Here is a 138,287-nt window from a genome sequence, read left to right on the forward strand (position 1 = left end):
TTTCTCCAGATGAAGATGGAATCCAATTGACCAAATCACCCCTCGACCTTTTCCAAAAACCCACCTTTTTTGCTTTCGGAGAGAATGAGGAGCAGCTTAAAATGGGAAAACCGTCAACAACTTCCTTGAGGTGGTGACCCTCACGCACCCACTTGAATGCGAGTGGGATTTTTCAAGATTTGACAGATCCATGTCACAGCCTGTTGTCATCCCAAAGCTCCATAGATTACATCTCAACATCCCCGCGTTGGCACAGTTTCCCGTTATGGTAGGGCATTCGATCCCACGTGCTTCCTTGGCGCGTGAAGTAAAAACAATACCAGTTGAACTTGAACCTTAAAAGGAAAATTGTTTTCCTTGAATTTCAAGTCTTTTTTTTTTGTTAATTATATATCTTTATGAGCTGTTAAAATCATTTGAAGCTTGCATTGTAATCATATGCTTCCTTCCTATTTGTTTTATGATAAGTTTTTCAATGTTTTCTCATCACCTTCCATTTCAATACAAAGAAATTCTTTATTCCTTTTTCATTAACCAAGAAAAAATTTTACGAAGATATTGGTTAATTAAATCAGTAAATGTTTTTGACTTATACCAAATATTTGTAATCAAATTGAACATAATTATAACAGTTTTGTACTATTGTAATATTTATATTATGATTTAAATATTTAAAAAAATTTATATCATAACTTTCATTTATTACATTCAACTGAGTTCTTAAATTTTAATTTAAATCCAAACAAGCTCTTAATCTTAACAAAAATTTAATTACCATTAAATCAATACTAACCTGACTTTTTTTACCAATGTGACATATCGTTTAAATCACATAACAACTTATGTGAATCGAAATCACCATATCAACTGATCAAGTTATATGTCATATGAATAAAAAAAATTAAACCAATTGACATTGAATTGACGATGATTAAATTTTCATCAAAATTAAAAGTTTATTTAAATTTAAATCAAAATTTAAAAATTTATTTGAACAGAATAAAAGATGAAATGTTGAATTGAATAAATACCCCAGAAGATTTATTATATTTATGCCCATAATTATCAATATATATATATGGCATCGTTGGTAAAGGCAAGGAACCATTTTTTGTTGCCAAATGACCCCAGTAGTTGAAGACATTTAGGTGAGGTTTGAATGAAATGGTCATTGTGATGGCGTCCTTGCAACTTACATGACTTAATAATTCCTTTCTAACTTTTAATCTGTTCTCTATTTTCTGTTTTCAAAACCACATCCAAGGAGAAGAATAGACTCCACTGATCAAGTTAATCCTCCTTTTGACTGCTTTAAGATTTCTTCTTTCTTTTAATATAATACTTTTAAACATTTTTTAAATATTAAAAAAATTAAAATAAATCTTTATTTTTTATTATCTTCAATCTCGGTCTTATATCTTTATTTTTTACTAAATAAACTTTTATAACTGAAAATTAACTAATTATTATAAATCAAAATATTATTTATTATTTTATATACACATCGTATTAATATTAACTGACATGAAAAATAAAAACTATCATGTAATTATATTATCAAATTATATTCACATGTGACGTCATAATCTACTATAACATATCAAACTATCATGCCATCACCTTGTAACATAAAAATGACGAATGACATTATAATTAATAACAACTAAAAATAAAAATATAGAAACGTAATTAAATATAATAAAAATATAAAAAATTAAATTAAATTTTCTTCCGACCGCTTTAGAAATTATACAGTTTGAGATAACTTCAAAATAATTCACCTGCAAAATCCAATGAATATGAAGTTGGTGAAGGATCACAATCCAAAATCAATCATTACACGTCGGACTTGGTGACCGCAATGGGAAGTCCACATCTTCAAGCACAGAACAGAAGAAAAGGTCAAACATATATCAAATCTGGAACCGAAAGAGATCAATGCTAAAGGTTATGTACACTCTTTTACTAGTTCACATTCAAAGTAATCTAAACAATACAGAGTCAATAAACCTCATTGGCAAGCAACAAACGTCACCTGTCATTTTGTGCATGAAGGAAAGTGTCCAACAAGTACAGACATATAATAAGATCTAATGAGTAAAAGGAGCAAACGTCTCTTTTTTATCTTCATATTGTAACCAAAAAATTCAAGAGGCTTCAAAGAGGGATCTTACCAAAGTGCTCATACCGAAGAACTCCTCAACAGTCCTTACACAAAACATGATCAATAAAAGATAGTACTAAATTAATCAGTGTGGGCAAAATAAAAACTGTTCTTAAAATTGTGTTAGTTACAAAAGAAAAATAATACCAAGAAGTCTTTAAGATATCAGTGGGGGCAGCTGCCCCCATTGTGAATCCATCTCTGGAAGTACATACAAGCATCGTGTCATACAACAAATCAATGTGAGAGTGCTGCACATCCCAACCAAGGGTCAAAAAACAAAACCATCCGAACAGAATCGTCCAAACTCCAGTCTCAATGCTCCATCAAGGCAGTTTCGGTTTCTGAAAGGGGAGCTGCACAAACAAACCTCCAAATCAAAAATGATTCCCAACAAGGAGGTAGAAATCGAAACAGAATAGAACTCGGCTCAAAAGTCAAAACCATAGCAAAATTCCCACTTGCAACACTAGAATATTGCATTTATTTGGTAGATGCGATAATTAATGGATTAAAAAGAAAACCAAAACAGTAATTTAAAAAATCCTATTTACACACTTATAGCACAGCATCTACATGGATGTGTTTTAATAGTAATAGTTCGCAAGTAAACCAACATACCCAGCAAATCCTCGTAAGAATCAGCTAACAGGGATGTGTCCATCAGCAAAGGAGGGGAGAAGACCTGATCCTGAGCTTCTTCCATGTCAAAAAATGACCTTTGCCCATCAGAAGCTGCACAACTTGAAGCAGCAGCTGAGAGAAATCCATTTACTTGATCAAAATCGTTAAGGGAATCCAGATTGTTCAGCATGTGTGGTAAGTCATCATAGTTACTCCCAATATGACCATTGCCACCATGGCTGTCAAGCAAGGAATTGCCTGTTTGAGTTGAAAACAATCTCTTAGTCCTTATCGAGCTCACTTTACTTTCTGGCCCCCCACGAGAAAAATTATTTGATGATACAGGTACGAAGAAGTGTTCAGAACTTTCATCAGATTGACTGTCTCGTGATGACTCTGAATTGCAGGATGGCATTGACAATGCAGCTTGCCTCACAGATCTCTTTAAGTTCTGAACATAAGAATTGTCACTATCTGCAACATGAATTGAGAATCAAAACCTTCCACTAAAGTAGTTAAATCACCGATTCTCTTTCAAATGATAAAAGGAAATGCATTGAGCCAGCCACTAGAGCTTATTTATATGGAGGGAGACAAGTGGGAGCATGAAAGCAGCAAACCTTGGGGTGGGCTATCTGGGAGATTGTTTGGTAGAGGCTGGTCTACAGAGTTCCTTTCGGACAAAATTTCCGTTTGGTTGGTCTGAGGAGCTAAAGTATGTCGCTTTTGCATGTTTCCACCTTTTCCAGATGAATTTGGGGTTAAACTAAATAACTGCGGGAGCTTTAAAGCAGGAGGACTAGCTGAAACCTTGTCAAGCTGAACAGTAGACATTTTGGAAGTAACGTCACCGACATCATCAGAGCTACTTTCCTGCATAATCCAGAAAATTATTTTAAAAATGAGTCAAGAGTTCTACAAACACAAATATTCCAAGTTTTCAAAATAGTTTCAATGTTTACACGACATGATTTACTCATTCAACAATTACCAAGGTCCTTCCACTGCTCTGAGCTTGAATAGGTGAGCTAGCTTGACCACGATGCTTGCCCATAGAAGGCAAGTTGGAGGAAACACAATTTACTTTCTCTGTACACTCTGATATTGACTTCTGAATTGCTGGAGCAACTTCCTTTAATTGGTTAATAAGCACCTGCATTCGAAATGCACTATAAATTTAGAACAGAAATTTCTACAACATGTCATCTAGAAAGTATGTAAGAATAGTATCTCAAATCAACAAGGAGGTGCCAAAAAGAGCCCTTTAAAGATCATTTAGATAACAGCAATTTATGGTTTAGGAAAGGCATATGTGTAAGTATACTTGTAAACTCACATACATGCATGTACAAAGTAAAGCAAGGAAGAGGAAAACAAACTCAAATATTCCCATTCAGTCAGTTCTCAGAACTCCAAATGATTTAAACTAAAACTTTCATGAACTAAATAAATCGCTAGATTTTTAAGGTTCTAGACCAGGATTTGACCATACTTTAGCAGTTGCCAACCGAATTTCTCATTTCTGGGCTGTCAAAAGGTGGATAGTCATCTATGCCCTCACTAAATTCTTTACCAATACCAAGTGAATAGTAAGTTAAGGAAACCATATCTAGCAATATTTAAGGTTCTTGAAGACTTCAACAACCTACTTGCCGAGTACTATAATGTTTCTAGGACCTTTAGCCCAACAATTAATTCGGTGAAAACCTACTTGATGAGAATAAGATACACAAGATATGTACAAATGCAAAAAATGACTAGAAAACTGAAATTGCTCAAATTCCCGGTACTTAGAGTTTGTAAATAACTACTTTATGTACACTGGCTATTTTATTACCTGAAAGCTAGCCAGGTGCTGTTGATGCTCAGCAAGAGTTGCAGCTAATGACTCAGCATGGCCACTTGTGCCACCATCATGTGCACTCCGTAAGATATCAGGACCCTCTCCATCATTAGCTTTTGCCTGCAAAGCAATTGCAAAACCAATGCTAGCACCTTACTTCAAAAGTTATAAATAGCAACATGCAATCCATAATTCCACAAATAATTTTGAACTTCCAAATTCTTTTTAAATAATTTTAGAAAGTGCAAACTGAAATTTTCTCATTTCTGATATACTATAACCAACATCTTGTTCACATCCCCCAAAGGTGGAAAATTTTAAGTGAAGGGCTTTGCTTATAGCTAATAACGTTTTTGGTCATAGAAAATAGAAGAGAGACCCCAGCCACAAATTTCATTGCCACAACTTCAAACTTGATGTTGCAAAAATATCTACCCAGCAATAAAATTTACAATACCACAATTTTAAACAAGCATCAGATTCATAATTATGTGCTATATAAACATTAAGTTACTCAGAATTCAGTACCGATGGCCGAGTATTAGTACAAGCTGAGACAGCTGACTTAACGAAAACAGAAAAAAACAGCATACCAGCTGAAGTGACTGTTTATGAATGCGTTGTAACGCATGCGTCCAACGTCTGATAATTTCTGCTACATCAACAGACTGGTGGACTCTTCCACTTCTATCATCTACCCGAGAAAGTGTCTCTTCATTGACCTGTGCGTGATATCCATCATTCTGTTCTTTGTCATCCATATCACCAGACTGAATGGATAAGACGTCTGTATAAGGAGCTTGAGAACTCTGATCCATAGCTGCAAGCAAAGACGATCCGGAGATGCGGTACCTGGAAAATAATATACATATAAAGTGGGGGGCAAAGAGTGGCCTATGCACCATCCAAAATGACATTCAGTCGCAAGTTACCTATGCTCCCGATGAGCTATCAAATCCTCAATAGGGCCTGAAGCAAGAACTTCATGCTGACCTGGACATATGGGTTGGTAATATCAAGGTATGAAAATGAAACAAGTTAATGAAGATATAAATGAACATATTTGATTCATTGCTACTTACTTTTACGAGCTAATATAGACTCCCACAACCGAGTGGCCTTTGAAACCAAATGAGAATTCTGACTTGAAGTAGAGACAAGATCATCCCATAGCTCCCCTTCCAACTTCACTTTGTTCCTCAAGTCATGTAGTTTTTCCAGCTCTTGCTGCAAATAAGCCTGAGATCCAGGTTTGCCAATGAAAGGTATTAGTTAAAGATATTAAGTCAAAGTCATCCCTCAACAAAATGGAAAAGGGGCAAGGGGATTATATTTGACATAAATACTCAAAAATAGTTCAAACAAGTGATTAACTATTATTTACTTACCTCCTCAGCACAAAGGCCACGAAACTCTGCAGTCATTTCATGAGCCAAATTTGACCACATAGCCTGTCTCTGCACAGCTGTTTCTGCATTTTTCAGAAATCTCCTCCGTTCAAGTGCTATTCTAGCCTGTTTAACAAAAAGCATGTCACTTCACTGCTATGGAAGGTCAAATAAAAAAAGCTTTTTGAAACAAACGATACAAGTATGCATGAAGTGAAATATGGTATGAGAAAATAAAACATAGAGAAAAATAGACAAATGAAGTACGAACCTAATATAGGGAACTATCATTTGTACTTCATATTAATAGTATATAGAGCAGTACTACCTTTGTCACGGGAAGCAGTGTAGCAGCATGTGAAAATGCAACATCAGTCAAGGGTGCAGGCAATGGGTTAGAAGCAACATCAGCTGCAAAAGTCCGTCTATGAACCTCTCTCAAAGCATGCAATGAAAGTTGCCACAAAAGTTCAACAAATCTAACAATCGAACAAATTTCATCAGCCAAGAAACCTACTCACAAATAAAACAATTCAAACTTTTTGAATCTTACATTGACATTCAGTGCCAAATATGGTAAATCATTCACTCCAAAGAGCCTAACGCAACTAGAACTGAGTAAAAGAGGCAAGCTAATTGCACACTTTTTCATTTTGCTAAACTCGCTTGAATTTTCTTGGCATACAAACAGAAATTAACTAGCTAACCTTGGTCCACAGCAAGTCGCAAGCGAAGAAACCCTCGAATTACTCCTCGGTAGAGCTCCTTGTGCTTCCAGCTCACTAATTATCCCTTGCACAACCTAAATTATCAATAAATAAATAAAATTCAATCAATAATTCAAACAAAAAGAATATAACTCCAAAACATAAACATAAACAAATAAATCGAACAGTGAACCTTTCGAAAATCACGAGATTGCGCTGAGTCAAATATCGGCCAAACTCTGTCGAAATCCTGAAAGATCCAAAAGCATAACCAAACTGAAAACCAATACGGACCAGATCAAAACTAAACGGAACCGGAAACAAAGATTATTACTCTGGCGGATTGAGTGGGGCCACGAAGAGAAGAGAGGATGAAGTAAAGAAGCTGTTCGCCTAATTTAGGGTTAGAATGACGGAATAGTCCGACCCGAGGGGTTCCGTTGGAGGCTCCGAGTCCGATTATCGACGGATCCAAACCTAAAAGCAAGCAATTCGTGTACATTGCACTTTCGAGCTCTATCTCTCTCTCCTTCTCTCTATCCATTGTCATCTCCCTCTCCCTCTCCCTTTCTCGGAAAATTTTCTTTTGAGAAGATCGAAAATGGAAATTTAGAAATGGTGGGTTTTTGAATCGGGGTCCGATTTTAATTTTGAGAAAGTTAGGGGGCTTTGTTCGAAAATTAGGACTGGGGCCGGGAGGGGAGGGATAAAGGGTGTCACGTTTAGCCGTTTGAAATTGAGAGAGAGAAAGCGAAAGGATTGATGCTAATGTGCGCTTTGGTAAATGAAACAAAAATGAACTGATTCTGACGTGTTTCTTCGGAAAGGAATAAAACTGAGGCTAACCTGCGCCGGGTGAAACTGTGGCCGGCCTGCTTTGAAAATGTTTCGGTGGCGGCATCCCCTTTTTTTGTACGGGGTTGTTTGTTTTTACCATGGTTCGCCGATGGTTAAAAATTAATAGTAAAATAATATTTTGCGAGAAAATAATGAAATATTTTATATTTCATATTTTTTAACCAAATTGAAAAGTATAGTATAAAATTACATCTGTCTAAAAAAGACTATAAATTCCATTCTCACTCTAAATTAAATGACAAAATTTGACCTTATCTCCAAATATATTCATATTATTTATAAATATCAAAATAAAATAAAGCTAATTAAGAATATTTATGTGTTTTACATCTAAAAAGTTACCCACTCAAGTAATTTCTTTTTCTTTATTTAAAAACATAATTTTTATTTTTTTCAACTCACCTTTTTTCTTTCTTTACCACATAATGTGTGACAAAATCTAGTAGTACAAGAATGTTACCACAATTTTTTTTTTGTACAAATAATGTTAACATAATTTTGATGTAGATAATTTTAGTATTTAAAATTTTTCCCTTATTTGAGCTATAAAAGACCCCAAATTATATCCTCATAAATAACATTATTTAATATAAAAAGAAAATTTAATGAGCATCTTGAACAATTCAACAATATATATATATATATATATATATATATATATTTAATTGCCACATACATTTGTTTTATTATGTCTATTGTTTTTCAAAGATGTTATTAGTGGGCTCAAGCAAAAAATATGTGACCAAAACCTAATGCTCAATTTGAACATAGAAAGTTCAATTATTGACTGATTTCTGTAACAGCATGTTCTCCTATAGGATAGACTTCAATTTTCAAATTTCAAATAGTATTTTTTAAAATATGTACTATTATTTTTTGTCACATGATATTTCCATTGGCTTATTAAAGAAAATGATCAATGATAAAGCGTACATTTTTTTTATATATTACAGCATTAAAGCATGTTAGTTGCAAGATTTGGTTCTCACTTAGATTGGTTCATTATGAGATTTTGACTTTATTTATTTTGCTTTTAATTAATTAATTTAGTTTAAAGCAATGGGTATGAAATTTTTTTATGTTGGGTTTTGTGAAAAAATTAAAAAAAAAAGAAAACTAATAATTGACAAATAAAAATGTAAAAGTTTGAATGATGCACTAAGTCATGTGTATTGCAATGGTATAATTGAATGCTTGACGAGGCAGTGACCTTATGCTTGCTTAACTTGAGTGCCAATTTACCCTTTAATAAGGAATCCTTAACTTGGCCAACAAAGGATGAGTAGAAAGAGGGGTGTGTAAACAAATAGAAGAATGTGTTTGGTGAGTGATGGAAGCATTATATTCAAGTGCTAATTATCATGTTCATGTGTTAGCTTGAACCACCCATAAAACTAGTTCAATTTGCCTCATAAAACAAAGAAGTCTAGCTTAGCTCATTTGGTTCACAATTGGATCAACTCTATCTAACCATTTATGAATTTATTATCAAAGATATAATAATAAGTTATAAATTCAAATTAAATTTAATATATTCATAATATCAATTTTTTTTATAAATAAAATTCAAAATAAAAAAATTAGCATAATAATTTAAAAACCTTTTAAATTATTTAATAAATTTTTATTATTTTATTTTATTCAAATGGATGTTAACATGACAAGCTGACATGTCTTAATGGATAATAACATGATATGCTGACATGGTATCTTTTACTTTCCATGTCATTGTCATGTAGGGATGAGCAAAATTAGATCGAACCAATGACTTAACCGAATCAAATGCGATTTGGGTAAAACGGTTTGGTCCATTGAATCTATTGATCCAAAAAGTTTAATCTAATTGGTTTATTTTGTTGGTTTTCAGTTGTAAAATTTTTAAACCAAATCGATTAAAAGACCAAACTAATATAAATAATTAAAAAATATAAATAGTTACGTCTTTTATATTTATTCAATTGTTAGATAACCTATAGGCATGGACAAACCTACCTTAAGGTGAATGGTGTCACATGACACTACTCATTTACTAAAAATGTTTACTTTAAATATTATTTATTTAGAGTTTTAGGTAATTAAAGATATCAATTAACTCACTAATTTTTTTTACAATTTTGTAAGGAGTGGGGTTAAAAACTCAAAATCAAACTAAATTTATCAAAAAGTAATTTTCATATTAATATTTAAATACTAGATGGAAATAAAAAAAAACATCATCTATAATTTAAGATTTTATTAAAAAAATTAAAATCTGAACTACTCTCACTCTCAAAAAATTAAAGTGTTACTCTTGAGATCCACAGTGACACTTTCTTTTCTCAATTATTGGTTGTGTTTTTCACTCTTTCAAAATAACTCATATATGTTTCAATTGTAAATAATTTTCAACTTAAGTTAAGTTTTTTAAATACTTAATGCCTAAATATTTTTTGATTAATTTGATAGTTTGGAACTCAAACAAATTCTAACTAATATAAAATAGTATTACATGTCCAATAATATTTTGAAATTACGAGTATCTATTTATTTATTTATTTTGTAGATATATTATTTGATTATTTGATTTTTTTATTTAATTTTGTGTGGTCTATAAATGCTTAACTTAGTTTTGATCAATTAATAGAAATTTGTCAAATTGTTAATTGTTAAATCAGATAATTTGTTATGCAATATTATATGCTACAAAGAAATGAGTAATAACTTTTAACATATTTTTAGATAAATAAGTCATCAAAGATATTTTAATATATAAGAAATTGTTTCGCAAGACTCAGGACCTAAGCAACAATAATATAATTTTATTAATGATGGTATTTAACAATCTTCCAAATAAAGTCGTGTTGAATTTGATATAAATATTCTCTTAGTAAATATGGATTGAGAAAACTTTTTTAATTATTATTATTATTATTATTTTAGTTATAGCACCATTTGAAAAATATTATAAATCTGTCCCTTTACGTAAAGGAGATTCAAGTTGATAATGTGCGATGATTGATTGTCTTGTGTTGGATAGTTTTATTTTGTAGATGTTAATTTTACTATATATTTGTTATGTCTAATTTTGAATGTTAATTTGATGGTTTACGTGAAAAGACAAATGTTATGTTTTTTTTAATATTTATATTATTTGTATATTTTATAATTATGGATGAAATTTATAAATTTTAATATTGTACTTTATGAAAAAAAATTGTTAAATTTTTTATTCAAAACTGAACTGATTAAACTAATTCGATGTTTGATTGGTTTTGTCCTCTTTAATGTTTGGTTGGTTTTGGTTGATTTTTTAAAAAAGTCTGGTCCATTTAATATTTAGTTACGACGGATTAAATTACGAATTGTATAATTTCTTACCCTTAACGTCATGTGAGTATAAAAATGATAAGTAATATTTTAATTAATGTTAATTAATCAATTGTTTATCATGAGAGCTTATTTTACTCAAAATAAAAATATATAAACTTGATTGAATATAATAGAAAAATACTTACTTATTTGAATTTTTTAAAATAATTTAAGAGATTTTTAAAATATTATACTTAAAAAAAAATTATTTTGAGTAAAACTTGAAATTTTTTACCATACATTCAATTTGATCTAGCTTGGATTAATTAGGCACATAAATGTGACCAAAATTAAAGAAAAATGTAAATAAAAATAAAATAATAAAAGGAGATGTGCAACGAAAAGAGCCTGGGTCCAATGGCCCAAAGCTAAAGTAGAGCCCAAAAATTAGCTTTCTTTTCTCAATCGTGTTGACAATCTGGCACGTGCCAGTGCTTACTAAAGAGGAAAGGAATAACAGTAAAAAAAAATAAAAATTGAAAGGAAACAAGAAAAAACGAAGAAATTTCACAAGAGGCAAAGCAAGCAGGAGGAGCATTTGCAGCAGCAAACCACGAAAGGAAAAACAGGAAACTGGAAACTTTTATTTGCTGCTGATGATTGTTGATGGTTCTTGGACACTGAAGAGGAGAAGATTCACTAACATTGATCCCATGGAGGCTGCATCCGCCAAGGTCTTTTCTTGTTATCTTTTTCTTGATTTAAAATCTTTCTTGGGGCGGGGGGGGGGGGGGGGGGGTGTTCAGAATCCTGTTTTTAATGATGGGTTAATCTGGGTTTTTGCTATGATTTCGTTATTCAGCACTGGGTTGATCCTGTTCTTCTTGTTGTTTGCTCAATTGGGTTTGTTCCCGTCTCTTGATTTTTGATGCTGCAAGATGGTAAAACAGATATTTAACTTAGCTCGAAAAAGAGATATAGATATAATGATTGGTTCAAGTTGAGCTCAAGTCTTTTAACATAACAAATTAGCTTCATTGTATTGGAATTAAGCTTCATCTTGGTTTCTTTTGCAATATTTAGTGTGTTGTGTGGTTTATGGTGCCGAGACCTGATACTAAAACCGTGGTGCATTCATGAACTGATGGTGGCTGTGCGTCAACTAGAACAGCTAAAGTTAGTTAGTGGAATCCTTTTTAGTTTATAGGTGAAAGTGCTCTTAAAAGTTAATATGTGCAATTAGATAAAAAGGGAAATCGGAGGAAAAAGTTAGTGCTTGGAATGAGTACCCAGTCATTTAAACTTTATTTAATTATTTGAGTGACTGTGATTCTAGTAACCTTATTTTAGGAATATCAGTGCATATGAAGTTGTGGAATCCTGTTCTGATTTAGTCTGCCAGTTTTAGTTCTGTTTTTATTTCAACTGCATCCTGTGCTTCCTGTGGTCTTTGTAAAAGAGTTACGTAGATGTCAGAAAAGGTCTCAATTATATCACTTTTGAATCTACATGATCCTGGTCTTGAGAAGAGCATATTAAGTAGAACCTCAAGATGATGTTGTATCCTATTAGTCATATGTTCGTCCTAGGTTCCAAAGAGACTGCTTTTCCATTCTTTTGCGCAATGAAGTTTGGTGAGAACATTCATTTTAACTTTTTGACTTGCGACTCCTTTATCATGTGTGGTATGCAGACTGCTGCTAGGTGTTATGCTATTTTTTTTCTTTTTTGACTTCCATCTGAATGATTTTAGGCTAAGCTCGCTGCTGCAAAAGAGAAGTTTGGACGAGAAATCCGTGTCTTTGAAACTTTGCCAACATCAAGTGAAGTCTCCAATACTGGTATGACCTGCCAAAGCATATTTTCAGACTTTTAACTTGCTTACTGACTAGAAGTGTCAGTTCATGGCGATAAACCAATAAAATGTGTTTTTCTTTATTTTCTGGGCAGAGGAGCCAGATGACTTCTATGAGTTCACTCCAGAAGATTACCATCGAGTAATGGCAAGTAAAAAGGAAGGTACTTTTGTTGATGAACTTAACTCATAATAAACTCTATCCCCTCAGCTTGGTTGAGATATTTTTACTGGTTGATTTTGGGGTTTCAGTTATGTCAAAGGTATAACCATGGCATGCTATGTATCCTGAAAAAGATATGTATGTGCACATTCTTGTTGTGCATGATTGCCAATTTTATAAAACGATCACAGTAGCCAGGTTGTTTGAAAATTTTTTATTAGAAACATATTTACATGTTTTGAAGTGGATGCTATTGTGAACAGATAAGTTCTTGAAGACACGAAAAATTCGAGAAGCAGAAGAGGCAGCTCGAAGATCAAGAATAACGAAGGTACTTGCTACTTCTTTCGGGAATCTTTTAGTTGTTTATTTGCTTGGAGTGCTTAGATCCCAATGGTTAAAGAACTTTATTCGGGATGAGTAGTGAATCTTAAGTAGGTTGGTATGGTTTTACTTGTGGTTAGGTTTATATGTTCATATGCAGGTTGTGATAAGGGTTCGCTTTCCTGATAACCACACATTAGAGGTAACATTTCATCCATCAGAGACAGTTCTGAGCTTGGTTGACTTTATCAAGAAAGTGATTGCTCGACCAGATTTACCATTCTATATATGTAAGCATATTTAAGTATGACACTTTAGGTCAGTTAGATAATAGCTAGATGTTGGTTGTGAAACCAATGCCCTGAATGCCTAATATCTGATCATGTTTAGATACAACTCCTCCCAAGAAGCAAATGAGGGACATGACACAGGATTTTTTCTCTGCTGGCTTCGTTCCTGGTGCAATTGTGTATTTTTCGTACGATCTGCCAAAAGGTTAGTATGTGCTTTCACATATATGCAGCATTTCTGGCTATATATTTCTAACTGCCAGTTGGATTTCAACATTGGTTTCTAACGCTGTTGTCATATTTATGATCATGCCATGTCGAGTTAAGCAACGTACACTTTATGGTTGTCATTACCATGTTTAACATCCAAAGTTGCTATTTCTAGTCTGGTATTGGCATGTTTAATATTGGCTTCATTTTATGTTTAGCAGGTAATGAACCAGTGTAAGGCTGTTGGATAAATACTTCTTAAACATGTTAAGTTCAACTTCTGAGAATTTCCTGTGATTGTTCACTAAATTATGTAGTTTGTACTGTTGAATGGATACTATGCTCAACATCTCCCCATCTTAATTCCATAGATTTGGGGTTATCTGACTCTACAAAATGTGATTCACTGGCTAATTTCGCTTTGAAATGTTTAGATGATGATGCTGCAGCTACCAATTCAGCCCCCTTCCTTCAAGATGAGATAATGTCTTTGAAAGGTTTGGAAGTCATTGCTGAGCAGCCAGAGCCAGTTCAATCTGCTCCAGAACCTGCTGCTACCAGTGCAGCACCTGCCCCTGTTGCGCAAGAAAGCAAGCCTACTGAGAAAAAACCTGCCAAGCCAAAGTGGTTTAAAATGTGATTTGACCATCACAAATCTGAGCTCCTTTATTCCCTTGTAGCACTTTTGTTCCATTTTGAGAGGTGTGATTCCCCCTCCATATCTCCATAGTGATGCCTGAATCTTGGCCTTGCTCCTGCAGGTGAGCTTCAGCATATGATCTCAACAGTCTTAGATGTCAACCGACAGTCCATTGTAATGCCAGATCAAAGCAGAAAGTTGTTCAATGGTGTCTAACGGGTGACTCCTTTTCATTTAGCAACCCTTTGCGGAGGATGTTTATACTTACCAAGTCAGATGTGAATATTTTGCTGTGTTAAGCCTTGGTCCTTTACACAGCTGCATAATTGCTTCCTTTGCTTCATTATTCCATAACATCCCAGTCAAGCAACCCTTTTTTGCAATGCTACATAAACTGAGATTGCTTGTGGAACAAGGAAAATTACATGCCTCCAACCAAAAAAGTGCTTCAAAAACCATTGAAAAATCCCAAATCATTGAAAATTAAAAATACTTGTACAATCATATTTCTCCTAATATTTAACTTTTAACAGCATACCAAACAAGTTTTATATAATAAATTCAGTATTTAAATTTTTCAAAAATTAAAAGTTTAGTTCATAATATTTGAGTGTTGGAATTTCTCAGTTTTATCAAATAACATTTAAGAATTGTGGCTAGACACAATTGAGCTTTGCTTAAAAGAGTCAGGGCCCAACTTGAAGGCCCCCAGAAATTGGACTCAAGCTCCAACATGTTGGCCCAAAAGCTGATATTTACGGGATGGTCATTTCATGTACCTTTACCCACCTTGTCCAAGGTATGGTCCTACAACTGTAGGTCCATGACCTTGACAATTAAGGGCACAAAGGACCGAGAAACAGAAAGTACACCCGTTGTTTCTTTTTATTTTTTGTCTTAATCTCCATGAAAATCAAGGACAGACAAAGAAAAACAAACAGGGAGTGTGAAAAGTTTTCCATTGAAGTCAATTTTCTCCCTTCTTAGATCAAGTGGAAGTCAATTTCCTACCACTTGGAAATAGGACACAAAATCAAAGGTAAAGAGTCAAAATTGCTGCTTTTTTTGAAAGGCAAGCTTGAGTCAATTCTAGAATGGCGTCACCCTATGCGTAGAGGAGGGTTTATTGTTAACTACAATTTTTTGCATTTTTGCTGAATTTTGACCAATTCAAGTCTCATTTCCCAATCGAAATTGGAAAAGCAATGACAAAAGATACATAAGAGTACAATCATATCTTCGGAAAATACTATTAACACTCAAGCCTACCCACGAAAGAATTATTCTATCATTTAGCATCATCCAATTTTAGTTATTGACATAATGGCACGCGTTATTGTCGCGTATTTGCACTCGCTTGAGAAATTTTAATTTGGGTAAACTTCATTTATTATTTTTTTAAAATTGTTAATTTTATCTAACAAAAATACATAGTAAAATTAACAATTTAATTTTATGGGAACAAAAATTATTTATAGAAAAAAAAATTACCCTATCACATGGGAAAAGTTAAAACCATAACAAATTATAAGTGGAGTTTACATTGAATATGAACATACTAACATTAATTCACTAGATCACATTAGAATTCCGCAATTAAGCCTTCTTAGGTGAAAGTTGAGAAATTGTAGCGATTTGGAAAAAAAAAAAGTGGAGTTTTTTTTTTTAATAATTAATACAGATAATTATTTTTATTTTATACAAAATATAAATTAATATAGATAATTAATTAAGAAATGGAAACCAAATAATTGTAAGGATATGATAATGAGATTGCCGTTTATGACATGGCATTGTACTATTTTTGGCATAAATTTAATTTGATTTTCTTGTTGAGCTTAACCTACCCGTCCCACCCTTCCTATATCCATAATTACGGTTGACAAAATGTGCTCACCTACCACCCGTCCCCCCTTTCCGGTTCAGCATATACTTTGGCATTTTTTTTTAGTAAGCTTTGCATGGATAATTTAATATTTAAAAATATATAAAAATGGGGCCCATTTTATACATTATTACTAATTAAATATTAACGTATTATGTTTGAAAATTAATTATATTTGTCCCCTAATTTCAAAGATTATTGACTCTTGGTCATCTAACCGCTCCGGTTTAAGAAAGGTGAGAGCGAAGTATGCAGATGGAGTATATTTCCTTTCATTTACTTATTTAGTATTAGGATATTGCTATTTAACATTTTATGACTATAATTTAGTGATGTTGATTTCATGGTACCGAATTAAGTTTGTGGGATCATAACTTCAAAAATTTAATCCGGATTTGATTTAGAGTTTCGAATTTCAATCACTTTATCATGAAATTATTATTTATTTTTTAAAATGATTAATTTAATAAGATATTTAAAGTCGGTCTATATTTATAAATTTTTCAATATCTCTTTATCTATCGGATATAAGATTGAAATAGTTTGTTTATTTATTTTTGAATGTTTGATGTGATATTTTAGATATTACAAAGATAATACTTAATTTTTTTAGAAGAAAACTTTAAATTAAAAAAGGGTTATATGTGTAAAAATATGTAAAAGGTGATGTATATTTTTTTTAAATGAAATTATTTGAACAACGACGGGTAGGATATTTTTTTTTAATCGTGAAATGGACCCCATAATATACATAAATCTTTGGAAAGGACATACGTTCTTGATCACCTCGTGTCAGGACTATCCATCTTAGCTGGACTCTGCTAATCAGGACCGTTCGTGACATCGATCTCCACACACATCAAGTGCAAAGCAAGTCGGATCCCTTGATAATTTAATTAATGGTATTGGGATTTGAAACACTTGGTTTCATTATTATTTTATCTTTAAACGGTGACGGTTGGAAGGTGAAAAGTCTTTATGATTCGTAAATTTTGTTTGCGCCACTGTGTTCATCCGTATATTATCATATTCGCAAACTGCACCCTTTGGAGTTTTTGATTTCATGGTTGAACCCACAATAAAATTGAATGTTCTCATTGACACCCTTCTCTAAATGAATTAAAGGATGTTAAAATATTTTAAAAGAGAAAACCATGAATGTTCAAATGTAAAAATTCAAAATAAATATATTTAAAATTATAAATATTTATTTTTTATAATTTTTAAAATTTTAAATTTATTTATTAACTAGACAGTAATATTTGATTCACTAATAATTTATAAAATTTATATACTGTTGTTGCATCATCTATAAATGCTTGTTTTATTCAAAAAAAATTTATTCGTTTGTTTTATTTTTATGGAATAAATATGTATTCATATTGAAATAAATATTGTGTATAATAATACAATTGGAGATGTTATATATATAATTAAAAAAATCATAAAATTAACATAAATATATCAATATTTTTTATTAGTCAAGCAAATCTATTAAATATTTATATTATAGTACAAAAGTTATATAATATGATTAATTTGATTATGGATAAATTTAGGTAGAAAATAGCCAAAAGTAGAAAACGAGCGGGGCAAAAACAGAAATACGGTGAAATGTAGGTGGGAAGGTGTGAAAAGGAACAGAGAATATTCTTGTAAACTACGGCGGCTGGTAAGAATGAGAGGCAGACAGAAAGAGTTGGTGAGCAATACAAAAAAACTGCTTAAATCCCAGAAAGTTTGACACCCACTTTTCAAACATTAACTCAATATCAAACCAAACTCTCTCTCTCTTCAAATCCCAAGGTTTCATTTTTCTCTGAGTTCTGCTGTTAAGGTTTGTTTCACTTCATTTCCATGATCTGGGTTCTTAATTCTTGCTTCTGAGGAAGTGTTCTTATTGAGTTTCTTTGATTGGTTGTTTCATTTGATTTGAATTCTGAGTCGGGTTTGTTTCTTTCTGGGATCCATGCAATAAAGTTTGCGTTTTTGATTTGTTTCTTTTGCATGTTTTTGTTCCTAAATTTCCATGTCTTATATTAAGCTAACTGTAATTTAGTAGAGTAAAAATGTAATTCTTACGTCAAGCTTTAATATTTCTTTAATCTTGGTTGATATGATGGATCAGTGTGGGATTTGAAGAATTCATTCTTGAAAACAGTTGAGGCCAAACAAGAAACTGACAACCAATAGTTCATTTCAGTTCTTGAAAACTGATCAAATCATTTAATGAATATGGCCATATGGGCAATTCAGTATCTTTTCACTTACAGCTCACATTTCTTTGAATACAGATCATACAAGGATCACAGCGAGAGCAAAATCTTCGTTTCACTTGTAAAATAAAAGCTTAGAAGATGGGATCAGGTGAATGGTGCCTTCAGAAAAGAGATAGCTTTAAGAGTGATTCATTTTCAATCAATGAGAATGTGCTGGAAACTGGGTGCCTCTCAATTATCGTTCTTGGTGCCTCTGGTGATCTTGCGAAGAAGAAGACTTTCCCTGCTCTCTTTCATCTTTATTGCCAGGTTAGGTGTTATGTTCATTGATTTTTTTAGAACTGAAATGCAATTGATACTACTTGTGGAGTTTTTGGTTGGCTTTGCCTAAAAGGCTAAGCACTGTGTGCATCGGTGTGCTAACCTTAGATGGGCATGGTGTCTGTGCAGGGATTTCTACCACCAGATGAGGTGCACATTTTTGGCTATGCAAGGACTAAGATTTCAGATGATGAATTGAGAAATCGCATTCGTGGGTGAGATATCTATCCTCTCGCTTAAAAGGGACAATAAAAGAAAGTTTTATCAATTGCTCCACTTCAACAGTTGTTCACACTTTGGCCAGAAAATTTTTTTTGCTCACAGTTCGTTTCATTTTGACGAATGATTCAAATGATAACCTTGACTGACATTTTAATTGAAATGGCAGATATCTTGTCAGTGACAGAAGTGCTTCACCCTCAGAAGATGTTTCAAAGTTCTTACAGCTGGTCGGTACAGGCTGTACGGCCCTAGTCATATGTTTACCACACTCCAATCCTATGTTTGCTCACAACAAGCAATTGCTATGATTTGTAGATTAAATATGTAAGCGGGTCATATGATGCTGCTGAGGGCTTTCAACTGTTAGACAGGGCAATTGCAGCGCATGAATTCTCGAAAAGTAGCCAAGAAGGGTCATCACGGAGACTGTTTTATCTTGCACTTCCACCATCAGTATATCCATCTGTTTGCAGGATGATCAGGCAATATTGCATGAATAAATGTAGGTACTTCTGTCCCAAGACCAACACTGTGGGAATTATATCATTTTAGATGATTTATAGGCATCTTTATGAAGAACTAATTTCATGTTTTTTATACTTTCTTCATATTTGTTTCATGATTCACTAAAGCTAAGTAAAGTTTTCATCATCTTCTCTTAAGCACAAGTTATAGAAGGTTTCTTGCTTTCTGCACACATTTTGGATTGAGAGAGGCAATATCTTGTGTAGTGATGCTACATTCCTGGAATTGTTGCTTCATTATTAAGATACTTTTGAGTTCACCCCTTTTACATGATGCTTGTATGGATGTGATAACAAGATATATGATTTTTCCAGCTGATCTTGGTGGATGGACTCGGATTGTTGTTGAGAAGCCCTTTGGCAAAGATTTGGACTCTGCAGAGCAACTGAGTGCCCAGATTGGGGAGTTGTTTGAGGAACCACAAATTTACCGTATTGATCACTATTTAGGAAAGGAATTAGTCCAGAACTTGGTAATGAATGTGTAAACAAATGCTTTTTATTACTTGATTTATTCAGCAGCTCTGCTCATATCTTGGTTTATGGCACTTGCAGTTGGTACTTCGTTTTGCTAATCGCTTGTTCTTGCCCCTTTGGAATCGTGACAACATTGATAATGTACAGGTGAGAATCCTTCTTTTGTGCATGTTTAAAAATTGCAAACTACTATGTGAAGTTACTGGTACTGTATATTAGGTTGGGATAGGCTGTCATATCATTGCCACAAGCTGCATGTGTATGTGCTGATGTTTACTTCAAAAATAAAATGTCAAAACCATTACTGGCCTGACAGCATTTTTAATTGTCAAGTAATAACTTGATGCTGATCTCTATTTTCTTTGTTTCTTCTGGCAGATTGTATTCAGAGAGGATTTTGGAACTGAAGGTCGTGGTGGATATTTTGATGAATACGGGTATGGTACATGGCACTTAGTTCTAGTATCCCCATTGTATAGGAACGTTTATGAAGAATCATGCAACTTCTCCTTCTCTGTAATTTGAAATATATTTCCTAAAAAAAAAGGAGTATCTTTGTACACTACAATGACTTTTGCTGGTTTCCATACAATTTGAGTCCCTAATTCCAACTGACTTTGGAAAAGAATACATGACCTTCCTGGTACTCAAGACTTATTAAGTGAAAGAGAACATGTTAAATATCTTTCTGAGTCTTGTTTCTCTTTGTGCAGAATTATCCGCGATATTATCCAAAACCACCTGTTGCAGGTAAGTTTATTACTAAACTCAACCGGATATCATATGGTTAAGAATGCAACCTTTGCATAATTTGCTGTGTACGTAACTGGAGTGTCTATAAGTTAGAACATCATTTCCTCTGATTTGTGTCTATAAGAAGTTTTCTTTTCAAAGGAAATTCCTTAGAATATGTGCTCATTTTGATTTCTGAAGGCATTACTCATTAGGTTTCTTGATTCTTGTCCTCTACCCAAAAGGAAAGAAAATTGAAATAGAACAAGTTGGAGGCAGAAAATGCTGTGTAGTGTTAACCTACTTTACCTATTTATTGAGTTCATTTCAACTGCAGGTTCTTTGTCTTGTTGCTATGGAGAAGCCTGTTTCTCTCAAACCTGAGCACATTCGTGATGAGAAAGTGAAGGTGCATATCTTTTCACTCCTTACTTTAGAAAGTGACTGCTTGTTGTTTATTTCAGCTTTCTAACAGTAGGATCTATGACCTCGAAGCATTACTTTATGCATAACAAACCAACTAAGTATTAAAGGCATCCATTTTAGAGGAGTTATGGTTGATGTGTTACTCCTCCAAAAGGTTCTTCAATCCATTTCTCTAGTATATGCTAATTACTGTATAAAATCCAGGTTCTTCAATCAGTACTTCCAATTAAAGATGAAGAGGTTGTACTTGGACAATATGAAGGTTACACAGATGATCCAACAGTTCCTGACCACTCCAACACTCCAACATTTGCAACTGTTATTCTCCGTATACATAATGAAAGATGGGAAGGTAGTATTGTTGTTTGTTTTTTCCTCCTATAAAAATTTTTTAGTGGCTCAGCCCCAGAAAATCTAAACAACTCATTAGGAATTTGCTGTTATTTTATTTTTTGATGTCTGAGTATGTCGGTCACTACTGTTGATTGTTTTATGTTCTTTTCATTGGATAGATGAAATCATAAATTTAATTTAAATTTCTCATTAAATTTTCTAATTTCATTCATTGATTTGTTTCCAGGTGTTCCATTTATACTAAAGGCAGGGAAAGCATTGAATTCAAGAAAGGCAGAGATACGTGTTCAATTTAAGGATGTTCCTGGTGATATTTTCAAATGTATGAAAATAATAGACCTTTAAGATTCTTGATAACTTACCTTACATGATTGTTTGTTTCCATTGAGCTGCTTTTGTAGTCTTTCCGATGAACTTGAGTGTGGAAGTGTGATACTCTCTGCCTTAAGTTTACTTGGGAAGTTATCACATTTATGAATAATGACTTCAGAAGCTTACATGAAAACTAAGATAGTAGTCTGTTAATATGTAAGGGTGTCTTTAGTGATTATTTATTTATGATAGATAAAATACATGTCATTTATTAATCTATAAAGACAATGGTGATTGTCCATGAATGAAAGAGAATGAGCTTGAACAGTTCTATTTGAAGGTTTAGTTGTACCTTATGGTTGTGGTGTTAGAGGGAAGCACATTTGTCGGATGAGTGGGTTCTACTTGTATAACGTAATAACAGCTGGCATAGATAAAGCACATTTACTGTTCTTGTCAAAACCCTTTCTTTTTTTTTTTTTTTTGACTCTTTTGAAGTAGTCTAACCTTTTAATCAGCTTGTTGCTTGAATTTTGTCTTCTTATGTAGGTAAAAAGCAAGGGAGAAATGAATTTGTGATACGCCTGCAACCTTCTGAAGCCATGTACATGAAGCTAACAGTGAGTTTGTTGGTCTTATTGTGTCAATTTCAAAGCTATTAGAGCTATAATTGCTATGTATGAGGATTTTCCTGCTTGTAAATTCAGATGTTTCCGTCCTGCTTCAAGATGTTTGTCTGCTAAATTTTTTAGAAAAGATATTTTTAAAAACCAACAGTTATCATTTCACATTATCTTAAATCTTTGGTTGTAGCGGGTGACCAGATATGAGGATGCTCCTTATGATGACTTTTGTGCACCATTGATTCTCAATCCTGAATACTTGATGGCCCTTCCTTGTTTTATCAGATTTTGGAGACATTTATATGAATTTTCTAGAATTTTCCAAAATCCATTGCCAGATTCATCAAAAACTGCTCACATGGCCAATCACAAGTGACAGGATGTAGCCTACAGTTAGTTTAAGCATTGAAAAATAGTTGCTAGAATTAATTGCTAGATCTTTATGCTTGTATATTGACTTGCATTTTTTCATTGATGCAGGTGAAGCAGCCTGGTCTGGAGATGTTAACAGTGCAAAGTGAACTAGATTTGTCATACAGGCAACGTTATCAAAATGTTACAATTCCTGAGGCTTATGAACGTCTTATTCTTGACACGTATGACTTGCCTTTTCTGTTCCTTGAAGCATTCTTGTCTACAAGGCTTTACTCTTTCTACTTTCAAATGAAATGCATCATTTTTACAAACTGTGGTAACTAGTTAACACAAACTGTGGTAACTACTACCTTCAAAGGGCTAGTAGTTGTGGTATTGAGGATTACAAACTGTGGTAACTAGTTAATACAAGTAAATTGAGAATATGAGTTGTACAATACATGTGTAATGAACAACGGAATCTGGTTTTGTTTTTACAGGATAAGGGGTGATCAGCAGCATTTTGTTCGCAGAGATGAATTGAAGGTAAGAATTCATGTATGCTTTGGAAGAAAATAACTCATAGGGGCAATTCATACTGACATTTGTATTGCTTCAATCATCAGGCGGCATGGGAGATTTTCACGCCTCTTCTACACGGAATTGACAATGGTGAACTGAAGCCAACTCTATACCAACCAGGCAGCCGTGGTCCTGCAGAAGCAGATGAGCTTTCAGCTAAAGCTGGTTATGTTCAAACACATGGATATATATGGATTCCTCCCACCTTGTAGAAACTTGCTAGCTTGCAGTATTCCTTCATCATCACCATATAAGTTGAGGTTTTTGCTGAAGTCCGTTTGTAATGCATCCAATAAAATTGTAGCCGTATAACCCTATATCAGCCGGGCCAGCCTGTTATAGTGTGCCATAAAAATATGCTTAGCCAAAGAGCTTTGTTCCCCTGCCTGTTTGAAGTATGTACCTTGCCTTACTTTGTGTGTAAAATATGATTTGATATCCCTTTAAATCATATTTCCAACTCTTTATGGAGGGTCTTTCCTTATCATACAAGAGAAGCTTTTGTTTCTGTTTTTCAATATGGCTGCTAAGGAATCAGGTTGGCTTGACCCTAGAATGAAGCTCTGCCGAACCTGTTTTGCTTGAGCCATCTTTTTGTAGTTTGCAAGAAATCTATAGCTCCACTTTGAATGATAAATACTACATTCAAAGAACTGCTGGACTTTTTCACCTTTTCTGGACAAAGATAATCCTGCATTTAAACATATCTGCCTCCAAATTTTCCATTGAAGCTAAAGGATTATACTTTTTTCTAACGAAACTTCCAAGGGAATAAAGATGGCGCTAACATCATACAGTATCTGATCTTGACTTTCTTAGATTTGAATAATCAAACCTGTAGTGTATCTGCCAGACCTTCATGCATCTGATGTATTCATTATCGGTAACAGAACTCTGAGACTTCTGACCCTTAGTTTCTTTATCAACATGCTTATCCTAATAATAATAATAATAATACTTAATAATCTCTTTCCTTGGAAGAATATATATTTATGTTTTGTTTTTCATCGTAAGTTGGAAGATGAAGGAACCAAAGAAAGAATGGTAAGATACCCAAAGCAAAGAAAACCTTGGAGGGCAGGTAAAAACCATGTGGAGCCCTAACTTTCCATGCACCTGTCTGTTGAAAGCTTTCCTTTATCAACCACACATTTCTTTCACTTCTTTTTCACTTTTTCTTCCTAAATTCCCTCAACCTTTACCTCTAACCTTAGCCTTTCACTTTTCTTGTCAAAACATGGTACCCAATATTCTTATTCGGTCAAGTTAATTAAAAGAAAGATTAAAAGTTTTGCTTCAAAAATCTATACACAAAGTCATGATTTGATGCAAATATGTTGCAACAACCCAAACCAAAATGCCAACACATTTATTATTATTATTATTATTATTATTATTATTAGAAAAATGGCTTCAGCCTAATTAGTTGAGGCATGGGGTTATGATAAAAACACTTTAATTGTTTCAAAAGAGGAATATTAAGGGGGAAATTAAGCATGACAAAGCAGATTTGATGGATGTGATGATAGCTTGCGAAATGATGTTTGAACATACTAAATTTAATGCCTTTTGGAGATAATATTTATTTGGATTTATGTGGAAAAATAAGGAAGAATCAAGAGTGGATTAATTAAATATTTAATACTAGATAAAATGTCAATGTCAATGCTATTTTATGCTTATCATAAAACTTAGGATGCCAATTTAATTGTCAAAATATATTATATGTCAATTTTAATACACCTTTATTTATTTTCACTAATAATAGGAAATAGCCAAAATTAAAAATTAGCAATACATTTTGTATCAAATTATTAAAATTAAAATAAATATTTTATTCCATGACCTAAGTTGGGTTCACCACCACCACTTACAAATCCAAATCCAAAAAGGCTTATCTAAATCTTAATTAATTATTTAAATAATTAATATAATTTTTTTTATAAAAAAAAGTATATATAAAATCATCCGTCTAAAATAAATAACTCCTAAGGGTTAGTCCTCCAATTGGCCAGGAACTTTAGTTTCCTCTCCCCTTATTTCTCTCCTTCTTCTCCCTTATTTTTGGCAAACTCTGTTTTTTCTTCTGTTTCTCTTTCTCTTTCTCTCTCTCTCTGTTCTTTACCCTTTTATTGTTCTTCTTCTCTGTCGTTCTGCATTGCTCCTTTACATGGAAAAGTTTGGTCAAAAACTTTTGATTCTTTATCTTCTGAGTTAGATTCTCTCATAATAAAATTTTTTTTCTCTTTTTCTTTTTGGCCCTCTATTCATATACCTTGTCCTTCTTCAGTACTCTCCCGGTCTTTGTCTCTCTCTCTCCATTCTTTTAAAGTTTCAATTTTTACGTTCAGGTTAACGTAAAAGGGTCAAAAAAGGCCTAATTTTTTTCAGCTTAAATTTGGCTCCTTTGGCTTTCTTTAGGTTTTTACAAGAAACCCTATAGAATTTCTGGTGTCTTATTTCTTTTTAGCTTTGTTTTGTCACCTGGAATATTGGGTTTCCTCGTATTTGGATTGGACTTCTAAAAATTTGGTTAAATTTATTTTTGGTTGTACGATTATGTTATTTGTTTCCATTCTTGGCTTAGTTTAGGGTTCTTGATCGAGGGTTATTGTTATATTTGGATTTGTTGGTGTTTGAAGAATAAAACAAAAATGGCTTTAAATGATTTTGGGAATTCGTGGAGTTTTTGGAGTTGCAACTGGGATGTGGAGGAAACCCTTAGCAGTGGAAGTAGCAAAAGTGAATCAAACGGCTTTTCTGAGGCTATTAACGATGATATTGTTGATAGATTGCCTGCAGATCCATTTGGGATGGAAATAAGGTCTACTTTAACTGCAGCAATCACAGGTTGGATTCAGGATTTTGAGAATGACTTTGGGTCAGATTTCTGTGTGTTTGATATGCAAGATGATTATGAAAAGAAGATTGCTGATCAACAGCATTTGTTTAAAGGTCTAAATTGGGTTTGGAATGGCAGCATGAGCATCCAACAGCAGGAAGGGAACTCTAGTGTTGGTGAATTTGGTTCAGAAGATGGTGATAAAAAGATTGGTGATCAATATCTAAATTGGGTTTGGAATAGTACCATGAGTTTTCAACAGGAGGAAGGGAACTTTGAGATCAACGAAATATTAGTCCCTAATGATGATTTTAATGGATTTGGGATTGGTAATAGACTTTCCATTGGAGGTTTTGTGTCTAATGATGAAGGTAAGGGATTGGAGGATTGTAAGGGAGTTTTTTGTGATGGTAGTGAGGGAGGTGCTCCAAATGATGCTTTGTTTTTCGCTCTTGGTTATCTTGGTGTTAAGGACCTCCTTGCAGTTGAAAGGGTTTGTAGGTCTTTGCGGGATGCGGTTAGAGGTGATCCTCTTCTGTGGAGGAGCATTCACATTGAACAGACATTGAGTAGGAGGATTAATGATGATGATCTTTTGAAATTAACTGGCAGGGCTCAAGGCACTCTAGAATGCTTGAGTCTAGTGGGGTGCTTAAAAATCACAGATGACGGTTTGAAGCGTGTGCTTGAAAGCAATCGCAGGCTCACTAAGGTTAGTGTTTGCAGTGCAAGTAGCTCTTCCTGAGTCAATAAAGTTCATTCATTTTACAGTAATTGATTTATTTTTTAATTCGTGGCTGTGCATATACCTAAAGGATTATCAGTGACAAATTGTTTCTTTTAATTGTTTTAATGTTGTTTTGCCTCTTTTTGTTATGTGCTAGTTGTGTCTGGATTTATTTATATTTATTAAGGTTGGAAGGTCATTTTTGTTTAGCTACAATGGTTGGCAAGATCATTCTCACTTGTGTGCTATGTTGATGCTTAATTAGCTAGGTGCAGTATGCATTTACCAAATTGGATCCCTCAACTGTTTCTCCTTTTATTATATAGCCATGTATGATATGCATGCCATTGTAAGGTTGTCAGTGTGTAGGATACTTTGAAATTCCATAGAAGTTGATTAAGTCTAACATGAGGACTGATGCATTGGGTTTTTTGATAGCATTCACCGGATAAAATATTTTATAGAATGGTCTTTCTAAATTCAAAGACACTTTAGGATTTCAATGGGTGATAAGATTCTGGTAATTGTGGTGATGTCTTCTAATTGCAGTCAAAACTTAGAAGTAAGTTACATGCTGCTCTTGACTGCCACAAAATTTTCTATATTGGTTTCAATTTTTGCTCACTGGTCATAGCAAGTTATCGGCTGTTGGTAAAAAGGCTATATTTTGATCTCCTTTAACCTTTGGAGCTCGCATGAATTCATGAAAGCTGGATTTGACCTTTTTGTTCTCTCTGTAGTCATAACAAGTTAACAAATTTGCATGTTTTAATGCAGCTACGTGTGCCAGAATGTACAAGACTGAGTGTTGAGGGCATTTTGTTCAATTTAAGAGCCTTCAGGTCTGCTGGGTCCCCAGGAATAAAGCAGTTAAGAATAGGTGGATGCTTTGGCGTAACGGAGGAGCAATTCAAAGAGTTGAAGTTCTTACTTGGTGTAGATAAACCAATGCAATTGGGAGCGCAAAAACCACAATTTTTTCGCCAGGGGCATTTGCATCTCATGCGTGATGATGATAGGGCCATTGACATTGAGGTTTGCCCCAGATGTGAGAAACTGAAACTAGTTTATGATTGCCCATCAGAGAGTTGCAGAAGAACACATCATGCTGCTGAGTTGTGCAGGGCTTGCATTATCTGCATAGCACGCTGTATTCATTGTGGGTGCTGTCTTAAGGATTGTGATTATGAGGAAACGTTTACTTTAGATTTTCTTTGTTTTGATTGTTGGAAGCAGATCTTTAATCGTGAAGAGAAGCCAGAAGTAATGGGTGCCTCCTCTTCCAAGCACACCATCTTTCGTCAAGAGACGAGGTATCAGTTGTGTTTTTATCGCTAGATGTTCCCTTTGGCAGACTGTGGACAAGACTTCTGCACAATGTAAACCTAGCAGGTGGCTGTTGAGCATGTGCATTGATGCCCTATCAGTGAAGTTTAATATATTCTGTGAATGTTATGCAGCTTCTGAGGTGTATCTCAGGCTGCTATGTTATTTGGTGTTTCCTGCTTTGCTGCTGCATGCAGTGAACTTTAGCTGAGAGGTCACTTCATACGATCTTGTGAAGAATTGAGGTTCATGGGCAGGAACAAGAGATGCTGAAGAGAGACGTTACTGAAAAAAAAAAAAAAAGAGAAAAATGAAAAAGAAAAAAAAAAGAAGTCAAAACAAAAGGAAAAATAAAAGAATGATTGAGAATGCCGTATCATTGGTTCTTCTTGAAGTCTGCTATTTTATAGTTGGAGGACATGAAGCAGGTGTTCTGAATGCTTTCTGGCTGAAATGAGTTCTGTGTGACATTGCTTTGTTCTTCGTTGTTGCCTTCTGAATTCATTCCATCCTTGTAAATGAGGAGAAGCAACACTGGCCTCAAAGAACGGCCTGGATGGTGTCTGCTTTGCGGTACCTGGGGCAACAATGGTAGATGTTCTTCTTATCCCACGACAGCAGCAAGAGTAAGTCCAGTATTATTCGTAGGATCTTCTTCTTACAAAGCTTGAAGGTTAGGTGTTGAGAATGCTTTCTGGCTGAAACGATCTCTGTGTGTCATTGCTTTGTTCTTCGTTGTCGACCTCAGAAGTCACTGAATCCTTGGAAACGAGGAGACGCAACACTGGCAAGCAGAAAGAACAGCCTGGATGGTGTCTGCTCTGCGGTAGCGGGGCAACAATGGTAGATGTTCACCTTATCCCATGACAGTGCCAGGAGTAAGTCCGTTATTTTTCATGGGATCTTCTTGCAAAGCTGAAGGGTAGCTGCCATCGAATCGATGGGAGCTCTTATCTGATCTTCACCGGAATGCCCTCCTTCGGGCTGTTGTCTTTGTTTTGATATCAAAGCAACAGGAACTTCATATGTAAACTTATATGGCATGTATGGTTCATTTTCGAATAGAATAATTATTCTATGAGGATATAATAAAAAAATAAAATAGAATGATTATTATGTTGTTTGATTTATGACATAAAATAAAGTAAGAATTGTTATTATAACTCATTCTGATGTTTGGTTAATAAAAATAATTAACAAATGAATGATAAAATGATAAAATTGTTTTTTATTATAATTTAGTAAATTAGATAAAATTATTCATTATTATAATTTAATAATATTCTTAATTTTATTTTTATTAAAATGTAAAAATATTAATAATTTATTATTAAATTATTAATATGATTTTTTATTTCAATTTATTTTTATTTTATCCTTATTTGTATTTTCATTTTTTAATCTTTAAATTTCTATTTTCATAAAAAATTTAAACATTAATAATTTATTATTAAATTATTAATATATTATTTATTTATTTTTTTTACTTTCCTTTATATTTATTTTCTATTTGTAAGTTATAATTATTTTCAATAAATAGAGATATTTTTATCTAATAAATTTTTAATAATATTTCATAGTCATGAAATAGTCATTAACATGGGGGAGATGGGAATGGTTAAACCAAGATTTGGGAGAATAGCCATGGATGGCTCTTCCTGACCTCTAAAACCAAGTAACCAACCAAACAATAGGATAGAAATGAGGTAGGAATAAGGGGGGAATGGCTTAGCTATTCCCCCGTACCAAACGTGCCAACATTTCTTGGACAAAATAATGCTTTGACTGAGTTGATTTGGTACCTCTAATTTCCCATTAACTGCTTCTAATCTTCTTTTCCATGTTATGCAATATGAGCACAAACCCAAATTTAGTTCATTAAGATTTTCTAAATAATATTATTCTTTCCCTCTTATTTTTTTTTATTTATCTTTTCTCTTGGTATGTTGTAAAATATATTTTTCTCATTTATAAGTACTTAGCATTTTTAATTTATATGTTACAAATTTATTTTAAATTAGATAAGTATTAAATATTTATATTTAAAAAAATTAAATTATAATATAAAATATATTAAAATTAAAGTTTTTATGTTAATTTTCGTAAAAGTTAAAAAGAGACGTTATAATTACGGTCGATGGACTAAATAACATGGAATAGAGGTGGATGGTAATTAGACTTATATGATCATTTAAACAATAGGTTGGTTCAGAAAATAAATAATTATTTTTTCAATTTATTTAAATAATAAAAATAGTAATTTTTTTAATAAAATGTTTTCACGATTTTTTTTTTCAGTAAGTTAATTTTTAATTACTAAATGGAACATTTTTTTCAGATTAAAATTTGGCATGTGGAGCTGAAAACAAAAAAAAAAATAGTATTTTAAAAGGAAAAAAGGTGAAAATATAAATTATTTAAAAGAAAATTTTTTATGTGATAGTTTTTTATATAAAAATTAAATTTTATAAAAATGAAAATACATTCATTTATAATTATTTTTTATTTTAAATAATTTCATCAGTTGAGCATTATAATTATCATTTGATTAATTTAATGTTTAATTAACCAAATTAAAATCATAAGCCAAATTTTAGATATAAATAATTAAAAAAAATTCGCAAGTGAAATTACGTTTTGCTAATTTACAGCAGTCCTCGCCTTATTTAACGCCCAAAAACTCAGCTGGTTGCCGCCATAGAATTAGAAGCTCTCTATTTTTCTCACAGCTATTGTTCTTCAGCAAAACCATCAGCCCATGGCCATGGCGAACGGAGAAATCCCAGAAAACGCCAACGAACGTAATTTCTTTTTTAATTTGGTGGATTAATTAGTTCTCTGCTTTTGTTTTTATACTTAATCGTCTTCATTTCTCTTCAGATTGCCCGGGTCCTCAATCGGAGTCAGCGGGTAAATCCGATGCCTGCCAAGGATGCCCTAATCAAGAAGTTTGTGCCACCACCCCTAAGGGCCCTGACCCTGGTTTGCTTTTTCGTTCTTTACCATCTTTTTATTAATTTTCATGGTGATGGTCTGAGGCTTCTTAGTGAAGAGGTTTTTTTTTTTTTGCTGTATCAATGTTTTTGATGGCTAGGATTTTAGGTTTCTTTGGGATTACTTTTGAAATATTAACAACCTTATAATAGCATTTGAAGCTTTAATGGAGAAAATAACATCTGGAGATATCACAAGTATCCATGTTACATACTCAGTTGGCGCTAGAATTTGTTAGGGTAAACCCCACCTACAACCCTTGTAGTTTTAGCTTTTCCCGCATGGCCATTAACTGCAACGGTTGTAGGTGAAGCTTATCCAATGTGTTAATATATTGAATGGAGCTCGCATTTTTGAATGATGAAAGAATGCTTCCAAACTCTAGTAATATTTATTATCTCAGTTGTGTGTTTAAGGAAGCTTACTCGTGATGTCTGGTGGAACCTAAAATTTTTTTTTGATAGCATAGTATTAAGTTGCATACCTTAGTGCATCAAGGTCTTCTCAGTGTTTCTGACTTACTGACCTGGAAATAAAGCAAAGATTGATGATTATTTTAGTTGCAAGCTGTTTTGTTTCGGAGTGTTTGACCAGGCTTTTAACTCAGCTTATCACCCTTCCAACCTTTTTTGAACTAAGGAAGGGTGTCCTGTGTTTTGACTGTTCTTCTAATTTCATTTAACTGTTTGCCACCACTTTTTTTTTTTTTTAATTTTCATAATGGTCTATTTGAAAAAGCTCACATATAATTGTATTAATTGTCTATAGTTTAACATTTGTATTGATGCATTCATTAGCTTAGTTGTCTTAGGTTTTACCTCATATAATAACGAGCAACTGTTTGCAGTTATGATATATGCCAGAAATGAGAACTGATGAATGCTTCTGGCCTACGTAATTTGCCTCTCTCCATTTTGGTGGATATGTTATTTTGTGCTTTTTCTCTATTCTATTTTATAACTGGCATATTGTGGGTTTTGTTGTATGAAAGGATGATTGGCAATCATCTGATGGTTAAATACATATTCATGATGGTTTATAAAACTTAAAGATTTTTTGCTTCTGTCCTAGCTTGACCAAATGATCTGTCAAATGAATCAGTAATCTGATATAATGTTTAATCCATTACATTCTGCAGACTTGGTTGCAATTGCAGAAAGAATGGCTACTGTTAAGCATAAGATACTGGTTTTATCAGGGAAGGGAGGAGTTGGCAAGAGCACTTTCTCTGCCCAACTCTCATTTGCGCTAGCAGCTAAGGATTTCCAGGTGGGTCTACTGGACATTGATATTTGTGGTCCAAGCATTCCAAAAATGCTTGGCTTAGAAGGTCAAGACATTCACCAGAGCAACCTTGGGTGGTCTCCTGTTTATGTTGAGTCCAACCTTGGAGTAATGTCAATTGGGTTCATGCTTCCCGACCCTAATGAAGCAGTTATTTGGAGAGGACCTCGTAAAAATGGGCTCATCAAGCAATTCCTAAAAGATGTATATTGGGGAGAGCTCGATTTTTTGGTTGTTGATGCCCCACCTGGGACCTCTGATGAGCACATCTCAATTGTCCAGTTCCTTCAGGCTACCGGAATAGATGGAGCAATCATTGTCACTACCCCACAGCAAGTGTCTTTGATTGATGTTCGTAAAGAAGTTAGTTTCTGTAAAAAAGTTGGAGTACCAGTTCTTGGAGTTGTTGAGAACATGAGTGGCTTGTGTCAGCCATTGACAGATTTCAAGTTTTTGAGGATGACAGAGACTGGTGAACATACGGATGTCACAGGGAAGGTTATTGAATATATGAGGGAGAAAGCACCTGAAATGCTAGATGTCATTGCTGCCAATGAAGTCTTTGATAGCAGTGGTGGTGGTGCAGCAAAAATGTGTATGGAGATGGGAGTACCATTCCTCGGAAAGGTGCCATTGGATCCACAGCTTTGCAAGGCAGCTGAAGAAGGCAAATCTTGCTTTACTGAACAGAAATGCGGGGTCAGCGCACCTGCGTTGAAGAATATTATTGAGAAACTGATGGCAAATTATTGGCATGAAGAAATGTCAGTGGAGCAGTAGCTTAGAGTGAAGTAATGTTGGGTTTCACCTGTTGATCTTTGCGGAACAAAATTGGGTAGCGAGTCAGGCAATACTATTTTTCCTGAAATCATATGTTTGTGGAATTTTTCTGTGGGGTGCAACGCTTGAGTCGTAGAAATTAAATAATCAAAAGTGAGCTTGAATTCTGAAGCTTTCTAGCTATAAGTAATTAGTTAATTCTATATTTACTTTCATAACTTATACTTAAATTCATAACACCCTTAAATCAAGGGTAGGTGGTGGGGATGGAGGTGTTGATAGGATCACTCTGCGCCTAGAACTGATCTATAGGTCTACATTTATTCCCCCACTGTCCTTAAGTTTGTGGATTGGATCAATATCAGCTATCTTCATGATTGCTTTTTGTGTCTTGCTTGACTGGTTTTATGCCCTTAGTTGATATGAAAAGCTTTCATCATTTCATTTGCAGCAGGTGACTGGTTAACAGTTAACCTAGAGTGGGCATTAGATCATGTTGGTGACCTCTGATCATTTCCACCACTGATGCAGCTACAGCCAGTGAAGTCCTTCCTTGGGCTGTGGAGGTAGACCACTAGAAATGGTATCTTTTGTTTTTTGAATTCAAGTGCAAAGCTTCTAAGTTTTCTCCACCGTTATTGTAGGAATTTGATAAAAATTTCAAATTGTGCAACAAATCCATTCGGAGCAATTTATATCTACTCAGTTATTTTTGCTTTGCTTCGCTTTCTGTCTGTAATTTGACAGTCAAGATTCATTTTACTTGTATTTATTGAAGCTCCTCGTCTTATCAAGGGCATGAACATTTGAGGCATATGTCATGATCCTTGTATGGCAGGAGGTGAAGGCCACCCCTGTTATACTGGTAGGGTTATATCAGTCAAATGTGGGGATTACACTAGAAGAGTTGGTATCAACAACTGTGGATGCAATTAAGGAAGCAATCACGTCAATGTTCGGGTTAAGGACTAAATGAGCATTTTGGCTAGAGGATGAAGACCAGCTTGTCTGGAGTCTTGACAGGGGACATGCTTTTAAGAGATCATACACTCCACCTTGATGAGGGTATTTAGAGTCCTCAACTTCAGCACCTCGTGCAATGAAATTGGAGAATTGTTTTCAGATACTATTATACCAGCAGTGTATTGCAGCCATCACAATTGAATTGAGCCTTTACAACGAGGCTGAGTGCATAGTTGTTGGCACTGAGGATAAAACATTGTGCACAGAAGATGATCTCAATAATATTCTCAATCGCTGTGGCTTGGCATGGTTAAGAGACAGAAATGGATATAGATGCAAGGATACTTTGGATTATCTCCAATCTGGTGCAGACCAGGGCCTAGGACACAAAAAACTTTGAGCCATCGACTCAAGCAAATCCCAGCCCCAGTACAGGCAGGCACGCATAAAGATTATCAAATGATGTTATGAGGTAATATCATTGAAATCGACATCACAAGATTTCTATTTGTACGGTAGTCTATGTGCTGTATGTCAGCTGAGAATTTAGATAGATTCTTTATCATCTGGTTTAATCTTTTATGTTATAAATATTGGTGTATAGTGCACTGCCTCAAATCAGCTATCTTTGAACAGCTTTATGTTTTGTGAACCTCATTTGCCTGAACATCTTATTCAACATACATAGTGGGTAGGTGGCCCCAACTTTTTGTCTCATAGGGCTGTTTTCTTTTCCACCCCATTTTCTTCAAAGTTCCATACTGATAAAACACTTTGGCCTTGATTTTCCCTACTTAAAAAGTGATCTCTGACCCTTGTTTCTTGTCATTTACCTTTCATGGAAGACATGGATTTCATATGCAAGGCAAGGGATTTTCAATTACAGTGTTCTGCAATTGACAAATTTGGCATGAAAAGATGAAGTGTAGAAAATCGTGTTCCTTAAATTGAAAATTTTGATGGAGTGTCCATGTCCCCCCACCTATCTCACCCATGCAAACTACCCTTGTGGTAGGGTCTTGTTTGTGATGTTGTGAAACTTTTATGGTGTTGCAACTTGGAACAAGCATATTCTCTATGGTTGTTGGTATATTCACCAATCAGTCAAAACCATCTAAGAAAAAGTTAGGTCATTAAGGACATTTAATTTATTATTATTATTATTATACACAGTGGAGTTACTTTGACTATACTAGGATGCAAGAGAAACATTAAGCCAGCTCTTGGGCCATGTTTTTTTCATTAAAATGTAATTTTTTTTACAATATAGATGTTGAATTATTTTTAATATGAAAAAAAATAAAAAAAATAATTTTATAATTACATTAAAAAAAAGAAATAGGGACGAGGAAGAGTATTATTACTGGATGATTTTGTTAGAAAATTTTCTATTTTAAATTTTAATATTTTTTTCCCCAAAAAATATTGAGAAATTTCTAGAAGATGAGATATACGGGGAAGAAAAATCAAATTAGCAAGAGCATGGCAAGAAACAGGATTTTTCCTATCCATACGTTAAACGGACCGTCAGTCTCTAATCCCCTCCCCATCCCAAGGTCACAACCGTAATTTCCCCCTCATTCCAAGCCCAGAAATTTCCAAAATTTTCACCCCCAGCCCCGCACCATCCTTCTCTTTTTACCGTTTCCACCCCTTCTCATCATCCTCGTGAAATCCTCAACCAACAGATCACGTGACCAACCTCGAGATCAACGGCCACGACACTCCCATCACATGTTTGTGGTCCCGATTTTTCCCTAGAAATTTCCGCCATCTGCCCCTTCTTTATTTAGGTTTCGACACTCCCTCTTATATATAAATCCCTTCCTCTTCATTTCCTCGCCACTGTATCACTCTCGTCTGCGTCAGTCTCCCGTCTTAACACTTACTTTTGGTCGACTTTGTTAGAGATTTGTTTCTCGTTTTTCCGACATGGCGAAGATCAAGATCGGAATCAACGGTACATATTTTTTTCGTTGTGGTTTTTTTATTTAGTTTTCAAATCATGGATCTGATTTTTTTCTTTGTTTGTTTGGTGAAGGATTTGGAAGAATCGGGCGTTTGGTTGCCAGAGTCGCTCTCCAAAGCGATGATATTGAGCTTGTTGCTGTTAACGATCCTTTTATCAGCATTGAATACATGGTTCGTGTTCGTACATTTGTATTTCCTTTGCACTTGCGTCCTTGCATGTTTCTAGATCTTAGAGGATTAATGACTTGAATATTTTGTTCCTGATCTGATTCTTACACTTTCTCTGTTACTTAACGAAGAGTGATGTCTTTTAACTGAAAATAATTAAAATGATAACGAGATCTATTGAAAGATCGATCTGCTAGAGATTTATGATGGACTAACAGGTTCTGGTTGGTTTTTAAGTGAGTGAGTGAATTTTGGGTTTAATTTGAAAAGAAGGAAACTAGGAAAAGAATTTGGAAATAAAGAATCTATTTTTTTTGTTGTTTAGTTATTTAATAATTTGATAACTGTATTGTACAGATCTACATGTTTAAGTACGACAGTGTTCACGGTCAATGGAAGAACCATGAGCTTAAGGTGAAGGACCCAAAGACCCTTCTCTTCGGTGAAAAGCCTGTCACTGTTTTCGGCATCAGGTATTATATGTTTTGAAAGGGATTTTGTAATTGACTGAGGAGCATGATGAGTTTTGTCATGTAGAACTATTTTATTGATTTATGTTCTGTCTGATGTCAGAAACCCTGAGGAAATCCCCTGGGGGGAGTCTGGAGCTGAGTATGTTGTTGAGTCTACTGGTGTTTTCACCGACAAGGACAAAGCTGCTGCTCACTTGAAGGTTTGTGATGATAATTTGATCATGAGTTTATTTTATGGCCATAGGAGATGAAAATCTAATAGATTAATTGTTAACATGTCGTTACTGGTTTTTAGATATCGGATCTTATGATCTATCGAAATACTTTGTTTTGTCTATGTAATTATTAACATTCCTTTTGTTTATCAAGACTGAAAAGGGAAGGTTGTATGTGTGGAACTAAATTTGTTCTTTTTTTCATGTTTAGCATTCTTATCTGGGTTTAGCTTTTTATCTTCGTAGGGTGGTGCAAAGAAGGTGATCATTTCTGCTCCCAGTAAGGATGCCCCCATGTTTGTTGTGGGTGTCAATGAGAAGGAATACAAGCCTCACCTTGATATTGTCTCCAATGCTAGCTGCACTACAAACTGCCTTGCTCCTTTGGCTAAAGTAATAATGGTTCCTCTTATACTTGTTTGAATCATTCTGCTAATACGTTTTATGTTAAGGTAATAATGAACCTCTAAACATGGTGGCAGGTCATCAATGACAAATTTGGCATTGTTGAGGGTCTCATGACCACTGTCCATTCAATTACTGGTTAGTACTTATGGTGTTTTATTGCTTCTTGTTGCCACAAAATGTGTACTGTTGACTGACTTGTCTGTTTGAATCAGCTACCCAAAAGACTGTTGATGGTCCCTCAATGAAGGACTGGAGAGGTGGTAGAGCTGCTTCCTTCAACATCATTCCCAGCAGCACTGGAGCTGCCAAGGTGTATATCTATATTCAGATTTTCAGATGCTTGTACCTGTATTTTTCCTTCAAAGAAATGAGTGATTTTCAGCATGCTCTACTTCTTGTTGGCCTGTTGAGATTGAAGTTTTGTGATTAAATGTGGTGGGTATCTTGTAATGGCACAGGCTGTTGGCAAGGTGTTACCTGCGTTGAATGGCAAGCTGACTGGAATGGCTTTCCGTGTTCCCACTGTTGATGTCTCTGTGGTTGACCTCACCGTGAGACTTGAGAAGCCAGCTTCTTATGAGGATATTAAGAGTGCTGTCAAGTAAGGATTAGAATGTTGGTTTCTTAAATTGTCCTTATGATTTTTCAGAATATAGATAACCTATCTAATGCACTCCAATTCTTTTCTGCCCCTTTTTTTGTGTAGGGTGGCATCTGAAACCTACATGAAGGGAATTCTTGGTTATGTAGATGAAGATTTGGTGTCATCTGACTTTGTTGGTGACAGAAGGTGTGAAGCTTCATTCTTAATGGGTTTAACAATGTTGATTTTCTGGCTTGTGGCATGGTATTGTATAGATGATTACTAGATAATGCAATTGGAACTTATGTTGTGTTGTGCTTTAACAGGTCAAGCATTTTTGATGCCAAGGCTGGAATTGCTTTGAATGAAAAGTTTGCTAAGCTTGTTGCATGGTATGACAACGAGTGGGGTTACAGGTAAATATGCATATCTTGGTCTCCGAAGCTCATCAATAATACCTTGCAAGGATACTTGTGTATACTTGTCTTTTGCTGCATGTCTGATGGTAAGCATTTTGTCTGTTGCAGTTCCCGTGTTGTTGACTTGATCCGATACATGGCTTCTTGCAAGTGAGTGATATTGGTGTAGGAAGTCATTGCATGTTGTGGGCCTCCTCTTTCATCAGCCTTAGCAATATGGGAGAGGAGATGTCATGGGAATAATAGATTTGTACGGGACATGTTTTTGGATGGATGGAGTGTTTCCATTTTTATGCATTTTGGTCTGGAACGGTTTTCATTCTGTCGGAATGAATTTACTATTTTGGTTGTGTTCATAATTTTCTCTACTCTTTTCAAGTTTCATTGCAGATTCCTCTCTTTAGTTCATTGCTTCGATGTTGCATGAAATTTTCATTGATTCAGCTTTTATGCTAATAAGTTAAAAGAGCGTTTCTAGAAGACAGAGTCGAGATATGTCATGTAAAGAACCCCAGGCAGAAAAGAGTGCAACTTGAGGTCAGAAACAAACCGTTGATTGCAGTTGCAGTACAAATAAATAAAAACAAAACATCGAAGATGAATTTTCATAAGTTGATTTCAATGTTATCTAGCGGCCGAACCAGGTGGCTGTGCAGCACAACACAACAGGACTGAGTCTTAATCTCTTCCGCTGCCTCCAAGCTCTCTGCAGGCCCTTTTTACCATTCAGCATTATAGTTTGAATTCGAGAAACTGTCAAAAAAGGGTATTTTGTTTCGTTTAATGGATGGAGAAGAAGAGCAAAAATTTCCTAAAAAATTTTCAAGAATATATGTTCTGCCACTCTAGCCAACCACCTTAACATCCAAAACCCATCACTGCTGCCACCTAAAACCAAATTCAGAGCACCATCAACAAATAAAAATTCACACAAGTAAATGGTAAATTGTTGTTAAAACTTGTAAATATTTGCAATTCTGAACAAGAAAAGGATTAAAATTCAAAATGGTTCACACCCAAAGGTAAGGAAAAAAAAAAATAAAAAATTGAAAGACTAATTGTCTTCTTTCCTCCTCTCACATAGAAATGATTATAGAAAGACTGGGAGCCAAGAATTGAATGTGAAACCTCGTCCAACCAATTCACTTCATTCTACATCAATTCCCCACAATCTTTTCACCTCATAACCAAATCAACTATATCTAAACACAATTGATATGTGTACCAGAATATTAGAAGCTTTCCATCAATAATGCATGTGACTTGAGCTAATTCACCATCTATCAAACCTTACTTTTTGAAGAATTTTATTACCAATGTCAATGTGAAACCAAACAAGCTAAGGTTGAAGGAACACCTTAAGGATGTACTTGGGAACAAATAAGAATTGAACATATATTTAGCATCAAACCCATCTTTGAAATACTAAAATAACTGATTATTCTTATGATCTCAATCTAAAGGCCAACATGTTGTCCAACTTAACATCAAGAACTTTCTTAATTCTAAACATCTGGTCCTCAAAATGTTTTTTTCCAGACATAAGATGGTTTCAAATATCAGAAACTTTCCATCAATAACGCAACTGACTTGACAAAATTCACCATCTCTCAAGCTTCACTCTAAGTCGTAGGATCCTGCACAACCAAAGGAAAACCAAAATCAGAATGTTGTAACAGCAGTGAAGGTCATAGATGACCTTCACCATAAGGCCTGAATTACAAAACTATCAATGCAGAAGTCACAGCCCTTAAAAGGTATTACACATACTGCCTTCTATGAAATATTGTAATTGCATTCACCATGTGATTAAAACAGAATGATAATACCAAATAAAGGCAAACTCAATTGTAATTTCTAATTATATGAGGGGAGCCCATGAACTGCAGACATTCTTACTTCTAAGCTACACCCTCATGATATACACACACACACATATACATATAGGGAGAGAGGGGGGCAATACTACATGCCCAGCCGGTCTACCCTTTCTACCCTTGTCCCGCCTGACATGTCTAATGCCATGTCACCATAAAACTGACAACAGTTTTGTTTCCATTTTTTCCCCCAACCAATTGGGTTTCAGTCAATCAGTCATCACAATCTCTCTCCTCATTCAACTTTCCCTCATCAATCAGCTACGCATTGCTGACTTCCTCTTTCTCTCAACTACAAAATCCTGTTTTTTCTTTTAAAAACCAAATAAGGTTTTATTGCTAAGAGAGAAACACTAAGTGAAAGGGACAAGGCAAATACAGAAGAAAAACTCCAACAAAATACTTAAAAGAAAAAAAACCCAAAGTTCCCAACTGCATAAGTAACAATAAAAGCAACACTGTTAACAAAGTAAGAACAACACTACAACAACCATTACGACCCCTCACTCCAACATTCCACGTAAGGTTCAGATTGCAGAAGCAAAAACGAAAGAATAAATTAAAAAGTTGGGGAAGAAAGTTTAGGAAAAGGATGGGAGACAATCGAAGATAGAAGAAGGTAGGATGTGAAGGAAGAAGACCTGTAATGGTAGGGGGACTGCACAATGAGGTGAGGGGAAATATAGTGAGAATGAAATAAATCTAAAGGATGGAGAGAGAGAGAGAGAGTGACAGTGACATGGCTGCCATGGCTGCAGGGTTAATAGAGGCAGTACAAATTGAGTTAGCGCAAAGGGCAAACAGAATTTTTCATACACACACACACACGAATCAACAATACATCACAAACTACAAATTGATATTAATTAGGCAACTTATTAGGCACCACATCTCACATGATTAACATTACATGAACAAAGAATAAGAGAACAAATCATAGGAATAGTGCATTGATAAGATAATATACAACCACACTTACAATTTAGTTGAGACAGCTCGGCAGCAGACAAATGCAACCTAATGAATGCTAGAGCAAGAATAATATAATGTCTCACCGTAGATAAGCAGCTATAGTCTTCACAAAAAGATAACCTAAATTCTTTTACCTGATAACATCTAAATCAGCTTAACCACATAAAACATTGATTAGACATTTCTCCTAAGGCAGCTTCTTAGCATCCGCATCATGACATAATAGCATTGCTGAAGTGAGCAAGAACAAGGCATCCTCTCAACAAAGATAACCAATCAGTCTTTCTAATGACAACCTATGTGTCTGTATTTGATTTCAGCCAAATCAGCAATATGTTATACCAAACAAAAATTCATAATTCCCAAGCAAATTGGAGCACAAAAGAAAGCAACTTCCTTGTTTAACATATGGAAAGCAGCAAACATTTCTTCCAGCAAATTCAAGTGATGGTTGGCACTGGAGATTAAATGAACATGATAAATAAGGAAGTAACATTGACTGCAAATGCAATGTAACATACATAGGTAACAGAAATTACCATCATTCAAGCAGTCAGTCACGGCCTAGAAGGATTCATAGCCAGAAGCATGTTCTGTCCTCCAGGCAGGTATGCCACATTAGGTGACCTAGCAAGAGTTGAAGCAATTTCCCTTGATGCCTCAATCCTCCTTAGTTCAATCAGCCCCATACCAGCAGTTGCAGTTGCTTCAGAAATTAGTTTCGCAGCCTCACTTTCACCTTCTGCCCTGATAATAGCAGCCCTCCTCTCTTGGTCAGCTTTCGCCACAACGTACTTAGACCTCTCTGCCTCCTGTTGTGCCACCTGCTTCTGTTCCACTGCCCTTGAGAATTCCGCTCCATATGACAAATGTGTAATTGCCACGTCATCTAGCACAATGTTAAAGTCCCTTGCACGCTGCATCAGTCCAGTTCGGACCAATGCTGACACTTGGGGACGGTCAGTGAGAAGTTGGTCAGCATTGAACTGTGCAACCACAGCTTTCAATACCTCATTGCCAATTGAGGGAAGCACCTTCTCATCATACTCAAGACCAAGGCGTTGATAGATTACAGGAAGACGGTCCACCTTTTACAAACATGCCATCATTCAAACAATTAATCTTAAAAGAATAAACCAAATCATGCATTCAGCATGTATATTTAGACAAGCAAAGCTACAATGAAAGTAGAAGTGATGTTGATCTACACTTCTTGACCACATTGACAAGATCAGTAACTTTGATTCGATTCATATCATGATCAACACTTTTCATTTCTTAACAAAAAATTAAAAACAAAAAAACCCAGTACCTTCATTAATCATTTCACCATTCGCTGACACCTATGGCGCCGTGCGACGTTCCTTTAGAAAAGAACTGCGAATTGGTTGTCTCCTGCCATTTTTTGGAAATTTTTGCCTGATTTGCTTGTTGGGGGGTCTTTGGTATTTATGGGGAAAGAGAGGGTTTTTACTAGGGTTTGTGAAGCTTGGTAAATAGAGAGAAAAGAAAATAAATGGATTGGGCTTTCGAGTGAAATTTGGGCCTTCCTTATCCGGGAATTAAAATGGGTTCACTCATTTTTGTCATCCAATTTTGAGAAATTTGTGAATTTTGATATCCAATTTTCGCAGTCTTTTCATGTTTTTATATGATCTTACAGGGATTTCTAACCTTTGCTTTTCACTGTTTTAATGTTCTATTGTTCTTCCATGAGAGTCCAAAAACAATGAACAAAACCCAGAAATGATGAAAATAAAAAGACCCCATTAAACCAGAACCCATAAAAAGAAGAAGGTCTTTTGTTCTTAATTACCTGAGGTCTAGAAAGAACACGAAGCGTTAGATTAACCATCTGGAGATCCTTAGTTCCAGAAACAGATGAGAAGGTGTGGGGCTTTGTACGGATATCAAAGATGAAAGGCTTCTGGAGCCATGGGATCAAAAAATGGGTCCCTTCTCCGACCGTTTTCTCCATCACTCCCCTTACACGATCGAAGAGCACCGCTCTTTGGCCGCCGTCCACAGTGTACATTGAGGAGTTGAGGACAGTTGCAGCGGCGCCAAGACCGAAGGCGGCGCGTGCGAGGTTCGTTAAGAAAGAGACTGCTGCTTGGCTGCTTCCCATTTTCGGAAACCTTTTTACGCCTGATTTGCTTTCGTTGGGTTTTTGGTCTAGGGGACGAGGGCGGAGACAGGGTTTTAATTAGGGTTTAGGAAACTTGGCAAATGGAGAATAAGAAAATAAATGGGTTGGGCTTTTGTGCGATGTTTTGGGCCTTCCGAGTCCGAGATGAAAACAGAGTTATTGCTACCTTCACTCAAAAAATCTTCAAATTATTTTTTAAAAAAATTAAATAAACACTTATTCGTATAGTTTATTGAATTAAATTTTTATATTTTATTTTAAATTAAATTAATTTTTATAATTAATTATTAAATAATATTTATTAATTGAAATATCATTTTTCATTTCATACTCACTTGAAGTTGTCCTGACGCTTGTGAAAGGTGAAAGATATCTCATGGTTATTTAATCATATTACGTTATCATTCATTATACTATATCAATATGTCATGTAAACGTTATATGATATAAAATAATAAGTGACTTATTTAGTTTAAAATAAAGATATAAAGACTTATTTGACTCAAGATAAAAGTACATGAATTTAATTAAATATACTAAAAAAATTATTTAATTTTTTTGAATTTTTAAGGACTTTTTTAGATATTATATTAAACTTTATAATAAAACCAAAGAGACAAGGAAATGGAATAGAAAAGAAAAAAATGAGGAAAATTGAGAAAAAATGGGAAAAATAAAAAGTTAGAGATTTTGAGTGTTTCAAGTATTTGCATCCTATTTTATGTGGATTTTTTTCTTTAATTAACGTTAATTAGTTTATATTATATAAAAAAACATAATGCTCAAATAAGTTATTAAATTATTCAAGAAAATTCAAATAAACTTTTATTCTTTAATTATATTCAATCAAGCCTTTGTACCTTTATTTTAGATCAAATAATATCTTATGATTAATTATTGACTAATTGTCATTAGTTAAAATACTTTTTATCATTTTATATCCACATGATACTAATATAACGTTAATGTGGATGGTAGAAAATGCTATATAATTATGTTATTATGTCAAATTAGCATATCATATTATCATCAATTATGATATATCAATATGTCATATCATTATTAATAATGATATGTTAACATGCCACATCAAACCATGTGATATAGAATGATAAATGCAATTATAATTAAGTCAATCATTAATCATAAATAGATTGTTTGACTTAAAACAAAAATATAAAGGCTTATTTAGCTAAAAAAAAAAAAGGTACAAAGCTTTAATTGAACGCAATAAAAATATAGAAACTTATTTAAATTTTCTTGAATAGTTTAAGAGTTTTTTTGATATCATACCTAAAGAAATGAATAAAAGTGATGTTTTATCGAAAATAGGCATAGTGCTTAAATAAGCCTTTAAACTATTTAATAAAATTCAAATTCTTTTATTGCATTCAATTAAGCCTTATATTTTTATTTTAGATCAAATAAGCTTGTATGACTAATAATTAATTAATTAATATTAATCAAAATGTCACTTGTCATTTTATATTCACATAGCAATGATATGACGTTGATGTGTAAAGTGAAAAATACCACATCACTATATTATTATGTCAAATTAATATTTTTTTAAAAAAATCATGTCAAATTAGTATGTTACAATATCATCATTTTATAATATGTCAATATGTTATATTATCATCGATTATAATATGTTAGCATGTCAGGTCAACGTGATATAAAATGACAAATAACATTCTGATTAAGTCAATTATTAGTTATAGGAGTTTATTTGATTCAAAATAAAAGTATAAAAACATGATTGAACATAATAAAAATATAAAAACTTATTTAAATTTTTTTGAATAATTTAAGACTTTTTCAGATACTATGCCTTGAAAATGTTAAAGAAAAACGAAAGAAATGGAAGGAATCAAGATTATAAAAATTAAAAAAGAAAAAGACATTACAGTTTTCATTTTTTTGGGCTTAAATGGGTTGGGTTGGCCCATAAAAAAGAGGGATTAAAACCCTCAAATCTAGCCCTAGCTTTCTCCACGTAACTTCTAACATAAACCCTAAAAACAAGAAACAAGACTGAACAAAGACAAGAAGCAGGTCTGGTCTGTCAGGTAAGTCTTGCAAAAATTAAAATCTTGATTTGGGTTGGTGAAAATTATAATCAAATGTGTGACTGGAAAATATTTTTATATATATAGTTTTAGTTTAGAACATATGAATTGTTGGGTTGTGTTCATAGGAAAATTGAAATCTAATATTCTTTATGATTATATACATTATAGCTTCTTTAAGGAATTTCAGTAGTATTAACCATAGAAAAAAAAAAAAAAAGAATTATGATCCACATCAAATGTGTCTTGAAAGATCAGAGGATGCCTTTATAATTTTAGTAAAAATACTTTGATATTGTCCGAGCTAGTAACTAAATGAGTAATGGTGTGTTTTCTATTAAACAAAAAAAGATAAAGTTTTATAATCTTCCAGCTTAATCTCGTATATGTTAATTACACTCGAACATTTAATTTATCGATTGGTACATAATCTCGAGTAAGGTTTAAATCCCTTTTTCCAAATAAATAAAAAAAAACCTCATATGGGTTAATTTTAACTATATAATTATTGAAGATTAAAATATTGTATATTGTATAGATTAAATAACAGGTACCTTTGCTATTGTTAATCATATTTAAAGATTATGGCTGAAAATTGGGAAGAAATGGATCAAGAGCAAGAGCAAAGTCGTCAACTTTTGGAACAAATTTATGCTACATTTGATCCCAAGGACATTGATGGTTTCTTAAACATGTATATTGGTATAATCCCCATGGTTGCCACCAACATACACGATCTTGATACATTCAATGTGATGAACCAAGTCGCTCAGCAAAAGAATGCAAGTATTGACATCCTGAAGAAGAAACCAGTTGTTATTTCTGAGTTAGCAGATCATCAAACTCGAGTAGACAAGTTATGCAAGCAAATAGACGATATAGCAGTGAGGCTTGCTGGTTATCATTATAATAGTGCAAGGCTTCATTTCCTCCAAAGGTCTTGGAAGGAGGCTCTTGAACATGTACACAAAGCAGAAAAGGTTTTAATTCAATACGAATCAATTTATATTTCTGTTTCTTTTTTGTCAGGGTAAGAGTTAATCTATTGGATCCTGCTTTCATTGTTCATTTATTCGTGAATTTATTTTTTATTTTTATGATTTATATTTTGATAATTTTCTTTTTTATTTTTTTCAGAATTCTTGAACTCAAATTTGGGCATCATGAAGAAGCTAACCAATCTTTTCACAGATGCAAACAAGCATGTGAAATACTAAATCTCGGATTTGATTTTGAGATTTTTTTTAAGTTGTGTGACTCCATGTTGATCTCCAGTTTGGAAGATTCAAAGGGGAAACAAAAGCCAATGTCCAAAGGAAAACAAAAGAAATTGAAAGGGAAGAAGACTTAAAAAGAAATTGAAAGAGAAAAAGACTATTTTGTCATGTTACACTCAAATATTTGATTTATCAATTAGTACATGATCCTCTATTTAAAGAGTAAGTTTGAATCTTCTTCTCCAAATCTCTAAAAAAATGATTATTTTGTCATGTGCCGTTTGTTCGGCGAGTAGATTTACTTGTTTAGTTATGTTGGTTATTGATAAGTTGAAAAGTTACTCGTTGTCAAGTAATTTAGATAAGGTTCAGAGGTATTATGTTTTTGCATACAATTTTCAATTCTTTATGTTCTTTTTTTCTCTAATAGATTATTGATTTTTTTGTATATTTTTATTTTGAGTCAAATAAAGATAGATAAGTCGTGCTATGAACTTATTATGTTATAGTAGCATGCTACGTCATCATCAATTATTATACACCAGTATGCCACATCATTCTCAATTATAATATGAGTATCACTTGGTATAAAATGATAAATAGTAGTTTAATTAAGTTAGTTTATTTGACTCAAAATTAAAGTATAAGAGTTTGATTGAACGTAATAAAAATATAAGGACTTATTTGATTGATTAAGTTTCTGATGATATCTATGTTGAATGATTCAAACTAAGAATAGATATTGCCCATATAAATTGGCCTTTTAATTTTTTTTTTTTTTATAAAAGTAGCTAAGCTTCACCTTTTCAAATATTTGGATAGGTAGATTTACAGCGCAAAATTTTTTTATCATATGCCAAATCTACACGAAGAAAAATCATTTTTTATCATAGAGGAAATTGTGTGAAAAAGCCCTTTCCAATTCAAAAATGGTCCTCATAATAATTTTAACTATTTTTATCTAATTTTTAACAAGACTTGACAACAATGCTGTTTGAACAATTTCAAATAAATTAAATAGTTCTAGTTTTCTCTATTTTACCATTTAGAAAAAAAATTCTAAAATAATTGTTTGAACAATGCTGTTTATCTGGCCATCCAGCTCTTTCTCGTTATTCTCATTTTGTCTCTTACTAAATATTGTTTATCTCGTCATCCAATTCTCTCTCGTCATCCCAAAGAGTAGAGATAATATTAAAATATGTATTTTGGGTTGTTAAGTTTATTGGTTTATATTCGTAGGATATAATCCCAAAGTTGAGGAGTTAAAATTAATTAAATATATTTGTAAATTAAATATCTATATGATTTTGGCAACTTCTGGCTGCAAGCAGCCTAATCAATTTTGAGATATTTTTTAAGTTGTGTGACTCCATGTTGATCTCGAGTTTGGAAGATTCAAAAGGGAAACAAAAGCTAAAGTCCAAAGGAAAACAAAAGAAATTGAAAGGGAACAAGACTTAAAAAGAAATTGAAAGGGAAGAAGACTATTTAATTTGTTATGTAGCGTTTGTTTGGCGAGTAGATTTACTTGTTTATCTATGCTGGTTATTGATAAATTAAAAAATTACTGGTTGTTAAGTAATTTAGATAAGGTTTAGAGGTATTATGTATACATGATCTCACTATATTTTTGCATACAACTTTCAATTTTGTATGCTTTTATTTCTTTAATGTATTATTTTTTTTTTGTGTACTTTTATTTTGAATTAAATAAAGATAGAGGGTCATATTATGAACTTATTATTTCATATTAGCCTATTATGTTATTATCAATTATTATATGTCAGCATGTCATATTATTATCAATTATGACATGAGCACCACTTGGAATAAAATGAGAAATGATATTTTAATTAATTTTAACTTATTTTACTCAAAATAAAAATATAAAGACTTGATTGAACGCAATAAAAATATAAATACTTATTTAATTGATTAAGTTCTTGATGATATCCATGTTAAATGATTTAGACTAAGAACAGATATTGCCAAATCTACATGAAGAAAAATCATTTTTTATCATATGCCTCTAGTATCTAAAGTCGAGCTTAATTAGATAAGATTATGTCAAAACCCTAGCTCATACTATTAAACAACATGAGTCAATTGGGTCAGGTTTTACCTTTATTTAGTAAGAGCTAGAAAGCAAATCAACTTGGACTCGATACACCACTTTCTTTTTTTTTTTTTTTTTAAAAAAAGCATAATATTTGATTTTTTAAAATCATTTGAAAAAATTTAAATAAATTTTATTTTTTATTGTGTTCAATTAAGTTTTTGTATTTTATTTTGAACTAAATAAGACTTTTTGACTAACTGTTAATTAAATATTATTGATCAAAATGTCATTTATTTTTTTAATAATGTATGGTATTGATGTGACATATTAACATGTCACAATGAATGATGATGTGACATTTTCATCATTCCTATTAACGTAACATCCGCATCATGTGAATATAAAATAAAAATAGTATTTTGACTAGTGACAGTTAATCATAAAAGCCTATTTGATTTAAAATAAAAATATATGAACTCAATTGAACGTAATAAAAAATTAAAAACTTCTTTAAATTTTTTTAAATAATTCATGAATTTTTTAAAAATATATAAATTTTCTTTTTATGTGAAAAACACATGTATTAATGGTTATAATATTATACAATTTGTCAATATTTTGTTCATTTGGATTGGAACAAAATAATTTATGTGTTTGATGGCAAAAGAAAAGAACAGATACTATTTCACCTTCAATCCAATCAAAACTCATGAATAAAACATATTCATAATTATGATTTTATCCATAGTGTTTAAATTGCTTAACAATATCATTTAGAAGATAAATTGTGAATCGAAGATTCAAACTTGACTTTTAAAACGGATACATAATTGATTTTATATTTATAAACTATGGTGGAAGATCAAGTTTTTAAAATTAAGAAAATTAATGAAATCAAGTTTTTAAAATAAAGAAATAATAAGTAAAGAGGAGAAAAAGCAATTTATTCCCTCTTTTCTTAAGCACTAGGAAATTGTAAACTCAGATTGATTGGAGTATAGCTAATTCTCACCCAAGTTTTTAATTAGTACTACTTATTATAACAAACTCAAATGATTTCATAAATAGGTTCACCATTCATTTGATGGATGACTCAAAATTTTACAAGTATCTACCAAAAAAGTTTCTTGCAACTTCAAATGTGCTAGTATGAGCCATGATTAGTCATTTTAAAAGCTAAAAACTCCCATGCTAAGCAGCAAATATAATTGAAATCAATCCAAATTCTTGCCTAAAAAAAAGATCATGGCATTTGGGAACAGGTAGGAACACAGTCAAGATTCAAAGAACTTGAGTTTCTTGTAACCAAATAGGGACCTTGTTGGCCATGCTTGCTACCATTACCAAGATGTTGCAAGAGGAGAGTTCCCTGGAAAATATTATTTCTATAACATCTCTCATGCATTGCTTTTAACATTTACTCCTAGATATCACTTCCAAGTCCAAAATCTCATACTAATCAATCAACTTTACTTAGTAACATTAGGGGAGTAAAATGATAAGAAAAATATGAGAGAGTAGAGATATCAGTATCACCCCAGATGAGTTGACAGGGACACAGAAACCAGAGAAACAAAAACAAAGTCTGTTGAGGTTGTAGGATGCTAAAGCTAACTGAAATTTGCTTAAAACATCCTCAACCTATCCTCTGTCTCTATCCTGTAAACAGTTCTTTATTAACCCTTATGTATATCCAATAAATCCACTTTAAAAGAGTTTTTCCTCTAACAAGATGTCATTTACTCTCTAAGAGGTCCATACAAAACCTCAACTCCCTGAATCAAAATCAAAGATAAAACCTGGAAATTGTACAAAACAAAAGTAAAAACTAACAAAAACTATTTCGTTCTTACTGTTAGCTTGCTCGCTGAGATGGAGCAAAGTTTTTGCTACTCATTCTTTAGATCTCTGTGGCCATTGATCTTTGATACTAGGCAATGTAAGTTCTTTTTGTGTGGCCACCAAGATTCACCGAGTGATAAAAGTGCTAATGAAAAATTGCAAACTAATGCATGCTTATAGTAGATTTATAGCAAAGCATTTAAACAAACACATAATTCTTTCACATTGCAGACAAAATTTTAACACAGAATTACTTAGAATCCAAACTTAAAAGGTTAGAACTGATTTCTGAAACTCATTATATGTAGTTTTTTGATGCTCAGATACCTTCCAGGTACAAATTTCTGAGAGATCAATCAAAAACAGAGTGGAACAGAAGAAGAAATCAAAATCAAAGATGCACTGTTAGAAATAATTTAGATAGTGCATACAAAGTTGAAGCTGCATATAAAAAGAAATACACTATTATCACTCTTTCAGGAACATGATTATATGTTAAGCTTCAAAAAAAAAAAAAAAGGTGCACTTAGAGAGAGAAACTCCAATAGACTATTTGATCAGCTAAGATCCTGATTAAATGAAACAGGTACCATGAAACTAATCTGATTATTTGACATAATGCCCCAATTTCAGAACCTATAAGAACGAAAATTGCATCTTCATATGACTTTAACAGCTCAATTCATACAAGGAGTTCTTTAACTAAACAAAATTCCTCAAAAACAAGAACCTTTGAGTTTTGAAAATGCATACAAAAAACCAGATGCCAAATGGATCAAAAGCACTACTTTCTGCGCTTGCTGGAAGCAGTCTTATACCCACACTTACAAGGCTTGCCCCAAGGTGTTCGCGAAGTCTTCCCATAACTGCCGCTACTTTTACTCCGACCCTCACCACCACCATGAGGATGATCAATTGGATTCATCGCCACTCCCCTCACTGTTGGCCTCCTACCCAACCACCGACTCTGTCCAGCCTTCCTAAGCTTCTTAGCTCCATGGCTAGGATTTGACACCATACCAACTGTTGCCCTACAACGAGAATCAATCAACTTTTCAACACCCGATGGCATTCTAACGAGACAGTACCTCGATTTCGGCTCTTTGAGGATCTTGGCTGAGGTTCCAGCCGCGCGGACTAGCTTTCCACCTTGACCCGGGTTCACCTCAATGTTGTGGATAATCGTTCCAATTCGCATAGCAGCAAGTGGCATACAACTTCCAATTTGTGAATTAATGTCAAGATGAAGTAACTCTCTCTTCATATTCTCAATCATTGATTGATTATTAACATCAGCCGCAACTGCAAAAACAGATAAAAAAATGATATTAGCAGATTCTTTTTGTTTTCTTCCCTTGATACAACAATTGCGTTAAACCCTAAACTCTAAATTATAAACCCTAAAATTAAAGAAGGAATTTTTATTCATTCTAATTCCATATTCTCTCATTTGACATCTAAAATTTTCAACTTCCAAGAGAAATGATTTCTCAAAATTCAAACAGGAAAAAAGATCTAACGCCACTTTGAAATATAAATATTTAAAAAAAAAAGGTGATAAAAACAGAGAGAGAGAGAAGTACCAGAGGAGAAATTGCTACAGGGAAGGCGAGACGGTGGATGAAGAAGCTTGTTGAGGAGATTCCATGAAGCCGTGCGACATCTCCATAAAGCCATTGTTTTTCCACATAAAAGAGAGAAAGAGATGAATGAATTTTCCTTCCCAAGATAATGAGTTGATAGAAATCAATCTGACCACCTCCGCCTCCGATCTTCAAAGTCCGAACCCACCCAGCTCATACTATCAACTAGTAAGACGTGAGTAGTAGGTTCGCGTCGGGTCGGGTCGCCTTTTTCTTTGGTCTGGAGTTGTCCACCAGCCGTTGAAAGCCCAATTCACATTGTAGGGTCCGACTCTAGTAACAAAATAATTAAAGTCAATAAAGAAAAACTATTATATAAATAGGAAATAAATTTTTCACTCACTCATTAAAAACTCTCATTTATTTAATTTATAATTTATAATTTATTCAATTAACAAACTAACCAATATAATAATATGATAAAAAAATAAATTAAATATTATTTATATGTAATATTTATAATATTGAAAAAAATATTTGACTGTCTTCCATAATTGACTAATGTTAATAATTTTTTATGATGGCATAGTAGAACATTATCGAAGATGTTTACGATGGAAAATTTTTTTTAAAATATTCAAAATATAAAAAATATTTTTGATAATTTATCTAAATAATAAAAAAAATTTAATTGTTTAATAAAATATTTTATACAAAAAAATTTTCTTTCAATGAATTATTTTCTAATTATCAAACAAACTTTACATTTTATAACGACCCAAGTCTAACCACTAATTCAGTAACTTTTTAAGCCTAAACCACGTGACCTTCAAAAGTTTAAGCTCAAGTTGATAGTAGTGGTGGGCTTGGATTGTTATATAGGTCTTAACAATCACATTCATATCAGATGTAGGATGTTGTATTTTACAATCTCACCCACTTAAATCCTTGATATCCTCATCAAAGCCACACATCACATCCATAGGACCAAGATCTCACCAGAGCAATATGAAAGTTCATATCGAATTGGTATAACCTCTGATAACATTTGTAATGACCCAAGTCTAATCACTAGTCTAACAGCTTTTTGGGCTTAAACCACGTGACCATCAAAAGCTTAAACTTAAGTTACTAGTAGTGGTGGGCTTAGATTGTTATATAGGTCTCAATAAGACCATTTACATCAGATGTGAGATGTTGAGTATCACAATTTCACCCACTCATATAAAGTGGTTGGACTTGGGTCGTTACACATTTAATATAAAATTGTAGTTTGCCATTTACTATGAAAAGAAAGGCATGGGTTGGGCATACATCAAATTGCCATATAAAGTCAAGAGTTTAACCGTTTTTTTTGTAATTGTTTTACTATGTTTTTCTTCTTCCATGACTTAAAATATTATATATATATATATATATATATATTTATATTATGGGTCAAAACTTAAGTTTAATCTCGTGTGACCTTAAGTTTTTAAAATAGAGTTTAAATAAGCTCATAAATCACAAGTCCACGTTTCTAATCCAAAAAACATGATTGATAAGTGACGGAAGACTCATGTTTATATACCTAAGATTTACCTTATCTCTTACTGATGTGAGATCTGTAACATTCTATTCCACCTAATTGTATAACAGAGTTTTTACCATAAAGAGGCTTTGATATCACATTGCACTGGTTCTTTATCTATAGAAGAAATGAACTCTTACACTTGTTCAAATCTACTTCGACCCTTGTATTTTTCATGAAAGTCTACATTAATGAAAATTTAGATTTGCTTTGATATCACTTGTTACAGGTCGAAATTTAAGTCCAGTCTTGTGCAGCCTTATACTCTTAAAATAGAGCTTAAGTAAGCCCATAAATTATGGATTTACGTTTCCAACCAAAAAAACATATCTGATAGGTGGTGAAAAACCTATGTTTATATACCCAAAATCTATCACATCTTTTACTGATATGGTATCTATGATATGTATATATATATATATCAATCCAAAAACAAAGTGAAAAACAGTAATAATATACTAATGCTCATCCACAAATGAAATTTTTTGTATTAAAGATGAACATAACAACTGAAATAAAATGTTGGAGCATAATTGGGCTAAAAATTTGGTCCATTCGATTTATTCATTAATTCAATTAAAACAAAATTTTGATCATAAGTTCGATTAAATCGATTAAGAGAAATTTTTTAATGTATTAATTGATTTAACCAATTATAAATCCCTAAATTGAAACAATAAAATTTTAATTTTCTATTTGTTTGAAAATTTAATTTTTTAATCAAATAAAATAATAAACAAATTTTATATTCTCAACAGTTACAGAAGTAGTTAACCAGCCCAAACTTCCATAGCAGTCCACTATATTATTGTTGGGCCCAGTATGACTGGGCCATCTTCGTACTTGGTTTCATGCGGGATGAGCCCAAACAAGCCCAAAGATTCACCAGGCCGGTCCAATAAAAAACCTTCGTCTTCTCCTCCTTCTTCCCCTTCCGCTTGAAGCTCTCGTTTCAGCTACGTGTCAGAAACCCTAAATCCCTATATTGCAGTCCGAAAAAGGAAGGCGCAAGAATTGAACTTTACGAATTCTCAAGAAAGGTAACTTGTTCTTCTTTAATATTGCGCCGTTTTGTTACTGAGAAATAGCTGAAACACTGTTTAAAGAAAAAACTGGAATTTTCTTTGCCATCTCTTCCGTTGATTTCTTAGAGATCAAACAGAAAAAGTTCATTTCTTTTTTAAGCTACCCAAGTGATCTCCGTTCGTTTTGCTAGAAACCAGAAAGAACATACGATACGCAGGTCACTCTGTTTTTTTTTTTTTGGATTTTTTATTCCTTTTTTCCGTGTTTTTGTTTCATTGGGATTGGGTGGATATTCTGTGGAAGAAATGCTTTGATTTATGTTTTATAAAGTTTGTGTAATTTAGTTTGGATGTTCAATGCTATATATTTGAATTGAGACTTGCAAATTGCTTTAGGAAGCTGAAAATCTTTTTTCCATGGTGTTTGGACTTGAATGATGAAGATACATGAGAAATGCTGGCCCTAGTGAAATTTGCATAAGTCAAATGCCAATACTATGAATTTGCTTGATTGAACTTTTGACTCCCTATGTATTCTTTCTTTTAAATGTTAGTTTGTTGATTAGAGGTGAGATAGTGGATGAGGATATGTTACTTCTTAAGATAGTTGTTATGGTATTATCTTGAGCATTGAATTTGGCTAGTTTCATGCTATGAATGAGCTGCAATAGGATTTAGAAGGATTATAAATAGATGGGAGATTTTGCAGGTTTTCTCTTCTTTTGGGAGGTGAAGTAGAATGGTAATATCTCTTGAATATTTATGACTTCAATGAAATTGCAATTTCATGGTTATTATCTTTTTGAGCATCTATGATATGAAACTGTGTCCAGGCACTCTTAGCCTTTATCTACTGAGGAAAACCCAATTTAGAGAACTTTCATCGTCCTTTTTCTCTTGTCATCTAGTAGCTTTTATTTCATAAATGAGCATTTGCCATCTGAATTTTAGGATACAAACCTTGTTGAGAAACTTCTTCCCTCAAAATGTTGAAGTGACAATGATGTCCTCTGTGGATCTTATCCATGTTTCAAAACCAGGTATATTTTTCAGACACAATCCTACATCCAACATGGGCACAGCCTTTGCAAGTTTTTTCCTTATTTTTGGAGGGTCCAAGAGTTATACCTATATCATCTGAGGTGTCTGCTATGTGTCTGACTTGGGTATGGGTAAAGTGAAGAGTTGGAGTAAAAATTGGATCCTATGAAGTGTTTTAACCATTGTGGTTGTGGTTAGATTCCCCCCAGAACTCCTTTTAGAGGATATAAATTTTTTTGACCACGATCATAACATGAGAAGAAAGGAGAGGAAATAGATACTTATCAAATCTGTTAATTACTGTATATGAATTATGACTTGTCGGTGGAGGAAAAGGAATTAGAGCTTTTTTCAGGGGCAAAATTGATCATAAAAAGCTCTTACATACTTGGTTTAACAAGTCCTAGTTTTTGTTCATAGAAGCACATTTAATTATTGATTCTATAGATCTATAGTTTTGTGAATATTAGCCTTGTTCTTGGGTTTGCATCTTTTGCTGCCTATTAATGATTTTGCTTTATTTATAAATAAAAAAGTACATAAATAAATAAATGGTTGTTCATTTTTTTTCTTAGATGTTTCTATTATTAAGGACATAATTTATAGGGATAAAGCCATGGCATTAAATCACATCAGATCAGTGAGAAGTTTCATTATTGCCAAGGAGGCAGTTGGTGTGGGACATCGAAGGTTTGCTGCTGGGCCCGGCAAAGCCAAGAAGGGCTCTAAAGGTGCAGCCAGTGATGCTCCAAAAGCATCAATACTCAGCAAAGAAGTCAAGTCCACAACAGTGGTTGGTGCAAATATACTGAAGGATGGAGCAGATCCAAAGATCATGCCCGATTCTGAATACCCCGATTGGCTGTGGCATCTGCTTGACAAACGTCCTGCACTGAGTGAGCTAAGGAGGAAAAACATCGAAACACTCCCCTATGAAGATCTTAAACGCTTTGTCAAATTGGACAACCGAGCAAGGATAAAAGAAAACAATGCAGTCAAGGCGAAAAACTGATGGTAGTATAGAAGTGATTTGTGTGAGGCATTATTTCTTTGTTAAGAATGATGCATCCTTTCTTCTGGGATTCCCTCTGTTGATTGAATTGCTTGTGTGTAATGATGGAAGAGAAATGGAAGGCAAAGCACAAATAATTATGCATATCTCTGTATGCCCTAATATAGCTTTATAGTTTTTCTTTTTCCCTTCACTTTAGTACTTAAGATTGCTGTTTAGTAGAACTAATCTACCATTTTCAGTCATTGAAGGATTGTTGCATAGCTTCTCAGGATCTACCATGGTAATTCTTTTATTTAACATTACAATGACTTATAAGCAAAATCAATATAAATTCAAACTATAGATTAATCAAATAAAATCTTGTATGTGTGTTATACATTCCCTTCTTCTCAAAGGATAGATGGCAGACACCGGAATGACTGAATTGGTTGTTGGGTTCCTCTCTGTCTCCTCTCCTAAATTGATATTTATCATGTACGGCTATACTTTCCACTTGCAGGTGAAATGTTCATTGCATTATTCAGTTGGGCCCGAATTCTTGATCTTGCCATTGTTAAGTTTGAGTGGAAGCCACCTCCTTCTGTACCCCTCACCCAACATGAAAATGGTGGGGTTCAGACTTGAGATCGTCTATCCTCCTTTAGGAGATTCACTATGCCTTTTTCCCCTTTTTCTTCCCTTAAGTCATGGACTATGGTGGTCCCTCTGTTTCCCTTGAACAGGCCTGGAGTTCCCATTTGGTGTAACACTGGTCTACTGATTGCATGCCCTTGAAAAAGATTGTGTATTTCATACTTGTACGTTTCTGGACAAATTTCATCTGCATTTTTCGTGATTTTAACTTTTTTCGTATAACATATTATGATTTTTTTTCTCGATTAACACATTATGGATATTTTGTTTCTCTTTCTTAAAAAGGATTAAACTATTAATTTTACTCAATAAAATTATAAAAATATCCTTAATATGAATAAATAAACTAATTTTGAATAAAAAATATTTTGATAATTTTATTGGATAAAATTATCAGGTGAATCTTTTGTGAACAGAATTTATCTCCATGATACTAATCAAGGAACAGAATATCCAAAGAACACTAAATAAAAAAAAAAATTAGGAAGAGAGGTGTAGGTGAAGCTTGTCTTTTTTTTTTTTTTTTTTTTCCATTTTATGCCATGTTGATACTCTCTAACCTACCCTTCTTTCCTCCTTCATCCCCCTCATAAGAGTAACTCTTTTTATACAAAAATGAGTAGCTGCTCTGAGAATTCAACCTTAAATTCTTCAACATGTCCAAGTACTTTGACAGGAGTTGATAAAAAAAGAAACTTATTAATCACATTCTCTTAGTTTTTCCTCGATGTTTGAGAGTAGAGTGGTCCAAGTATCGTGGTCCTAGACGGTGAATTACGCCTAGCCATGGGTCGAGTCTATCATAGATTGGCATACCTTACAATCCAACCCGTTAGTGCACCATTTTGGGATTGAGACCGACTGGTATGTTAGAAAGGAAATTTGTTCTGCCCCATGTGAAGATGAGCTTCATAACTCCCATTAAAGGTAAGAAAGAGACCTGTAAGAACACAATTTAAGAAAAGAAAAGAGATGTGGGAAGCAAGGAAATGATGCAAGCAGGGGGACTGAAATTTGACATCACATGCATTATTGTTGATAAAGCAGGAACCCACCCTCCATTTTCAGCCTTTTCAATTTGTTTGTAGTCATTAAAAAAAAAGTGTTAAAGCTGCTTCTCACATGGCCTTCTTTGCTTTTAGAGCTGTGTAATCCAAGTTTGTGGGTAGTTGGATTAAGGGTTACCCAACAGTCCAGATGGCACAGCTCACCATATCTTAATTCTTATCCTTGGACGCATTGCCCAATCAACTTTTTTGTTCATTGGTTTTTTACGTCTTGCATGCTATAGAAACCTAGCACATGCCATGTATCTGACATGAGTATAAGAAGTAATGAACAATGTAAACATGTTTGTGATTTCATCATGACTTTGATATCTTGTATGGCTATGATGTTCCAAGTACTCAGGATTTATATCTATAAAGGGTTTTCTTTTTTTGGTCAAATTAACTTAGTGAGATGGACCCTGTTTATCAAGTGTTCCAAGTTTTTGTGGCATGATCTTGTACCAGGACTTGGGCCGGTGTTAACTGTTTAAGACTATGTAATGTCTACATTTAACACAAAGGTCGGTGGACTGACAACCAAGGCCGGTGGGTGTTGATGAAATCAAAGATTTAGGGTCAGAGTGTGACATTGTTGAAGCCTACCACTCTTCTGATGTAACATTTTTTCAGACCTGACAAAGTTTTCTATGAAGCTGAAGGCTTCAACACCTGAAATTATTCTGTTAACGGATCTGGGAAAATATAATCATATTCTCTTTCATATAAAAAAAAGTATAAAAAGTTACTAATAAGGATTGAATCATCTTGGCATTAGCTATATGAGCATGACATTGTTCAAGACATTGGATTAGAAAAATTTAGAATTAAGTTCCTGAAGTTATTCAACTCAACTGTCAATATCACAGAAGAAGAAAGCACTAATATATTGGTTGGGCTGCTTGACTAGAATAAAGGGAGTTTTAACAATCATTTTAGCCACGTGTGTTTTGGAAGATTAACAAAATTAACTAAATTAATGGTACCATTAAACAGTAGAAGTAAGCATAATTACCAACATCCTCCATGATTAACTCAACACCTCTGTCCACAGTAAAAATTACTTCAAGTTGCTGCTTTTATTATCACCACAAGCAAAAAGCAGTAAAACCTCACACGGTTTCTTTTTCCACCCCCCATGAACCACCATCATTAACATCACAGTTAAAAAGGAATCTTACCTAATTATAGTACTTTTTTATTTTGATTTTCACTATTTGGTCTCCACTTTGAACAACCCAAGAATCTGTTGGAAACCAATATGATTTGTTTTTCCATGTCCTATTATCTTCTTGGAGCAGTTTCATTCTGGCCTTATAAACTATTTTATTCCGATTAACTCTTTTCTTGAAGAGCATGCCATCTTTTCTGTCTTCACCTTTTGTGAGAGTAATGATTGCTATTTCCTTTCTCATATCATCTAGTTGATATTATTTATCATTAACTCTCACCTCATGGCATCGAACTGGAAAGAAAGCCTTTATTCTCTTCACATGCTTTGTTCTACTTCATTCTCTTTTCAGGGTGTTCTAATGGTTTTTGATGCAGGTAGTTCAACTGCTTGAATCAATAAGAGTTAATTCTTCTCTGGTCTTTCTGGGTAGGCTTTAATACTTCTGTTTATTTCTTCCATGTGATTATGCCTTCTTTTCATTAAGCTTTACTTTCATAATTGTTGTTAGTTGAACCTTTCTTACTTGGAGCTCTATTTCTTCTAGCTTTAGTCAAGCTCTTGCTTTATTGCATTCAAATCAGTAGGGTCTTGCTCATGTTTCTTTCTGAGAAGCTATTGGAAAAGTACTTTTTCCTGTTTTACTCTTAATAGCTGCCTCCTGAGATGCTGGATATTTAGACTACAATTTTCTTCTTGCTATGATCTTCAAAAATTAAGTAATCCTTGGATAGTTATTCTGCTAATTTCTCTGGAGTTCAGATGCATAGAGCCAGTACATAGCTAATATAGAGCTGTTGTAAATCCTCTTGTTGTGATGTTTTGATTTGTCTCCGAAGAAGTTCTAAGTATTGACTTCCTCTAGAATTTGTTCCTCTTTGTAGTTAAACTTCATTAGTCTCTCTAGTTATTCATCTTCACGATGCCTCCTACATATTTCCCTCTTCGCTGGGAAAGCACTGGAGACCAATGGTGGTATGCTTCTCCCATAGATTGGGCAGCAGCGAATGGCCACTATGACTTGGTCCGGGAGCTTCTTCGGATAGATGGCAATCACCTCATCAAGCTTACCTCTTTGAGGAGGATCCGTCGCCTTGAGACTGTCTGGGATGATGAAGAACAGTTTGATGATGTTGCTAAGTGTCGTTCTCAAGTTGCTAGGAAGCTTTTTCTCGAATGCGGATCAAAGAAAGCAAAGAATTCCCTTATCAGAGCTGGATATGGTGGATGGCTTATATACACTGCTGCCTCTGCTGGAGACTTGGGTTTCGTTCAAGAACTTCTTGAAAGAAACCCTCTACTTGTTTTTGGAGAGGGGGAGTATGGTGTTACTGATATTCTTTATGCTGCTGCCAGGGGTAAAAACTCTGAGGTTTTCAGGCTTTTATATGACTTTGCAGTCTCACCAAGGTTTTTGACAGCTAAAGGTGAAGGCTTTGAGGAGCGCATTGAGGAAATTCCTTCTGTTTATAAGTGGGAGATAACAAACAGAGCTGTTCATGCTGCTGCTAGAGGAGGAAATTTGAAGATTTTGAAGGAGCTTCTCAGTGACTACACAGACGTTTTGGCTTATAGAGATAAGCGTGGTTCAACTGTATTACATGCTGCTGCTGGCAGAGGCCAGGTTGAGGTTAGGCTCCAACTATTTTAGTCTTGACTTCTGTTATCTTTTTCTTATGCTCGTGTTCTTGTTGATTTGTTCGAAAAATTGCTTCTTTAAAGTCTCCATTGATGTATTCTTAATCATACACTGGCTCAGCTTTGAAATTGAAGAAACCGGTTTATATTGTATTCTATCTGGAATGTCTATGCCTGATGGTTAAGGTTGTATGACTGCCAAAATCCACTCTTTTAGCATGACATCTGTAGTTGAGGAAGTTATTTATATATATAGTTGATGTTCATGGAATTTCAGAAGCAAGATCAATTGAAAAAACCAAGAAATCTAATCTTTCAGGGGAACAGATGCTTTCACCTTACTAAAGCAAGCATTATTTCATTCGTATAGGTGGTTAAAAATCTTGTCTCATCTTTTGATATCATCGACTCCGTAGATGATCAAGGCAACACAGCTTTGCATATTGCTGCTTACAGGGGCCAAGCAGCAGTTGTTGAGGCTTTGATTCTTGCATCTCCCTCGTTGATCCCTGTAAGAAACAAGACTGGAGAAACATTTCTCCATTTGGCAGTGTCCGGTTTCCAAACTCCTGCTTTTAGAAGAGTGGACCGACAGATTGATCTTATGAAGCAAATCGTAGATGCAAAAAGCTTCAACATGGAAGACATCATTAATGCCAAAAATAATGATGGAAGGACTGCTCTTCACATGGCCATCATTGGGAATGTTCATACTGACCTGGTTGAACTCCTGATGTCTGCACAATCAATTAATGTGAACATCCGTGATGCAAACGGAATGACTCCACTTGATCTTCTCAGACAAAGGCCCCGTTCTGCTTCGTCAGATATACTAATCAGACATTTGATTTCTGCTGGGGGAATGTTTGGTTGTCAGGATTACACTGCAAGAAGAGCAATTGCTTCCCACTTAAAGCTGCAAGGTCATGGAAGCAGTCCTGGAGCTTCTTTCAGAATATCCGACACTGAAATATTCTTGTATACAGGTGTTGAGACCACATCGGATGCCAGTGATGTAGGTAGCGGAGGAAGGAGTCGTTCATCCTCAACAGATTTTGACTCTGCGGATGAAAAGAGGAAGCCATCTGTTGATAAAAAGCCAGGTTCTATGAATAATGCTGCACAGCGATTGAAAAGTGTCCTCCACTGGCCCCGGCTGAAGGAGAAAGAGACTAAAAGATTTAAGAAATCAATAAACGAGGGTTGCTCAGAAGAAACTCCAATCCCACTTAGACAGAGATTTTCAAAGCCTGCATCACTTCCTAACAACAAGAGGACGCTTTCTGTGAGGAGTAATCAATCCAGTCCAATTGCAAAGAAGAAACTTGCTTCAGGGATAATGCAAGGTGTTATGCAAGCCATGCCACAGTTAACTATTCCTCGAAGATCTCGTTCGAGTTCATTTTCAAAGTCATCCCTTTCTTCTCCTAGCTCATTGGATAAACAAAAAGGAATTTTCATTGAAACTGATATTGCTGGACCATCTTGCTCCAATCCAACTGTTGATAATGAGAAACCAAACACAATTGAGAAGCAAGGGTCCACCAAAAAGGGGTTAAGGAGCCAGTATTTCTGTTTCGGAGGTTCAGGCCTGGCGGTGAAAACCCCAGTCAGCAGGCAGATGCAGAAGCAGACTGTCAACCCTGCCATGGTCTCAATGGCTTGATTGACTGACAGGACAGGAAGAGTTGGGTCCTGAAACTGATCTGAAGGCCAACCACCACCTGTATCTATGTAAAAGGCAACTTACTGACATAGAAGAAAGACTGGCAAGGTCTGTAACTTGCTGCCTGTTTTATATGTCTAGGTTCTGTACTTGTTAGATAAAGACCTGTATGTCGAAATAAACGTTTCATGTTCCACTGTAAGTGAACTATTCCAAAAAACAAATGTGATGTTCTAATCGGTTTGCTTTTTGTGTATCTGCTGCCCTCTTATTTCTCTCAAGTGTGCCAGAAGTCGCACGTGATGAATTCTGAACTTGTAGAGAAAGAAAAGCTAAGAGAAAAAGCATATAATCTAGGATAACGAAGGCATAAAATTGTCATTACGTTATAGATATTCAAATCATTGTCCATATTTAAACCAATTTTCTGCACAAAGTGTATAGTTTTTGGCCTTGTTACTAAGAAAAGGTAAAGGAATTTAAAGAAAGCATGGTCCAAATGCTAGCTATCAAGTCCTTGTTACAGGCTTCTCAGAAAAGGAGAACTAATTTTAACTTTTACTGCCAAATAAAAATGATTTATTTTCACTTAATGTCTTGTTTATTATCACTTTTTATAATTATACGTTACGTGTCTAATTTTGTGTTATCAATTAAAACCCTTAGTCATGAGTCGACTTGATGTTGTGGGTCTTTTGGTATTCTTTATAAGGTTATCATAGTGTTTTATTTTTTATTTGGTTTCTTGATTAATTATATGGTGAAGTGCTCTTGTGCATAAATTAACCTCTAGGCCCTCTTCCACCAGTTTCAGTTTACTGCTCTTTTGCTTTCAGCTCGCTGGTGACTCATTCCAATTTCTATCCATCTTTATTGAAACGACTTCGAGTGTGTGGTTATGCAGGGAGGACACTATATCGGATGGAATATTGTGCTTTGTGGTTGATGACTGCTGGCGGTCTCTCTTTATGATGGTCCGTGTGTCATGTGCTCAATTTCATGTATCAACAGTTGTGTTTAATGTGAGCACGTGTTTGTTTTCAACTTTTGTATTACCAGCTAAATATGGTGTTGAGCGTGGATAATGTCAGTCACGTATCAAGAGTCTACTCCATTCAGGCAGGTCCTTAGACTTGCTCTTTCAAACTTTCTGGTTCTTAATAGAATTGTATCCAATTCGGATTTGTAATAAAAATTTTAATTTTTTTTTAGTTGGAAGTTCCCACAAGGTCCAACTACTTTGTTATAATTTTATTAATAAATAAAAAAATCATATATAAGAGATGAAACATAAATTATACCTCCAGAGTTACATGAGAAAAGAAAAAAAGAATATCTAGTAAAGATATTACTTCCCATGCATAATTATCATATGGAAAGCAATATTGCTTTATTACATGAATCTATAAAAATAAAATAAATTAGGAGTACTATTCTTTTATATTTATTTAAAACAAATATAAGGTAAATTCAATCTATCTAATTTAAGAATACCCTATAAATCACCTCGTTGAAAATAAAATAAATTAAAAGTACTACTCTTTTATATTTATTTAAAACAAATATAAGGTAAATTCAATCTATCTAATTTAAGAATACCCTGTAAATCATCTCGTTTTTAAAAAAAAACTTAAAGATCTTGACAAGAGTAACTTCTATTAAATAAATAATCAGCTACATGATTACCTTCTCGATGAATACGAGAAATGTGAAATAAAATAGAATGTAGGCATTTTCATATAGTCGCAAGAAGATAACGAGTATTATGAGATCCTTTGTGCCATTTCTTTATCATTTGAAGTACAATCGGGACATCCATTTTTATCCATACATTCAAAAAATGATATTCGTGGCATAATAGCAATATTTTATATAAGGCTAATAAAATTTTATTTTGGCTGAGGAAAAAAAAATTAAAATCCTTAACCCTTAAACCATAAACGTCGAATCCTGAATTCTAATATAAAAAATTTAAGCAACATACGATACATGATTGAGGAGGAAGCACCAAATGAAAGCATAAAATTTCTGTTCCATCTATAGAAACCTGCCTAGCAAATAGCAGCTGAGATCTCGTGCAATCTTCCAACGAGCAACTGCCCCAGTCCAAATTTTTTGAGCCAAATGCCCAGTCCAAAGAGTAATAGAGAGCACCCAAATTTTGAATGCTCACAACCCCCGACTAGAAGTCCAATTTGGACTGAGTTACCGAAATCGCATCCGCCCATTAATCCAAACCTTGGTAAGCCCAAGCCTATAATTTGTATTAGTCTCCATTATTCAATCCACCCAACAGCATAGATCTATAGTTTCACCACTGACCATGGCTACATGGATCCATATAAGTCATCAACCCTAAGCCCAACTTGGCCAAAACAAGACCTTGGAGATTTTGATCAATTGGATAATATAAATGACTGGTTGTAAATTAACTTGCCTTTAATTAAAATGGAGTACTATTTCCTTTTTCTTATCGTCTTAATGTGAAAAATCTACTCGTTGAAACCCATAAAAATTAAATGATCATATTTTTCTTTTTTTACAAGGCAAGACTTTAATTGCTATCTTTGAATTATCGATTATCTTCAGATATTATTATTAAATTTGAAATTCGTAATCTTTTTTTATTAATATTCATTGTTTATGATGACCAGCTACATTTGCAAAAATGTTTACCTTTTTTGGTTGTTTCCATAAATTATTGAGACGCGTACATATTCCAAATTTAACAAATTAACGGATGATATTGATCGAAGTGTGATGCTAAATTCGGGGTTAGCTTGGATAGGGAGAAAACTTGTAACAATATTTTTTATTTTTTGTGGGTAGAGTAAGTACAAATATAAAACATGAATGCTTCTTGACTAAATAAATAGTAATAATTAAGTATATAGGTGCAGTCCATGAAGCTTCCATGCAAATTCTTCTAACATTCAATTGAAATGCGTGCGACCTTAATGTCAACAATTCTTGAAAATGAAAGAGATATTTCCTTGGCATTAAGCTACATATCCTAATCGTTCCACCTTGAGGCACATGAAATCTCCACGAATTGAGCTAATTAATTTGATACTGAAATGGGGGGGAAAGGAAAGAAGAGGAAGCTCCCAATGATCTCGATGACTTGACCTAATAAATTGGATATTGAAATGGAGGGAAAGGAAAGAAGAGGAAGCTCCCATGGTTGAAAAATGAAATACTAGTGCCTAGGAGCTCTTCTCAAGCTAATTAATTTGACATAATCCCATGGTTAAAAAATGAAATATTAGTTTCTATTTATTAAGGAGGTGACGCTTTATGATAGACTGCAATATGTAAAAACTAAAAATTATCTGTACATTAAGTACAAATTTAATAAAAAAAATATCAATTTTTTTCTATTATCATAATTAACTATTAAAAAAATGATCTAAATCGATACTTACAAAAAATTCAAATTCAAAATGTTTAGATATAATCACTTCCTCTTCTTTGTTTGAGGAAATCTTACATGTTTGTGGCATCATCATGACTCTAGTGGCACAATGTATTGTGAAATTTTCTTCCAATGATGTCACTAGTTTTTGGAAAACAATTTGAAAAAATAAAAAATGAAAAAAAAATAGAAAACGTCACTGACCGGAGCAGATAATTTCTTCCCAAATGGAATTTCCTGGGTGTTAACATCTCCAGGGATAAATCCAAGCACAACCTTCCAACAGGCAAGAGTATATTAAATTCTACTGTTGACATTGTAAAGGGGGGCCATGATTTTCCATCTTTTCAGATAACTTAGTTTGAAAATCACTTGTTCCGGACATTTGCGGATGCAATTAAGAAAGAATTATGTTTTATTATATAATTCAAAACAAATTATTAATTATTTTATTTTCTTGGATAGGTTTGAATGAATGTATTGCTGCTGATCTTCTAGCTAGCGGTTTCGATTATCTAGCTTTTTGCATTAATAAAGTAAACTAGAAGAGCTGACTAAGGTTACTTTGGAATCAGTTAAGTTGAATTTTCAGTACACATTAGAAGAAGTTTCAATGACTTTCCTTGGGGTATTAAAATTCTCATTCAATCTTAGCCGATTGGCCACCAACTACCTTCGTTTTTAAAGCTATTTCATCACCTTTTATTATTAATCTTGAATTATAATTAAGTTAACTTTTTAGTAAATAATTTTTTTATTTAAAAAAAAGAGAATTCAAACCTAATTTTTTGAATAAAGAGATATTTGCATCTACCATTGAATCAAATGTTGAAATACACACGCGGATTAAAGTTAACAACAATTCAATGTACAAATAAAATTCAAAGTTTTTAATTTATTTTATTTTCAAGAAATAGTTATTTTATTTCGTAAACTAAAGGCGTTTTAGGGTCTAAGAGTTATATACAATCTTATTCAATTATAACCAACTAGCTTGGCTTATAAAGCTATATCAGGATTTTGGATTTAAAAAAAACAATCATCACATTCACATGGTATAATTAATCTCATGATCTAATTAATTGACTAGTAGTTAAAAGTTTTTTTTTTTTATTTAAGAAAAGAAAAATTCAAACCTAATTTTTCGAATAAAGAGGTATAAGTACTTATGATTGAATCAAATATAGATTACACATTTATGTATGAAATTAAAAATTTCGTAAAACGATTATTACTCCTCTTTAAAAGAGTTAAAATTTAGGGATGGAATATATCATTGACCAAATTGTTAGCATTAAGCATTGTGCCCATGCTGGTGTTGATTTTCCTACGTGGGCAAGCATTGAGCCCATAAGAAACACAAAAAGGGAGTCAATATCGGCAAACCACGGCAAACACACAGATCGCTATGCTGCAACTTGTGTTGGAATTGTGGAAAGGACGTGTCCCATCGATAGAGCATGAAGTATTGAGTTGAAATTCTTTGTCATTGTCTGCGTATTTGTGTTGAATTTTCCACAAAATATTGCTTTTTGTACCATTTCCTTTTTTTGTTTCTACTGATGATTAGACTCAAACGAGAGGAAGAAATTGTTGGGTGGGAGGGTAGATAACAACCCACTAAGCCAGAAGGGCCTCAAAAAATATTATTTAAATCACAATGTTAGCTATAAAAATATGATTTTATCACTTACAAAAATATATCACATGTTCCACTAAATAAATAAAATCATAATCATTATAATAGTTATAACTTAGTACTTTGCACGTGAATGAATTTTCTCTTTAAAGATAACTTCGTGAAAAACACATTATGACTAAGTTTGATTAATTTCATATCGAGAATTCGATAAGTATTATTCTTTTCGTTCTTTTTAAGACATTTAATACTTTTATTAATTTATATTACAAATTTATTTTTATAATTTTTTAAAATTTTTTTCATATTAAACAGTATTGAATATTTTATTTATAATAAAATTTTTAAAATTTTAATATAAGATATATCAAAATCAAAATTTTTAGTTTACATTTTACGAAAATTAAAGGGAACTACAAGAGTGGATGGGAATTCAAGGTAACGTTTTGCTGGATTTTCAAAACTAAGAATGACGTTTAATTGAGTCCCACACTCCACTTTTTGGAGTGTGAGAACATGGACGATTCAACGCAATCTAAACACAACTTTAGCCCCATTTGTGCCTCCTTTGACCGCCCACATGAAAACCATTTACTCTATTATTTTTATATAATTAATAATTAGAATAAGAAATTAACAAATGAGATTCTAACAAGGAAGAATCTCTCTCAAGAGTTCTTGTTTAAAAGAGAAGAAGAAAAGCCAAAGGGAAGTCAACCTGGTCACCAATTAGCCACTTTTGTGCGTTTATAGTGCTTTTCTTTTATGAAATCAATTTTGGACAGCTAGAGATTCAAAAAGAAAGACGGCACCCTCTTTCCCATGGCCAAGTGTTCAAATTCTTCCAACTTTTTGTCTTTTTTTTTTTTTGCTACAAATTTAATCTTTGAAAGGCAAGGCCCCTATCATATCTCATATTTGTGGATGAAATTAAAATTTTCTGCTATTCACATCTTGGTATTTTTGACTCAATATGTTTTTTTAATTAAAAAAAAGATATTCGAACTCTACTCTCTAGGCAGAGGATTATGTACTAATTAATGAGTCAAATGTTCGGGTGTTTTAACTTTATATGTTTGGTTAGTAGAAGTTTGCAGAAATAACATGAATATCGCCGGTAAAATATGAGTTTATATTTGATGCACTACTTGTGTATAAATTCTATGCATTATATATGAATCAAATGATAATACCTTGTTAATAAATAAATTTAAAATTATAAAATTTTTATAAATATATGCTTGTGATTTTAAAAATATTTTACACATTTATAAGATGATATTTTATTATTAAGTGAAATTGTATCGGTACTATATACTAACAATGCATCAAATATAAATTCAAAATATAATAATAGTAAAAGGGAGTACAATTTTTTTGTTCTTTTTCATTGACCTTAATTCTTTGACAAAATTTTGCAACTATATATGATTGGTCCAACCTAGCTAGCAGAATAATTTATATAAATAAAAAATTAATTATGATTGATCCCTAGTCTTACTCGTTGATTCTTTTGAGAAATTAATTAAGCTTAACACTGCTTTATTATACAATAATATATTCAAATTTCAAATATTTATATAGATTGGGGATTATTTGATTTGGAGTGATTCTTGGATCTTTAAATTTAAACTAATTAATCAGCGGGCTGCCTGCCAAAAACCCATATTATTATTTGATTTTCATTTTACCTAATGCTTTTTTTAATTCCTTTTAACCTTATTATAATCTAATTATCAATAATCTATCTTTGAATAATTTATCTTTGACTTTTATTAAAAAGGCATAAATTTTAAAAATAATGGTACATAGATAACCCGGGATAATTCATTTTTAATTAATTTATAATAATTTATTATGGGAAAATTTACATTCATTTCAGAATGATCTTATTTGATTGCAACGTCGTAACAAAACTGACTAATTTTCAAACTTCACTATATTGGGGCACAAAATGAGTCATTGTTATGGAAATTTTGATGCCCTACGGGAGAAATTTGAACCTCTCCTTTATTTCAAAGACTTGATTTTAGGCACCGTCCACGTGGACACCATGAGTTTGACTAGATGTCACAAAAGGCAACCAATAAGGGAAAGACATCACAGATTAACGACTCAATTTATTATTATTAATATCGAGTTTATATTTAATATACTATCAATATTTAATACTCGTATTTTATTACTGAATCTTATAGTGACATCTTGTAAATATACGAAAGTATTAAAATTTTTTATTTTTTAACAAGATATATAATAACATTGGATTCATTAATAGAATATAATCAAATATTATACATCAAATATAAAATCTAATTTTTATAACAAAGTAGCAAGATAAAAAAACTTAATTATACCCAAAATGTTCTCATTTTTCTTCTTTTAGACCTACATTATACTATGTAACACTTAATTTCAAAAGGCACTTAAGTACTTGTTTTTGATGTTCCTGAAGTGGTTGAAATTCGTTACTTGCAAAAAGTCAAAATTGATGAATATATGAACATAAGCAACCATTTCTCTATTTTTTATTTTTTTTTATGTTGGGTATTTCGAATAATACAAAATTAAGTGTCCAAAATACCTTGATTTCCTTTTTTTGGTGGGGAAACTTAAAGTAAGTAGAATAGTAGAAAAGTTTGTTGTGGGCTGTTTGGCTAGAAGGAAAAAACATAATAGTAATCTTGAGTCAACACTCCACGTGCTGATTAGGAGGTGGAAAATTCATACATCTTGGAATGATTTGCCAAGTAACTATGAGGAGTAAAGAAAATTTGCCTTTTTTGGGCCGCAACAGAAAAGATACGTTTCATTTTAAAACATAGACTTTTGATTAATTTGAATGTTTTTTAGCCAAGGAAGGAAAATTGATTAATTTTTAAGCTGTTGAATTGTATTACAACAAAAGAAAAATGGCAATAAAACTCATGAGTTTGAGTAAATTAATGCAACACGTGTGCTGTTATCATCCACATGTCTTGCACTGTTTGATGAATACGTGCCTTGATTTCATCCAAACAATATTCATGAGAAAAGTTTTAGAATTTTTTTCACATATTTAGCAAGATTGAAAAGTATTTCTTAAAAATTTTCTTAATTTTTTTTGTTTGGAAATGATAAATTTTTTATAAATGTAAAATATTTTACGAATCAATAAAGAAAATTGTATTGATTATACTATCAACAATGGCATAAATATTACTATTCTCTTTTGTGAGATAAATCTTATTACGGATTTCATATCAGTAAAAAATTAGATGAATTTTAGATATATAAATATGAATCTTTCACCACTTATTAGATATGTCTTTTAGGTTAAGAATGTAGACTCGTGTTTTATAAGCTTAAATTTATTTTCAAAATTTAAGATTATATGAGGTTGGACTTAAGTTCTTATTTATGACAAGTAGTATCAGAACAGACCTAGATGTGAAGCCTCTATGAGAGAAACAAGGGTCGAGGTAGACTTAGATTAATGTAAGAGAATTCTCTCCAGTGAAAATCATGTCAGTAAAAGATAAGATGGATTTTAGATATACAAAATTTTAAATAATTGAACTAATAGAATATCTTAATATTTACTAGAATATGTAAAAAAATTTTAATTTCTTGATGAGTAAAAAATTCTAATTTAAGAAGTCCATTGTATCTGGTAGAGGCGGAGCCTCCTTATAGCATTAGGGGGCCATGGCCCCCCAAAATTAAATTTTTTTTTACATATTATATAAATTTTTTAAATTTTTATAAATATTTTTAATGGCGCCCTAAAATAATTTTTATTTAATAATTAATACAAATAAAAAATAACAAAATAATTTGATATGCTTGACTCAATTTTAAAGTTTTTTTCTAATTTTTCTTTCAATTTATATTATTATTATTATTATTTATTTCTATTTTATTTATTCATATGTTCTAAATCTCTATACATTTTTTTCACAAATTTCTATGAACCATTAATCATATTGTTTTTTTTTTATTATTATGTCATATGTAATTTCTATCTTCTACATATTATGTTTTTTTTTTTCTGTTATATGGATTTTATTTTATATAATTTTAATTTTTAAAATAAATAAATTATTATGTAATTCTCAAATATAGATTACAGTGTTACACTATTGCTTAGAATTTCATTAATATATTATTTTTTATTTAGAATAACTAATTCGTTCTAATATGTATGTTGTAAACTTTAAATAACAAAAATATACATACAAATTGATAGAATGAATAATTATAGTTCTTTCAATACAATTTTATTTATTATATATTTTTAATGGCTTTCAAAATAATTTTTTATTTAATAATTAGTTTTATGCTTTGAACTGTTTGATGAAATTAGAGTCATTATGCTTAGCATATTACTAATTAAGCTCAACAAATAAATTTTAAAATAATATGTTAAGCCTATCAAATTTAAAAAAAAAATAAAAGTGAGTCTACTAATCCAAACTCATTAAGTTTTAATACAAATCTAAGCTTATTATAATATATTATATCTTAATAATACAACTTAATAGCTTATCATAATATATTATATTTTAATAGTTCAATTCAATAACTCAATATGTTAATTAACAATTTAAAAGACACATAGAAAATAAGAGGAGAGTTAAAACACACAAAGTAAAGAGCCAATTCATTTGAGTTTGAAAAATTATTTTCTCTTCTATTCTAACCCGCAAAAATTGAGAGAGACTCATTTTATAGTTTCATTCAATTATATATATAAATGACACTGTTATTACTATTACCGTTCATTTTTTTATATGTCTAATATTTTTTTAATTTTATTTAATTTTTTATATAAGTGATAATTAAATTATATATAAAATTTTCTTTAACTATTTAACGTCTCTGACCTCTCCTTTTTAAAATGCTTTAGCTCTGCCCTTGATAGTAGGGTTGAGTAACGGTCTAAGAGCATACATGGACCTTTCTATGTCAATGGATTTTAAGGTGATTTCTCAATTCGATGTCTGGTTTATGATCTAAAATTACCATTGATACTTTTAAGGTGGTCCTACATGCTCACCCACCCTAGACCGAAGAACTAGACTAAATATAAACTAATGATCATTTAAGAATTATATAAAAATAAACTAAATATATAGTTAAAAATGGTAAAACTTGACCTCATAAAAGAAAAAATGAGTTTTTTTAAAGATTTCAACTCTTAAGCTAAAAAGTTACATAAATAAATAAACAAAAGCACACCAATAACATTGAACATAACGTTAAAATTTTAAACATAATAAATAAATAAATGAATTATAATATAAATTGTAACATGGATGTATGAATTTCCTCGTAGTATATATATTCATGAATTTGATTAATTATTTAAATGTAACTTACATTTGTGATAAATAAAAATTTAACTATAATTATTATTTTTTAAAAAAATTATAAAATCTAAATTCAATCTTGGATAACACCCTGCATGGTAGGATGGATTCTAAAATCAGTTTTGTAAAAGAGAAGGACTGATCCATAATTCAAAATGCTTAAAACCAAACTTATATAAATGATTCTTGATCTTGAAATATTTCAGGATCACTTCAAAATCGTCCAATCAAACCATGCTCACCCTTGCATAACCATGTTCCCATCATCTCTTGATGAGACTAAAAACGTTCAAACATGTGATACAATGAAGGTAATCGATAGTTTTTTCCCAAAAAATTGGACTACTTTTTCCTAAGATGTAGGTAATTTCCCACCATTGTTTTCTTTTGGGTGGGAGGTACAGAGATTCCACTAAAGAAAGCAATCATCACATAGCTTATAGCACTAGCGGCAGAAACCAGATATTTCTTTTGCAAGGCTGCTAAACCGATGAATGCGATAAACATGAGGTACATTATGGTTGGTTTATAATTCAGATCCTAAGATTTCACTCTGTTAATCCATCACATTTCCAAAACTAAGGGAGATAAAATATCTTAATATTTTAATCTGATCAATGGGTGTAATGCACTGACATTCGTAGTGGAGGAATGCCTTTTTTCTTTTCCCAAAAATTTCAGCTAAACATATAATCAAAGAATGGGTGCTTCAAGTTAGGACTCTTGATGAGGATTTGCAGGAGGTATAGCAATTCAACTTTATCATGATGCTTACAGTTTCAGAGTGATGGGGATGCGAATCTGTAACACTGGAATAAATCTGACCTTAGCATATATGAGGTATGCTAGGTGATGCATGTGGAAATGTGGGGACTGACAATTGGACTGTCCTGCATTTGGCATGGAAGCTTTGCAAAATGAAGAATAAACCTAGCTGGTATGGTATTTTAGAATGAAAACAGAAAAAACAGGTCATAGAGCTAATGGTAGAGAATAGCAAGCGTGTTGAAAAGATTGGTCACCCGAGTCTAGATTTAGCTACTTCCTCTTCCTCTTTTGATTTTGAACCATTTTACACCCAATTTCTATTGATGAACAAAAACTTTGTTGAAGCCAGTTTGAGTGGATGGCTTCTTACCTTATTAGGATTCTTATAGGTGTTGTCCATATTAGCAAACCCCACAATACCACAATGGTTTCAAAATTTTGATGATGAGGATTTGCCATTCCCCTAGCACACTCCAAGTTGCTATTGTTTGGCCACTTTTAAGTGGTGGGGGATGCCCATTTGGCAAAAAGATATGGCAAAATATCTCATCTTAGCAGATTTTAAGGATGAAAAACCATGTGAGTGAAGAGTTGGGGTAATGGATTATTCCATTGGCACCTCTTCATTTCACCATATCTAAATTAATACAAATTAATAATCAAAATATTATTTTTTTAAAAAAATTATATTTAATATATGTCTATATGTATAAAATTTTTACACTATCAAAAAATTAATTGTTGTCATCTCATTAACAAGATAAAGCCTATATCATATTTCAAGGAAATGACAGAAGTATTGTGAGCGAAGATACTCTCAAATCTCAAAATGATATAGGCAATTTTGAGGTTTTAGATGTTGATGACCATCATGCCTGTCCCATACGTGGAGTCCATATTGAGTATTGGTCCCCCTGAAATCAACGTCCAAGAAGCGCTGCCATTGACAAAGAATAAACAGGTCTTATCCTTCTTAAGTCAGAAACCTTGCTTCAATTATTGAATATGGAATTTGGAACAGATATACTGTAATATATATATATATATATATATATATATATATATTGCTGTTTAAATTATTAGAGACGATAGAAGAAATTTATGTAAAACGAGGATTAGCTCAATAATATTAGTGCTTCGAATCCCTATATATCCACCGTTATTGAGACCTTCATCAGTTTTCACATGCGGCTATAATTTACTACTGGTACAATACAACTGTTTTGTTCCCTATTCAATGCAATTCAACTATTCAAGCCGAAGTTTAAGGCCCTAATATTTTCTGTTAGTTATTTAAGTAATGTTTTAATACTCATTAATTATAAATCCACATTCATTTGAACACGATCCGAGTAAACAGTGCTAAAGTTGGATGCACTGAGTTGATCTTAAAATTTTTGAATCACAAATTGGTCTACATTATCGTAAAAGTGTTCGATTTTAAAAAATTTAAATCATAAATCACTGGTGCAGTCACAAAGAACGGCCTTGGAAATCATCTAAATCCATGTATTGAGGGTAGTTTGTGGGTTGTCCTGAACCTATGCTCACTCCCAAGTTGTTTCTATAATTAAAGTTTCGTGGAAATTTCTTCAAAAAGAGGTTACAGCTAAGAAGCAAGAGGAGAACTGGTAAGTTGAATTTAGTCCCATTTTTTTGTCTGTACAAAAGACTCCGTAAAGTCAAACAAAAACTTCAAAAACGTCGCCTTCAAGGACTATTGACATCCCCCACGCTCTCCCCTTTCTTTTTTGAACTATTGAATTGGGATTTTTCCTTTATAAATACAAGGCGAACCAGCTCGATTTTCCAGGTTCAATTTGCATTGGTTTTTCACCTTCATCCTTGCTTTTGTCTTTTTTTTTGTTCTTCTTTTTCGTCAAGAGAAAAAGAACATGGGAACCCAAGCTCCTTCTGACAAAGATAATGCCCGGAACGACAGTGTAAGTTGCTGTAAAACTCTTTTGTGCATGCACTGATTTGTCTTGCTTTTGTTTTTTGAAACATAAAGTTAATGAAAGCTTTCCGAACTCGTTGGAGGTTTGTCCTTTTAGCTTTATGCTCTTGTATCTGCATGATTTACTTTTGTTCTTTAGTTTTCTGTCCGTTTATGATTTTCGTTTCTGTAATTCTGCTTCCTCAACAACCATATGATAAAAGCCTCTGATTAGTTAATTCAGCATAACTTTATGGACTCATTTTCATGAAAACATAATTCTTGAATCATTTTCTCATCATACGAACTTGGAAATGGAAGACAGTTTAGACCCAAGGTTTCTCTGCCTGTGATAATTTTGGTTCTCCATCCATTGTTGCCTCTCTGCAACTTTTCTTTGCATATATCTGAGATTTGGCTTAAGAAGATGATTCTGGTTCAGTGGGTTCTTTTTTTCGACACACGTGAAACCGATGGTTCATCACGAGTCACTGTGTTGTAATTCATCCATGGCAGAAGACACACACTTTGAAGTTAATGGATCTTTTAACCTTAAGCTTACGGCACCGTTTTTTCAACTTTGATTGCTTAGAAAGAAACCCATAGTGAGAAGGAATTGCATTAAATGCCGACTGAAATTTAGATTATTATAGTTCCCTTTTTCCCTGGTGGCAGCTGCTGGCCATAAAGTCTTAAGTCAACACTCAACGTATGCATTCATGGTTGTCACAATACTTGTTTTCTAAGTTCAAAGACAAACGTTTGCATTTAATTGTAAGTAAAGATGGAAAGATTAGGTACAGTACCAAACATCTCAGATAAAAAAAAAAAGGTACAGCACCAAACATCTCAGATGAGAACAAAAAAAAAACTTACTTGGTCCTGTAGTCTGTAGAGATCTGCTTCCTGATTATAGTAAATTTTATCAAGTGATTTACAGAAAGGATTCACATGCAAGCACATGGTTAGTTTGTTACTAATACTTTTGAGACAGACAAGCCAAAGTCTTTGACTTGTATTTTCCTTTAGAAAAAGTATGAAATACTGTGCAATGTCTAAGTCTAGTCTAGGAGTTTTACTGTATCTAAAGACAAAGTAAAACATGTAATTTAACCCCCACAAGTAGAACTGTTACCGCAAGGCATAGCTAGTAAAACATGTAATGCTAGCGTATGAACATGGATCAAAACGTGTGAAGTGGGAACCAAAATAAGTGGCCGACAACTTCAGAATGATAAGGACAAATCAAGAGAGAGAAACTTTTCATTGTTGAATCTACTGATAAGTTGATAACTGATGTAGGGACATTTTGCCCTTCCAAAGATTAGGGAATTCCAATCACAACTTGTTTTGAAATGCCCATGTCATCCGCTCTTTTAGCACTTCTCAGAAGCACTAGGGGATTTACTAAATGGAAAGAGAAATGAAAAGTCCTATTTTGGTGGCTTTCACTAACCTCAACTCTGTCTGGTTGTCTGATTTGCTTTACTTTCTCATTTTTTGTCTGTTTTATGGTTCACTTTTAGCATTACCTTGAATTATGTATTTTGTCAGAAACTGATAGAGAGATTTGTTTCTTTGCCTATCACAGTTTGAAGAAAAATTAGCAAGGCAGAAAGCAATTGATGATTGGTTGCCAATTACCTCATCAAGAAATGCAAAATGGTGGTACTCAGCTTTCCACAATGTCACTGCTATGGTTGGAGCTGGTGTCCTCGGTCTCCCCTATGCCATGTCAGAGCTTGGATGGTATGATCTGAAATGGAAAAAAATTTGAAGAGTTTAATTATTTAATGAATTTAGAATTTCGATGTTTTAGCCGAGCAATCAATATAGAAAATTCGATAGATTGATGGAACACTATTATTTGGTTTCAGGGGTCCTGGCGTGGTTGTCCTAGTCCTATCATGGATTATTACCCTGTATACTCTATGGCAAATGGTTGAGATGCATGAGATGGTTCCAGGAAAACGTTTTGATAGATACCATGAACTGGGTCAATATGCCTTTGGTGAAAAACTTGGTCTCTACATTGTGGTGCCACAGCAGCTTATTGTTGAAGTTGGTGTCTGCATAGTATACATGGTTACCGGAGGCAAATCATTGAAGAAGTTCCATGACACCGTCTGCAGTACCTGCCAATCCATAAAACTTACCTATTTCATCATGATTTTTGCCTCTGTTCACTTTGTGCTGTCTCACCTTCCCAACTTCAACTCCATCTCTGGTGTCTCCTTGGCAGCGGCAGTCATGTCCTTGAGGTATATTGCACATTCTTTTATGTGCCATTTCAGATAAATTGAACAGAATCCGAAATTTATTTCTTTGATTTTTAAATTTGATATGCTAATGCATGTTTTTAAATTGTCATACAGTTACTCTACGATTGCTTGGGGAGCTTCAGTGGATAAGGGTGTTCAGCCAAATGTGCAATATGGCTACAAAGCAAAGACAGCAGCAGGAACAGTGTTCGACTTCTTCGGTGCCTTGGGTGAAGTAGCTTTTGCCTATGCCGGGCACAATGTGGTGTTGGAGATCCAAGCAACAATCCCATCTACACCTGAGAAGCCATCAAAGGGACCCATGTGGAGAGGTGTTGTCGTTGCCTATATAGTTGTGGCCTTGTGCTACTTCCCTGTTGCTTTGATTGGGTATTGGATGTTCGGCAATGCTGTCGAGGACAACATCCTCATGTCATTGGAGAAACCAGCATGGCTCATTGCAATGGCTAACATGTTTGTTGTTATTCATGTTATTGGAAGCTACCAGGTGTGTATCAATCAATAGTGTTCGGATTTTATCATAATTTAATCCATACCACAGATAACTGATTAGGTTTTCCTTTAACTTTTGTCATGTAGATTTATGCAATGCCAGTATTTGACATGATGGAAACTGTCCTAGTGAAGAAACTAAATTTCAAGCCTACTAGAACACTTCGATTCATTGTTCGCAATCTTTACGTCGGTAAGTAAATTCTTCACTTTTTTTCAACTTACTTGCATGTAAATCAAGGTACTGATATCAACTAAAAAGGGGATTGGAGCTAGAGGATATTAATTATTATGCCATATCTTTATTTGCAGCATTCACAATGTTTGTTGGCATCACCTTCCCTTTCTTCGGTGGTCTTCTTGGATTCTTTGGAGGATTTGCTTTTGCACCAACAACATACTTTGTAAGCCACATTCTCTCTTCATGCCATCTTCCTTCTTACTTGAAATGTACCAATTCTATTTGAAGAACTTTGACCCCATCATTTATTTGCTCTCTTGCTTTTTGTTCATTAGCTCCCTTGCATCATGTGGCTTGCCATCTACAAACCAAGAAAGTTCGGCTTATCTTGGTGGACTAACTGGGTATGTAAACTTGATTTAAATTTTGCCATCCTTATTGTTTCAATGTGATTCGAATCAGTGTTTAATCGGTCTTATTTGGTTTTTTCTTTTTTTTTCCCCAGATCTGCATTGTATTAGGTGTTGTCTTGATGGTAGTATCACCAATTGGAGGCTTGAGGCAAATCATCATTCAAGCCAAGCACTATGAATTTTACTCTTAATTGTTGTCTTCCCACAGTAGAAGGAAAGTGGGGTGCCACAAAGCACAGTAGGGAAAAAAAATGAAGAACATGATAAGTTAAGGTGGTCTGATGGCGCATAAGGCCATTGTCAACAGTCAATGTTGACAGAGTTCATCGGGTGATTGAAGCTTGAACCGGTTTCTGTTGTATCACTGGTTCACTGCTTTCTGTGCACAAGGGAACTGTAGCTACTGAGACCAAACCAGAAGAGAGTTGGCCATCACTGTTTCTTCATAACTTGTTTATGCATGTAAAATATACCAGTCCTTTTTTGTTTGTTTTGCTGTTGGTGAAAAATGAATATGCATGTCACAATCTTCAGAAAAAAAGAAAACATGAGTTCAGTTGTGAAATGGTTTCCATCTAATGTGTATTTGCTTTGAAAATGAGTTCTGAGTTAAGGTTTGTTTCAGGAAATATATGGAATCATAGTGTAAAATCAATACAACCTACGATTTGATGTTTTCTACAGAATGCTTCTGCTTCATCTTCTTTATTACTTACTAGTTGGTGATTTAGATTTTCCCTGAGAAAAGCCATTTGTTTCTTGTTGGATCTTGCCAAAGAAAACCCAAGTTAACATATGATCTTCGAACTGAAATGCAAATCCAGAATGACCTGGGTTGTCTCATTTTACCCCATTTTTACAACAAAAATTTTCAATTTTTTCATAGCAGGCAAACCTGTTAGCAGAGCAACAATAAGTTTATAACCATCAAGCAATGAAATCTGTCTACCAAGTACCAAGTAGAATTCATCCTCATACTGAGAAAATCAACTACTACAAAAATCCCAACATTCGAAATGGAACTACTTTATGTTTACTCTATTTTGGATCGCCAAATCAGAACAAACCATAAAATAATCTTTGGCTGGTGTTCTTAGAAATTACAGAATAGGCAGCTGGAACTTTTGAAACAAAATCCTAAACTTATGTTGCATAGACCTGGAAATGAAGATTGGAGAAGCTTGAGCTCAGGAAAGGTGGAACCAGGGGTGGAAACTTGATTCACCAGGCCTTAAGGGGTGATGATGAGCTTTAGGGAGCAAATGCAGTAGAAAGAAGGATGCTTACTGTTAATCAACTGTGATTAGTGTCATAAAATCTGTATAGTTTCGATTGATGATTCAGTCTAAGCACTTATCAAACGCATAATATGACAAAATCTCAACATCGAATGGAAAAAATAAACAAACCAGGAATAAACTGATTGGCTACTGTTTGCTGCCGTCAATAAAAACCCAACCCAAGGTTTATGCTGTTGCAAGGCCGGCCATTCTTTTTCACCATCTCCACATGGTTAACCTATGGCCTATGATGTGCCAAGCCTGCAACCAAACAATGAGAAGCAACTTCCATTCCCTTTCACAAGAAGTCTATCAGAAAACACATGGATTAAATATACACTATGCAAATCAAAGCATGGAAGCAAAATCCAAATGTTCTTATCTATGGGCCTAAGCTCAAATTATTAATTTGTATTTGTGCCATCATATATTATGGTATGCTCTATCCGATAATTATTCAAGAGCAACCTGAACTATGAAGCAGTGTAGCTTATCCTTGCATTGGTTACTTACACTTGAATTTTCCAGTTCAGACTGTTTGTAAATGTGAATATGAAACGAGCGTGGTGAAAAGTGAGGCTGTAAATGTGAATTGATGGAGTGGGTAATTAGGTAAACAACGGTGGCACCCGTAAATGGAGCCTTTCTGATTTTTGCAGTTGGGAGAGGAATATCTGGAGATCTTGTCAGGAAAGGCTGAAGGATGACTCTTCTAAAGATAAAAAGATATGGCCTGGAAATAGGAGATATATCTAGAAATTGGAAAGTGTTTTATAAGTTTTGGGTGCTGAATATAAATATTTTGTCAACTGCTTTTGTATAGTTTCCTGTGAGCCTATGACTCAGGATTTAAGGCTTTTTTTTTTTTTTTGTAAATTTGAAATCAATGGAGAGTGGGACATGTGGACTTATAGGGTGAAATTTGTAATGTGAGGAAGGGTATTATTCTGCATGGCCAACCAATGATTATTGGCATGTGGCCATAACTGATGAAATCTTGATCTATATTCAAGAATCAATCAAATTCGGGTTATCAAAATAAATAGTTAAAAAAAAAAAGAATTTATATTTGATATCTTGACAGCGTATATATCAAATGTTGTTATCTAAAAATCAAAAGATCTGACACTAAATATTAAAAAAATTTTAAAAAATACTTATAAGATAAAATTAAAGATTAATCATTTTTAAAAATACATGAATAATAAATTTTTTATTTTCTCTTTCTAAATCCCTCTCAACATTTTCTTCCTTTATTTCTCTCCAACTCCATCATTTCTTTTCTTATTTTTCCTTCTTCTTCCATTGAGAGCAAGTTTGATAAAATTGTGCAATTTCAAGATCTCAAGGTAATTTTTATTTGTCGACTTTAATAGTGTATTTTTTAAGTGATTTTTATATTGAATTCAGGGTTACAATGTGATAAAAAAAATTGTTGTTTAATTGAGAAATCAGGATCTGTTTAATTGAGTTCAGGGCACTGCCTGTTTATGGGTCTTGCATTCATGGACCCACTTTCACTGGGTGTTTAGATTGTATTTCATTTGCAATGCTATGTTGGGCTGCGTTGGGCAATATGTCTGGTCCTGGGTTACAGTTTAATGCCTTTGTATCATTTTTTTTTCAATTTAAGTATTTTTTTTTTTAAAAAATAATCTGTACATCTCTCACTCAAAAATCTTGATTAAAAAAAATTTTAAAATTTTGATTTGAAGTGTTGGAAATTTGAAAAAATAGATGAGCATAATTTTTTAAAGAGAGTATTTGTATCTAAAATGTTTATGTAAATATTAGATTATATTTTTTTTAATCATTGACGAACAATTTTAACGGTTAAAGAGTTAAAAAATCATCATTTTAAAACAAAATGGATCAAAGTGATCAGAGGGGTTTTTGGATTTTACCCATATTTGGTATTAAAATGGGAAATGGTAGATTTGTTTCCTGATATGGTAGGGAGGAAATTGAGAAGGAAAAGCTTGGGTATTCCAGCATTTTATTCAAACTTATGAGATTTAATTCCTTTTTATATTTTTCTCCCTAAAAGGAATAATAGCTGTCTCTCTGCTAAGTCCTAGTAAAAGAAAAAAAATTAAAAATACCTAACTCACTAAATGAATCCTTTATTAATTTGCCAATTTCCCCTTAATTATTATTATTTTCATTTTTATGGACTTAACAGGAATCTTAATTTTCTTTGCTGTCCTTTTCCTGTTATGCTCCCCTCTAAATAATTTACCATGATCTCAGATGTCAATGAACTATGTGTTGAGATGCATGAGGATAGTTTACCATCTAAAGACAGTAGCATTTGGAAATTGATTCTTCTTTCCTTGTATAAAAACATTTGCATGGGAACAGAAGTGTCACAGTCAGAAGTTCCCTCTCTAATATTTTCTGTATCTGTCTAGGCGGAGTTCACTTCACGTTTGTTGTCACTTTCAAGATTTCCTTCTTTGTAACTATCAATCAATATATATTTTCTTGAGTGCTCCATCTTCTCCCTCTTCCTACATAGTTCTGCAGTGCATACTTGGAAACCATGGGGACTCAAGGACCTCCTCAGGAGCAGCTCGAAACCAATACCCCAAGCACCGTAAGCCTCTCCCACCCTTCCTGCATATGTTCTTTTCGTTTGTGAATGCTTTTCTTGATCTTTTCGTCATGCAAACGGCTGAAACTTTTTCATAATGAACAGTTTCTGTATCCTTTCTTATGTGGAGGGGATGATTATGAAAGTTGGAAACCATGTTAATCTGACAGAAAGATTTGTTGTGAATTTCAGATAGACGAAAAGCTAGCAAAGCAGAAGGACATTGATGCTTGGCTTCCAATTACTTCTTCAAGAAATGCAAAATGGTGGTACGCAGCATTCCACAATGTTACTGCTATGGTTGGTGCTGGAGTCCTCAGTCTTCCTTATGCCATGTCACATCTTGGATGGTATGTGAAACACAAAACTTTTGCGCATATACTTCGAAGAAAGATCAATATTTGAATAAGTTTCCTTTCTCTAATTCAGGGGTCCTGGCATTGTAATTATGATCCTGTCATGGATCATCACTCTATACACTCTCTGGCAAATGGTTGAGATGCATGAGATGGTTCCTGGGAAGAGGTTTGATCGATACCATGAGCTGGGGCAGCAAGCCTTTGGGGAGAAGCTCGGACTTTACATTGTGGTTCCTCAACAACTAATCTGTGAAGTTAGTGTTGACATAGTCTACATGGTTACTGGTGGAAAATCACTGCAGAAAATCCATGATCTAGCCTGCAAGAATCACTGCAAAGATATCAAATTAACATCTTTTATCGCGATATTTGCCTCTGTCCATTTTGTACTCGCCCACCTCCCTAACTTTAACTCCATCTCAGGGGTCTCTTTGGCTGCAGCAGTCATGTCTTTGAGGTAATGTTCCTTCCTATTTATCAGCTCACTTGGTCTTTTAAGTGTGCAAAAGCCTAATTCTAAGCCATAAAATTTAGGGGATATTCTACAAATTCAAGGTATATAATGGTCATTAACCAATTGTACTCCTCTAAAAACAGTATCTTAATAAGCTGGGATGTAAAATGTTCAGTTGTTCATGTTGTTAACGTTCAAATGTAAGTTTATCTGATGTCAATGTTGTTATGCAGTTACTCTACCATAGCCTGGACAGCTTCTGTTCACAAGGGTGTCCAGCCAGATGTGCAATATGGCTACAAAGCCACCACCACACCTGGAACATTCTTTGGTTTCTTGAATGCATTAGGCGATGTAGCTTTTGCCTATGCTGGACACAACGTGGTCTTGGAGATCCAAGCAACCATCCCTTCGACGCCGGAGAAGCCTTCCAAGGGGCCAATGTGGAGAGGAGTGGTCGTTGCCTATATTGTTGTGGGCTTGTGCTACTTCCCTGTTGCCTTCATCGGGTACTATATGTTTGGCAACAATGTTGAGGACAACATCCTCATCTCATTGCAGAAACCAACGTGGCTTATCATTGCAGCAAACATGTTCGTTGTGATCCATGTGATTGGAAGCTATCAGGTTTGATCTGTTTCAGCTTGGTTCTGCAGGCTCACTTGAATAGACTTTTATGCTTCTGTTTCTGTAAATGCAGCTATATGCCATGCCTGTTTTTGACATGATAGAAACTTTGCTGGTAAAGAAATTTCATTTTAGACCAACTAGAACGCTTCGATTTGTCACCCGCAATCTGTATGTTGGTAAGTAAAGTTAATTACCCTTTCTGGTCCAGGGTTTGTATACCATGAAATTAGAACTTAATTGTTCTTTGTTTCAGCTGCCACCATGTTCGTAGGTATGACTTTTCCGTTCTTTGGTGGCCTTCTTGGATTCTTTGGAGGATTTGCTTATGCACCAACAACCTATTTTGTAAGTCCTTCTGGTTCAGTAGATTGCCCTTTGCTAATTCTGACAAAGATGTCAAACTGATATACACTATTAATTCTTTTTCCTGTCATTTCTTTAGCTCCCTTGCATCATATGGCTTGCTATCTACAAACCAAAGAGGTTTGGGTTATCTTGGTGTATCAACTGGGTATATTTTCCAACTTAAAATCATGCTCAAGTTTCTTCCTCGTATTCCCATCTGCCTTTTGACAATAAATCTGACTCGGTTTAGTTTTTAAATTTCAGATCTGTATCATACTCGGCGTCCTGTTAATGACTCTAGCTCCCATTGGAGGTTTGAGGAATATCATACTTCAAGCCAAGGGTTACCATTTCTACTCTTAAATCATTTCCTGTAACCGCAAGCGAGCAAGTAATTCGAATGGACAAATATAAGATTTATATCAAATAAGATGGTTAGTTTTTAAGTCAGATTGTAGCGAGAAATGTTAGCCAAAACCAGGGTTTGTATTTAAATCATTGTTTAGCATTGGTTGGCTCTTGGGCAAACATTTGTCTTTTGAATGGGAAAGTGGCCCCATGAAACCATCATTGTTTTCATCTTTCTTAGTGTTGATTATGGATTCGTAAGCATAATGTGCACCATTGCTGCAGTTTTTAGTATTTGTCAATACTCGGCCATGTGAGTCTTCGGCTGCTAGTTTTTTAGCAGAGGGATGTGACAGACAACTTGCAGTTTGTTCATGTTTGACAGACAATCGAGCATTTCTTTAAACTTTCTATTTTATGAACAGATTCTTGAATGAATAATTTGACCCTCAGGGTGACTTTCTTCTGGACATCATTTTCCAGATAAGTTCTACATTGAATCCAACCACAAACAAATTGAAGTAAACCTATTTCCTTTCTGCAGGCAAGATCCCCATACTTAATCACAGTAAAAGCTTGTCGCAACCAGGTCTCAGACAAGTAACAGATAAAATGTTGTTCTAGTGATGGAGCTAATCCAAGGAAAACCTTAGGTTCCAACTCGTACTACCAACACCATCAACATATCATTAGCTGTCATTTCTCTGTTACAAGATATAACTCAATGTCCATAGGCCAGAGGAAAGGATAGCTATAATGAAATATTGGACATGGGAAGCTACCTACAAGAATAGGCTGTCTGTCAACCATATGAATATCCAACTGGCATTGCCGCATCTCATTAAAACATAGCCACCATTCTCACCTAGACCTTGTACCGTTCAATTTAATTCTTAATAACTATTTACAAGGTTCAAGCCAAAGCCACAGATATTGGTTTGGTTCCTTCAAATTGGTTGTGTACGGCAAAAATTCTTTGCCATATCCGGAGCAAAGATAGAATGCTGCTTCTGCTAAAATTGAATAGAAACATGTTGAAAATAAAACCAATAATTGTCCAGCCAGCAGCAAGAGTGCTTAATGTCAAAGATATGAAGAAAGTGAAAGAAAAAACCTGAGATTCATGCACTATTTATTTGATTATAAAAAACATCTAAAATCAACAGACACTGCACATTTAATGAGTATAAATTCAGAAAATATTCCGTTTGAGTTGTATAAAAAGTTAACTGAACCAAACAAGACAATAGACTAATGAGTACAAACTATGAGAAATTCCAATCGTACGGTAAAATATATCTACTGGTTGGCCTATTCCAACAAGACAGTAGAAAACAAACAGCTAAAGGTATAGTTGGGTGAGAATAGAGATTGTTGTTCTCTTTAGATAATCAGATCGAACTTTAGGATAGTGATCAACAATGACTAAGTAGTACCCTAGTGCTCAAACAGCTACATTGAGAGACAAGATATTTATGGTGCAGTTTTGCTGAAGAAATTAGTTTCTGAACTTATATGCTTGCTGCACTCAGAAACTACAAAAGTATTTATTTAAATGCAAAAGAATTCAATCAAAGAGAACCAAAATCCATTCTGAAAGTATTCAAATCCTTCAAACAGAGTTGAATATTCAAATAATTGCAGTAAAATGTTTGCAAAGAAAAACCATATACACTGAAAGCATAGCTCCACAAAGATGTTTATAGTTTCAATATTATAGAAGAAAATGAGTATCTGAAATTCTTAATTTACTTGCTAGATTGACAAACTACAAAAGTAAGCATTCAAATGCAAAAGTATTCAATGAGGAAGAACCAACAATTTGTTCTAAAAAGGTATCCATTTCATCCCATAACTTCTTCAAAGGAACAAAGTTGAACGTATCATACACATATCACAATCCTCATCCCCTCTGTTATTCTAATTCTTCACCTCAATTGTTAGAAAGAACAAGAAAAATAAAATTAGCCCCCATTCCCTCCTTTTCCCCATCAAGAAGGATCCTTTATTATCATAATTGCTTCTCCAATTTAGCCCTTTTCTCTTTAAACAACTCAGCCCACAAATTGGAAATCCAAAGAATACTAACACCAATAGCTGTAACGACAACAAACAACCAAGAAATCCAAAGCCATCTAGGAATCACATGATCAGCTCTCCCACTTATATAAAACACTCCCATTTGGTACACAAAAAATGGACCAAAAATCCCTCTAACAACACTATAAAAGGAATAAAAATAAGGAGACAAAAAGACATAAACCTTTGCAGCCAACTCATCATCGTACCTCCTTGCAGTTGCCAAAGTCCAAACATTCTGGCAAAAGCTGGTGACTTCAGCTAAAACCAAAAGAGAGAGTATAGCATACGCGCCATGAAAGACCATGTGGCGGCAAGTGATGAAAACAAAGAGAGTGGCCGAATGATGGCCTATGAAAAGGACGTCTGAAGGGAAGAAGATAATGTAGTGAAGGAGATCTGTAAGAAAATAAGCAATGCTATAATCCAAAACTAAATTCTGGGTTTTTGTGTTTGATGAGGAAAATCCACGGTTTTGGTCGGAAAAGATTGCAAAAGTGGCTAAGAAAACAGCTGGTGTGCCGTGGAAAAGAGAGATTAAGCAGGAAGAAGCTTCTGGACGGATCTTGGGACTCCAGTTTCGGAAAACAAAGAAGTAAGCAACGACATATATTATCAAAAACATGGACAAAAACAAAGGGAGATTTGGGATTGGGAAGGAAAGGGTAGTATCCATTGAAAGTTTGTCTCTTTGCCTTTTACCTTTCTTTTTCAGGGTTGGACTGGAGAAGAGCGATGAAATTTATAGGAATTGTGGAGTTGGGTTGGGTTTGATTTTGGGATGTTTTGGTGGGTTCTGGTAAACTGGGAGAAAAACGGTATACTTTTCAAAATGCTCTGGAAAGTCACCAAAGGGAAGGAAAAAGGCTGCCAGAAGACAGAAAAGGACAGGGGACACGTTTTCCAGAAAGCAACCAATGTTTCTATAGTAGTTACAGAGACACAGTACGATTTTGGCCGCGTCTGTTATCAGACTCTGCTTAGATTTACCGTACCTGGTTCCAAAGGATCTTTCATTGCCTTTTTATGTTAGCTTCAGCGGAGTTGGAGGTGGAGGTGAAGAAGTAAAGACGGCAGGGAAATCTAGTTGATCAGGAAGTCTGGTTTCTCAAGTATTTGACTTTCAATAGGATTGTATGTGCTTACGCTTATGAACCTATGATACAATGAACAAATTCAACTCCAATGACGACAAAATTTAGTAAATATTGGTCATGAATTTTAAGGGCACCAACATTGAAAAAGTCAAATATCATTAGGTTAAATTTTATATTAGAATTGTACTGTTAAATATAAAGTCATGGTCAGCCTCTAGTAGTTTATTTTATTTATGGTCCAAGTTTTTGAGTTGATTAATAGACAAACCAGCCTTTGACTTGGCCAACTTTTTTTCTAATATAAGAGATAAATATTACCATTGTGAAAATGGTTGAAAGAATACAAGGCAGATATTTTGATACCAATATTCTAGCGTAGATAACCACATTATAGCACATCACTATCACATTCACACTACGACGTCCTTGAACTGAAACTTATCTTCTGAAACCATGTATGGGCCTAACTGGGGAACTCTGGTAATGGACATTGAACCCAAAAACCAAATGATGACGGTAGACTTATGGAAAATGATAACACGGACAAGCCTCGGAAAGCCATCTTCACCCTTGCTAAGACAACATCCAAGACCACGATGAGATTATAACGCTTCTTCCTGTATTTTGTTGTAATTCCTTCCAATAGTTTAAAGCTCTCAAAAACCAAGTGCCCTTGCGCCTCCTTGCATTATATTTCAGGAGGAACTTTTATCCCCTGGCAAGATTTTTCAAGGATCAAGATATTCACTATTTTCTTCTTTTTCTCCTCAATTAGTTTCGAAATACACAAGCAGAGTTCAATCTATTTCTCCCTCTTCCACATCATTTACAGGCTTTTGAATACTAGGTGGCTCACCTTCTTCTTCCTCTTCATCCTGCTTCATGTACAAACCCAGTTGCTCCAACGGGTTGCTGCTCCCAAACTTGAAACTACCCAAGCCATCCTGAGAGTGATCTGGGCTTGTCTCATCCACTGAGCTTGGCAAATGCTCGACAGGGGCAGCTCTAAGCATGTCTAAGTCTTCAAGAAACCTAGAATTCTCATTGATTTCAACAGTCTTTTCCATCTACAAAACACCAGAAAGTGGATATTAAGTACAGAATAAGACAAGGAGGCCATTATCAATATGTAAATACAATGCACTCTACCTTTAGCAATGCCTGCCGTGCTGCTTCTCTCTCAAGCTCCCTCTTCCGTCTAGCCTCAGCTGCAGCTTCTGCTTCAGCTCGTCTTCGTGCATCTTCGGCAGCCTTGGCTTCTGCTTGCAACCGTGCCTTTTCTGCTCGACATTAATAAACATTTTTTATTAGACACGTAAAATATAACTACACAAATTTGTCCATTTCAAAGACATTATTAACTTGTGCAAGATGCATGTTGACAACCCAAAGACACTAGATTAAAGTTCAAACCTTTCTTCCTCTGCTGCTCAAGTTCTTCTCTCTCTCGACGCAATTTCTCAGGATCCCCCTTGTCACCCTGATCCAGAGTCAAAAACACTTAGAAAAAGTACAGGTCTACAGTAAGTTTCAGGAACCCAAGTTAATAACTACCTGTGTAAGTGTCTTCTCTCGAGCTTTTAGAATAGTATCAGCAAATCGATTCTTCAATAAAGCAGCCCTGTAGAGTTTCTCAGGAGAAATCTGTCTCTCGGTTGGAGCACTGTCCCCTAGATTTTTAACGGGATAGACAGTGAAACACAGCTTTAAATCAAAAAACAGATTTTATTTTTCCTTCTACAATCTTCATTGATCTTACCATCTTGACAACTATCTGACTCAACAGAACTTGGCTTAGGCTGAGAAGTCTGCTCAAGCTGATCCAACCCACTAACACATTCTGCATGAAATGATTTATTAACAAATCTTACAGGCAAAGCAGCATTTACTATTTCATGGCTTTGCCATTCAAGCGAGAAAAGAAGTACAAGAACATTTCTCTCTTCATACACATGAAAACACAAATAATATCAATTTAAAGACTCACGATTCCTATCAAGAGGATTGTCAACACTTGTCTTTTCATCTAATTGAGCTCCAGAATCTATAGCCTCCAGTACCTGAAGGAGAATGCAAAGTAAGATACTAGTTAAAAGTAATCTAGCCCACATGAAACCCCCCTTTGGGACCAGGTAAAACTTTAAAGTTATCAAACATACAATAATGAGGTCAAAGAACTCAAGTCTTATATTATTTAAACCACATAGAACCAGCACACACCTTCAGTGCATCCACAGGACTTGAAACTTTAACACCATCAGATTCACTATCAGAACTGCTAGAGTCTGAATCTGCAAAGCACACAAAAGAAAGCAGTCATTGAAATGGCATCTAGCAAGACAAGACCTGCTTGCACTGAACAAAAGTTGGGAAAAAGACAACTAGTACCCACAGGAAAAACCTAAGAAATCAACTTAAATAATACTACCAGTACCCAGAAAAAAAAAAAAGAGATGAATATATACAGGCAATTAGTTTTCTTGATGGATCACAGTCCTAATTGATATTGATGCCTCTCAACTAAGGTGGCAGTGGAGTAAAATGTGTAAACTTGAGAAATAAAACAAAGCTGAAATACAACTGCTAGTAACAACACATGGACTCTGGAACTGAAATTACCACTAAAACTATCCACCGGACATTATAAGAACTTTACCATGCAGCGAGTCAAATTAGAGTTATTGTCTTAACCAAGTATCTATATCACTAACCAGTTGATAACAAGCAGCCAAAATTGACTACATTAGCAGGCATAGTATCAAAGCACAAACATAAAGAACCACATTCCTTTTCCATGCAGTACCCAAAAGTCTAATTTTAGTGCACTATTAAGAAGCAAACCTACCACATGTAGGCTAAAGTAGTAGGTATGAGCTGGCATAGAAAACTGATAAATTGGATCCAAAACAAAATGTAGGGAACTGGAGCTTCATCAATTAATTAGAAAAACAGAATGCATGATGCATACAAAAAGGAAACGAGAGGAAAATACAGTTACCTCTGGAGCTGCCTGAACTGACAGACTTTGTGCTTCTATGGCCTGTATCCTTCGCTATCTCCACAGGTGGGTAGCTTGACACAGGAGGCTCGTTTCCCCCAATGTCAACATCCTCATCAGCCTGGTCATTCCCTACACAGGCAAAAGATTTACAGAAAAGTCAGAAGGAAGTCTCCGAACGTTGCTCAGAAGGTAGGATATTGAGCCCAAGGATTTGATGATAACCTTTGCCTTGTTGCATGGATGAATTACTCAGTCCAGATTCATTCAACAGCTGCATCAGAAAATATTCCCAAAAAGAAATACAGGAATAAATAATTTTTAGAAGTGGATACCACTTGGCAAATATATATTACTTTGAAGCATCAAAAGCGAGCAATGGGACTGATTTTTCAGCCTATATACAGTGAGGATACATACCTCAATTTCACAAGGTTCAGCTCTACACTGATTTTTCTGTTTCTCTTGCAAATGGTCATCTAAAAGCTTTCGCAATGTGAACAAGGTATCATCACTGAGGTCATCAATATCAATCTCAATTTCTTCCTCTCCAGATTCCCTTCCATTTGAACTGTGCTCTCTCAAGAAGTCAATGATATGCATAGGCATTTCAGCTAGCAAAGATTCCAGCTCTCTGCCTAGATTGTGCTTTTCCTCAGCTGTCATTCTCTTTACAGGCTCTGGTATAATTTCTTGGGTAACTGAGGTTGTCTTCCTCTTTTTTGCAGGAGGCATTGTCTTGGAAGATTCTATGTTGTCAGCAGGAGCTTTGCTTTGTACCAACTGGCCACCAGTTACTGGTAACTTCTTCTCGATATTTTTCCACCTCACTTCAAAAAACTTGTTAAGGGTATCAGCCATAATATGGACATCATTTCCAGGGGGATTATAGGTCATTGCATTGCTGAAAGTAAGCCTCACATCAGCGTGAAACTCCATGGGGCTTGCATATGCACCTGAAGTTATCTTCTTTGTAATTGTTCCTAGATCCATTGGTTGCTTGATAACATTAACGTAATCTGGAATATTCAACTTCACTACATCAACAGGTTGGTTGAAGACCCACCCATACTGATGGCCCATCAATCGTTTTAGCAAACCCTCACACTGCTTCATCAGGATAATATTTGCGGTATTGGGAGCTGAAGCATGCTTTGCAGACTCAAATTTTCCTGAAGAACCCCGATTCCATCCGCGTCCTTTTCCATTCAAAGGATTCCCTTTCTTGCCTGGCCCAGAAGCCATCATCGATGATTTCTGAAAATCTTGTAGATGAGGTAGAATTTGCCCATTGCTACAACTAAGAATATCACTGGAAGATGACATGGTAACGCCATTTGTCCTTTGCAACTCAACTTTCTTCTGAAGCATTCGTATCTGCTCCAATTCATGGTTCAACCTATGTATCAAATCCTTTCTTTCAGACTGTGACATGTTCGACAGGGAAAGCACTTGTATAGGGGCACCAAAAGTGTCACGTTTATTAGGGTTCAAACTGATGCATTTTCTCGTTGGGGCACTTGAATCTTCTGAAGCAGTAATTTCAGTATCAATTCGTCCTGAGCTACCAGATCCCTCTGATTCACCAGGCGGCTCATATGACCCACGATAATACCCTCCCGAGAACCTATCACTCTTTGCCAACATCTTAGCCAAAACTTTACCTGGGTACCCTGTTTTACTTCCCTTTATTCAGTGTAAAGGAGCTGCTGGTTTAATCACCATACTCTGCATATATCAAACCATGGGAGCAAAATTATCCCATCGGATTTCTAGAGTAACTTTATATGCCACCCTTTGAATACAACTATTAAAGTAAACTTAGGTAAAAGCTATAAGCAAATTTAGATCAAGTCTAACGGGCATTTACCCTATCTAGAGATCTTTAACCATTTTGTTCAAATTTTTAAAACTACTCATCTTTGGAAAGACCCAAATTCACCAGATTAAACCCTAGAGAACATTAAGAGTCCAAATTCTCCCATTCCACACCGAACATAACCAGATTCAAATCTTTTCCAACAATGCAAAGGAAATTAAATTGCATTGTAATTAATTGAACCCATTTATAGCTGAAATAAATCAGCCCTTACATGCATTTACCCAAATCCTGAAACTTTTAACCCTTTTGTTCACTTACTTTAAACTACCTGCAAAAACCCAAATTCACCATATTAAACCCTATACACCCAAAAATAAAAGAACGCACAATTCACATATACTCAATTCCAATCATGCATGAAAAAAATATAATTGCAACATAAACAGAAAAGCTCAACTGATTCATACTTGAAAATTTATAGTATCATTTACTAGTTCAAAGCTCAAATCTTTACACCAGAAGAAATTCGATACAAGAAAACCCTAACCCAATATCTAACCCCCGCCCCTTCCAAAAAAATCACAAACCCGGATCCCAAAGAACATATTCTAAAACCCAAGAATAACCCAATAACAATTACCAGTCTTCCACTGCTCCTTCGCTGTCCCAGTGTTCCACGAATCTCGAAAACCCTTTCTTCAATTTCCTACCCTTTTCGGCGACTAAGTAAAAGAAATAAACAAAAATAAACAACAAAAACCCTAGATCAAGAAACCCTAGGGCAATTAATGATTAATATTTGTAAAAATAAAAATAATTAATCTTTTTATTGGAATTTTTGAAAAATTTGGATCGCTAAAACTTAATAGCGAGCTAAATCGAAAGAAGAGAGAGAACAGTAAAAAGAGCTGGCTTTTGAAAGTTCTCTCTCTACTTTAAACGGGCTTTCGATTACTTTCGAGGAACTATGGCCGTTGGATTCAGGATGAAGAGTGATCGGACGGTGAATTTATCTTAGATCTCAGCCGTCCGTTTTTTGGGGTGCGGACTTTAGGACAATTAATCTGTCTTGTTTTTGTCTTTATCGAGTCGATTAAGTAACTAATAACGCGGGATTTCAAGCACGGGTGATACAGGTACAGCTGGGAAGCAAAGTGAGGTCAAGGTTCTATCTTATTGGCGGAATTTTGGATAGAGGGGCCAAATTGATGACGTGGTAGAATGGTATTGGATAATATTAGGAGAGTACACTGAACCCTGGCTTAACTTTCATGGTCTTTGGAAGGTACCAGAAAATCAATCAATAACCTTTTGCAGCATTTAATGTAACGCGGTGGCTTGAGGTACGTATGATAAGATGCCTGAGCTCTATTGTAAGAAGCAATGACCCTTACGATGTTTGAATTCTATTGGTTTTTTTCTTCAAAAGGAATATGACAAATACCAAAAGCTGTTTATAGATATTTTCTAACGTGATATTTATACTCATCAAATATTATCATCTCAATAACAAATAAATTTAAAATTTTTAAAATTTAAAAAATAAATATTAATAATTTTCAAAATATATATTTTAAAAAATTTTAAATTTTTATTTTTACATATTTTATTTGATGACACTTTATAATTCAATAATAATTTATACATCACATATCTCATATCAATAAGAGATTAGATAAATTTTGAGTTTAGAAATGATAAATATATTTTTTTGATTAAAAATATGTACTCGTGATAAATAATTTTTAAACTTTTCACTGATATGAGACCTCTATAAAATATATTAAAATCAAAATAATAACTCATTTGAAATATTAAAATCGAAGTAACTTCAAATCAAAATGAGTTCTTCTCTTCTATGGTTATAAAAAAAAAGCAATATAATAGGTGTTGTACAATTGAGTAGGTGAGAACTCATAAATTTTACATTAACAAAATATAAGATAAATATTATGTTTATAATTGTGAGTCAATGCATTAAATATAAACACTTAATGTATTGAAGTTATTGAATTCTATGAAAATACTAAATAGCATTAAATGAAAAAACATCTTTTAAAATAAAATTTTACTAAATTTTAAGGAGCACCAATAAATGTCTCTTCAACCAATCTTATAAGTATTTATTAAAGTTAAACAAATTTTTAATTTGAAATTGCATAAAAAATCTATTAAATATGATTTTAAAATTTAAAATAAAAAAGAAACAATTCATTAATTACAAATCGATAGCGTTTGGTATGAGGTTAGTGAAAGCACATTTTCTACAATGTGCTCAATTAAATTATATTACAGTATTTATTTTACAATAAATCACTATAATATAAAATTATAATACAATCATATTATAGTTAATGGATGTAATGTAATTACAGTCCAAAATCAATGCAATCAGATTGCATTGTACTTTGCAATATTATTAAATATATTTTTACCTTTCAATTTTGTTACTTTGTTAAAAACATTTTGCAATGTTATAATTTATTTTTTTATATATAGATTTTGAGGGATCTCTTTTTATTATTCTTACTAATCATGATGACTGTTAATAAAATTTATATTATCTTTAAAAAAAAATATATATATATATATTATAAAAAATTATATTAAGAAATAAAAATAAAATATATAAGATTATAATAAAAATGAAAATAAAACATATGACATTAAAATTATATTTAAGAGATAATATTATATAAAAATTAATAATAGAAAAATACAAGAATATTAAACTTGTATTTTAATAAAAAAATATGAAGATAATTTTGAAAATTAACATTACAATCCCAACAAAATACTTATAAATCAAAAACTGCAATGTTATATTTCATGGCTTTTAATCATTATTTTATATTATATATAAAAGATTGTAATGTTATCTACCTTGTAATCACATTGATTGCAATCATATTACTTGTAATTACATTACCTGTAATTATATTATATTGTAAAGTATCAAACACCACCATTTTTCTATGAATATTAACTTAACAATTTTAAATTTTTAACATTTTCCTTTTTTTTAATTTGAATAAATATTGGTAGTTTATTTTTGTAAACTCATAACCAGAACAAAGAACTGAACGTCAATTCTTTTTGGACGGTCATTTAAAGTGGGCTAGAGACTCGGGTCATTCCACTTAGTCCTTTGCCCATTTATTCTTGGGCCTAAATTGAAGCCCAATATTTGAGTAATTAAAAATTGGGCCCCATCCAACGCCGATCATCTAAATGAGCTCAAAACTTGGGAATTCCAATTGTGTTATCGGACCATTATTAATTATTTCGTAAATATGTAAAGTTAAAGATTTAATTTTTTTTTAAATAAATATTTTTAAAATTATAAGTATTTATATTTTAAAATTTTTAACTATTAAATTTACTTTATTAATAAAGTGATAATATGGATCAACTGATAATATATAAAATCTATATGATGGCAATACATCAAATATAAACTTTTTTAATTTTTTTTATACTTAAACTCCATCGTCAACTTTAGCAAATGTTACAGTCTTACGTAATCCTGTCGAAACAATATAACATCTTATGAAAATTAGGTCACTGTTGAAGTGATTAGGAGATTTGAATTATTGGCATGGCCTGCTTATCCATCTTTATTGGAAGAATAGTTTGGACACAATGACATAAAAAGGCAATTTTTTTAAAAAAAATTTTTATAAGCGAGACAAATGGCAAACGAAGTTTTTTAATGCATCATTTGGATTAAATTTATTCAAGACAATGCATCATTTGGATAGAAGCTTTTTAATTTTAATTAAGTCGTAATTTTTATTTTTGAATTAAAAAAATATTCGATAAAGATGGAAAAATAAACCTTCGTCCCATCCCATGTGTATTTTTGAAATTAATGCTCTTACATTTGACTTGCCAATGCATACAAAAAAATTTCAAACACATTAGTATCAACTTTAGTGTAAAATTTTATGTTTTGGTCCATGCTCCAACTTTTGTCCTTTAGCTGTTAATTTTGGTACTAACAAATTTAGCAACAATGGTAGAATATCCTTTGATCACGCCATGTTTGACCTTAAAAATAAAGTATGACACAGACATTTCCAATTTCTCGACTCTCATTGGACGAGACCGCTGCTAAATCACAGGACACGGGGGGCGTGGGGGGGACCCTCTTCTCAACCCCTTATTTCTATCCAATAGCGTTCCTCCACGTCACCTCACAAATCTATCCCAAGATCCGCCCTTCTATCACACCCGCCACGCGTCCTCCTTGGTTCCATCATCAGTTCCAGCCGTTCTCTACGTACCCCACTCTCAACTCCGAGCGTGTTGATAATACGATTACACAATTCACTCTGTTACACCATTCGAGTAAGCTGTACTAAAAGTACTGTAAAAACAATTGGATTCGTTTTGTTTTAATTAAGTCTTACTTCACTAAAAGATTTTAAAAGGATAATTTCACCGGAGAACGGTTATGATTTTGAAGAAAAACATAAGAAGGTAAAAATGAAAAAAAGCTATAGAAATGATAGTAAATTAAATAATATAAATATTTTAATTATTTTATAAAATTTGTTATCGATATTTGAAGTTTTGAGATGAAATATTCATTTTTAATATTAATTGACTCAAAAAAAATTAAGATAAAACTCTAAAGAGTTAAAATAATTTATGTAAAAAATTTAAATTAGTATGTATTTGACACGTGTTAAAATGAAAGTATAAAACAAAGTTTATAATAATCTATTAATATTTATTTGAGTCCCATGAAAATAGTAAATTAAACAAAAGGTATTTTCATAATTAGTACCTTAATTAAAAAATGCTCTTGCTAATGAACTCTAATTTTTAATTATTTAAATTAAATCAAATCAAATTTTAAATAAATTATTACACTCGAACACTTAACTCATTAATTGATATATTATCTCTTTATCTAACAATTAAAATTTGAATTTTTTTAATTATAAAAAATAAACTTTAAATAAATTACTAACACATGATTGTATTAAAGCGTTTCAATTTCCTTTTTTTGCCTAAGCTTTGTAACGTAAGTTGTAAGCAAACATTGATTCTTTGAAAAAAATCAACGTTTGCCTTCACGCGCTTCAGTGCAAGAAAAGTGGATATGACGGTCAACTGCACTTAGTCTTTTAAAACAAATGACAAAACACCACGTGTAACTTACTCTGGAACCTACCCATAGATTTTCTCCAAATAATAAAAAAAAAACACCAAAGGCGAAGAAAAAAAGCCACTCCACTTCAAACAGAACCTTTAGGCCATATCCCAAGGTACGGCCACGTGTGTCATACTTTCACGGAATTTCGGACACGTCCTCATTTCCCATTGGCCAGCACAATGGGCCAATCACAGGCTCCGGACACGCCCAAACAGGTAACTTTGCTTGTCTACCGGGGCCCATTTGGTTTCAACCAATCAAGTCTCGTCACTGTTTCGAGTTGTTGCCTTAGGACACGTGGCGTTGTCAGACTTTGGCCACGATTGCTGCCGCTATGATTATCGCTTCAGCTCCGGTAGCGCCTTAGATGAAAAAACTAAAACACCACAAGTGAAAAAAAAAACCCAGATAGAAAAGAGAAATAAAACCCAGAGAAAATCTAAGAGTAAAGGAAGAGAGAGGGGTTGTTTGGGTTTTTTAAAGGAGAAATGAACGGTGGAGATCCTTGGAGGGTGCTAAAATGCGCTGGGGGTGTACAAGATAAGACGATAATCAACCAGATAATGCTAAGATTCCGGCCGATCGCTCCCAAACCCGTGACCGGAGACTCAGTTTCTGTTGACTCTATGTTTAGTAGCAAGAACTTGCTTGTTAGTAGCAAGAGAGCAAAGAGAAAATACGTGAGGGTTTGTAAGAAAAATAATAGAAAGAGACGAATCTTAGATGAAGGTAAAGAAGTTGACGATGGAACAAATAATTCTGTTACTCTACAGTTGATGCCAGAGAAAGCTGATCTAGAGAAATTAACGGTTGTTGAAAGGTCATTGGGTGTTGATCTGGATCGAATGGTAAGTAATAATTATCATTTTCAGGATCCACAATCGCCGTGCTTGAAGTTGAAGAAAATGGTTACAGATAAGGTGGCGATGATGGGTTTGTCCGATCAGACAGCGGTGATAACCTCCCCGAGGAGACGGATGACGGTGGTGGAGTCGTGGGTGACGGTGGAGAGCGTGACAGACACTTGCATGGATGAAGGGGAGATGGGGAACTGTACGGACGTGGAGAAAATGAAGAATCTTGAGAAGGACACGTGTCCCGGGTTCGTATCGGATGGGTTGAACCGGGTTCTCTGGGTGAACCGGGCTTATAAAAACGCCGTAGCGCCGGCTCGACATGACACCGACGGGGAGCCGTCCGAAACCGCCGTGGGGTTGGTGGTGAAAGACGGCTGCATGCTCCTGCACGGTGCATTTTCTTGTCGTGTACGGTTACAGTTCTGGGATGAGAAGGGCAAGAAGTACTCGAGAATGGTTCCTTGCGACGTGTGGAAGATGCGCTCCGGTGGATTTGCATGGAGGCTCGATGTCAACGCTGCTCTCAGCTTGGGACTCTGAAGATTGATTACGAAATTTTCCTTCGGAAATCCAATGAAAAGCATTTCCTTGTTTTGCAGGTAAATTAAAGTTCTTGTCTGCGTAGTAATTTGTAAAGAAACCTAGACAAGAAAGTACAGAACAATGGTGCATATGCTATAGGTTGTTTAAAAAATACTAAAAATATGCAGCTTTTTGTTTTGTATGTGTTGGATAGTTCTAAGATTAGATTAGAGGATGGAGGAAATTTATAATGCATAAGGAGAAGCATATTAAGAGATAAACTCACACCCAAACAATAGAAACGTGTTAGATTTTTATTCAACTAATCATTAAATTTTTAAGACAAAATATCTTTAATTTAACACATTTATAATTTTTTTCACCATTTTAATTATTTTAAATTAGATATACATTTTAAAAATTTAATATTGCACATTCAATTTTATTGAAAAATAGTTATTCAAATCAATTTTATTGAAAAGTAATTATTCGAATTGTATTTGAATTGTTAATCGCTACACACATACACGCGCGATGCTTATTGAAAAGTTTAATGTCCCCCATTTTATAGACATGTAATGAAGGGGGTGGGAGATGTTGTTTTTGATTTCTTACGTTAGTGCACGTATCGTTAAAAAAGTAATATAATAATAAATAGAGTATCATTTTTTCGGAGAATTGTTTTAATTCTTACTATTAACCACTAAAATTAACACATTTTAATTTTATTCAAACAATCAAATTTTAAAATTATTAAAAAAAATTAAAACTACTAAACTGAAACTTCAATCAACTACCAGATCTAAGATTATGATGTCTCTTAATACTTCATCTGATTATTATCTCTCTCTTTCATAACTTAGTTTGATGGATTAAATAACTAACCTAAAGTCTTAAATTATTTACAAGTCTCTGTCGAGTTTCTTATAAAAATACTTATCCTAATTAATTTACTATATGTTTATACAAATTAAATTGAAGAAAGATTCATTAAGTTTGTACTCTAATCCTGGTTACATATGGCTTATAAGTGTATGTCTACCCTACATCCAAATCAAGTCACTTAATCAACTAAGTGCATTCGATCATACGCTATTCTATTTAAGATCTATCTAAATCTCCTTCGTCAAGGTTTAACCTAGGTTTTTAATTCAATTTAACTGGTGATCAAGCAATTAGAAGTATTAAGAACATAATAAAATAAATGACTTAAATCCGTCAAATATAAGCAAATGAGAGATAAATAAATCAGACTACTTAATGAGTTCTATCATAATCTTAGATTAAAAAATTAGTTTCCCATCAAGTCACAAATCATCATAAAGTTTAAACAATAAAAACAAATTAAGTGCTCATTTGGCATGGCTTATATTTAGCTTATCTACTGCTTAAAAGTAAAAGCTGGACCAAACAGGATTTCGTAAAAAACTTTTAAAAAAAATAATTTTTTTAAAGAATAAAATCTAAAAAAAAAAGAGCTTAAAAAAAAGCTCCAATTAGGATTTTTTTTATTTTTTATTAAAAAACATGTCAACTTAGCAAGAGAGTTATTTTTTCCATAAAAAATCCTCTCTCTCAAAAAACACTCTACCTTCTCTCCTTATCGATCTCCCTCTCCTCTCTCCTTTTCTGCAAATCATTATTCTAAGATTTTTTTTTGTTCTTACAAAAATTGAAAAAAAGAATATTCAAAATTCAAAACTGCATTCAGGTATTATTTTTTTTCTTTCTATTTTGTTTTTCATTTTATTTTCTATCTTTTTTTTTTGGGACTTTGAAAACTCTCTTTATTATTTGATATTTCTCAATTTATTGTTTGACATGATAATTATGTGATGTTTATTTATTCTTAACTTCTTTATAGTGTATATAACATTTGATGATTATGATTGAAATAATTAATTAAATAGGTCAATGGTTGTTGAGATAAATTAAATAAAAATTGAAATAATATTTGTTGATTATGATTGTTGAGATAATATTGTTCATAGAAGTGAACTTTGTTGGTAAGGACATTAATACCTTAGACTTCTCTTCTTCTTTTATGGGTTCTTTTCTATTGTTAGGGTTAAGGGTTTTAGTAGTCAACTCACTACTTTCTTTCATCTTTCATTTTTTTATTTGATCCAATTTTTCTCTTGATTTTATTAATTTATTATTATTTAATAAAAAATTATTTATAAATTATGTATTACTTATAAATTATTTATTGAACTCTTTTTTTTTATAATTTGTTATTAATTATAAACTTTAGGTTATATAAAAATCCTTTTTATATTTTTAAAAATTTATTTTAAATAGATAAAAATAAAGTTAATTTTGTTTATTTTGAACAAAGAAATTCATGATTAATAAAAAGTTATTTATTAAATACCCTTTATGGTAGTTTTAACTAAAGTTAGAGTTTATATAAGTTGTTTTGCCAAATAATTTATCTATAAAAAAGAGCTTATAAAAAGTAAATTTACCAAACGATTTTAATTTAATTTTGAAAGCTATTATTTTGCATAAGAGTTTTATAATAGTTTTTAAGTTAAAAAAAAAAAGCTAGACCAAACATGTTCTAAGAAAATAAAAAAGATAAAACTTAATAATTATAATCTTGATCTTCCAAATCTTCTTGACTCCTTCAAATTCTTCTCAGCTTTAATGATTTTGTGGCTTAACTTTCAGCTTTCAATCTGGTGTTTTCTCTCTTTTAAATCATTCGAAATGTTATTTTTATAGGCTTTGAAGTTAAGCCAAGTTGGGTGAAGCAAGTATTCAATTTCAGCTGGAATTTCCTCATCAGACAATGTGAGTCGCAGCTTTGCCTAATTAATTAACAGAAATCGTAATTGCTTAGGACTGCTACAATGTGTCAACTTCGACAAGAGTTTTGACTATTTTTCAGGTCGAATTGGGTGAAGTAGTAAACATGAAAATTGTAGATTTTTCTCTTATATTTTTAATGGTCTAATAATTGTTTTATTGGAGCTCTATAGAGAGAGTTATGGCCAAAATACCAAAATATATACAGTGAAAGTCTACACTTTGAAATTACTGTTCTTCTTTTACTAAAATTCTTCTTTCAAACATCTACAAAACCACAAATAAATTAATGACAACATATCTGAACCATATTAACATCAAATTAAGTATAAAATTAACTAAGATTAGATTGATTCAGTTAAAATAACTAATTTAAAATAATTAAACAAAATCTATTAATCTCTATGCATTACTATAAGAACTAAGCTGAATTACTATCAAAATTAAATTCAAATAACTCTATATCATAAAGTTATCAAATGTTAAATGTCTATAGTAAATATTAAGCCATTGGAGTAAAGCATGAGAGATGGAAAAATAAGATTGCTGCAAAAATAATAATCATAAGCTGAGATTTGTATCTCAAGATTTAAGGTTTCCATTATAAACCTGTAGGGGTAACAATTAGTGACATAGTGGATGATGTGAGAGTTATTTTTTAATGTAAACATGCACTTGGTTCAACATATAGGACTGTGTGGTAATCAGCTAAACGACGTATTGTCATGAACATGATTCATAAGTTGAAATGTCTATCTCAATTGAAATTGCATGCCATCATAAAAAATGATTGAAGTTAAGAATAGCATAAGTATAGTACACGAAGACTTATATTTCTCTTTATCATGATTTAAAAAGTTATAAAATAAAAAAAAAACAACGAAAAATATTGAAAAAATCATAAAAATTAAAAATTAAAAATTAATAAAGAAAACCTAGAAACCAAAATAGTTTTATGTATTACACTTAAAAGTAATATATCAAATTTTATAATTAACAAATTCATTGAGGAAATAGATTGATGGTTGTAATAAGATTTAAGTATTCAAATATATTCATACTAATAAAAATCTTATATAGAAGAAAACAACTTTAAAATATACAAAAAATTATATTGAAAAATTGTATTAGGTAAACTTCAATTACACCTTTTCAGTACTTCAACTATACAAATAAAAATCTTACATAGTACATGGTATTTTATGTTTTTTTTCTTTATTAATATTTTATGGATATATATTTTTTTCTGAATTTGTATCTAGTGAATAATTTTTAATTTTATAAAAATTAATAATGATTTTTGTTAAAGAAAATTATTAAAATAATATCTTCAATTACATTGCATATTAATGATTATAAAGTAACAAGTAAATTTTAATATTTATTAAACAAAAATAGAATACTCTTAATAAATAATACGTTACTTTAAGTTGAAATTGATCCTAGATACTGGTGCACGAAAGCTGTTTCCACCAATCATACAAGTCCAAAGAGGCATTCTTTGTTTTTTATTCCGTAAAAGTTAATCCAGAAATAAGCACGTGGCAGCAGCTTAGGACCCAATCCCATCAAAGAAACAAAAGGAGCCCCCACTTTAAAATCGGATGACGTCACAAATCTCCACCCTTAGGATCCACATCTTTATCGAATCAGCCACGCGTCCCTCCTTTCGAACCGTCATGCTCCGTTACATTAAATCACCTTCCCCACGCGCCATTTGGTACGTTTCCATCTCTCATCATGTCCCTTTTTTTTTTAGGTATGGAGTGTGTAAGATAAACTGACAAAAATCTTATCTTCTTGTTTAGAGTCATGCTTTAATATCTTTTTATAATTTTTAAATTATTTTTATTGTTAAATTATTTGTTTATATTGTTAAAATTTAAAATTTAAGAATTAAAATTTTTAATTAATAAATATAGAATTAAAAGGTAAAATTATGAAAAAATATAAAACAGAAACACGAAGAAAAAGAAATTTTTGCGTAGGACACAACAAATAAATTGATTCCACGTAAGTATTTATCATGTTTACATTTTAAGCATATTGTAGGCAGGTTTGTAAGTTAACGTCCACGAGAGAGGTGGCGCGTGGGAGATGTGAGACTTGAAAATGTAACTGAATTAAGGGGGGGAGTGCTAATGAACAGAGACCACGTGTGCACTTTCTCGAACCTCCCTCGAAAACCTTTTGTGCTCTTTTCCACTTCATGTCAACAGTAAAACTCTGCTCTCGAGCAGATGCCCACGTGTCCCCTCTCTTTCGGCAGTGCTGGACACAAGCCTTCTTGTCATACGTCCTCCTCGGGGGCCCATCTCCAACGCTCGATCACACCATTCGATCTCTTCACTTGCCCCTGGGCCCCACCCCTAAACTTTCCTCCAATCAATTTCCTACACTATTCCCTTGTTACCCTAGCCACGTGTTACTTCTCTGTTAATTTGCCGCAATGATTGTCGCTTCTCATAAACTAACTTTCACCAAAAAAAATCGGCGGTTTGAAAGAGAAAAGATTGAGATTTTGAGGAGAGAATCAGGTAAGGGACGCTACGATTTTGCTGGCGTTGGTAACAGCGGCGGCGGAGAGAGATGAACGGTGGTGAGAAATGGAGTATGCTAAGCTACCCAGGGGGTTCACTAGATAAGACGGTCATCAATCGGATAATGTTAAGATTCCGGCCAATAGCTCCAAAACCGGTGGCCGGAGAGACAGGTTCCGGTGGTGGTCAGTTTGATAACAAAAACCTGTTGCTTTCTAAGCCAAGAGCTAAGAGAAAGTACGTTAGGGTTCGAAAGAATAATATCAAGAGAAAGAAAAGATCATCTTCAGATCATCTTCATCATGAAGAGGTGTCAAAGGATCCTGAAAGGATCGTTACTCTGCAGTTATTACCAGAGAAAACTGAAGCAAATGGATCGACTATCAACCAAAACGATGCAGTTTTGGAGGAAAATCAAGGTCCACCTTTGTTGTTTAACTTGAACTTCAACAACCGTTGGATTGATCGTATGGGAGTCGTTGAGGAACCTGATCAGACGGTGGTGGTGAGTCAAAAGAGGAAGGTAACGGTGGTGGAGTCGTGGGTGACGGTGGAGTGCGTGACAGACACTTGCATGGATGGGAGAGAGCTAGGGAGTACGGACGTGGATAGGACGAAGAATCTTGAGGCTGACACGTGCCCAGGGTTTATATCCGATGGTTTGAATAAGGTGCAGTGGGTGAACGGAGCGTACAAGAGGATGTTGACTGTGGGGGAAGGAAATGACGGGCCGTCACCGGATATAATGGTTTGGCTCGTGATGAAGCAAGAGTTACCTAGGTTTTGCACTGCATTCTCATGCAAGGTAAGGTTGCAGTACACGTGGCAGAACGAGAAGTATTCGAGGATGTTGCCGTGTGATGTCTGGAAAATGGATACTGGTGGTTGTTTTGCATGGCGGCTGGACGTCGAGGCTGCCCTCAGTCTCGGCCGTTAAGGAAAATTGAGATCAAAGGAGTAATTAAAGAGAGAAATGAAGCAAAATAGTAGAATAATCAGGTAACGTGGACTGTTCTTTTTTTCACTAAACAAAACCAAGAAGGAACAAAATAAATGACTGGTATCGAAAGGCATTTGGCATTGTGTTCACGGAACTTGAAAAGATAGAAGATGGGATACAAGATTTGAAGTGTGTTTTTGGGGTAACCAATGGAAACCCATATTCTTAGGAATCCCAAACTCTAGGATTTTGCTTTTTTATATTATTATTATGTTAGTTTAAACTGTTGTAAACAAGTCTATTTAGGTTGGCAAAGCAGGATTTGCTGGCATCTGCTACAAACTTTTCTTTTTATTAGGACAAGAAGCGGGACAGGTGGAGGAAGCTACTGGATAGAATGAAAACTACCCATACCCATACCCATGCCCAAACCCAAACCCAAACTCAAACTCAAACCCAGACCCAAACCCAAACCCATGCACATAGTACTTTTTTTTTCTTTTATTTTAGTGAAAGAACACAACTATGTCGCGATAAACAAGCTACATCCAGTCTAGGTAAAATTCAAGAACGTAACTAGCTTTTAGTGTGTTGTCAGAAAATTAAAGTACTGATGATGAGCTGTTTTACTTTTTTCTTGCGTTGTTGTTCTTTTGCCAGGTGGGTAGATGGGGGAGTACTACAGTTGGTCCACTAATTGAATTCATCAGTTTTTGGTTGTGATGAGGATTGGCTGGTTGTATATTGGGTTGTCGCCTTGATCCCTTTTTGCTCTTGTGCTTGATGCACAAGGAGTTATCTCTCCCTTTCCCTAGGCAAAAATGTGGTTTCAATTCCTGTTCAGCCATTCACCTAGCTAGACCTAGGATCCCAAACTAATAAAAGAGAGCTAAGAAAACTTAAATGTTTCTTGCAATAGACCACCCACCACATTGTGAAAGCAAAATTTCTGAACACAAATTATTGGTTGTTCCCATAATACAATATTAGAGTAGTCCTCTCCTTAAGCTTAGGACCTAACTATTCAAAGCTAAAAAGTGTCTTTGTCACAAGCAAATGCAATAAGAGTTGAAAGCACACTCACATTGGTCAAAGTACACCAAGTTTAAGAAGTATGCTAAACATTCTCATACTAGGTCATTCATAGCTCTTTGTCAAACTCTGTCTTCAAAACTATTTGTTATGTAGTATTTTTCTATCATGTATGTAGTGTAAAATAAAGGTGGAATAAGTGTAGTTAATAATTATTTTTTGCATTTTATACTTTTGTCTTATATGTATATACGTATATATAAATAAATAATTATATAAAAAAAGTCTGTAAAGTTCATCAAATAGCTAATAATTATTTTTTAACAGAGAATTGGAGATATGTATGAAGTGAAATGTACACTTTCATGAGGATAAATTGGATATGATTAGTCATTCTTATATACTTAATATCATAAATGATGATAAGAGAACACAAGACCAATATTAGGATGTGTTTTTTAAGGCTTGTTAAGTTAATTTTTAGCAAGTTCATTTAGGGCAATTGTCATTAGAAAAAAGTTTTTTCTTTTGTCTTTTGTTTTCTTTATTTAGAATGGCTAAGAAATGATGATGCAATTCTTCTTTTTTTGGGAGTTAACGGATAAGCCTATAATATGTGGGAAACATGGTACATGATGTTAGACCACTAATCAATTCACATTATGAACATAGAAAAGCTAGGACATAGGAGATGATTGGTCGAATTCTTAATTATGAAAATGCACCTAGCTAGCTTTATTCATATGCCCATACAAATAGGACTGCATGCATACATGCAAAAATTTTATGACGGTCTCTGATAAGGATAATTGAACTTATCCATTACCACTGTTGTGTTTTTTTATTCTAAAGGGTAGAAACACTTTCTAGTTGAAATTTCATTCTTTCTTTAGAGAACCCATGATGAATTCATGAAAAATACCTATAATTAGACGAGTCGAGAGGTTCAATCAAAATGGTGAGTTGATTTAATAAATATTTCCCTATAATTGACTTTGATTGTCTTTAAACAAATTATAAATCGTGTTATTCGTATAAAATTTAATTCGATTCGTTTAATAAATGTGTTAGACATATAGTGTCGAATTTTGTATTTAATAAATAAATATATTTATGTACATGTTTAAGATTTTGATATATTTAAATATTGTATTGTGTTTATATTTCTTGATATAACTGATAATAACTTATATTTACATGACCTAGTTATTATAGGTAAAGACGAATTGTTACGTCTAAAATAATAATTAAGTTTATTTTACCACTGTGATCTGATATAAGGTTGGGATCTAACTTTCTTTTTATCTTTGACTACTTCAAGAAACGCCTGCTTATGTCTTCACCAATATTATAGTATTGTTTCTCCCCTCGGGTGAATTCAGTCTCTATTTTCTAACAATATTTCCTTAATGTGGCAAGGTTTTCTAATCAAAGGCCGACGTCAAAGGATCAGAAAGAAACAACTGAATGTGTACAGTTTTACTCCTGGAAGTGTACATATGGTACGTAACTGTTGAACTTAGAGAATTATAAACGTAGTGCTGAATAATTTCATTGCCATGGCAAGCTGCCTTAGATGAAGAGTTGAAAGCCCAGATTTTTGGACTGAACATCGATCAACTTCACCAAGCGAAAGGTTCATGCACGTTTGGGTGGAAGATTGACGATGAGGCCTAATCAGTTATCTGCTAAAACAAGTTTAAAAATAGATATGCTACTAGAAGAACATGGATTGAATTAATGCTATATATATGTAGCAATGTATGTATAATCAAGGCTGGTATGTTACTTTTAAGCCTCTTTTAGAAGAAGAAAGATATATATAAAAGGATTTCTGCTGTGCAATTTTTATGCTTCTTAATTTCCAGCCATTGGATTAATTCAAAGTTTGGCTTAACTCTTTTTCATTACAATTTGAAGTTTGAGCTAACAATAAATAATTAATGATACATTACAGAGTGAACTCTTTGACAGAGGAGTTCGTCATTTCGTAAAATCTCTATATAGGGAGATTAGATTTTTTCTCTCTATTGTAGAAAATCACTGAATGTACTGTTATCAACAAATACTGTATACTTAATTTCGATTAAAAGATTCCTTTCGATGATTATTAATAATAATTTACGGCTACTTAAAAAAACCTAATTAGTGATTTCATCTTGTTAATGCACATCTATCTGGCTTCAAACTTCATGGCTAGTTCCTGGATGTAGTGATTTAAACGTATTTATTTAATCAATAAAATTTTCTTGATAACAAATTAAGAGATAAATTGGCATAACCATAATCTAATCTTGATAAATGTATTTAGTATAATCAAATCTTAGTGTTCGGGCAAGTCAACATCATGGGTCTTACCTAAGATGCTACCCGATCTAAACATATCAAACAATATCCAAAAAGTAATATTCAGTGTCAGGTGAGTCACTTGCCTGGGTATATATTTTATCATAAAAGATGTATAATTTCTTTGGGTTTGTCATGGAATCGATTTCAAAATTTTATAATTACTCATGGGGTTCACTTTGCGTGACATGGAGCCCAACAATTACTTGATGGACCAAAGTTTAAGAATTTTTTTTCAACATCCTAAAATATAACATAAGGGATGTTGGTCTTGTCATGATGTACACTTTCTCCCTTCTCCTCACTGCCAATGCTTTGTGTTTTTTCCATGCTTCAAACAACTCCAAGCAACCCAAAGATAATCAATGAGAGTTTTAAAAGGTAATTCGAATTCTTTTGAGAGTATTTTTTTTTTAAAAAAATGCTTTAACTATCCAATGGTTTTAAAATCAGAATCTTTATGATTAATTTGATATGGCGATATCGAGAAAAAAAATTGATATGTTGATACAAATATCCTCAACGATGTATATCAAAATCTTGAATTGAGATTCTTAAATACTTCAAAAAAAGATTATGAGATATTAAATTATGTACTACATAAATACTTCTCAATTTCTTCCTAATTATATGTTCATCAATGTAATTATTAGAAGTGAGTAAAAGTAGGTTAAAACTGACTTAATCAACATAATTGATAAAAGTAGGTTCATTTAGTTCGGTTAATTAGATTAGAATAATTAATTCGGTTAAAGAAGTTGGTTTAGTCTAGTTGGTTCAATTAAAAAGAAATTTTAAGTTGTTTAACTAAATCAATTGACTTTATATTTGTTATTTTTAAATAATAAGTCTTGCATACATGTATCTTACTCACACAACTTCTCCATTACGCATATATAAATTAAGGACTTAAATTGCACTAAACAAATGACAAATAGTACATTATTTCATTAGTCAATCTTCTTTTTTTGTTGATTATAAATTTCATCTGTTTGTTTTTATGTATATAAATATATAAACCATACTAAATATTCAGTTTTCCTATGCAACAAAAAAATCAATTTATATTTTTATCAATTTTTATTAAAATATTAATATCAATATATCATTGATATAATCATACAAAATACTTATAAAAAAAATTAAATACAATGCAAAACTAATATTCATAAAATTATTTCCATCACTTTTTTATAAGAATTTTTTTATTCACAAAATATGTGACTGTCATCTCACTTATTTATTAAAAAATGTGAAATATTTTTCTATATGAATAAATCACTTACAAAAAATTAAAAAGCACTTACATAAAATCTAAATATGTAACTAACTAAGTAAGAATTGTTTATTCAATTTTTATTGTCTCTCAATCTTTTAAACTAAGTTTACTCCGTTGTGATAGTTTTAATCTTATGTTAAGAATTATTTGTACATTTGGTTCATGGAATGGAATAGAGAGGGAATAGAATGACTATTCTGTGTAAATAGAATAGAGAAGGAATAGTTATTATGTAATTTGGTTTAATGAAATAAAATTGCTATCATGACTTATTTCAATATTTCGTTGGTAAAAGTAGTTTTTAAAAGGAACAGGTGTGTTAGTTTAGTTAGCTTAAATAGAATGAAATTACGAGAGGTGATTGGAATCTTTGAAAACTTTTTACAATTTTAAAAATGATAAATATTTGTAAGCTTGAAAAACCTTTTTGAGACTTGTATAACACAGCAAACTCTTGTAAGAACTTGGTTTTCAACAAATAAAAGATCTATGAGTAGAGAAAGGCTTGCATAGATATTTTATAGAGGTTTGACCTCTTTGTTCACATCCTCTCCCTTAACTCGTTAAAGAGTTCTAAATTCATTGAGAAAAATACATTTTTTATGGTTCAAGCATAACCCTCACAATCAACTTTTTCTAGGTTAAGGTTTAATCTCTCTACTTTTTTACTGGTTAAGGTATAGCCAATACTACTATGTAATGGTTAAGGTATAACCTTCTCAATAGTGAAATAAATGATGAAAGGAAAAACAAGAAAGCCTTTCTAAGGAAAATGTGCTTAATGGGTACAAGAAATATCAAGAGTAATAAACATGGAATGAAGAAATTTAGCTCAAAGTTTAAGAACAATGGAAAACTTATATGTAAAGACAAAAAATAATGATCTAAAGATTTGAGTGTTGCTCTCTTGTTTGGAGATGTTTTTCTGAATTTTCTTACATCAAAAATAGGGTAGGAAGCTTTAATTTATAACTTGGAAGACCTTTGGAGCCATTGGAGATCATTTAATACCAAAACTAGTCGTTGGGAGTCACAAATGCATGCTTGCCACATTTCAAGGATCGTCTTTTTACCAAATGGGGTCGAACTTTAGCTGCAAAAAAGTCCTTATGAATAAGGGATTGACCTTTTAAAAGAAGGGGGTTGATCCTTAGTTGGCAACGCTCTAGCATTCTACGAGGGGCATTTTGCTCTTTGGTCTTCAGGGATTTACCTTTGAAGATCAGAAGGTCGATAAATACAACATAGCAGTGAAAAATACAAGCTTTTTGAAACTTTTTTCATGCCAAAACACTTAACCAATTCAAGTCTATGTACTTAGGGGATTTTATAGTGATCAAATTTCATTTCAAAGACTTGTTTAAGTAATTTTGATAATTTGATTTTCTCATTTCAAAACATGGATCAATTGTTAAGTTAACAAGATTTTCTTTTTTTATATGACAAAATTAAGAGCAAAATTTGCTCAATGAAGATTTGTAAAACACCTCATAAATTTAATAGTTTGTAAACTCTTTGAATTTGAAAAGTTTGTATTTAATAGGTACTCCCCCTCATTTGTTGCATGAATCAAAAAGATTTTCACAAGTTGCAAGGATCAAGTTTGAGAGCTTTCTTTTGTAAAATTTGCTTCTTAATTAAGGATTCTCCCCATTTTTATTATATCAAAAAGGAAAAAAGAATTAACAGCGAGCATTTCAAAACATCCAATGTAAGATCAATGGAAAGAAAAAGAATTGTGTGCATTGGTGAGCTCAAAAAATAGCAATTTAAGTATAAGCTCAATAATATCATTAGTTGGCACACTAGCTCAATCATGAAGTTAAATAATGAGCAATCAACACTCAAATCCATACATTACCAATATTGAACATAAGAGAAACATTTGCATTAATGAAAATATCGGGCCATGATGAGCAAATGTACATAAAAGCTGAAAGTTGAAGCATCAAATCTAAAAGTTTGAAACAAAAGAGAAAACAGTAAATCAATGTGTCCCATTGAGCTCATTTCTTGCTTCTTGGAAAGTATTCTTCAAGGAGAGTCTTCAAAGATTCTTGAAGTTGAAGTGTTCAACCGATGGTGGTGTGAACTCCATCAAAGCATGCATCAGCAGTGGATTGAAAGGTATTGATCTTTGTGTCCACTTCATCCATTTGTGTTAAGTTGTCGATTTTGCACAGTAAGTATACGTATTGAACAAGTAATATAGATAATAAGTCCAAAATCGTATCCCACTGAGATTTGTTCCTACTGTTTCACTAAGTACTAAAATTATGATAAATTAATCTTCTTCAAGTAACTTGATTTTGTAGAAAATTATTAAAACGAAATTAAATCAAACACTTAATTAATTGAAATTCCAAGAGGGGGTGGATTGAAATCTTAGAAAACTTTTTGCAATTTTAAAATGATAAATACTTGTAAGCTTGAAAAAACTTTTTGACACTTGTGTAACACAACAAGCTTGAAACAACCCAATTCCCCAGGTCGTAACCTATGCATAGGCCTTGTGGCAAGCCTGCAAAACCCAACAGGCCTTAATATTCTTCCCAATCGAGTACAATTTTTTAAAACCTTAAATTTACACCATCGCAAATATTTATCCTCATAAGAATATATTTTTCGTTTATACCTCAAATCTTCATAGCCTATGTTCAAGGCTAATATGTAAAACAACATTACGTGTGCTCAAATTTAATTAACAATATCTAAGGGCCTCAACCCAGAATATTTTAAAAATACATCACTTCTTAAAAATCATAAATGACTCAACAACTAGATAGCGGAATTACCCAAGGATAAGCTAGGAGATGCCATTTACCTACGCAGTAAGCTAACATGCTTAATGCGGTTGCTCCCAAATCAATTACTTATCTGCCAATGGCAACGATTAAGTTGGGGTGAGCATTTTATACTTAGTGAATGGGTAGGAAAGGAAACTAACATTAAGGTAGAGCTTTTGATAAATGAATAGTAATAGGCCCATATTAAAACTGGGCCTAAATGGGCTAGCTCGTTTGATTAGTGGGCTGACCTGAGTTGGTGTGAACCAGCCTTTTGGGCTAAAAGAAAAAAATTAAGCCATAACCCCTTTTCTTCTTTTACTCAACAGACTATAGCCATTTTTCACTCTACTTTTTCACTCCCGATCGCACCTTCAAAGTTCAAACCCCTTTTACCCAGTTCTCACCTTTAATTGGTCACCATTCTCTTCGCTTGAAAAGTCCTTGACACTAGCTACGTCTGAGTCTTTGACCCACCTCCACCGACGGCATCTCTCCTCAGATCTACTTCTCTAGTTGAGGCTAGGTGGGCATCTCTCCTTCGATCTCCTTCGACAGACCAAGTAAGCCTCCGATTTTCTTTTCTTTACTTTTCTTGATGGTTTCATTTTATTGCTATTTTATCTTTGTTTGCTGTGTGTTAGCGAAAATGAAGTCTAAAAGTATCATCGTTTGTGTTTTGAGATTCTGAATTGATGTTCCATAGCATATTTAATTGTTTGACTTGGCACTGGCAAGATGAAAAACTAAAAGGCAGAGGGTAAGATAAGGTTTGATATTACCTGACCTGTCAGCTTGCCTTTATCATTGTCAGCTTGAAGTATATTCAATCAGAAAAAGATGCTAAACAAGAGTTGATGTTATTATAGAGAGGTATATTGGTGGCTTATCCGTCATTCTATAGCATCAAAAGAAATTATTTAGCTCTTTTCTTTGAGGGATGACATCTATTGTAGCTAGGATAAAGTTATAGATTAGAAGCTACCAGATATTGGAATGAACTTGTACTTCAAAAAAGAAACCAAAATGAAATTTGGGATTCAAATAATTATATTGCCTTGAAAGGCGAAAACTTATTGAATTATGTAGGGTAAAATTGCTATGGACTGAGAATGCTTAACTAAAAATGCTATTGAATTATACAAGTGAAAAAAATGATATAAGAAATAGTTTTGGTCAAGTTTCATAGCCATTGAATTGATTACATTTGCTCCAAAGATTGACCAAGAAACATTAATGTAGAATAAGGGTCCTTTCTAGCCTCTTGCCTTTGAAAGAATTCCAACATGGGAGTCAACTTAATATACCAAAGTAAAGTGAGTACTAGTAGTATTTCAAGGGCGGAATATTGTCACTTTCTAAAGCAAGACAAATCAAATTTTGAAACAATGATACTTTTTTTTGTATATAGATCACATATTTCTACTTTTGATATAGTTAAATAATTTACTCACTCTTTATATCCCCCATCTGGAAAAACCCTGTTCGGAAGTAAGAGATTTGATGATTCAAGTAGCTTTCTCAAGGATATTTTATAATTCATGATTTACCAGAGACAATATTACCAAATAAAGGAATTATTAGGACCTTAATCAATTTAGGAAAGGATTTTCACTACTAGTAAAAAGTTATGGAGATGTCTTTACTATTCATGGTTTAGTAGCTTCCTTTGTTTGTTTTGAAGAAAAGAAATTCAAACTAAATGCAAAGTTGGCTTAACATTTTTGCTCCTCAACATAATGTCTCCCTAAGATTCAAGATATTAAAACTGTATAGATCATTAGTTGAAAACAGAAAAGATTTGCAAGTTTTTTTTTTTTACTTTTTCTAATTTTGGAAAAAGAGATATTCAACTCTTATTCTTTAAGTAATAGGTATATACATCAATCATTGAGTCAAATACTCGGATGCAGAACTCTTATTCTTTAAGCAATAGGTATATACATCAATCATTGAGTCAAATACTCGGATGCACCATATTTGATAAATAATAAATCACTTGGAACTTTCACAAATTAAAAATCTACCTGGTTTGCACAGAAAAATTAGAGGTTAATTTTCCATGTCTTGATTGTAGCATAACTCTTATTCACTAAATATTTAAAATACAAAAAAAGTATGAAAGTATCACCTTTTATGACTTAAAGTTTTAAGAATCACCTCAACTTAGAATTTTCCTTTAACCCCCATAAATGCAATAGTCAACAGCAAGGGAAAACTTGGTGTAATTTGCCCCCAAAAAGAAAAAAAGGGAAAAAACCGTAATTCTTCACTTTATAGCTAATGAATAACAATAAGAGCTCAAAAAGAAAAACCCAAATTGATTTTTCAAAAACATGAATGAGTTCAACTAATGGGATCAAATTCAAGTATAAAACTATAAAGATTAGATTTTGTTCAGACCTAAAAAGAAATAAAGAGTGAAAATTTATTGTAGCAATAAAAAGAAAATAGACTAGAAATGAACTTAATATATATAATTTGTCAAATAAAATGAAGTTTGATATGGATATGTTAAATAAAATAAAAAGAAAGATAGTTCATCTTCTCCTTGCATAAATACAATTGGGACCTTTTTGATCACTCGGCTAGTGCATTAACTGTATAAAGAGAGTGCTTCTTGATCAAAAGGAAGAATGACCAATAATCAAATATATTTGTTAAGTTTCAAAATAATGATGATTTGCATTTCATAAGTTATGTCACAAACTTGACATTGGGTGTTAAATACGGATATGCCATGTTTTTGATAATTTTTTTACATTAAAATTTTTTTTCAACTTGTTTTAGTGGAAATATCTATGTCTATAAATATTGTTGTTTGTTGGTGTAAACTTTTAATATTTTTGATTCATGTTTATGTTATTTGAAAGTAATGGTGATGGATCAATCAGCAGAAAACTATATAAATTTGGATGATGATGTGAACATTTTGAATGAGGATAAAATTCTCTCCCAATCCCACATATCTGAATATGAACAATTGAGTAAGAGGGCCAAAAAAGAAACTTCAAATGTTTGGAATTATTTCACTAAAATAGGCAAAAAAACAAGATAAAGTAGAAAGGCAACTTGTAATGGTTGTAAAATAGAGTATAAGGTTGGCCCTAAACTTGGTGGCTCTAATTATGGCACTTCACATTTGTGTCGTCACATTGAAACTTGTAAATTCATTTCATATCTTAATCCACATCAAATGCTTATAGATCATGAAGGGAAAGAAAAGGCTAGAAATTTGATCCTAGGATTTCACGTGACATACTTACTGAAGCCATAATTAAGCATGACTTGCCTTATGCTTTTGTTGAATATGATAAGATTTGAACTTGGGCTAAGTATGTGAATCTAGATGTAGTGATGCATTTTAGAAACATTGTTGTATTTGATGTCTAGAGGATTTATTTAAGAGAGAAAGAAAAACTTAAACAAGCCATGGCCAAAGTACTTAATAGAGTTTGTTTAACTTCTGATGTATGGACAACATTTACTTCTGAGGGCTATATTTGTTTGACTACTCACTTTGTCAATGAAAATTGAAAGTTATGTAACAAGTTACTTAACTTTTATTGTATGCCTCCTCCACACACTAGAGTTGAATTAGTTGCCACTGTTTTTGATTGTTTGAAAGAATGGGGAATAGATAAAAAAGTTTTCTCTCTTACCTAGATAATGCTTTTGCCAATGATAACATGTAAGCTATCTTGAAAGGCCATATTCATTTGCAAAGTAGCTTGATTTATGATGGTGAATTTTTTCATGTGCGTTGTTATGCTTATATGTTAAATCTTATTGCTCAAGAGGGCTTGAAAGTTGTCAACGAATCATTATTTAAAATTAGAGAGAGTGTGAAATATGTAAAGGCATCAGATGAGAGGATGAAAAAGTTTCAAGAATGTGTTCAACACATTGGTATTGATGTAGATGTTGGGTTACTTTTAGATGTGTCAACTAGATGGAATTCAACATATTTGATGCTTGAAAGTGCAATAAAATATCAAAGAGCTTTTGCTAGCCTCCAATTTGTTGATAGAACTTATAAATATAATCCATCCGAAGAGAAATGGGGGAGACAAATGATAATTTGTGAATTCTTAGAGCCCTTTTATGAGACCACAAACTTGATAGCCAGTTCATCTTATCCAACTTTCAACTTGTATTTCATGCAAATTTGGAAAATTTAATCGATTTTAAATGAGAATTTGCATAGTGAAGATGAGATTATCAAGGATATGTCTCAAAGGATGAAAATAAAATTTGACAAGTATTGGAAGGATTATAGTGTAGTGCTTGCATTTGGAGCTATTCTTGACCTAAGGATAAAGCTTGATTTCCTAAAATTTTGCTTTTCTAAGATTGATGCTTCTACTTGTCATGGAAAGTTAGAAAATGTGAAGACAAAGTTGTACGAGCTCTTTGAAGAATATGTAAGCAACACTCATGCATTAAATATTTCTTCTCACTCAATGAGTAATTTGCCTAAGCAAGCCAAAGGGGGAACTAAACCCAAGGGATCAATGATCATTAGTGTAAGTTTTGTGTCTTTCCTTCATTTTATTACATGAGAATTTATGTTACTTTATTTATGTTTTGATAATTACTTTTTTTTTTGTCTATGTATTTCGAAATTGTAAGAGTTCAAAATATTTCAAAATGAAACAATTTCTATTGCTGGAAAGTCTGGGTTGGATGTTTATTTAGATGAGGCAAAATCAGCTTTTAGCACCGGTGGTCGTGTGCTTGATGCATATAAGAGTTCTTTAATGCCTAAGATGGTGCAAGCCCTTATTTGTGCTCAAGATTGGCTACGTGGACCTTCTTATTATCTTCATGACACTGAGAATGATTTGGCAGAGCTTGAGAAAGTTGATGAAGGTAAGTATTTTATTTATATCATCATTTCATTTTTGTTGTTTCGATTGTTAATATGTAATTGCTTTATATCTTACTTTCTTGTTTATGTATTGTAGAGTTGTCAAAGATTGCAGTGGACAATGTACATGATAATCTTTAAGGTAATCAAATAATGTTTAGTACTTGATAAATGTACTCTTTAATATTTATCAAATTAATAATTTTATATTATCTTATTCTTGAAAAAGTTTAGTCTTTATTGATGATAATTTCTCTAGTTTTCATTTTTCCTTTTGCAATGCATTAAATGACTTGGTCTAACTCATACTTCCTCTTTAATGCATGAAATTACTACAAAATTCCTCCCCTAGGAAGCTATTAGAGATATATAGGAGTACAAGGAAATTCTGCATGTACACAGTTACTTCTGCAATACTGTTTTACATGGCAGCAAGCAAAAACAACCGCTTATTAATTGACACCAACTATTTATTCAAGAAAACCATCTTTGAGAGTAGATTAAGGTTTGAGTAATGAAGCCACACTTTATAACTTAAGAAGCATCAACAGCAGTCTTCAAGCCCCCATCACAATGACTTGGGATGCTGCAAATGAAATAGTTTCGTCATTTTGATAGTTTGATTGCATCATTTCCAATGCTGTAAACCTCAGAGGTTGGAGAAGCAAAGCAGCTCTTGCCTCTTGTATCCTTGGATGTCAACTACTGCCACATTGTGCATCGATGGATCATAATTAAAAACTGCATAAAAATAAGCCCAAGTCAGTTACGTAAAATGAATTGAAAAAAATTGCAGTGCATTAATAATTAGTATGTACTCTAGATAATAATAATTAATCACTTAAGCTCTATCACTTAGATAATAATAAAAGTTCATTAATGATTTTAATGAACTGAGTTTAATAGTTTGGGTTTATTTATCTGTTTGCAGATAATGCTGGTGTCATTGTCAACCCCAAGGGAGAAATGAAAGGTAGACCAACTTATCTCTTCAATCTATTTTGATAGTTTCAATTACATAATAGTGCTTGTTTTGAATTATGAAGTCAAATGCAAAAATTTTGCTTTGTTGTTTAGGTTGTTTTGGGTGGTTTTTAGATGAAGTTCATTTAATGGTTTGGTTCTCTTGCTCTTGCAATGTCAGATGTGAAATCAAGTCACTAGTGTAGAAATTTTCCTGCAAATTTGTTGCTACCGAATCTAAATTATGAAAAAGAGACCATTCACTGATTTGGTAAAGATTTTCTTTTCTATTCTTCCAAGTTATCATAGAACCTAAGAAATATCAGTTATCTTTTTCAGAAGTATGGTTTCCCAGACATTACTTGAGAGATGATTTTTTATCTGCTATTGTTGTTGCCTTCGATGTAGCGAAATTACCTTTGTTTTAGGCTATTTATGTCAATGCCTTTATTATTGATTTGCGGTTCGCGAGCATAAATTGATATGTTGTTGGATTTGATATTTGAAACTTATTTGGGTTCATTGATTTGGTATTCTCAGGATCTGCTATCACTGGTCCCATTGGAAAGGAGTGTGCCGATCTGTGGCCTAGAATTGCAAGTGCTGCCAATGTTATTGTCTGAAAGAGTTCATGGTTTTGTTTGTGATTGTAGTTTTAATATTATCTTTCTATTATTATTAACTTTATTCTATTGGGTTTAATATGGAGGGAAACATCAAAATTTCTTATCAAAAACCAACTTTATTCCCACAACCACTCCAAAGTCCTTTTCCAATGCTCTTTTTATGTATTTTTGAAAGTCAAAGTTGCTTCCCTATGCAAAATGTGCCTAAAAATTCAAAAGGCAAACAAGAATTAAAAAAAAATGATTAAATTCAATTTTCGATAACCGAACTGAACCGAACTAGCCGAGTTAGTTTGATTTCGGTTAGTTCGATTAGCTCTTCACTTCGGTTCGATTTCGGTTAGTTTTATAGATGAGTTCGGTTAGTTTGGTTACTGGATATCCAATAACCGAACTAACTGAGCTACCCATTTGCACAGCCCTAGGCATAGCTAAGGAATCTAAAAAACATTTCATGACTCCGGGCAGTAAAGATGTCAAGAAATGATTCACAGTTTCACAACAGATATATTTCAATAACACCATTGATTAAGAATAGAAGAAAATAAGAATGGGCAATTTTTGTTTTAACTGATTTTCATTCACAGACATGTAAATGACAAATTTTAGTCGGCACTGAGAACAGTGATCCAAGTATCCAGCCATAATATATAGCATTATAAAAAGAAATCTAGCAAAAATTCAATTCTCGGAGCAAAATTAATGTATGTGTATGGAGTAGATTATTGCTTCTCAACTTGGAAAAAAGACTCATCAGGTCACTCCGTTAACACTTAGGAAAAGAAGCACCAATTTGTCATGGAAGAAACTAGATCATCCCAATAAGCAAAATTATTGCCAAATCAAATCCCAAAAAGCACATCAGTATGATGGGAATCTGGGGGGAAGCTAGTTAACAACATCAACAACCAGCCTGCGAGATTTGAAAATAGACCACTTCAAGCGCCGGTAGTAAGCAGCTTGAAGTAATGCCAATGACAACACAAATATCCACTTAAAGCCCATCTGCATTAGGAGACAAGAATATTAGAAATAAATTATAACAAATGGTCATTACATGAAATAATTGTTTATAATAATACACACCAGCTTCCTCTCTTCCATTTCTGGTTCTGCTGCCCATGACAAAAATGACACCACATCTTTCCCCATCTACACCATAACAATATGGAAGAGTGAGCCATATACCCCATAAAATATGCATATACTTCAAAGGTTCTCAAACCCATAGGCAATGCAAATGAAACAGAAAAGTAGAAACCAACCTGAGCTTCTGTTGCAGGGGTGCCATCTTCATACTCCACAGCACCATCAATAAGCATTTTAGGCATGGCAATTGCTCCTCCAGGAAAGTATGGATTATAGTGTAACCCCTCGCGAATCTACATTACAATTGGGAATGATGAGTGTTGGTATTACTCTCAACCAAAATATTCAAATGGGACTAGACATTTCAAGCCTCCTAGTAACAAGTCATACATGCATGTGCAAGTGCACACACCAAAAGTTATTCAACAGAAGGAGCTATTGTTCAGGGAAAATCGATGCTTAAGATTCTTAATATTACTAGAACACAACTTCAAAAAGCTAATGCATGAGCATATTGATGAGTGAATGAAGCAAAGAAACTTCCAACAATACGTATGCCCGACTTTGTATGGGAGATGTCTCAGGGTTACATCTCCACATTACATATTTTGGACTTAAAGGTCTCAAGCCCTCAACCATCTACAACCATCTACAATCCTAATGCAAATTTTCTAAGTAAATATGTCTACACAACCATCTCCCTGGCTCTCTCATGGAACATGTTCACAGTTAAGGTCATGCAATTCTACTCAGAATAAAGTGTATCATAGGCATGATAGTAGTGTGTGCAAATACTAAGGTTACCGATTATCAATTCTGCAATATTTCACCTATTGTATACAACTTAAAGAAAGCCCCTGCATGGCCCCACTAAAGCAACAATACAATACATACAGAAAAGCATAAACTAAAGTGTTGAGATGTGACAGGTGCCAATGGAGGTAAGAAAAACCATGACAATTAAAAGTGCTATTTTCATAAGACAGAAGCTGATTAAAAAGCAGCAGTTAACATGGACCAAACTATAAAACTTCATCCCAACTACAGAACCTTGTTGTCCCCTTCCATTGTGTCTCCCAATTGCCAAATATCAAAATATGATCACAAATAGTATTTTCCTACAATGATATAGAGTTCAAACAGAACTAACCATAACGCCAGCAGGAGGATCACGGTAACCGGTTAGAAGGGCAAACACATAATTCTGGCCATTATGACGAGCCTAAAAATAAAAAGTATGATATTTCAGGGATAGATAATGACAACTTCCACAGAGATCTAAAAAGTAAGGCAGGAATTACTTTGGTAATGAGACTTAGATCTGGAGGATAAGCTCCTCCATTAGCAAACCTAGCTGCTTGTTCATTTGCATATGGCTGAGGAAAACGGTCACTGAGTTTACCAGGACGAGTAAACATCTCACCCTCATCATTAGGTCCATCAACCACCTCAATCTCAGCTGCCATAGCCTTTGTCTCCTCTTCTGTGTATGCAACACCCACCAAATCACGGTATGATATTAGAGACATAGAGTGGCAGGATGCACACACTTGTTGGTAAACCTGGTGACCACGACGAATCCTGATCATGCAAAATTAATCTTGCACCATTAAAATTGTGGTACCAAAAAATTTAAAATTTTTTACCATGCTCAACCAAATATTACAGTTGTAGGGGAAGATGCACACCCACGCATTCATATAGAAACATCCTATCCTCCAAAAGGAAGGTAAGACTAATATAAAGCTTTGGCTTTCCCAGAGAATAGGAAGCAATTGAAGTTAAAAGGTAAAACCACTACTGTTAGGAAAGACTCAATGATCTAAACTTTTTTACTGGAATCATTAAAGTTTTATATTTGGATTCACTTTTTCAAGTCAAGTTTGAGACCCAATTCACAGAAACAAAAAAGTGAGGAGAGTCATAAAACTCACGAGGCATGGTCATAAGAACTGAGGATGCCCTGATGAGGCCATGGATAATTTGGAACTTCTAACCCATGTTCTGCCTCATCAGCAGATGCTACTGTCGCAACACCAAGTAAACCTGAAATACCAGCTCCAAGGAGTGCAACTGTTCTCATGCCAGCAGATCCTGCATTCTCATTAGCTTTCCTTGAAGTAAACCATGACAAAGCCGGAACCTGTGAGATCATGTGTAACAAATATGGGTAACTGGGAGTTAAAACACTATAGGCTAAAATTATATCTTCTATTTAGTTGCAAAATCTAAAGTGAACTCAATTGAATCCTACATAATCAGACAAACAGGCATCCTTATAGAAACTTTTCATTATTTTCAGAGCAGAAAATACACCATTTGACAAAAATGTTTTTAAAATTTGACTAACTAACAAAGAAGAGAATAAAAAACTCAGTTAGAATTCCACTTGGGGGAAAGGAAAATCCATGTAGCTAATATTTCTAGATTTTCTTAGAAAATTTTAGAAGATCCAGTAAGACCTATGTAGACTACAGAATCTCCATAAGCTCATTTCACAGTAAACTCTAAAAGAGGCTTACAGCAGACTGAGATTGAAGTTTCCTCCTTAAGACCTGAGGGATTAATCCTCCAGCCATTTCAGTTAATATTCCTGTAAAATCAATTAAACCTTAATAAGCAAAAACAATACTTACAATTAACAATAAAATAACAAAAAACCAAGGACCAGAAGAATTTAAACTGAGAATTCATATAATATATATTCAACAACGCCAAAAAGGTTCCTTTTTCAGTCAGTATTCATTAATTATCCAAAAAGGAAAAACCTTTAGGGAGTTCAAACAACTGGGCACTCGTAAAAGTAAAAGACAAAGGTGAAAAATACACAAATAAGAGTCAGATTTTGGATTATTTAGCATAAAAAAGGAAACCCAATTTGGGAAAAAAAAACAAAAAGAAGCCAAAAAAGGTGCACTTTAAGAAGAAAACAAAGAGAAACTTGAAAAACCCTAACATGGGGATCAGGGGCAGATCCTAGAAGTATGGAGAAAAAGAAACAGAAAGAAAATAAAACCCAAAGATGAAAAAGGAGGGAGAAAGACAGAACTTACTTGAGAATGAGATTGAAAGCTAATCAGAGAGAGGTGGTGGTCAAAGGAGCTGGCTGCTGCTTCAGAGATCCAAAGGAACAAAAGGAAAGAGGAAAAACAGCAGAAGGATGATAGAGGAAAAATGTAAATTGGTGAAAAAAAAAAAAAAACTCATTGATTAGTCGTGTGTCCACCAACAGTCGGAAGTCTTTAGGCTTCGGATGGCCTGGAAATCGGCCCATGTCTCTGGCCATTTAAATTCATAGCTAGAGTTCGGCCTTCTCAATCCTTTGGGCCCAACCAGCCGACAGCCGAAAAAGCCACTATAGTCCTTCTAGTGAAGGACAAAACCATGCAAGCACCGACCATCAAAACAGCATCCTAGGAAAGGAATGCCCCTGGATTTCCAACCTTGGTCAAGACAAAAAAAAGCAGAAGGAAACTTGAAAAACGAATAAAAACCATTGGCGCCCAACTGTTTACCACCTCAAACTCAAAGTTTCTATTGTCCCAAGCTTCTCTCTTTCTCCTTGGCTCTTTTTTTTTCTTTCTATTAAATAGAAAATGAGGATATTCAACACTCTCATGAACCTGCAAAAGAAATGGCAAAAAATCTACACCACCACCATCAACATCAGAGCAAGAACAACAGTTGCACGAAATTTGTAGTTATTCTGTCTTCTGCTTGTCTTTTGGGATTGGCTTGCATTGCAAATCTCTTGTGGGCATCTTCTTTTTCATTTTCCTCCGCATATCTTAGCATTGCATCCAATTGGGTTCCTCAGAAACCTCGTATCTTTGTCGTGCCGAATGCTGAAGAAGAACCCAACATTGTTGCTGGCAAGGTTTTGTGTTGTGTCTTTCCCTCTTTTTATTGCTTAATTAGTTTCTTTTTGGTTTTTTTTTTGGCTCAAAAAATCCATTTTTTTCCAACTGGTTCTTGTCCCTCTATTTATTCGATCCTTTTGTTAAGAGAAGGGATTGCTACATTCTTAATTGTATTGATTTTGTTAATATGCTGAATTGATGACCAATCCTATTTGTAGATAGGGGATGGGATTGAGAAAAGAAAGAAGGAACGTGTGTCTGAAAGATTCCTATCAGCAACATTTGCGGATTTACCAGCACCAGATTTGCCATGGGAACAGATGCCATCAGCACCCGTTCCACGTCTTGATGGATCAGCAATACAGATTAAGAATCTTTTCTATGTTCTTTCAGGATATGGCACCCTTGACTATGTAAGAGTTTATCATTTCAGCACTTATATTTCTAACATTTTCGGATATTCAAGTCCAATAAGGGAACCTGCTTGTCACCAAGTGTTCATGCTTCCAAATTTTGAATCTGTTAAAATCCTCTGGTTTTGGTCTTTGGAGTTTTAAGCATTCTCTTCTTGACATTTCCTTTTTGAGGATTAATTGGTCTTTGGGATGCTTTATACCAGCATTTTAGATTGAATGGTTGAATTTAACTGCTGTGATTTGATTTCCAAATTACTCATGGTTTCGGATGAATGATGCCTCTGTTGGTGTCCTGTAGGTGCACTCTCATGTTGATGTCTTTAATTTCACTGATAATACATGGAGTGGGAGATTTGATACGCCAAAAGACATGGCGAATTCACATCTAGGAGTGGCGAGTGATGGGAGATACATATATGTGGTCTCAGGTCAATATGGACCCCAATGTAGGAGCCCTACTGCTCGAACTTTTGTCCTGGACACTGTGACAAGGAAATGGCGCGGCCTGCCTCCTTTATCAGCCCCCAGGCATGCGACTCCATCCGTATTTACATGATTCTCTACACTGCACTTTTTCTCTTGCAACAGTTAAATTGTCAAATGAACTGACTTTTCAACGTTAAAATGTTCAGGTATGCTCCGGCAACTCAGTTATGGAGAGGCAGACTCCACGTGATGGGGGGCAGCAAAGAAAACCGCCACACGCCTGGATTGGAGCACTGGAGTATAGCAGTAAAAGATGGCAAAGCATTGGAGAAAGACTGGCGGACTGAGATCCCAATTCCTCGTGGAGGACCACATAGGTTTGTTTACTACTCTTTCTTCAGATATTCTCTTGGTATTCTGTTTAGTCCCTTACCAATTCCCCTCCCCGACCTCCCTTTTAACACGATCTAATTATGCAAATAAACATTTTAACAGGGCTTGTGTTGTGGCCAATGACCGGCTCTTTGTAATTGGTGGTCAAGAGGGAGATTTCATGGCCAAACCTGGATCTCCTATCTTCAAATGTTCACGCAGGCATGAGGTAAATTATTGCTAATTAGTGGATTGGATGATCATTGTTCATATGTGTTTCTCTTACCTATCATGCCAGGATAAGTTGGATAGCTGTAATGATGACAAGGGGAATAGAAGAAGTCATGATATTCATTCTAAAACTACAAATCCGTGTATAGTAGCATAGGGCTTTCAACATGTTTTTCTATTTCTCATATTTGATTCTTGGGCCCCTCGGTCCTCATAGCCTTGTATTCTTCACTGCTGTAGGTGGTCTATGGTGATGTTTACATGCTAGATGCTGAAATGAAGAAATGGGAAGTGTTACCTCCATTGCCAAAACCAAACTCCCATATAGAGTGTGCTTGGGTAATTGTCAACAATTCAATCATAATTACAGGAGGTACAACAGAAAAGCACCCGGTGACCAAAAGGATGATCTTGGTTGGGGAGGTTTTCCAGTTCCATTTAGATTCATTGGTATGTGCTTTACCAGAACAAAGAATTCCCAATCTTTTTCTTTTTATGGCAAATGCTATGCAAGCAACAGAAACCTGATGTAAAATTTGCTGATTGCAGACATGGTCAGTGATTGGAAAGCTTCCTTTCCGTGTGAAGACTACCCTAGCCGGTTTCTGGGATGGCTATTTGTATTTTACATCTGGACAGCGAGACAGAGGACCAGATAATCCACAGCCAAGGAAGGTCATTGCAGAGATGTGGAGAACCAAATTGAATTTGTGATTAAATTTTTGTTTTCCCTTCCTGGAAATACAAATCTTTGGTCGAGTATTTTTATTCAAGTATTTTTCTTCCAATTTTGATTTCTGGTAGTTAGACAAATTATACATCAGAAATTTTTGTTAGCATTATCTGTACACTGTCATGGATAATTAAAACTGAGATTTGTATTCTTCTATAACCATTGTTACTTTTAAACCTTGGGCTATCAACACCAAAACAGTACTATCAGTGTGTTAATTACGAAACTGCAAAGGTATTGGTATACGTATTATCCACTTTTGCAGTTGGAAGGTATGAGCAGACTGACACAGGAAACTAAAGAAACAAGGGGGAGATGTAAAAACTGAAGGGTGAAAGGGATTGAGTCAGAACTGGAGAAATTCAACGAGGTAGAAGAATTACACAAATGACAGAAATCGGGATCCAGATCTGCATTTACAAGGAATGGCCAACATTCATTAGCGGCCAAGATTATCTATGCACCCGTTAGGTGAAGATTTTTTATATTTTCTCACTTTACAAGAGGATGACCCCAGATGAACCTGTAAGACTACAGCTACACAATTGAACAAAGTGATAAAAGAAAAAGTGTGACAAGGAAGAAGAAAGTGATGAAGCATAAGAAGAGTTCATGCACATCACGGCTTCCAATAACTTGGAAAACAACAAGCAAGATTCTCTCTTAAAAGCCTATTAGATCCAGCAACAAATTTCCCATGCTCCATGCCGGTCCTAAGGAGTGGCTGATTAAATCTACCTGCAAAACATTCCAAGAAAAAGAGGAAGAAAAAAACCATTTAGGACAGGAAATCAAAAGTCAGTTAGAAAGGCCAAAGCAATGATAATGACAATATGTGGTCATTTTTAAGAGATTTTTTATGTTCTCTAGCATCAAGAGACTTCTATACTTTTCTGATTACATTCCAGGAGATGGTCTAAAAGTTCTCGAAGTATCTCTGCTTTCTGAACTTTATTTTTTGGTTAAATAGAATTGATTCTTAGTCATTAAGGTTATCTAAAGCCTGGTAGAATCATGAAATACTGATTGGTCATTGCAGGTTCCTTCAACTGACCTGATTCGTGGTCTCCCATAGACAAGGACGTTATCCAAGTAATACAAAGAACTTCCACTATTTTGTTAAGTTACAATAGAGACTGGTAATTCTGCAGAAAGTTCATCCAAACTAGTATGAAAATGAGTAACAAGTATAGAGTTAACAGTGCAAAAAAGAGGGAGGCGACAGAGACTGAGAGAAGATACCTTTCATTTCAATATAGGGGCATAAGGTGCAGGGCATGGAGACACAGTGTGATCAGGTAACTGGTCCATCAAATCAATTGTAGCCTGCAAACATGCATGGAGAATTTTCTTTTCCAACCTAACAAGCTGAGTGGCAACTCGTCTCTTGGGATTCAAGTTTGGATCTGACAACTAATGTAACAAAAATATGTCAAGCAAAACTTACTTCACAATAAGTTAAGATTTAATCTCCAACTCAGTTGATAGAGCCAACATTACCAAAGACTCATCTTCATGCAGTGTAGTAGGGTAGACAGCTAGGCGTCCATTGAAATAATCAACAAGCTGGCCTAGCACTGCTCGTTCCATACAGGGGCTCACCTATGGCAAATATATTTCACCATAATTTCAGTAGGAAGAAAAAGTTCCACTCTGTTTACCTAAATGATTTTGTGACTTTAATCCTATAAAAGGCACAGCTAGAATCAAAGTTTACATAAGAATAACAGGCCAAGGCTGAAATCTTTTTCTACAAAAATTGACCTAACTGAATTATGCATTAGTTTGGTCATCTACTGAATTAGTTTGGATTTCAATTTGAGTATAACTCTCACAAATCTTACATTGCAATTAGGATTTAGTCATGCAGTAAATAAATTAAGAGATTTACAATTTGCAGCAAATGAACTCACTGGGCAGACTGGTCCTTGAGAAGAAAGAACAGATTGCATCTCTGAAGGATCTGAAACATAGCCCAATCGCAAATATGGAAGCATATCTGTAACAGCTTCTTTTTCCCTCCCTGCATAAACCTGAAACAGGTAAAGATAAAGATCAGAAAGAGAATATCTGACAATAATCCAATTAACACAAGGTTCGAGTTCTTACACGAAAAACTTGTACTGATAGTTTACCATTTCTTTGAACAACCATTCTCTTTTCCTGATATTGAGGATCCTCGGTATTCAAAGCTGCCTGGACATACGGAAAATAAAGCCATCAATCTCATTGATACCATCGACTTATACATATCATACCAAATCCCATCACTTTAATCATTTTTGTTCGACATATATAAGGCATCTAAGACACAGAAGTAAAGATACCTATTCATTCAGAAAGCATATCAACATGGTTGACAAAGAAAACTCTGAAATTGCAGATACAAGATGGAAAACCCAAATTTACCTCAACAACCAGTCGATCATAAGAATTATCATCATCAACAAAACCATAATTTATAAGCAATTTTGAATTAGGCTGTGGCCCACACCTAAAAAGACAAGTAATTTTCCAATGTCAAATTTTGTATTGCAATGTACAAATGGAGCAACAGTTAGAAGGCAAAGGTTTCAATACTATAGCATGACTGAAAGAGAAACCAAAATTATGGACAATAAATAATATATTGTATTGATACCAGACAACAATAGATTCCCCAGCCTTATATGGTCGATCAACCACTAGTTCAACAGCACCATCAACAGCACTTAACATTGCCTTGCAATTGCTCCTGTAAGCTAGCAATGGGGGTCCAAGAGGAACCAAAGCAAATCTCCGAGCCAAAGCGACTTTCTGAATACAAACAAGATTCAGTTTATCACTCCAACATAATGTTTAAAAAATTTCAGGAAAGGAGAATAAGAAGAGAGGGTTTTGGTATATGCAATGTTATCAACAAAGTTTAACCAAACAAGTGTCTAAATTTATTAAACATGAAGCATAACGAATGTCGCCATCTAGTAAGTCACTCATTTCCTCAAGGGTTGAAAATATATTTTCGAAAGTTAGGGAAAACATTATCGCTGGCTAAAGAGAATATACCTGTAAATGTACCACGCAAGACTGAACAGCAACAAAGGCTTGTTTGAAGATCTCAAATGGAAAGGCCTCAGTAGGGATATCGTAGGGATATTGCTGCATGCAAAAAATCAATAAATATTTATGGTCACACTCTAAACTCTAAGCTTTAAAAAGGAAACTGAAAAAAATGAAATACTATACCTGAAAGAGAGACCCAGCCATAAACCAGACAGTGTCAAGCTCATTATACTCTCTTTTTATTCCTTCAGCCCTTTCAAGGACTTCAGCCTAACTTGTGAACAACAGAATTCAGTCATGAAACTCAATGAACTATACAACATTAAATCGGCTAGAAAAAACGAAAAGGGGATAAAAAGACATTGTGTTGTCGCTGCTACCTTAGTAGGGCTACCTGTTAGGTAAGCCAATTCATCTTGTGACCATAAAAGTGGAGATTCCACAGCCAGCTGGCCCCTTCCTCGTTGACGATCAAGCTCTCTGATATATGGATACCAGAATGACTTCTTTCCTTGCTTCTTCTCATACATTAAGTACAACGCTAGGCATGCCAATTCCGATAATTTGTTTGTCGTCAAAAGTTCCGCTGTGTAAAAGGCCAGGCAAGTTAACACAAATTAGACATCCTAACTAAGTAAACAAAACGAAATCTTAAAACGGCTTCTTTTTCCCATTTTCCACTCAATTTAAATGCTATCATCAGATACAAAAATACAGGCATAGATGCTCCAGAAGTGCTGAAATGAAATGTAATCCCACTCCACATTGCTTCTCCCATCCTCTAATCACTCACCATTTACCACAAAGCTATAAACGGTGTAGCTGTACCCAAAAAAAAAAAAAAAAAAAAGCTCTACAATTTATAGTTTTGCAAATGAGAAATCCACATGACAGAGTAGGAATCAAGTACGGGAAGCAGTTGCACAACGGTCTAAGCTACCACCCAAGTTGATAATCAACTTTACAAAATTGGGGAAAAGCCTCAAATGAATCAGATTTCCAAAATTTAAAAGGACATTCATTGCTACATAATTCAACACCTTACAAATGCACCTTACCAACAGTCTCATTTCCCAGCACTCTCTCAAGCGTCACAACCAATGAATTCGGCACCGAAAATGCCACATCACCCGCCTACAGAACCAAGAACACAGAACCAAAACAGAACAAAAACACAACTTTAACAAAAACCACAGAACAAAAATCGCAAATTTAACAAAATCCCATTAAAAAGACCACCAAAAGAATCACAAATTTAAAGCCAACTCACCTGAAGATCATCACTGGCAGCGACATAATGTATAGGTCTATGCTTCGCATCATGTGAAGGCCTCTCTTTGAGCTCAACTCCACAAGGAGGCAACCCGTTTTTGTGCATCCAAGATTTCAAGTCGTCAAATTCATTATCTTTCTTGCTGACAAGTTCCTTTCTTGAACCAGCCACAAGGGTATCAGAAGCTGAAGCCAGACAAAAATTGTTCCTTTTTCTAGAAAGGATTCTGGGATTAGGGTTCTTGCAGAATGGAAGTGAAAGGTGAGGTAATGGAGGCAAATAGCACTTGTTGAGAAAACAAGTGAGCTCCATTTTGGGAAGTTCCTTCAAGGAATTTGAGAAGTGAAAAAAACTGAGGTTTTTTAAGTGTCTGAAGATGTTTTTGGGGAAGGGATAAGAGAAGAAGGTGTTCGAAAGGGCAACGTAAAATATGATAAGAAAGAGGGTCTGAGCCTGGGGTATACTTGGATTAGATTGGATTGGATTGGAGGGAAACAAAAATCTCTTTGGGTGTTTTTATGTGTGCGTGGACCAGCAGATGCTGCTAAATGTGGTATTTGATCTTCAACTCTCGATTTTTTTCAAGTTGACCCTGTTTCTAAACTCTATTATATTTATCATTTGTTTGGAACTTTTTCTCGGAATATATTACTGGTGTGAGGTGAAAGTAGTTGAGGAAGAGAAAGGTGTGGTGGTGAGTCTGAGAATAAGGTTCCTAACCTATTTGTGTTACCAATTTATATGCATTGATTATTCATCTTTTCTTCTAGTGATTGCCCATTGCTCATTTCATTTCAAATTGAATGTACATTGTCACTTTGACTTATCCAAACAAACTATTTTTAATAATTATTTATTATAATTTTACTAGTAATTAAAATTTCAAAAATTAAGTTTTTATAAATTTCAAATTTAATTTTTTTCGGATCTTATTTTGTTAAAAAATTTTAATTTCTATATAATGTCACAAAAAAATTACAATAAAAGTAAAGTAAACATTTAATTTGGAATGGAGAGATCGAGTTGCTCACTGTATTTATGGGCTTGGCTCATTCAATATATTTATTATATTAGTTCATATTTATTTTTATACAATTTTAATTTTAAATGTAGTTAAAAAATAACAACAAAATATTTAATTTGGAGTAATTTGAGCTTGGATGTAGATTCTAGAGGTTTTAACCAAATCCGACCCTACTCGATCGATAAATACTTGTAAGAAAAAATGATAAGTATTTTAATTAATTTTTTGTAAAAAAACCTATTATTACCTTAATTTTAAAAATAAATTAATAAATTTATGTCGAATATGTATAAAGGAAAACATTTAATATTAGTGTGGTAAAAATTCCAAAAAAAAAGGTAATGTACGAAAAAAGAAATTTAGGGTAGAGAGAAAATACATGACCCAATAATGGATTGGCACAAATGGGCTAATTGGGCTCAGAGAATAGAAATCCAAAGAAAAGCTCGAATCCTTTGTTTCATCAGTAAAGCATCTGGGTCGGGCCTCTTTTCACTTAACCCCACAACATCTTCAATTTGTCCCTACTCCGTACCTAGGGTAGACGTCAATGTACTTTCGTCATCCAAATCCATTCCATGTTTCCAAACAGAAACGCAAACGGAAACGCAAAAAGCAAAAACTCACCACTAAGAAACTCAAACACAGTTTTCAGAAAATCTCAGCTGAAAAATGGATCAAAAAAACCCAACAATCGATCCCAAAAACGGCTTCAATTCAAAGACTAAAACCTTCCACAGCTTGAGACCGCCCATCAATCTCCCTCCACAACACCTTCCTTTGACGGTAACTGCCTACGCTCTCTCTCTCCAAGCCACCTCTCCTTGGCCTCGTGACTCGGTTGCTCTTATTGACTCAGCCACCGGCCAAAAAATCACCTACTCCGACTTAATTCGCCGGATGAACTCACTGGCTTTTTATCTCAGAACTGTTATCAAACTCTCCAAAGGAGACACCGCTTTCGTTCTCTCAACAAACTCGGTTGAGGTTCCCATTCTTTACTTCGCTCTGCTTTCTATCGGGGTCGTAGTTACACCCGCCAACCCACTCAGTACTGAGTCGGAAATCTCCCGCCAAGTCGAGTTATCAAACCCAGTGATCGCTTTTGCATTAAACTCAACTGCCCACAAGCTCCCCAAGCTTCGTTTCGGAACAATTCTCATCGACTCACCCGAGTTTAACTCAGCCATGCAAACAAAGCCGTGGTTTAATCAGGAAACGTACCGAGTTGAAGTTTATCAATCCGATTTAGCTGCCATCATGTACTCGTCCGGAACAACCGGAAGAGTCAAAGCAGTAATGTTGACTCACCGGAATTTAACCTCAGTAATCACCGGCTATTACTCTGTCAAAGAAGAAACTAGAACAGCGTCGGTCGTGCTGTACACCGTACCGCTATTTCATACGTATGGGTTTCTCTATGTTTTTAAATCTGTTGCGTTAAGTGAAACGGTGGTGGTAATGGGTCGTTTCAATGTTAAGAAGATGTTGAAGGCAGTGGAGGATTTTCGGGTGCAGCGGTTGGCGACGGCGCCGCCGCTGGTGGTGGCATTGGTTAAGGGTGTGGTGACCAAGGATTTTGATTTGAGTTCGTTGGAATGGGTCGTTTCCGGCGGAGCTCCGCTCGGAAAAGATGCGATCGCGGCGTTTACAGAGAAGTTTCCAATCGTTCTGCTTGCTCAGGTGAGAAAAGATCTTCACCGTTGGTTTGAACAATTAATCATATGGTACTATTTCTTTATTAAAATGTAAGATTTTGAGCCCTTCTTTTTAAAAAAAAAATTAAAAAAGAAAACTCATCACGATATCTCTTGATCGAAATCTTAAATCAATTATTCGAATCAGAGATAAAAGAAAAACACATATATCAAACATTTAAGATATCAAATAAGATTTTTTGTTTGTTGATAGGACTTTGAGTAAACAGGTTTAGAATATTTATGATGTAGCAGAGTGGGTGTGGGGGCAAGGGCACATTAACTCTGCCTACAACCACAAGACAAACTTTGAGAAATTTAGTGAAAATCGCTATCATCATCATCGTCATTGATTTGCAGCAATCACAAGTGGGTGTGGGGTAGCTGGTGCTTGTGCTTTGTTTAGCAAGGGAGTGTGGGTGGTGGTCAGCCCATCTCCGGTGTCTAGCCATTTTGTAACCTTAACGCCGCATTTAGACTTGGGCCCTAGCCAACAAGTTCTACACGTTAATAATTGTGCGATCAATACGATCATTACTTTTTTTTAATGGGAAAAGAGATTCGATTTCGATCCTTTAATTGCATGAGACACGTACCTGAAGTTTAAAATGTAATATCTTATATTTTATATCTCTAAGTAGAGAACAGACAAATGGTATTTTTCATTTTAGTAGTTTAATTGATAAGTATAAGTGGGTAGTGTCAGCTCTAAATCAAAAGGCAGGGAATAAATATGCCGACTTGGCTCAAAGGTTCCTATATCCACAGCACCGGCAATTTATTGGGGCTTTTCCCGCACACATAAAATATTTGATTCCCATCAAATTATTATAACATATGGAAAAGGAGAGGAGAGAGAAAGGAAAGGATAGTGTTGCCGTTGTCGTCGACAAACCTATGGTTGGATGATCTCTTTATTTAAAAAAAAAAGATTTTAAATCTCCATTTTTTAAAATAAGAAGGAGGTTTTTTTAATAGGGATTTAAATTTTAATAAAAGTACATGCATTAACCATTAAAATGCAAACACTTAATTGAGATTTTTTTTTTATAAAAAAGATGAAGTCCATGGTATATGTGAAGATCCTATAATTATTACAAGATATGAATGTGGCTTTTGAAAAATAAATGGCAAGTTTCTTGGGTTGACTTTTGCATGCAGGCAATGCTTTGGCCTTTTTAACATTTTAATCTTTGTTATTAGATGATGCAACTATATGCCAAGGCAAAACTTCATCACTCATTCATTATCCTGACATATATATAGGGTTATGGACTGACGGAAACGGCGGGGGGTGCTTTTGGATTTGTGGGTCGAGAAGCATGTCGGCGCTGGGGCTCAGTAGGGAAGCTCGCAGCTTATTGTGAAGCAAAGATTGTAGACCCTGACACCGGTGAAGCCTTGCCTCCATGCAAACAAGGAGAACTTTGGCTCAAAGGACCCTCGATAATGAAAGGTTAAAAATGAAGTGGTATTGGCTATCAATTATCCTTCTATCATCAGCCTGAATATTTCATACTTTTATTAGTCTGATAATTTCCAAGGCAAATTGGTTCTTCTGAAGCCATTTCATTTACTGCTTGCTGCAGGATACGCTGCAGACCCAGAGGCAACTGCAGCTACTTTGGTTGCAGATGGGTGGTTAAGAACCGGGGATCTGTGTTATGTTGATGAAGAGGGTTTTATGTTTGTGGTGGATAGGCTTAAGGAACTGATTAAATACAAGGGTTATCAGGTAATCTCATCATGGTCTGAAAGTATATCGTTTAAGTCTGGTAAATCAAGCAAAATTTTCTTGTGCAGGTCGCTCCCGTAGAACTGGAACAATTGCTTCAGTCCCACCCTCAGATATCTGATGCTGCAGTGATACCGTAATTTCCCCTAGCCTCCATCCAGACTCACCTTTTTCCTTAATTAGTTTATCATTTGTGTCTTGTGAGAAAATTAGCTCGCTAAAATGAATTGTGATTAAACATTGTTAGATACCCTGATGAAGAAGCTGGCCAGATTCCAATGGCATTTGTGGTAAGGCAACCACAAAGCAGCCTGAGTGAAGCAGAAATCATGGATTTTGTTGCAAAAAAGGTTCGCTCCCCTGGCACAACGTGGCACTTCCCCTTTTTCATCAACTAGGTTTAGGCTGCAGATTTTAACAGAAAACAAATATTTTTTAAATCTTATTGAATCCTGATGATGATTTTCAGGTTGCACCATACAAGAAAATAAGGCGTGTGGCATTCATTAATTCCATACCGAAAAATCCAGCAGGCAAAATATTGAGAAAGGAACTGAGGAAGATTGCCACCCCAGCAGGAACTTCATCTAAGTTATAATCATTTCTCTTTAATCACAGCACAAGTGGTTGTAGATTTGCACGCGTAAAATTCTTAAATAAAAATACGAATCCATAATTTCTCTGCATTTTTTGCTCTTATTTAAGACAATCTGATCCCAAGCAATTTTATTGAAATTGAAGTGATCATGTAACTGGATTAATAATTCACGTGGAACATTAATTTGTTGTTTTTAAGGATTTATATTTGATGTATTGTCATTGTATATATAGTATTTACAGATTATCACTTAATTACATAATATCACTTCATTAATATGTAAAGGTAAAAAATTCAAAAAAATTTCAAAATAAATATATTCAAAATAATGAATTTTTATCTTTGAGGGTTCTAAAATTTTTAAATTTATTTATTAACTCAATGGTGACATTTGATTTATGAATAATTTATAAAATTTATATACTAACATTGTATCAAATATAAATTCTGTTTTCGATTGTAGACAGTTGGATCTGGATTGTGACTCTCTTCAAGAAAGAAAATAACTCGAATTTTACCACTAATTAAATTAAGGTAGCCATGGCCATTTTAACATCTCCAGACTAAAGTCAAATAAATTCATTTTTGATTATTTATTTTTTAAAAAATTATTAAATATTTTTTTTTAAAAAAAAAAGAAGATTTGCAAATTTTGAATTTCAATCTTTCAAAACAGATTGTTGAAATTTTAATTTTATATAATATAATTGAAGATTGTATAATCAAAATTGAGTTCATTTGATAAAAAAGTCAGATAGGAATAAAGAAAATGAGACAAATAGAGTAAGTTTTTAAATGTATACTATGGAGTATATAAATAACCCTTGAATCTCGTTTGTAGAATTTAAAAACTCTACTTGAAGTGTATTCGATAGTATTCCTTTATAGTTAACTTTCCAAGATAAAAAAAAAAAAAAAATTTCCTTTATGGTTGGCTAGCAAATTTTTTAAGTACTTCTTAAATTGATCAAATCCAACCATTTTCATTTTAGTTTCAACTAAAGAAAAAGTACATGTGAGAATACTGGTTGAGAATGGGCTGTCAGCTATATATGACAAATATAATGGGACGAAAAGAGTAATAAATTATTAATATGATAAATAAAAAAATGTGGTAACATTTTACTCTTGCCTATAGAATTTAAAAACTTTACCGAACAATGTATAGAATAACAATCCAAATATGAATTAATTAGCAATATATATATATATATATATAATGATTAGAATAATTTAAAAGGGGAATGGTCAGAGTACAAAAAAAAAATTTTGTTATAAACTTGCTTAGTTTGGGCTTCAATCTTCTCCTTCATTCTTGAACCGGCCCACAAGATAAGATCAGATTGGACCAAAAGGCCCAAAACGAACTAAATTGGGCCTTTTACTTTCCTCGAAAAAGGAGGCCCAAAACCAACTTAACGGCGCTCTGCCGAGTTTAGTTTGCCAGACCTGTCCA

General features: G+C 33.7%; 21 protein-coding genes across 37 annotated transcripts in view; 13 read left to right on the forward strand and 8 right to left on the reverse strand.

Moving 5' to 3' along the window:
- LOC18600927 (serine/threonine protein phosphatase 2A 57 kDa regulatory subunit B' theta isoform-like) overlaps positions 1-87 on the reverse strand; it is a 4,858-nt gene extending 4,771 nt beyond the window's left edge. For both annotated transcript variants that reach the window (XM_018119984.2, XM_007031670.3), the window contains exon 1: positions 1-87. This exon is cut by the window's left edge and continues 294 nt beyond it. The gene's annotated coding sequence lies outside the window, so the exon portion shown is untranslated.
- A 2,134-nt stretch (positions 88-2,221) lies between these two features.
- AUG6 (HAUS augmin-like complex subunit) lies at positions 2,222-7,366 on the reverse strand. Its single transcript, XM_018120202.2, has 13 exons — positions 7,061-7,366; positions 6,920-6,976; positions 6,727-6,821; positions 6,348-6,498; positions 6,020-6,145; positions 5,714-5,870; positions 5,564-5,624; positions 5,225-5,483; positions 4,626-4,751; positions 3,780-3,941; positions 3,409-3,661; positions 2,786-3,262; positions 2,222-2,520 (listed from the first exon to the last, which is right to left on the reverse strand). Exons 1-13 carry the CDS (start codon positions 7,274-7,276, stop codon positions 2,480-2,482), a joined length of 2,181 nt encoding a protein of 726 aa, XP_017975691.1. The 5' UTR covers positions 7,277-7,366; the 3' UTR covers positions 2,222-2,479.
- A 4,032-nt stretch (positions 7,367-11,398) lies between these two features.
- PUX1 (plant UBX domain-containing protein 1) lies at positions 11,399-14,724 on the forward strand. 2 transcript variants are annotated; one of them, XM_007031675.3, is made up of 8 exons: positions 11,399-11,606; positions 12,626-12,713; positions 12,823-12,891; positions 13,154-13,221; positions 13,375-13,504; positions 13,605-13,709; positions 14,149-14,350; positions 14,476-14,724. In XM_007031675.3, the coding sequence occupies exons 1-8, from the start codon at positions 11,529-11,531 to the stop codon at positions 14,477-14,479; spliced, it is 744 nt and encodes a 247-aa protein (XP_007031737.2). In that variant the 5' UTR covers positions 11,399-11,528; the 3' UTR covers positions 14,480-14,724. The 2 variants fall into 2 exon arrangements, with proteins under 2 accessions (XP_007031737.2, XP_017975964.1); XM_018120475.2 differs by having other exon boundaries at positions 14,149-14,724.
- Positions 14,725-17,919: 3,195 nt separating this feature from the next.
- LOC18600930 (glucose-6-phosphate 1-dehydrogenase, cytoplasmic isoform) lies at positions 17,920-23,854 on the forward strand. The gene is made up of 16 exons (XM_018119988.2): positions 17,920-18,076; positions 18,534-18,767; positions 18,909-18,994; positions 19,168-19,228; positions 19,317-19,503; positions 19,841-19,998; positions 20,081-20,149; positions 20,381-20,439; positions 20,716-20,752; positions 21,072-21,143; positions 21,365-21,512; positions 21,741-21,836; positions 22,376-22,446; positions 22,930-23,045; positions 23,304-23,349; positions 23,430-23,854. Exons 2-16 carry the CDS (start codon positions 18,597-18,599, stop codon positions 23,595-23,597), a joined length of 1,545 nt encoding a protein of 514 aa, XP_017975477.1. The 5' UTR covers positions 17,920-18,076; positions 18,534-18,596; the 3' UTR covers positions 23,598-23,854.
- A 1,530-nt stretch (positions 23,855-25,384) lies between these two features.
- On the forward strand, positions 25,385-29,393 carry LOC18600931 (F-box protein SKIP14). The gene is made up of 2 exons (XM_007031677.3): positions 25,385-26,939; positions 27,732-29,393. The coding sequence occupies exons 1-2, from the start codon at positions 26,040-26,042 to the stop codon at positions 28,290-28,292; spliced, it is 1,461 nt and encodes a 486-aa protein (XP_007031739.2). The 5' UTR covers positions 25,385-26,039; the 3' UTR covers positions 28,293-29,393.
- Positions 29,394-30,932: 1,539 nt separating this feature from the next.
- Positions 30,933-35,018, forward strand: LOC18600933 (cytosolic Fe-S cluster assembly factor NBP35-like). 9 transcript variants are annotated; one of them, XR_016025900.1, is made up of 5 exons: positions 30,933-31,081; positions 31,161-31,262; positions 32,413-33,491; positions 33,790-33,904; positions 33,983-35,018. XR_016025900.1 is itself a non-coding variant. In XM_018120184.2 (3 exons), the coding sequence occupies exons 1-3, from the start codon at positions 31,039-31,041 to the stop codon at positions 33,336-33,338; spliced, it is 1,071 nt and encodes a 356-aa protein (XP_017975673.1). In that variant the 5' UTR covers positions 30,933-31,038; the 3' UTR covers positions 33,339-33,509. The 9 variants fall into 9 exon arrangements, 1 of the variants encoding a protein (XP_017975673.1); XR_016025901.1 differs by having other exon boundaries at positions 34,134-35,018; XR_016025902.1 differs by having other exon boundaries at positions 34,177-35,018.
- A 1,074-nt stretch (positions 35,019-36,092) lies between these two features.
- On the forward strand, positions 36,093-38,897 carry LOC18600934 (glyceraldehyde-3-phosphate dehydrogenase 2, cytosolic-like). Its single transcript, XM_007031682.3, has 11 exons — positions 36,093-36,261; positions 36,343-36,443; positions 36,798-36,913; positions 37,014-37,113; positions 37,375-37,521; positions 37,611-37,671; positions 37,749-37,846; positions 37,995-38,137; positions 38,243-38,326; positions 38,446-38,535; positions 38,647-38,897. Exons 1-11 carry the CDS (start codon positions 36,234-36,236, stop codon positions 38,690-38,692), a joined length of 1,014 nt encoding a protein of 337 aa, XP_007031744.2. The 5' UTR covers positions 36,093-36,233; the 3' UTR covers positions 38,693-38,897.
- Positions 38,898-39,883: 986 nt separating this feature from the next.
- Positions 39,884-43,587, reverse strand: LOC18600935 (prohibitin-3, mitochondrial). Its single transcript, XM_007031684.3, has 3 exons — positions 43,204-43,587; positions 41,927-42,475; positions 39,884-40,175 (listed from the first exon to the last, which is right to left on the reverse strand). The coding sequence occupies exons 1-2, from the start codon at positions 43,513-43,515 to the stop codon at positions 41,945-41,947; spliced, it is 843 nt and encodes a 280-aa protein (XP_007031746.1). The 5' UTR covers positions 43,516-43,587; the 3' UTR covers positions 39,884-40,175; positions 41,927-41,944.
- Positions 43,588-51,356: 7,769 nt separating this feature from the next.
- On the reverse strand, positions 51,357-52,534 carry LOC18600937 (Ribosomal protein L2 family). The gene is made up of 2 exons (XM_007031687.3): positions 52,313-52,534; positions 51,357-52,031 (listed from the first exon to the last, which is right to left on the reverse strand). The coding sequence occupies exons 1-2, from the start codon at positions 52,404-52,406 to the stop codon at positions 51,514-51,516; spliced, it is 612 nt and encodes a 203-aa protein (XP_007031749.1). The 5' UTR covers positions 52,407-52,534; the 3' UTR covers positions 51,357-51,513.
- A 2,242-nt stretch (positions 52,535-54,776) lies between these two features.
- LOC18600938 (uncharacterized) lies at positions 54,777-57,104 on the forward strand. 4 transcript variants are annotated; one of them, XM_007031692.3, is made up of 3 exons: positions 54,814-54,922; positions 55,617-55,649; positions 56,555-57,104. In XM_007031692.3, exon 3 carries the CDS (start codon positions 56,565-56,567, stop codon positions 56,958-56,960), a length of 396 nt encoding a protein of 131 aa, XP_007031754.1. In that variant the 5' UTR covers positions 54,814-54,922; positions 55,617-55,649; positions 56,555-56,564; the 3' UTR covers positions 56,961-57,104. The 4 variants fall into 4 exon arrangements, with proteins under 4 accessions (XP_017974164.1, XP_007031752.1, XP_017974165.1 ...); XM_018118675.2 differs by lacking the exon at positions 55,617-55,649 and having other exon boundaries at positions 54,777-54,922; XM_007031690.3 differs by lacking the exon at positions 55,617-55,649 and having other exon boundaries at positions 54,792-54,922; positions 56,524-57,104.
- Positions 57,105-59,858: 2,754 nt separating this feature from the next.
- LOC18600939 (Ankyrin repeat family protein) lies at positions 59,859-63,373 on the forward strand. 2 transcript variants are annotated; one of them, XM_088805617.1, is made up of 4 exons: positions 59,859-60,031; positions 60,191-60,242; positions 60,698-61,443; positions 61,822-63,373. In XM_088805617.1, exons 3-4 carry the CDS (start codon positions 60,736-60,738, stop codon positions 63,115-63,117), a joined length of 2,004 nt encoding a protein of 667 aa, XP_088661743.1. In that variant the 5' UTR covers positions 59,859-60,031; positions 60,191-60,242; positions 60,698-60,735; the 3' UTR covers positions 63,118-63,373. The 2 variants fall into 2 exon arrangements, with proteins under 2 accessions (XP_088661743.1, XP_017975410.1); XM_018119921.2 differs by lacking the exon at positions 60,191-60,242 and having other exon boundaries at positions 59,859-60,190.
- Positions 63,374-76,074: 12,701 nt separating this feature from the next.
- Positions 76,075-80,280, forward strand: LOC18600940 (lysine histidine transporter 1). The gene is made up of 8 exons (XM_018120154.2): positions 76,075-76,233; positions 77,818-77,975; positions 78,104-78,487; positions 78,602-78,995; positions 79,088-79,193; positions 79,313-79,404; positions 79,517-79,585; positions 79,687-80,280. The coding sequence occupies exons 1-8, from the start codon at positions 76,186-76,188 to the stop codon at positions 79,783-79,785; spliced, it is 1,350 nt and encodes a 449-aa protein (XP_017975643.1). The 5' UTR covers positions 76,075-76,185; the 3' UTR covers positions 79,786-80,280.
- Positions 80,281-83,370: 3,090 nt separating this feature from the next.
- Positions 83,371-85,887, forward strand: LOC18600941 (lysine histidine transporter 1-like). The gene is made up of 8 exons (XM_007031697.3): positions 83,371-83,470; positions 83,660-83,817; positions 83,897-84,283; positions 84,514-84,907; positions 84,981-85,086; positions 85,164-85,255; positions 85,353-85,421; positions 85,520-85,887. The coding sequence occupies exons 1-8, from the start codon at positions 83,417-83,419 to the stop codon at positions 85,616-85,618; spliced, it is 1,359 nt and encodes a 452-aa protein (XP_007031759.1). The 5' UTR covers positions 83,371-83,416; the 3' UTR covers positions 85,619-85,887.
- Positions 85,888-87,424: 1,537 nt separating this feature from the next.
- On the reverse strand, positions 87,425-88,785 carry LOC18600942 (DNA-binding storekeeper). Its single transcript, XM_007031698.3, has one exon. The coding sequence runs from the start codon at positions 88,356-88,358 to the stop codon at positions 87,615-87,617; it is 744 nt and encodes a 247-aa protein (XP_007031760.2). The 5' UTR covers positions 88,359-88,785; the 3' UTR covers positions 87,425-87,614.
- A 267-nt stretch (positions 88,786-89,052) lies between these two features.
- On the reverse strand, positions 89,053-94,511 carry LOC18600943 (transcription factor GTE8). The gene is made up of 11 exons (XM_018119897.2): positions 94,240-94,511; positions 92,198-93,505; positions 92,003-92,051; positions 91,778-91,909; positions 91,000-91,070; positions 90,767-90,839; positions 90,539-90,619; positions 90,334-90,449; positions 90,193-90,259; positions 89,929-90,059; positions 89,053-89,846 (listed from the first exon to the last, which is right to left on the reverse strand). Exons 2-11 carry the CDS (start codon positions 93,422-93,424, stop codon positions 89,577-89,579), a joined length of 2,217 nt encoding a protein of 738 aa, XP_017975386.1. The 5' UTR covers positions 93,425-93,505; positions 94,240-94,511; the 3' UTR covers positions 89,053-89,576.
- Positions 94,512-98,853: 4,342 nt separating this feature from the next.
- LOC18600944 (uncharacterized) lies at positions 98,854-109,310 on the forward strand. 2 transcript variants are annotated; one of them, XM_088805582.1, is made up of 2 exons: positions 98,854-100,219; positions 108,885-109,310. In XM_088805582.1, the coding sequence occupies exon 1, from the start codon at positions 99,252-99,254 to the stop codon at positions 100,158-100,160; it is 909 nt and encodes a 302-aa protein (XP_088661708.1). In that variant the 5' UTR covers positions 98,854-99,251; the 3' UTR covers positions 100,161-100,219; positions 108,885-109,310. The 2 variants fall into 2 exon arrangements, with proteins under 2 accessions (XP_088661708.1, XP_007031771.2); XM_007031709.3 differs by lacking the exon at positions 108,885-109,310 and adding an exon at positions 102,870-103,019.
- Positions 105,110-106,447, forward strand: LOC18600945 (uncharacterized). Its single transcript, XM_088805583.1, has one exon. The coding sequence runs from the start codon at positions 105,543-105,545 to the stop codon at positions 106,428-106,430; it is 888 nt and encodes a 295-aa protein (XP_088661709.1). The 5' UTR covers positions 105,110-105,542; the 3' UTR covers positions 106,431-106,447.
- An 11,583-nt stretch (positions 109,311-120,893) lies between the features above and the next one.
- LOC18600946 (cytochrome c1-2, heme protein, mitochondrial) lies at positions 120,894-124,635 on the reverse strand. Its single transcript, XM_007031711.3, has 8 exons — positions 124,478-124,635; positions 123,947-124,017; positions 123,359-123,567; positions 122,726-123,005; positions 122,575-122,646; positions 121,601-121,717; positions 121,422-121,487; positions 120,894-121,340 (listed from the first exon to the last, which is right to left on the reverse strand). The coding sequence occupies exons 2-8, from the start codon at positions 124,001-124,003 to the stop codon at positions 121,224-121,226; spliced, it is 918 nt and encodes a 305-aa protein (XP_007031773.1). The 5' UTR covers positions 124,004-124,017; positions 124,478-124,635; the 3' UTR covers positions 120,894-121,223.
- A 185-nt stretch (positions 124,636-124,820) lies between these two features.
- Positions 124,821-127,621, forward strand: LOC18600947 (kelch repeat-containing protein At3g27220-like). Its single transcript, XM_007031714.3, has 7 exons — positions 124,821-125,301; positions 125,503-125,697; positions 125,999-126,228; positions 126,333-126,503; positions 126,622-126,727; positions 126,970-127,179; positions 127,279-127,621. The coding sequence occupies exons 1-7, from the start codon at positions 125,059-125,061 to the stop codon at positions 127,441-127,443; spliced, it is 1,320 nt and encodes a 439-aa protein (XP_007031776.2). The 5' UTR covers positions 124,821-125,058; the 3' UTR covers positions 127,444-127,621.
- Positions 127,622-127,803: 182 nt separating this feature from the next.
- On the reverse strand, positions 127,804-132,483 carry LOC18600948 (Rubisco methyltransferase family protein). 2 transcript variants are annotated; one of them, XR_016025769.1, is made up of 13 exons: positions 131,775-132,483; positions 131,563-131,638; positions 130,885-131,090; positions 130,688-130,774; positions 130,508-130,600; positions 130,104-130,258; positions 129,872-129,956; positions 129,572-129,658; positions 129,376-129,495; positions 128,963-129,064; positions 128,705-128,875; positions 128,517-128,607; positions 127,804-128,200 (listed from the first exon to the last, which is right to left on the reverse strand). XR_016025769.1 is itself a non-coding variant. In XM_088805291.1 (12 exons), exons 1-11 carry the CDS (start codon positions 132,087-132,089, stop codon positions 128,708-128,710), a joined length of 1,494 nt encoding a protein of 497 aa, XP_088661417.1. In that variant the 5' UTR covers positions 132,090-132,483; the 3' UTR covers positions 127,804-128,200; positions 128,705-128,707. The 2 variants fall into 2 exon arrangements, 1 of the variants encoding a protein (XP_088661417.1); XM_088805291.1 differs by lacking the exon at positions 128,517-128,607.
- Positions 132,484-133,363: 880 nt separating this feature from the next.
- On the forward strand, positions 133,364-136,919 carry LOC18600949 (4-coumarate--CoA ligase-like 9). The gene is made up of 6 exons (XM_007031716.3): positions 133,364-134,484; positions 135,765-135,954; positions 136,088-136,233; positions 136,302-136,369; positions 136,481-136,583; positions 136,703-136,919. Exons 1-6 carry the CDS (start codon positions 133,474-133,476, stop codon positions 136,829-136,831), a joined length of 1,647 nt encoding a protein of 548 aa, XP_007031778.2. The 5' UTR covers positions 133,364-133,473; the 3' UTR covers positions 136,832-136,919.
- The last annotated feature ends 1,368 nt before the right edge of the window (positions 136,920-138,287 follow it).

The sequence above is a fragment of the Theobroma cacao genome, chromosome 4 (genome assembly GCF_053813885.1).
Source record: "Theobroma cacao isolate CCN51 chromosome 4, ASM5381388v1, whole genome shotgun sequence".
NCBI lineage: Eukaryota > Viridiplantae > Streptophyta > Magnoliopsida > Malvales > Malvaceae > Theobroma > Theobroma cacao.

Coding starts and splice junctions, on each gene's coding strand:
- LOC18600934 (XM_007031682.3), top strand. CDS start 36,234: ATGGCGAAGATCAAGATCGGAATCAACG. Junction 36,262..36,342: donor GATCAAGATCGGAATCAACG/GTACATATTTTT, acceptor TGTTTGGTGAAG/GATTTGGAAGAATCGGGCGT. Junction 38,327..38,445: donor GACTTTGTTGGTGACAGAAG/GTGTGAAGCTTC, acceptor GTGCTTTAACAG/GTCAAGCATTTTTGATGCCA.
- LOC18600941 (XM_007031697.3), top strand. CDS start 83,417: ATGGGGACTCAAGGACCTCCTCAGGAGCAGCTCGAAACCAATACCCCA. Junction 85,087..85,163: donor CACCCGCAATCTGTATGTTG/GTAAGTAAAGTT, acceptor TCTTTGTTTCAG/CTGCCACCATGTTCGTAGGT. Junction 85,256..85,352: donor ATGCACCAACAACCTATTTT/GTAAGTCCTTCT, acceptor TCATTTCTTTAG/CTCCCTTGCATCATATGGCT.
- PUX1 (XM_018120475.2), top strand. CDS start 11,529: ATGATTGTTGATGGTTCTTGGACACTGAAGAGGAGAAGATTCACTAAC. Junction 13,222..13,374: donor GAAGATCAAGAATAACGAAG/GTACTTGCTACT, acceptor GTTCATATGCAG/GTTGTGATAAGGGTTCGCTT. Junction 13,710..14,148: donor TTCGTACGATCTGCCAAAAG/GTTAGTATGTGC, acceptor TGAAATGTTTAG/ATGATGATGCTGCAGCTACC.
- LOC18600940 (XM_018120154.2), top strand. CDS start 76,186: ATGGGAACCCAAGCTCCTTCTGACAAAGATAATGCCCGGAACGACAGT. Junction 78,996..79,087: donor ATGTTATTGGAAGCTACCAG/GTGTGTATCAAT, acceptor TTTGTCATGTAG/ATTTATGCAATGCCAGTATT. Junction 79,586..79,686: donor TATCTTGGTGGACTAACTGG/GTATGTAAACTT, acceptor TTTTTTCCCCAG/ATCTGCATTGTATTAGGTGT.
- LOC18600945 (XM_088805583.1), top strand. CDS start 105,543: ATGAACGGTGGTGAGAAATGGAGTATGCTAAGCTACCCAGGGGGTTCA.
- LOC18600949 (XM_007031716.3), top strand. CDS start 133,474: ATGGATCAAAAAAACCCAACAATCGATCCCAAAAACGGCTTCAATTCA. Junction 134,485..135,764: donor CAATCGTTCTGCTTGCTCAG/GTGAGAAAAGAT, acceptor ACATATATATAG/GGTTATGGACTGACGGAAAC. Junction 135,955..136,087: donor AGGACCCTCGATAATGAAAG/GTTAAAAATGAA, acceptor TGCTTGCTGCAG/GATACGCTGCAGACCCAGAG.
- LOC18600944 (XM_088805582.1), top strand. CDS start 99,252: ATGAACGGTGGAGATCCTTGGAGGGTGCTAAAATGCGCTGGGGGTGTA.
- AUG6 (XM_018120202.2), bottom strand. CDS start 7,276: ATGACAATGGATAGAGAGAAGGAGAGAGAGATAGAGCTCGAAAGTGCA. Junction 4,752..5,224: donor ATAAACAGTCACTTCAGCTG/GTATGCTGTTTT, acceptor ATTGCTTTGCAG/GCAAAAGCTAATGATGGAGA. Junction 2,521..2,785: donor TTCTTACGAGGATTTGCTGG/GTATGTTGGTTT, acceptor TTGTTTGTGCAG/CTCCCCTTTCAGAAACCGAA.
- LOC18600943 (XM_018119897.2), bottom strand. CDS start 93,424: ATGTTGGCAAAGAGTGATAGGTTCTCGGGAGGGTATTATCGTGGGTCA. Junction 91,910..92,002: donor ATCCATGCAACAAGGCAAAG/GTTATCATCAAA, acceptor TTGCCTGTGTAG/GGAATGACCAGGCTGATGAG. Junction 90,620..90,766: donor CAATCCTCTTGATAGGAATC/GTGAGTCTTTAA, acceptor CATTTCATGCAG/AATGTGTTAGTGGGTTGGAT.
- LOC18600931 (XM_007031677.3), top strand. CDS start 26,040: ATGGCTTTAAATGATTTTGGGAATTCGTGGAGTTTTTGGAGTTGCAAC. Junction 26,940..27,731: donor GCAATCGCAGGCTCACTAAG/GTTAGTGTTTGC, acceptor GTTTTAATGCAG/CTACGTGTGCCAGAATGTAC.
- LOC18600937 (XM_007031687.3), bottom strand. CDS start 52,406: ATGGCTTTATGGAGATGTCGCACGGCTTCATGGAATCTCCTCAACAAG. Junction 52,032..52,312: donor CTGTAGCAATTTCTCCTCTG/GTACTTCTCTCT, acceptor CTGTTTTTGCAG/TTGCGGCTGATGTTAATAAT.
- LOC18600948 (XM_088805291.1), bottom strand. CDS start 132,089: ATGGAGCTCACTTGTTTTCTCAACAAGTGCTATTTGCCTCCATTACCT. Junction 131,639..131,774: donor CTGCCAGTGATGATCTTCAG/GTGAGTTGGCTT, acceptor TTGGTTCTGTAG/GCGGGTGATGTGGCATTTTC. Junction 129,065..129,375: donor CTCAAGGACCAGTCTGCCCA/GTGAGTTCATTT, acceptor TATTTGCCATAG/GTGAGCCCCTGTATGGAACG.
- LOC18600947 (XM_007031714.3), top strand. CDS start 125,059: ATGGCAAAAAATCTACACCACCACCATCAACATCAGAGCAAGAACAAC. Junction 126,504..126,621: donor CCTCGTGGAGGACCACATAG/GTTTGTTTACTA, acceptor ACATTTTAACAG/GGCTTGTGTTGTGGCCAATG. Junction 126,728..126,969: donor AATGTTCACGCAGGCATGAG/GTAAATTATTGC, acceptor TCACTGCTGTAG/GTGGTCTATGGTGATGTTTA.
- LOC18600930 (XM_018119988.2), top strand. CDS start 18,597: ATGGGATCAGGTGAATGGTGCCTTCAGAAAAGAGATAGCTTTAAGAGT. Junction 18,995..19,167: donor TTGAGAAATCGCATTCGTGG/GTGAGATATCTA, acceptor TTGAAATGGCAG/ATATCTTGTCAGTGACAGAA. Junction 21,837..22,375: donor TCCTGGTGATATTTTCAAAT/GTATGAAAATAA, acceptor CTTCTTATGTAG/GTAAAAAGCAAGGGAGAAAT.
- LOC18600946 (XM_007031711.3), bottom strand. CDS start 124,003: ATGGCTGGAGGATTAATCCCTCAGGTCTTAAGGAGGAAACTTCAATCT. Junction 122,647..122,725: donor ATCTAAGTCTCATTACCAAA/GTAATTCCTGCC, acceptor TTTTATTTTTAG/GCTCGTCATAATGGCCAGAA. Junction 121,718..122,574: donor ATCCTCCTGCTGGCGTTATG/GTTAGTTCTGTT, acceptor ATTGTAATGTAG/ATTCGCGAGGGGTTACACTA.
- LOC18600933 (XM_018120184.2), top strand. CDS start 31,039: ATGGCCATGGCGAACGGAGAAATCCCAGAAAACGCCAACGAAC. Junction 31,082..31,160: donor CCCAGAAAACGCCAACGAAC/GTAATTTCTTTT, acceptor ATTTCTCTTCAG/ATTGCCCGGGTCCTCAATCG. Junction 31,263..32,412: donor CCCTAAGGGCCCTGACCCTG/GTTTGCTTTTTC, acceptor TACATTCTGCAG/ACTTGGTTGCAATTGCAGAA.
- LOC18600935 (XM_007031684.3), bottom strand. CDS start 43,515: ATGGGAAGCAGCCAAGCAGCAGTCTCTTTCTTAACGAACCTCGCACGC. Junction 42,476..43,203: donor GTGTTCTTTCTAGACCTCAG/GTAATTAAGAAC, acceptor TGTTTGTAAAAG/GTGGACCGTCTTCCTGTAAT.
- LOC18600942 (XM_007031698.3), bottom strand. CDS start 88,358: ATGGATACTACCCTTTCCTTCCCAATCCCAAATCTCCCTTTGTTTTTG.
- LOC18600938 (XM_018118675.2), top strand. CDS start 56,565: ATGGCATTAAATCACATCAGATCAGTGAGAAGTTTCATTATTGCCAAG.
- LOC18600939 (XM_018119921.2), top strand. CDS start 60,736: ATGCCTCCTACATATTTCCCTCTTCGCTGGGAAAGCACTGGAGACCAA. Junction 61,444..61,821: donor CTGGCAGAGGCCAGGTTGAG/GTTAGGCTCCAA, acceptor TCATTCGTATAG/GTGGTTAAAAATCTTGTCTC.